General features: G+C 37.0%; 11 protein-coding genes across 20 annotated transcripts in view; 6 read left to right on the forward strand and 5 right to left on the reverse strand.

Annotated features, from left to right (window-relative positions):
* The first annotated feature begins 4510 nt into the window (after nucleotides 1-4510).
* LOC113110630 (GTPase IMAP family member 8-like) lies at nucleotides 4511-10746 on the forward strand. Its single transcript, XM_026274740.1, has 6 exons — nucleotides 4511-4712; nucleotides 4942-5616; nucleotides 6492-7259; nucleotides 9029-9070; nucleotides 9409-9513; nucleotides 9650-10746. Exons 1-6 carry the CDS (start codon nucleotides 4703-4705, stop codon nucleotides 9793-9795), a joined length of 1746 nt encoding a protein of 581 aa, XP_026130525.1. The 5' UTR covers nucleotides 4511-4702; the 3' UTR covers nucleotides 9796-10746.
* Nucleotides 10747-20151: 9405 nt separating this feature from the next.
* Nucleotides 20152-27394, reverse strand: LOC113110628 (uncharacterized). Of its 2 annotated transcripts, none has more exons than XR_003293180.1 (2): nucleotides 20612-27394; nucleotides 20152-20339 (listed from the first exon to the last, which is right to left on the reverse strand). XR_003293180.1 is itself a non-coding variant. In XM_026274738.1 (2 exons), exon 2 carries the CDS (start codon nucleotides 26731-26733, stop codon nucleotides 20812-20814), a length of 5922 nt encoding a protein of 1973 aa, XP_026130523.1. In that variant the 5' UTR covers nucleotides 26734-26971; nucleotides 27244-27394; the 3' UTR covers nucleotides 20152-20811. The 2 variants fall into 2 exon arrangements, 1 of the variants encoding a protein (XP_026130523.1); XM_026274738.1 differs by having other exon boundaries at nucleotides 20152-26971; nucleotides 27244-27394.
* A 6913-nt stretch (nucleotides 27395-34307) lies between these two features.
* Nucleotides 34308-54877, forward strand: LOC113110629 (mitofusin-1-like). The gene is made up of 18 exons (XM_026274739.1): nucleotides 34308-34404; nucleotides 36014-36136; nucleotides 36207-36342; nucleotides 36426-36588; nucleotides 36756-36880; nucleotides 37802-37910; nucleotides 39050-39157; nucleotides 39447-39600; nucleotides 40701-40768; nucleotides 42411-42532; nucleotides 42686-42812; nucleotides 48014-48118; nucleotides 49410-49512; nucleotides 49779-50005; nucleotides 51406-51579; nucleotides 52864-53060; nucleotides 53205-53339; nucleotides 54234-54877. The coding sequence occupies exons 2-18, from the start codon at nucleotides 36022-36024 to the stop codon at nucleotides 54301-54303; spliced, it is 2238 nt and encodes a 745-aa protein (XP_026130524.1). The 5' UTR covers nucleotides 34308-34404; nucleotides 36014-36021; the 3' UTR covers nucleotides 54304-54877.
* Nucleotides 54878-58261: 3384 nt separating this feature from the next.
* On the reverse strand, nucleotides 58262-71570 carry gnb4b (guanine nucleotide binding protein (G protein), beta polypeptide 4b). Its single transcript, XM_026274741.1, has 10 exons — nucleotides 71380-71570; nucleotides 65267-65365; nucleotides 65115-65153; nucleotides 64044-64150; nucleotides 63721-63784; nucleotides 62989-63151; nucleotides 62359-62425; nucleotides 61778-61979; nucleotides 61465-61681; nucleotides 58262-60438 (listed from the first exon to the last, which is right to left on the reverse strand). Exons 2-10 carry the CDS (start codon nucleotides 65321-65323, stop codon nucleotides 60332-60334), a joined length of 1023 nt encoding a protein of 340 aa, XP_026130526.1. The 5' UTR covers nucleotides 65324-65365; nucleotides 71380-71570; the 3' UTR covers nucleotides 58262-60331.
* A 1230-nt stretch (nucleotides 71571-72800) lies between these two features.
* LOC113110633 (HEPACAM family member 2-like) lies at nucleotides 72801-79939 on the reverse strand. Of its 2 annotated transcripts, none has more exons than XM_026274743.1 (4): nucleotides 79817-79939; nucleotides 79390-79713; nucleotides 76489-76734; nucleotides 72801-73895 (listed from the first exon to the last, which is right to left on the reverse strand). In XM_026274743.1, the coding sequence occupies exons 1-4, from the start codon at nucleotides 79863-79865 to the stop codon at nucleotides 73891-73893; spliced, it is 624 nt and encodes a 207-aa protein (XP_026130528.1). In that variant the 5' UTR covers nucleotides 79866-79939; the 3' UTR covers nucleotides 72801-73890. The 2 variants fall into 2 exon arrangements, with proteins under 2 accessions (XP_026130528.1, XP_026130527.1); XM_026274742.1 differs by having other exon boundaries at nucleotides 72801-74367.
* Nucleotides 79940-85217: 5278 nt separating this feature from the next.
* Nucleotides 85218-102177, forward strand: LOC113110634 (protein Shroom2-like). Of its 4 annotated transcripts, XM_026274745.1 has the most exons (12): nucleotides 85228-85300; nucleotides 88851-89079; nucleotides 90060-90542; nucleotides 90858-90875; nucleotides 91016-91147; nucleotides 91223-93515; nucleotides 93764-93843; nucleotides 93951-94505; nucleotides 98283-98792; nucleotides 99303-99468; nucleotides 100465-100737; nucleotides 101905-102177. In XM_026274745.1, exons 3-12 carry the CDS (start codon nucleotides 90361-90363, stop codon nucleotides 102175-102177), a joined length of 4482 nt encoding a protein of 1493 aa, XP_026130530.1. In that variant the 5' UTR covers nucleotides 85228-85300; nucleotides 88851-89079; nucleotides 90060-90360. The 4 variants fall into 4 exon arrangements, with proteins under 4 accessions (XP_026130532.1, XP_026130530.1, XP_026130531.1 ...); XM_026274747.1 differs by lacking the exons at nucleotides 88851-89079; nucleotides 90060-90542 and having other exon boundaries at nucleotides 85218-85300; XM_026274746.1 differs by lacking the exons at nucleotides 85228-85300; nucleotides 90060-90542 and having other exon boundaries at nucleotides 88664-89079.
* Nucleotide 102178: 1 nt separating this feature from the next.
* LOC113110636 (claudin-34-like) lies at nucleotides 102179-105450 on the forward strand. The gene is made up of 2 exons (XM_026274748.1): nucleotides 102179-103460; nucleotides 104483-105450. The coding sequence occupies exon 2, from the start codon at nucleotides 104665-104667 to the stop codon at nucleotides 105379-105381; it is 717 nt and encodes a 238-aa protein (XP_026130533.1). The 5' UTR covers nucleotides 102179-103460; nucleotides 104483-104664; the 3' UTR covers nucleotides 105382-105450.
* Nucleotides 105451-113323: 7873 nt separating this feature from the next.
* Nucleotides 113324-114180, reverse strand: LOC113110541 (putative claudin-24). Its single transcript, XM_026274677.1, has one exon. It carries the CDS (start codon nucleotides 113993-113995, stop codon nucleotides 113324-113326), a length of 672 nt encoding a protein of 223 aa, XP_026130462.1. The 5' UTR covers nucleotides 113996-114180.
* A 2241-nt stretch (nucleotides 114181-116421) lies between these two features.
* Nucleotides 116422-128875, forward strand: clcn4 (chloride channel, voltage-sensitive 4). Its single transcript, XM_026274749.1, has 12 exons — nucleotides 116422-116575; nucleotides 117266-117420; nucleotides 117495-117594; nucleotides 119895-120082; nucleotides 120374-120496; nucleotides 120864-121070; nucleotides 121162-121242; nucleotides 122747-123292; nucleotides 124583-124769; nucleotides 125807-126202; nucleotides 128008-128224; nucleotides 128762-128875. Exons 1-12 carry the CDS (start codon nucleotides 116560-116562, stop codon nucleotides 128850-128852), a joined length of 2307 nt encoding a protein of 768 aa, XP_026130534.1. The 5' UTR covers nucleotides 116422-116559; the 3' UTR covers nucleotides 128853-128875.
* Nucleotides 128876-131243: 2368 nt separating this feature from the next.
* On the reverse strand, nucleotides 131244-139358 carry LOC113111315 (adapter protein CIKS-like). Its single transcript, XM_026275940.1, has 9 exons — nucleotides 138996-139358; nucleotides 136118-136605; nucleotides 134517-134559; nucleotides 134262-134326; nucleotides 133179-133276; nucleotides 133029-133097; nucleotides 132844-132951; nucleotides 131687-131761; nucleotides 131244-131499 (listed from the first exon to the last, which is right to left on the reverse strand). Exons 2-9 carry the CDS (start codon nucleotides 136590-136592, stop codon nucleotides 131353-131355), a joined length of 1080 nt encoding a protein of 359 aa, XP_026131725.1. The 5' UTR covers nucleotides 136593-136605; nucleotides 138996-139358; the 3' UTR covers nucleotides 131244-131352.
* A 1013-nt stretch (nucleotides 139359-140371) lies between these two features.
* LOC113110638 (CLIP-associating protein 1-B) overlaps nucleotides 140372-144179 on the forward strand; it is a 60632-nt gene continuing 56824 nt past the window's right edge. For 3 of the 5 annotated variants that reach the window (XM_026274751.1, XM_026274755.1, XM_026274754.1), the window contains exons 1-2: nucleotides 140372-140501; nucleotides 142214-142671. In XM_026274751.1, coding sequence (XP_026130536.1) covers nucleotides 142477-142671 — 195 coding nt within the window. In that variant the 5' untranslated portion in view covers nucleotides 140372-140501; nucleotides 142214-142476. Of the gene's footprint in view, nucleotides 140502-142213; nucleotides 142672-143471; nucleotides 143514-144179 lie in introns of all 5 variants that reach the window. The other 2 variants (XM_026274750.1, XM_026274756.1) reach the window with 2 other exon arrangements.

Below are 144179 nucleotides of genomic sequence, written 5' to 3' on the forward strand. Positions count from 1 at the left end.
TATGGAAAAACACACAAGGATGTTGGGAAGATTGTGATGTGGGACTGTTTACAGGAGGAACAAAGAGAGCAAACTGCTTTAATAAACGGCTGCTTTTACGGTTGTTCTGCAAATATGAAAGATGTGCCCAAGCATACTGTAATTTGCATCGGTTTCAAATGTTTCACACAAATTCAGCACTTTGACAGAAGACATCACTACACTATTCCCAATAGACAATGTACCTGTTTTTATTTATTTATATGAGATTCTGCATAAGAAACTTTTCTATCAATTTAGTCTTCATGAGTATAGTTATCGATCTTTTTTTTAGCCTGATCTGAAGTGATTAACAATACACAAGAACAATCATCCTGATGCAACATGAGGTTCAGTAATTTGGTTGAGGACATAATGGCAAAACAGAAATTTAAACTCTATAGTCAGATTCTCTCTGTGGGTTTACAACATTATTATATCCACAAACTCAGGCCAGCATTTTTAAATAGACCATAAAGTGCAACCAAATCTGCTGATCACTTTTAGAGGTAACGTCTCAGATACGTATAGTAACCCTCGTTCCGTGAAGGAGGGAACGGACATGTCGTGTCAGATGAGCGACAAATTGGGATCTCTCTTAGACAGACCAATCTACTTCGAGTTTAAACTAAATGAGCCAATGCACATTGGCATGTGATTATTGCATCCAGCTGCTGCAAATCAATTGTAACTCTCTTGGAATGGTGGAAGTCTGCCGGGGAAACACAGGCTCTAAAGCCTTGGACTTTGCACATATGGGATCCACTTAGGTCTCTACAAATGGAAACCAGCCCTTTCTCACAGATTCATAGAGAGAGGGCCTTGCTCTGCCACATCTGGCTGCCGAGGGGACAGAGGAACTCAATAGGGTCTACTGTATAAACTGTTTTAGCAAGCCGACCCGAAGGCGGGGCCACTTAGTGCTTCTACCCATTTTAGGTGAGAACACAGGAGGATACCAGTGATGCGCGGGATGATCCAAAATGAGCGGGTGCCTGCCGTCAAATGCGGTTACGAGTCATCCAAAAATATTTGTAATGATATTCAGGTCGCGGTCAGCCAGGTCGTTTGAAATAAAGATGCCAATTAAACCTTTGTAGTTTATATAGTACTACACAATTTTGAAATACATTGGTCTACACTTTATTGGCTGAATAACTGGCACAGAGTGACCACCTGTCCCGCTTTACGTTGTACTGTACAGCAATTTTACCCTTTGTCCCGCCTCACACAAATTGAGCATCTATCCCGCTTTTTTATTCGACCCTGCCTAATAAATACATGGATACGTCCATAGGCATACTGTTAACTTATGCCCAATAGTTCAGAGGAAACTGGTGCACGAACGCCTCCTCACCATTGTCAACAATCTGAAATTGGAGAGCGCACGAGGTAGTTGAGAACGCAAATTGCCTGTTCACTCACGGGAACAAGGGCCACCTCCAAAACTCTCGAAAACACAGTGACAGGGACAGGTGAAGAACTTCGCTCTGATATGCCCGTCCTTTGAACGCAAACTGCAGAAATGGCCTGTGGTACAGAAGGATTGACACATGGAAGTATGTGTCCTTAAGGTTGCTTCGCTGAAAACCAATCTTGGGAACAGATGCACTTGAAGATGCGCTTCTGCGTGAGCATCTTGAATGGGAGCCTGTTAAGGGCCCAGTTTAAGATGCACATATCCAAGATGGGTCTCAACCCCCCGCCTCTCTTTGGTAAAATGAAGTAAGGGCTGTAAAACCCAGTTCTCATTTAGGCTGGAGGAACCGCCTCCATCACATCCTTCACCAGCAGGACTGCAATCCCTGCATGCAAGACATGGGCATCTGTTGCTTTCACTGAAGTGAAGTGGATTCCCCTGAACTTGGCAGGGTGCCAGGTGAACTGAATCGCATAGCAGAGCCTAACAGTTCAAAGAAGCCATTGAGATAAGCTTGGTAATGCTAGCCAGGCTCCCAGATGCAGTGCAAGTGACACCAACAGAAATAAAGATGTACCCACAGTAGGGCAGCGAGGAAGAATGCAGCAGCCCGGGTGTCTCATTGCCGGTCAGAGGTTGGGTCTGAGTGTGTGTAACCCTTACCTGCGTTCTTTCTCCTGATCCGCCCACTGCTGCTCACTGGCGAGAGAGGAGGGTGAGTGTGTTATGACACTGGATCGCCCACAATTCCACGTCCCCTCTGGGGACCCAGAGATAGAGGAAACTGCTCTTTTGTTGAGTTTTTGGGTAGTAGAGAACTTCTGGGCAAAGTTCTCCACCAGGCCACCGAAAAGGCTGGAATGTGACACAGAACATTCAAGAAGCGTGTCTTGACCGCCTCATGCATGTTAGCCAAAGATGGTTCTCCTGAACCACTTTAGTGGATATCCCATGACACAGAGACTACACCGTAATCTTAGTCACAACAATAGAATGAGGTCAATCACTGTGTGGATTTCTTTGAGGACGACCAGGTTGTAACCCCGCTCTTGCAAATCTTTTAGTGCCTTAGTCTGGTGCACTTGCAACAACACCATAGCGTGTCAGATGGTGATAGCGGAATTTGGACACAATTGCATAGCAATCAACCGCTCCACCTGGGGGACTTCCCTGTACCTCCCGCCCTGCGCCACCATCAAGGGTGGTGAGGGAGGATGAGCCACTGGCGTGGTTTCTGGCAGTGGAAGGTGCCATCCATGACCCAGTGAGCTCATCATGCACCTCTGGGAAGTAGGCCACTGGGGTGGGGCCCTGAGAACCAGCACGAGCCACTCCAAGGAACCAATCACCCAACCTCAAGGGTTTGGGACACGGTGGAATATTCCATTAGAGCCCGACACTCTTGGCAGCCCAAGAAAGCATAACCATAATTTCCAGATTCGATCCAGCAGCGCTGACAGATCATCCTCCCCATAAAAGTCTGGCTCACCCTCCGATGCAGTGAAAACCATTTACAGGAAACGTAGTCTGTTCCACAACTAATAAAATACACTTACCGGTTGTGGTCCATAAACAACGCCTTCTCCAGACAAAGAGGGAACTGCTCCATTTTTCAAGAATAATCTTTGTGTGAATCCGGCATTAAACTGATTGAGATTGAGGAAACTCAGCAAAATGTGCTGCATATAGATTTACATGTGGATTATAATTTTCAGGAACCGAGTTAAACATAAATTGTAACCATTGATCTCTAAGTACAGTGTCCTTGGGAAGACCAAACAAATTTGACTGGACTCTGAGATGAAAATAACAGCGTTTCGATGACATGGCGACAAACACAAATGCAAGTCTTCCTCTTCTCCATCGGAGCGCAACAAGACCACGCCCCCTTTTTGTGTATTCATGTGGGCGGATGTTAGTAAAAAAACTGTTTTAGTGACGTCATTACTGCAGGAACTAGAGGGATGTAGTCCAAACTGGTCGTTCGATGTAGGCGATTTCTGATAAATAAAATATCTCGCTTGGCATTGAACTTTGAGCTTTAGAGTTTTACAGATATTATTTATACTCTAACAACAACATTACACACTAACTAAAGTTTAAAACATGGGATCAAGAAGAACGGGACCTTTAATGTAAGATTACATTTTATAATTAAGCAAATGTGACAGTTTGTACAGATTCTTCAGTTTTTCTTGTTTCTAGTTTCAACTAAACAAATTAAGTGAAACGTTGAATGGAACATTGAAACCAGTTTTTTTTTTTTACTTCTTTGAGCTTGTATAAATGCCTCAGACAAACAAATACAGTTTGTTGAGCAGAACATTATGAGTGAATGTGATGCCCTCCAGTGGACCATTGAGAAATATAAAAAATACTGAAGGGTTTTAAAAGGCTTTCAGTAACATGAATAGCAAATGAGAAAGGCGTGTCAGAAAGGGAAAGCCAGTGTGTATTTTAATGCTGTTGAGAAGCATTCATAACCTCATCATGTGATTGCAAGAGAGTCGAGCTGGAATGTGATTCTGTGTTATGACATGTACAGTGCACCTAATCTCATATTAGTAAGTAAACTCCAAGAACTCAACTCTCCAAGAAGGATATAAAAGGAAAGTTTTAATCCATAGTTCCTGGGGAAACAGTTAGCTAAAATTAGTTAAATCACAGGTTGATTTTGAATTAAATAAGGCATTTAACTGGACTATAGCTACATGTTCTGGGACCTATGACTATTGATAATACATAGCCAAACCATTTATTCTTACTAACCATAATAATTAACATATAACAGCATAGTTAGAATAACAGTTCACTAGGTTAAAACAAATGAATTTCATAGCTTTAAAGTTGACATAGTTAAATTCTATTCCATTCTATATGATTATAAAAAAACATCACTCATTTAACAGCCACTAATTTTAACAAATCTGGGATATTAAGCACATGGATTCCTTCCAGTAACATGCATTTTATGAAACACCGAAAAATATAAGTAATCTTTAAATCATCAGCTACAAGAAAAGACAAACCTGATATTCTGGTTTCAGATAAGGGTTTAAGGTGTGTTTCGTTTTTGAGCGTCAAGTTGAAGTGAAGCTGTATTCGTCCTGGGTGTCGGTTTGGAAGATTTGTATATTTATATTCGCTTTTATGTCACTTCAGATTATTATTTTATTTAATTTTTTCTAAATTATAGTTAGATTTTCTATACTTTCACGTTTTTAATGTTATTTTGATAACAAAACAGAAACATATGCAAGAACGATGGAAGAAGGTAAAGTTTACAGAGTTTGTTAAGATATCAAATAATTATTTGCTTTGGATTCATACTAAATGTATGCTTTACTGTAAAGAAAACAGAAATCAAAACTGTTTTTATCCTTTATCTTGTACCATCCAATCTGACAAAGCCTTCATGATAAACACAACATTAGACGATATACCGTAGTTGCATCTATTATTTAAATGGACTTATATTTAATTTTCTTTTCATTTTGTCTCAGAGTTGAGAGCGGTGGTGATTGGAAAGCATCACTCTGGGAAAACATCGGTGATCAACACTATACTGGAGACCAGAACAGAAGCTGAAGGAGATGAAGATGTAAAGAGAGAGGGGATTATTGATGACAGGAGAGTCAGTCTTGTTGAAACTCCTGGCTGGTGGAAAACCTTCAATCTGAGTGATTTATCTAACCTCTCCAAACAGCAGCTGGTTCGCATGATTTCCATGATTTCACCTGGACCTCATGTGGTTCTGATTGTGATTCAGGCTGATTCTGCATTTACTGAAAATGACGGGAGGTTTCTGGAGGATTATGTGGAGATGCTGGGTCCCAATGTCTGGACTCACACCCTCGTCATCTTCACAAGAGGAGATTTAATGAAACCAGAAGACATAGAGCAGAATATTCAGAAGGACGGGTCTGCACTCAAGCGACTTATTGAAAAATGTGAAAATAAATATCAAGTTTTTAATAATTCAAACCATTACGACCGAACCCAAGTCAAAGAGCTGTTCAAGAAAATCAAAGGAATTGTTCGTAAGAATAACGGCAAGCACTTTGACATCGATCTGAAGAAAGTAAAGGAAGTCAACGAGCAGTGGGAGGAAATTCAGACCAGAGCAAATTCTAGAAAATCCAGAGTACAGGAGAAACGGTCAAAAGTTCAAGAAAAAGGTAAGATAAAGGTGTGGATACATTTAGGGTTGTCCTTTGAATTTTGACAAGCAAAAAGATGACAAAAAGTTTTAAAAGTAAAAGTTTAGGGTGGTCCGTCTCAGTGGTCTAACAGTCCCTGTCAAATAATCCAGAGTCGGCTAATATCCAGAGAGGCAAACTACTTTACTTTTTTCAAATTTCGAAGTTTTGAATTGTAAATAGGCTATAGGTTGCACAAATGAGTCTTTATTCACGCACTTTTTCATTTCATTGCGCTTTTGCTAATTTTTTCAATGTTTTTGTAGCCTATGTAAATACACAACAAATATTTTGACCTTTGAAATTTTATTTCATGCATGGGGTTATAAAAACACATCAACTTCAACTTTAAAACATTTCTTGAGACCTTGCATTTTCCCCATTATTCAGTGTTTCCCCCCCCATATTTTCAAAGCATCTGTGTGAATGGAATATAAGTAAACGTGAATGTGTGCATACTTTAAAATATTTGCAAATAGTTCAAATTTATTATTATTATTACTTTATTATTTTATTGCTGTTCTTTCTTTTTCTTTTCCCCATTAAATCCCCTAAAATCCTTTATTTCATTCTTCTAAATAAAAACACCATCCACTACCCCATGGGTCCTCAACCCTGGACCTCAAGATCCATTTTCCTGAGTTTAGCTCCATCCCTAATCAAACTAATCTGAACAAGTTAATCAAGGTCTTCAGGATTACTACAAAGTTGGTAGGTGTGTTATTCCAGGCAGGAGCCAAACAAGCCCTAAAATGGACCCCTGCACTAGCACTAAAGTTGGTGAATGCTAGGTGTAAAGAGGTTCAAAGATGCAAATCCTTTAGTTTTCCATCACAACTGTCCTTTTATTTCAGCATATGTGCGTCGTCTTGAGGAGATCAGAATTGTTTTGCTGGGATGGGTTCATTGTGGAAAGAGTTCAGCTGGAAACACCATCTTGAACCAAGACACATTTGCCACAGGAAGGAAGATTACTGTTTTGGACACTCCAGGCTGGTGGAAGTACTTCGCATCTGAACTCAACCCAGATTTCATTAGATCTGCGATCATAGGATGTGTTTCATCATGTGAGAAGCCCCCTCATGCCATACTGCTTGTGATTCCAGCAGATACAGCATTTCAGGAAGAACAAAAGAGGATCACTGAACAAAATATGTCTATCCTGGGAGACGACATCTGGAGACACACAATAGTTTTGTTCACGTGGGGCGATAGATTTAAAAACATCTCAATCGAGCAGCACATTGAGAGTGAAGGTGAAGCTCTTCAGTGGCTGATTGAGAAATGCAGGAACAGATATCACCTCTTTGACAACACAGACAAGAACAATCGAGATCAAGTCACAGAGCTGCTCCAGAAGATTGATGAGATGGTGGAAGAAAACTGCTTGTTCCATGTCAACACACAGAAAAACTGTGATTCAGAAACAAGCCATCAGAGAAATGACACCGAGGAGGATCTGAATATACCGATCAGACTGAAGGATGTCTGCAACTTTCTTGAAGTGGCATTTAAAATAAAAGCTGAAGAGATAAGAAAGAAGATACAAAACTTATATGAGCAGATCATGGAAGATTGTCTAATCCTTGAGGATTCTCGGAGTATGAATTTTCCTCCTGACTGTAAGTTTTTACTCACCTTTGTGTCGTCAGGTATACATGTGTTAGCTTGAGGTACCCAACTTGCATAAATGCTATTTAAACTTAAAAGTCCTCTTCTTTGGTCGCCTCACTTTAAAGCTACAATCATTAAACTTGGGTAAGGCTTTCCCACTGGACTGATTTGGTATGCTTCATCATTTCTAATTGATAAAACTTAAAGGGTGAGTTTATTGAAAAATCAAAATTATGTCATTAATAACTCATGTCGTTCTAAACCCGTGACACCTCCGTTTATCTTCGGAACACAGTTTAAGATTTTTTAGATTTAGTCTGAGAGCTCTCAGTCCCTATATTGAAAATGTACGGTATACTGTCCATGTCCAGAAAGGTTAGAAAAACATCAAAGTACTCCATGTGACAGAGGGTCAGTTAGAATTTTTTGAAGCATCAAAACTACATTTTGGTCCAAAAATAGAAAAAGAACAACGACTTTATTCAGCATTGTCTTCTCTTCCGTGTCTGTTTTGAGAGAGAGTTCATAGAGTTTCTGAACTGATTCTGTGCTAGTGTTATGGGTGCGGGTAAACCGAAGGCTTGAATCAAGGGCAATCATCGCCAATGACGTCATTATGTCGAGTACAAAAGAACCGGTGAACAGTTTTCTTCAACCGGTTTATTGAATCGAATTGTCCAGAAGAACTACTGGTGATCCGAACACAGATGCAACCGGTTCTTCACTCATGAACGAGTCAATCTTTCTTTCGTTATCTGGCTCGGCTCGGTGTTCATCTTCATCTCTTCACAGCAGTTCAGTCAGTGTACTGTTTGAGTGCATGAATTACTCCGGGATATTGGTTTGTTTTAACTCAGAGGGAATGTCAGCCACATTAAAAAAGTTAACAGCTTAAGTCATTTGTGGATTAATGCGTTTTGGTGACGCATTTTATTCAACAGTTTTAAACGACTCAGTTCGATTTGGTGAACTGGTTCAAAAAGATCTGGTTACATCGAGCAATTTGTTCGCAAACCGGATATCACAAACTGCTTTGTTTTGAACTCTCTCTCACAACAGACACGGAAGAGAAGACAATGCTGAATAAAGTCGTCGTTTTTGCTATTTTTGGACCAAAATTTATTTTCATTCCGGGTTGGTTGGGGAGGGACTGAAAACGTAAAAAAATACAAATCTCTGAACAAACAATAGCATTTGTCCTTGGAGTAAAAAAAAAAAATAAATAAATAAATATATATATATATTTTTTTTTTTTTTTCATGTTTCAACCAATTCTTACTGACCCTCTGATGTCACATGGACTACTTTGATGATGTTTTTCTTACCTTTCTGGACATGGACAGTAGACCGTACACACAGCTTCAATGGAGCGACTGAGAGCTCCAAATCTAAAATATCTTAAACTGTGTTCCGAAGATAAACGAAGGTCTTACAGTACGTGTTTGGAACGACATGAGGGCGAGTTATTAATGACATAATTTAAATTTTTGGGTGAATTATCCCTTTAAGCTGGAATCCATCTAGACTCAGTTAAGTTTCCATTCTATCCAATATTCTTTCAAATGTTATCTATTTGTTCTATATAATCTTTTTAATATTTCTATCCATCTGATAGATCCTAAAGCTTTGAATTGTTGAGACTACTACGAATTCAAACTTCAAGATTTTAAAACTACTTTGAACTTCAAGCTTTAAACTGCTTTCTCAAGCAATTTTATTCTAGTCTCTAAATATATTTCACTGATTTACATTTTCAAAATGGTGTTTCATTTTGTAGATGACGATAAACCTCCCGATGACCCACTTCAGCAGGACAGCAGTAAGTGGGATTTTTTTATGTCTTAAGAAATATGATCACACTGAAATGGCAGTGTGTCGGTTCTTGGGCATCAAAAGTGTAAACATGCTAATTAGAGTTGAGAGTACTACACTTTTATTGGTGGCTGAAAACTAATCAAATTAGCCAATATTTTTAGTTAACGTGTGTATATAGATCAGCAGTTGTGTGGAGTTTTATGAATGGAGTGGATTCATAATCCTCGAAAACTGAACAAAATCAAAAGTGGATGATTGAACAGTCTGTGGTGGCCATCCTCAGACGTCTTACTGATACTCTGCAGATTTCTATGGTGTGAACATTAATATTATGTTTTTCAGTGTCTGAGCCAATTAAAACTCTTCTGGAGAGAGAGTTCATCAGATGGGAAACTATCATCATAGATGGTGTTCGAGAAAGTTTACAGGACATTAAATCATTAATTGGTGAGTAGTAGATCAACCCATTTTACACCGAATTGATCAAGTGATTGAGTTCAATGGACAAAAGTCATCTACTTAATATAAACATTTATTATCAAAATATAATCACGTTTTTCTTTATTAATGTTGTCATTTTCAGATCTATCTCAGGCTGAGAAGAGGCAACAGTCAGTGGATGCTGTTGAGAGATGGCTACAGAACTACAATCAATATGTTGAACATACTATTGATAAAATACAAGATCCAGAATCAGGGATCAGGTCAAAGAGAAGGAAGATATATTAATATTTTTGACTCATTTCACTATTAACTAAAATAGAGAGAGCACTGTGTGTAAATATGTTTTAATACACACACCCTGTGTGGTTATGCCAAGAGTTCAGGTAACGTACTGAGAAATCAGATAAATATTTATCTTTCACATGCATTCATTAACTCACGCAATAACCGGTTCTCACATGACTTTCAGTACTGATAAAGTCACTTCATTAAATTAACCATTTTATACAGACAAACCAAGACCTCTTTTATCAGAAGTGCTGTTAATAAACCTTGTTGCTGTTTGTGCTGTAAGTTTGTAGTATCATTTTTTTCTGTTGAATTAAAAGAAACAATTCACCAGATCGTTGTGCTGTTGACCGTGATAATAACCAGAAGTTCTGGTTTGTATAAGGAAAAACACACAATGAGATTTTTTGTAAATAACACTTTAACAGTCACCACTGAGAATCTATTACTAAATATATTGTAGAAACGTAATATTTTGTAAAGTTGCTTTGCAGCTGTTCATACTGTGAAGGGCACTATACAAATAAACTCAAATTGAATATGATTTTAAGCTGATGATTATCTGTTGTGTGGAACTGTTAACTGTAGAAACAAAGTAAAAGGTCTTAGTGTAAAACAAGAAATACAAGTAAACAAAAGACTTCAGGTGCTCTGTGGTTTTGCTGAACTTATCAAATTCTACATCTACCTTCCAATAGAATTATCTGATCCAACACGTGGACATCAATATAATGAATGATCAAAAATGTACAGTACATGACATTTAAGCGTTCAAATGCACATTTTATTCATACAAAGTATTTCTAAACCAGAGCCTTAGTGATTAAAGAGCAGTTATTTTCTATTTCATTTACTTTCATTCTACTCCAGGTACTCTACCTGTTGTAATGTTCCTCTGAAGAAGTATTTTTGATTATGATTTGTTTGTCCCCTTGAATTGCAAAAAATAAAGACTCTGCTATTAATCTGATTATACCCTTTTATTTTTACTTGACCACAAGTACTGTATGAATTCTGATCTGCAAATATGAAAAATGTGCCCAAGCATAATTTGCATCAGTTTCAAATGTTTCACACAAATTCAGCACATTGACAGAAGACATCACTACACTATTGCCAATGTACCTGTTTTTATTTCTTTATATGATATTCTGCATAAGAAACTTTTCTATCAATTTAGTCTTCGTAATTTTTCATCTTTTTTTAACCTGATCTGAAGTGATTAACTGTACACATGAACAATCATCCCAATTCAACATGAGGTTCAGTAATTTGGTCGAGGACATAATGGCGAAAGAGAAACTCAAACTCTATAGTCAGATTCTCTCTGTGGGTTTACAATATTATTATATCCACATATTATATCCACAAACTCAGGCCAGCATTTCTAAATAGACCATAAAGTGCAACCAAATCTTTCAAACGGATCACTTTTAGAGGTAATGTCTCAGTTACATTTGGTAACCCTCGTTCCGTGAAGGAGGGAACGGACATGTCGTGTCAGATGACCGACAAATTGGTATCTCTCTTAGACAGAACAATCTACTTCGAGTTTAAACTAAATGTACATTGGCATGTGATTATTACATCCAGCTGCCGCAAATCAATCATAGCCCTCTTGAAATTTTGGAAGCCTTCCGGGGAAACACAGGCTCTAAACCCATATTTTGGACATATATAGGATCCACTTAGGTATCTACATATAATTCAAAATGTCGTATTTTGAAGTTTTGAATTGGAAATAGGCTACAGGATGCACGAATGATTCTCAATTCATAACTTAATGTGGCATTTGCTCTTTCGCAATTTTTCACACCGAACGCATTTTTCCGTTCCACAATTTTTTCTAAATCTTTTACTAGCCTATGTAAACACACAACATACTCCGTTACGAACGTAACCTCGCTTCCATGAGATATGGAATCAGTACTGTGTATGGGGAAAAGCTCCTTTTTCCTTGATACTGAAGCCTTTTTTCAATAACGCAGTGCAACGGCATTGCAATTGTTTAATCTGTTAAACTTTTTAAACCAATGACAGTGCTGTGTAGCTGCACGAGCCTGTGGTGATGCAGCACGCCAAAGCCCGCCAGACGGCGAGGACCAGCCAGCCGCCTCACAGATGTCCTTGATAGAGACACCAGACCAAGCCCGTGAAGAGGCCATCCCTCTAGTGGAGTGGGCTCTTAGTCCTATGGGGCACTCAATGCCCATAGAGGAGTAACACAGATTGATAGCGTCAACTAGAGCTGTAGTCAAGTCCAGCTTTGTCAAGTGCAAGTCAAGTCCAAGACTAGTTGAGACAGAGTCAAGACCGAGTTCAAAGAGGTTTGAGTTCAAGTCCATACGTTTCGAGTCCAAATGAAAGAAAAAAAAGGTAAGCAGCCATGTCCTTGTCCAGGGGCAGCATTTGCTCATAGCCCTTCTCCTGAGAGCCATTGACTGAAGTGAGAGCTGCAGAAGTGGAAGTGCGTAAGCGGGCCGAGTAGGGGGCGTGCCACAACTTCAGTCAGCTCATCGTGAACTTCAGGGAAGAGCGGGGAAGAGCACTGGTGGGGGGCCTGAAGGCATTCTGGCAGGTACCACTCGTCCAGCCTGCTGTGTATTGGCTCTTCAGGCGGAGCCCACTCTAAATCAGGTTTCTCGCCAGCTTTGGAGAGGATGCGAAAAAGCTTGGCATCCATCCCAGCTTTAGCGTTGATGGCCTCTAGTGAAGGCATGTGGACGGGGTCAGAATCACTGGCCAAATCTTCCATTTCAGAAACCGCGAGTGACATGGAGTCATCAAGCGGCTCATCCTCTGATCCGACAAAAGAGACAAAGTCGCTCACTTCAGCCAAGGGACACTGCTCTGGTCGTGTCTGCTCTGGCCATTTGCGCCCCTGAGGCGTCTGCCGTTGCTAAGCAACCATGATGTGCATGCATACCTCGCGCCTACATTGGAAATAACGAACTTGAGCGTGCAAATGGATGGCGGCAGGAGATTTACTGAGAAGCTTACCGAAAACGTGAAGTGGGCGGCTCGAGGTCGCCAGTCTGCGAGAACACCGGCGCCGCAGATGATCCAGTGAAGAAAAATCCTAGCTGAAGAAGTGAGGTTTGATTTTATTTGTAAAAAATGTATCCGACTTACCACAACAATATTTCCGTCAGAACATCAATTTAAATTAGCAGACCAGGATCAATCTCTTCTCGACCGTTGGAATTCAAAAACGTGCACTGCACTCGCGAGACAATGCTGCGTGAACATGCTCGCGCAAATGCAAACAAATTGTTTACTTTGTAAAATTAATGAAAATAATGAGTGTAGCGTTTACTACGTCACGGGAGTTTAACAGCAATGTAACTCAGGTAAATAAGTGGGAGGTTAATTTACCTGATTAAAGCATGGGCAGTCAAGAGTTGAAACGTGGACCAGTAAAATCTGTATGTCGGAATCCAGTACTTAAGCACGGGCTATATGCGGAAGCAAGTATTAGGTTTGACATGTTGTCTCATCAGGAGAGATGCGCCACCGGTAAGCGGTTGTTTCTCTCTATTGAGCTGTGGTTGAAGGTTGTTTGTTTGTTGCGCTACTGCTGTACTGCCGCTATGTATGTGCGTGGTTTGTATACTTGATAATTGTTACGTTGGTCATGTTGATAAAATCTTATTTTCAGTCTCATGTTTAACGCTGTCAGCTCGATAGTACCCTTGACTATATTCTAGTAAATATTTGAATTTGGAGCGTTTAACTGTTACATAAGCTACATCCTGCTTGTGGTGCTGAATGGGTAATGTAGTCAATCGCTTTACATTAGTAACAGCGTCACGATTTAAAATTACAATTCACTTTAGACCAACTTACACCTTTGTCATTTTGGGCTAATGGTTTGATGCGTTTTACATTGATTGTGTATTTCTGTGTTTAGAGATATGTGCTTTATTTAGACATTTATTTTAAACACTAATTATATTGCTGATAATATTGACATTTATATTTTATTCATGTTAGTATATTCAGAATTTATGGTGTATTACGTATGTCAGTGTGGCTAATATTGTTGTTTACACCATAGTCTTGATATTTCAACAGGTTTATAACCTGCTATTTGTGGAAAATCAATCAGTTTGAATAAAAAACCACAACGAGTCATAACATTTGGTGGGGAGATTCTTAAAGAACCAAACAATGATTTTATTACTTCTTTTTGTTTATGTTTGGTGTTCAACAGATGAAAAATTTTAATCCATAAAGCAAAATTGTTTAGTTGCGCTACATAATTTCACATAAATTCAAAGAATGAAATGAAAGAGCAGCAAACAAGGCTATAAGTCTTTTGCGTGCTCAAGTCCGTTATTTCAAATGTAGGAACGTTGAAAGCTCAGCCAATATGAAGGAACAGCTGATCATAGCTGTATATGGATAGGCATTTTTAAATAATTTAGTAGCTAGTACTAATTATGTTTTCCACGCGTGTTTAGGTGCGATCTGTGAACTCGTATTTTTTGTTTTAATAATGTGCCTTTTAATATTATCAATTATATTCAAAAATGATACAAATCGTGCCTACAAATGCACGGATCTAGGTTAATGTAAATGTTACATGATGAAGTGTGCGTGGCGTGTGTGCATTTTGAGTGCGTTCTTTCACTGCATTATTCGGTGTATTCAAATGCACTTATGAATGCATATAGTCATGATCTGCAAGATTAACCACAATCTGATGTGATCCGACCACCTCAGAGAAAACCAGTGTTGAGCTGCTGCAAGAGCTTTAGAAGCAGAGCAGCTGTGGTCAAAGAGTTCTCGTGTGTTCTGATTGGATGATGATGATGATGAGTGGATAAAGACTAGAGCAATCAAATAGTGAGAGAGTGATCTGCTCACATTGTTATGTTCGTAGAGGTTTCGACGTGGAAAGCAGTTCGAAATGGAAATATTTATATTTTATTTGTTAACAACATACTTTTCGTACCTTAAAATCAGTTAGAATCATTTGAGAATCATTTGAGTCAGTTTGGGGATCGCAAATCATTTGAGTCACTTCGGGAGTTCGGAGCGGGATCACGAATCATTTGAATCAGTTCGGGAGTTCGGACCGGGATCACGAATCATTTGAATCAGTTCGGGAGTTCAAAGCGGGTTCGCGAATCATTTGAGTCAGTTTGGGGATCGTGAATTATTTGAATCAATTCGGGAGTTCGTAGCGGGATCGCGAATCATTTGAGTCAGTTTGGGGATCGCGAAACATCTGAGTCAGTTTGGGAGTTCGGAGCGGGTTCACGAATCATTTGAGTCAGTTTGGGGATCGTGAATCATTTGAATCAATTCGGGAGTTCGTAGCGGGATCGCGAATCATTTGAGTCAGTTTGGGGATCGCGAAACATTTGAGTCAGTTTGGGAGTTCGTAGCTGGATCGCCAATCATTTGAGTCAGTTTGGGGATCGCGAAACATTTGAGTCAGTTTGGGGATCGCGAAACATTTGAGTCAGTTTGGGAGTTCGGAGCGGGTTCGCGAATCATTTGAGTCAGTTCGGGGATCGCGAATCATTTGAATCATTCCGGAAGTTCAAAGTAGGTTCGCGAATCATTTGAGTCAGTTTGGGGATCGCAAATCATTTGAATCAGTTCCGGAGTTCGTATCGTGTTCGCGAATCATTTGAGTCAGTTCGGGAGTTCAAAGTGGGTTCGCAAATCATTTGAATCAGTTCGGGAGTTCAAAGCGGATTCGCGAATCATAGCTGTATATGGATAGGCATTTTTAAGTTATTTAGTAGCTAGTTCTAATTACGTTTTCCAAGCGTGTTAAGGTGTGATATGTGAACTCATATTTTTTGTTTTAATGATGTACATTTTAACAGTATAAAGTATATTCAAAAACTAAACAAATCGTGCCTAAAAAGTGCAAGCATCTAGGACCCACCCAGCAAAAACTCGTTGAAAAGACGTCATTGGCAGACGTCCAAATTACGTTTAAATGTGGTTGAAAAGTGAAAGGTGAAAAGACATCTTTTTCAGACCTAATTACAACCGCAAATTATTTTTCATATTCCTAATTAGTGAAATTAGGCAATTCACAGTATATTGACACATTACACACATTTCATGTAAATTCTTAATCACATCTTGAGCCTCCTTTTATTAAACGGACCGTAAAAACATTAATATTGTGAAATATAACTACAGAAATTATTGTTTTCTAGGTGGATGCATTGTCAAATGTAATCCATGCCTGTAAACTGAATTTTAACACAATTACTCCAGTCTTCAGTGTTACGTGATCTTCAGAAATCATTATAATATACTGATTTGCTGCTCAAGAAACATTTCTGATTATTATCAATGTTTAAAACAGTTGTGCTGCCTAATATTTTGTGTTAACTATTACATTTATCAGTATTTTTTTAATAGACCTTGCAAAAAGAGTAGTATTTATTTAGATTTTATTTATCAATTTAAAAGTCTTTACTATAAACTTATCAAATTAATCCATCTTTTTGTATTGATATAATTTTTCAAGACAAACTATGACCAATTATTAACACATTAGAACAACCAAAAATTTAAATTCTGTCATTAATTACTTACCCTCATGTTGCCCCAAACCCATAACACCCTTTTGTGCAGAACAAAAATAAAGATATTTTTTTAACAGATGCCTTGTGTACACAAAAAACAACAACAGCAAAAATAATCTATTCAGAAATTATGAATCCCCAATGGATTTTCACAAAAGCACCATCTCTCACGCCAATATAACACTGATGCATCATGGTGCTTGTGTGAATGCGTTATTTTATAAATAAATAAAAATTCTCAGATTTCATTAAAAAGTTCAGCATTTATGTTTCAAAGATGAACAAAAGTCTGGCTTGGAACAACATGAAGGTGAGTGAGGAAAATCTTTAGTTTAACGAACACATAGGTAAATGGGGTTCCCACAGGGGCACCAGTAGATCTCTGCCTGATCTCTGGTCTTCTGCTTCTTCTGCTCCTTCCTACATCCCAATTCTGGATTAATGAGCCACGGCAGATGTTTCCACTTTGAATGCTTTAGCCTCTCTGTTTTTTCTCCAGCATCTAAAGTGAGAAAGAAAACATTAACTAAAATGTAAGTTAATACAAAAACAATGTTTGTACAAAATGTACTAATTAAAGTGTACTCTTTCTTCATGAGGGATTATCAACTAATCAGTATGTCAGGGGTTGTCAGCTCTGGCCCTTAAGGTGAGACTTAGGTCTCTGCAGAGTAAAAGTTGGCGTTTATAACTTAGTGTGTGTTTTCAAACTGCTGGGTGTTTCTAAATCATGCAATCAAAATGACCCCCCTTACCTAACCCCACCCTAAACCCACCATCCCTATGACGTCAGCCAATCAGGTATCATGGTCTAAAAACACCCTGATCTGGTAACTCCCATTACTTTCCTGCAGAGACCTATGCTTGGCTTAAGGTCCACTGTCATGCAGCGTGTACCTCTCAATCAGCTTCACAGTTTGCCAAGTTGTGAATATATCGTGTACATAAATGTAGGTACAGGTAAGCACTGTGGCTCACTATACACTGGTGACTATTTCGGTCCTCATTGTACAACATCACTACTGACATTAATGCACAACAGTAAAACTGATATCTTGCTTTTAATGCTATTTACAGCACATTATGATAAATATTTTACATGTATGTGCAAGATTTAATTCATAAATTGGAAATGCTTACTAGATTGGACATTACCTGTCTAGTGATATGTTTATGCTGAAATATATTATTGGTTTGTGTTTTAAAAGCTATTACGTGTAACCTTATAGCGAATTATCAGTGCACCGTAAAAAGAAAATTGTGATTAAGGCAGCCTTTCACCACTGATCCTGAGCAACGGACCTGAGTGAAACACCCAGTGTTTACGTCCACACCTGATCACACTCACCTGTCTGTGACTTATAGTTAGTAAAACTGAAGACCTTGATTAATGTGTTCAGGTGCACTGCAGGTTGGTGCAAAACTCTGCATGTAAGTGGACCTGGAGAGACAATGTTGAGATCTCCTGCAATATGCTCTGAACATGAACTATAAAGAGACAGAATGACTTACAACACTGGTGTCAGTCCTGGGGTTTATCAAACCTTGTGGTTTATCAATGATTTTCAGTCTCTGAAATAGAAAAGATCTATCAATGATGAACTATTATTTACCCTGTTTGTCTCTGTGAGGTGTTCATTTTACCTGTGTGTTAAGATCAGTAATTATGACTGTCGAATGTCTGACTTGACTCAGTGTATTCTGCCCCCAAACATATGATTAGACTATCAGTCGAATATCACCAAGATTTTAAAATTCAGATTCGACTGTGAAAAACCTTAGTCGGGTCACCCCTAGTAATTTCAAATATTACTATTTTACTGTATTTTAATCAAATAAACGAAGCAGTGGTGAGCATAAAATATTTATTTTTAATACATGATAAATCTGACCCTTAAACGTTTGAATGGTAGTGTATGTTTGAGGTATTACTTACTAGTCATATGTTTCATAATGTCTAAAAATGTTCTTCAGCTGGATACATGCACGGCCATCAGCATGGAAGAATCTAGAACATAAACAATCTGTCATTCTGTCAATCTGTCAAAGCCAACAATATTTATTATACAATGCCAGGTTTATTATAAATAAACTATAGCAGAGGTGAAATGCAGAAAAGAAAATAATTTCAATTATACAAAAAGTGTGGACATCAAAATAACTAACAGACAAACACACACACACACTATGAAATTATTATATAAACACACACACTTATATAAGAAAATTACAGATTCATGCTGATGTAAGTTAGGCGAAATATTGTAAAAGATGCATATAAAGTTACAATTACAGTTGAGATGCTAACGGACTTTTTCTTTAGACACTGACCATTTCTATAAAGTACATTTTCAACGAAAGCGTGTCATTTACATGAAAGAAAGTTTCAGGGACACTTTTATGTAATATGTTTTGCAATTTAGGGATTAAACTTACCTGAAATTAGTGAAAACAACCATGAGAGACAGCGTCCATTCTGCTGCTTGACGGTTGAGCTGCGCCCAAGGGGCAAGGAACTCGACCGGAAGTTGAAGTCGGGTGGGGGCTGCCATCTTTTAGCAGAACTTCACTTGCGTTAGCATTCCCATTGACTCCCATTCATTTTGGCGTCACTTTGACAGCGAATAACTTTACATCTGAGGCGTTTAAAGACTCTGTTTGTCCATTATTTATTTCTAAAGATACACGACAATGTATAAAGGGCTCCATTACCTTCTATGTTACATTATGGCCCCGTATAAACAGTTTTTGTAAAAAATAGGCTAACGATTGCGTCATAACCACTCGGCTCTCTGTCGCATTACCGTACAGACAGGTGGAGAAGCTCGCAGCAAATTAACTTAATATGGCGTACTGGCGTTACATTTTAAAATACTATGCAAAATAATTAATCAGAATACTTACTCCTGCTCACTCACGACAAAGAACTCCCCGCTCAAGCTCGCCGTCTCTGCAAGATTAACGATGGCAGTTTGCACGCACAGCCACTTAGAAGATCTACATCTGTCAGACAGGTTGCTGACGTCGTCAAGCTTAGTTTGAGTCTGCGCGTCAGAAACGGAAGTGCGAAAAAACGCTAAAACTGGGCTTCATTTGTCTCAATTGAGTTCCAATGGGGTCGCTGTGTCCATTTCTTTTACTGTCTATGGCTGCGCCCCGTTTCCATGGTGACTTCATCCGCTCTAGTTCAGCGCGTGCACAACAAGTGTTTTTTCAAAATATATTTCAATATATTTAACAGTGCTTCAGACATGATGTCTAATATTTCTTCACTAGTTTATGTTAATGGCTTTGTGGTGCGAAATAAAAGGTTATTTTCTGCTAAATTTGGACTAAAGCCCATCAACATCTATGTTTGGTCTAAATTTGGATTAAAAAAATAAAAAGACGTTAAATGTCGCTTTTTGGGGTTAATTTGGACCAAATTCGACGGAACAATCGAAGACCAATTTTCAACGTCGCTTTTTGGTCTAAAAGATGGCCATGACGGGCCGACTTGATTTAGACCAGAAAACGACGTCCAAATGACGTCTGGTGCTGGGTGGGCTGTCTTCATTACAACAATATCAACTTTGTTTTTTTTTTTTAAACACACCTACGCCTACTGATACAGGACACCGTCAACAGTATTGACCGCTAAATAGACTATGTTTGACAGGTGCAATATTTGAAAATCAATATTTAATTACATTTACTATATCTGAATTTATGTCATCCTATAGACTTTCAAATATAAAAATGTCATGAATTAATATGTATTTGTGTACAAAATGACAAACATGTTTGAACGGGACTAATAGATCGGTAGGGGTGTTGATGCTAATCCACCACGGGACTCCGGTAAGAAGTGTGACAGGAGACAGGGCACTGTTCAACTCTTTATCTGAAGTATTTGAGGGTTCACAGCAGATGGCACAACATTGCTTCAATTAGACTGGATTTTGTACAAGTTATGGCCACAAAGTGTTAAATGTGGTCTTTCTGAAATAAACAGAATAAACAAACATCAGTTTACATCTGCTAAATGTAAATTACAGACGTGTAATGGAACTAACAACTTTCTACTGTCACATTATAAATTAATCAACATGAGAGGATTAACGGTAGTGAGCATACACATTTGAATCACTGTATATCTTAAATATAACAACATTATAAACAATGTAAAGTTCGATTACACAAGTTGAGTATTTAAACACAACAACGAAATTAACATAGCTGACCTATAATCAGGAATGATTAAATAAACTTACATTCAATCACGCACATTAACACCTGATGAAAATGGCGCAGCAATCGGCTATTGAAAATGAAAGTGAAACCGGAATAGCGGAACTCACATAAACTAGCGGCACACATTCATAATAATAGTCCTTCCACTATAAACACACATAGGGAATTTAGAACAGCCGCCCCCAGATTAGCATAGCTAATATGTCTAATGATAAATTCCCTAGTCGTTGGAGTCCGCTTCACCTCCGTCCGGAAGTGCCGGAAGTCTGACAAGTTTGGCCACAGGTCGTAGGTATAGGCGATCATTGACCTGTACTTGAGCTGACCTGACGTGTCCATCAGCACTGGGTATCAGTTTGACAACCCGACCAATTGGCCATTGGGCTCTGGGAAGCTGCGGGTCGATTATCATGACCACCGTGTTCTCAGTTAGATCTTGAGTTACCCGCTGCCATTTCTGGCGAGTCTGGAGACCCGGTAGGTAGTGTTGTGTAAAGTAAGACCAGAAATGATCGATGATAGTCTGGGAATGACGCCAGCGACGCTTGGACAAGGGCTCAGGGGTGTAGACCACCTGGGGAAGCGAGGCGTCTCGCCGCCCCATGAGAAGCATATTTGGGGTAATTGGATCCAAGTCTGCCACGTCGGATGAAACGTATCCCAAGGGCTTGCTGTTCAGGATACCCTCTACTTCGATCAGTACAGTCTGCAGGACATCTTCAGGCACAGACTGACTCCCGATGACTACTCGCAGTGCAGACTTTACAGATCGGATCTCCCTTTCCCATGCGCCTCCGAAGTGGGGTGCGGCGGGAGGATTCATCCTAAAAGTGATCTGATAGCTAGCCAGCTGCTCCTGCAGTCTGGGCTCCATCTCCTTGAAAGCTTCTCTCAGTTCGGTCTCGGCTCCCCGGAAGTTAGTACCCTGATCTGATATGATCTCAGATGGGGTTCCTCTGCGTGCTATGAAGCGCCTTAATGCCAGTAAGAATGCATCAGTGTCGATGCTGCTGAGCAGGTCAAGGTGAATGCATCTGGTTGTCAGGCACTTGAAGATGACGCCCCATCGCTTCTCCGTCCTACGGCCAATCTTAACCATGAATGGCCCGAAGCAGTCGACTCCAGTAGAGAAGAAGGGGGGTTGGTACAATCTTAGGCGAGCTGAGGGTAAGTCAGACATAATAGGTAGAGTCGGCTTAGCTCTCCACTTCTGACAATCTATGCACTCTCTCTGGTGTCGTTTGATGGCTTGCCTGCCCCTTAGGATCCAGAAATGGCGACGGAGCTCTGCGAAGACCCTATCAGGTCCTGGATGGAGTAGACGCTTATCAAAGTGCTTAACGATGAGTTTTGTCACCTGATGATGGGGATCTAGAACCACTGGGTGTATCTCGGTTTTGCTGAAGCCATCCAATCGCCGTAGCCTACCTCCCACACGAATTAGGCAGAACTCAGGGTCGAACTCGGGTGCAAGCGTGTTCAGACGGCTGGCTGTGGGCACCTGGTTCCCTGATTTTAAAGCCTTGAATTCCTCTGGGAAAGACTCCTCCTGACATTGACTCAAGATGAGAGCTTCTGCACTCCTGTATTCTACGGATGCTTTACTAGTATCTTGGGCGGCCGCCCCATGGAGGGACCGGTAGGTCGCGTCGACTAAGGCACTCCAAGAAGTATACTGAGATGCATCAGGCATGTCTGGATTTCGATCGTCTGTGACTAATCCACAGAAAACAGCTTTCCTTGTTTCTGAGGTATCCTCTCGGGCCTCTGCCAGGGGCTTGACTGGCCAATGATCTGGCGGTTCACGGAGGAATCCTGGGCCTCGACTCCACATGTCAGAGTTAGCCAGCTCCTTGAGCGTTCTCCCTCTGGTAATATCGTCCGCCGGGTTATTTGAGGAGTCAACGTATCGCCAAGAGTGGAGCTCAGTCAACTCTTGTATTTCTGCCACTCTTGTCCCGACGAACACTTTGTATCTACAGGACTCAGACTGGATCCAGGTCAGTACTGTAGTCGAGTCAGTCCATAATGTCACTGTCTCTATGGCAATGGTTAGCTCCTGTTTGAGAAACTGTGCAAGCTGAGCGCTAGTCAATGCTGCACACAGCTCGAGACGTGGCATCGACAGTTGACGCTTGGGGGCTACCCTAGAGCGAGCCATGACAAAGGTAGTGTGGATCTTACTGTGTTGCTCTGCACGGAGATAAGCCACCGACCCATAGGCAACCTCGGATGCATCGCCAAACACATGAAGGCTTAATTTTGATTTCTCCACATCAAAGTCAGCAGGAAGATAGCACCTTGGAAGCGTGAGCTTATAGAGATCAGGCAGCTCCTTCTCCCATACGGTCCACTTCTCCAGCAGGTCTGCAGGAAGATTCGGATCATCCCAATCTCTCGGTTTGTTCCAGAGTCTCTGAACGAGAACCTTGGCACGGGTGGTGAAAGGAATGGAGAATCCTAGAGGGTCATATTGCGTTGCCAAGACCTTATAAATATACCTCATGGTCGGATGATCCTCTGCTAGTGTACGATGCCTGTAACCCAGGCTGTCTTCTAGGCAGTGCCACATTAAGCCAAGAGCCGGCTCCAATGGGTCTGAATGATTTTGCCGTAACCACAATTCGATGCTCTCTGAACGAGCCTTAGATGGGAGGTGCTGGACAACAGAAGGGATATTAGTGGCCCACTGTCTGATTTCAAAGCCCCCGGAGGCTAAGAGAGGCCTCATCTTGTCAATTAGTCGCTTGGCTTCCTCATCAGTGGGAAGGCTCTGTAGGCAGTTGTCCACGTAGAAGCTCCGCTCTATGGACTGCAATACTTCCTCATTGCCGAACTGCTGGCAGCGAACGTGCATCTGCAGCGCGAAGGTGGCGCAGCAGGGGCTGCAGGTCGTCCCGAAAGGCAAGACTTGCCATTCATAGATGTCTGGCGGGTCCTTTCTGCGCATGTTCCTCCAAATGAACCTCAGAAGGGGTCTATCCTCCGGTAGGAGTCTCACTTGGTGGAACATACCACGTATATCCCCACTGATGGCGACTGCGTACTGCCGGAACCGCAGAAGTACTCCTAGCAGTGAGGCACCGAGGGTAGGACCTGGAAGCAACTGCTGGTTAAGAGACATACCTTGGTAGGCAAAGGAACAATTGAAGACCAACCTGTATTTGCCATTATGCTGCACGAGGTGGTGTGGTATGAACCACGACTCCTCGTCTACCTGCTGGCCTTCTGATGGTACCCTGACAACATACCCTGAATCAAGGAGCTTCTGTATTTCAGCTTCGTACACCTTAGCCCTCTCAGGGTCTCTACTCAGGTGTTTCTCAGTGTTCCTGAGGCTGGACAAAACGGATTCCATAGTCCCCTTCAGCGGTGGAGCGTTTGGCGCACGAAGGAGTGGAGTAGCGTAACGCCAGACTCCGTCAACTTCTACTCGTCGCGTCTTGGTCTCCAACATGTCTGCAGCCATCTGATCATGTTTAGACCGAGTTATCACTTTCTCGCTGCGAGATGGAAGGACATCAAGCTGCCAGAGTCGTTCAACATGCTGATAGACAGGATCTCGCAGTGGTGTAAGAGAAGTGAACAAACACTGAGATGAAGGTATCTGATGTGGGAGCAATCCATCTGGTCCCTGGAGGACCCAACCGAGCTGCGTGCGTACAGCGACTGGTCCGCCCGCTGGGCCCAATCTGATGGGCTCCTTTGGGGTAATTAATGTAGGATAATCAGACCCAATTAAAATTAAGGGTTGGACCCTAGCAAAAGATGGAATGGGTATCCCTCTGAGATGGTGATAACATCGCTGGAGCCTCTTGATAGGGTAGGTTTGCTCGGTAAGCGTGAGGAGAGGCGCGGTGAAGATACCTGTAAGGCTGTGCTTCTCCTCTGGCCTTGACTGTGGGGAAAGCAGCAAGTCAATTGACTGCCCCTTCAGTTCTGTGATGTCATGTCGGATGGTACGAAGGGCCATAATCTCTTCTCTTCCCTCAATACCAAGTTGCTGGACAGCTGCAGGAAGGATGATACTCCGCTGAGCCCCATCATCCAAGATAGCGTAAGTTGAAATAGACCTCTTGCCTCTCCACAGAAGCACTGGAACTACTTTCAAGTACACACGACCCGTGAAACTAGGAGAAGTGAGATATGCACGCTCGTGAGAGGTTGTCAGCAGCACACTGTTAGGACCATCCTGGGCAATGGAATGCAGCACTCCGAGATGTATATTACCACAATCCCTGCAGGGCTTCTTCAGAGTACATTCCTCCCATTTATGACTTGTGCGTCCACATTTCCAGCATCTTTTCCCATCCTTTATCCACTTCAGAATCTGATCAGGTGAGCACTCAGTGATTTTGCTACACTGTGACAGGTAATGCTCCTGACTCTTACAAAACAGACACAAACGCTTCAGTCTCCTGGCCGATGACTGAGAATTAGCAGCATTGGTGTGGACAGACTGCCCTGTGCTAGCTTCCATGGGCTGTTCACTTCCATGATAGACTGCAGTGGATCGAGTCTGGGGCTTGGGTACAGACTGGCGGTCCTTACGTGAGACCTGTACTCTCTCTGTCTGGTAGCGCTGCACCATCTTGGTAGATAAACGCTGCGCTTCCGCCTTGACCTTCAACCAGTCAGCAAGGTCATGCAGGTTATATGGATTTAGGCTGTCAGTGTGCAATCGGCCTCGTAACTGTAAATGCTCTATAAAGCTGTCTCGGTAGTGTTTGGGCAACTTACTGAGTAATCTATCGACATGCCCTGTACAAGAGAGCTCTCGGCCCTGTGGCCCCTCGAGTGACATCAGCATACCAACTAGTAAGTCAACATTGAGTGCAAAACTCTGAAAGGCCTTTGCATCACCAACTCTAATATCAGGTGAGTTCAGCAGGGCTGCGATCTCGCTCTGTGCCAGTTGATGAGGCTGGCCATACTGTCGTTGCAATGCTATCATAGCTGCCATATAGGGCGCAGGATGATGTCGGCATGCTTGGGCAATTAACCTAGCTTCCTCAAGAACCAACTGCTCCATCAGTACCCTGTATTTATAGTGCTCTGTAAGCTCGGTGTGAGGATTGAGAAGATTATCCAAGGCCATCTTCAGGTCTGTGAACTCCCTCTCACTATCGTTCACAAGCTTAGGCAAGGCTGGAATGGGAACTGGTTGTAGCTGGGGTGTAACTGGCAGAGGCTGGTAAACCGGAAAAGGAGGTGGTGGCTGGCGAACCACTGAAGGGGGATACCCAGGCTGCACAGGAGTGTGGACGGGAGGCTGAGCAGGGTGATACCCAGCAGTCTGTAGAGGAGGGCGATACGGGTCAGAGACAGCGAACGACTGCCGTGTGGCTTGGCTCGGCATGTGAGCCTGTAACTGATATACAGGGGGTACTAAAGGCCTATACGCTGTAGTGGTCAAAGGCAGCTTCACTGAAGTAACAGTATGTGGCAGTGATGAGGTAAGCTGACATGTAGAATCTACTGTGCTGAACAGAACCCCCTGCTGTGGCGTTACATGTGGTGCAGATAAGGGGGGAGCACCACGATATGTCGAAGTAGTACCATATGCAGCAGGAAGGGTGCCTTGTGTTACGTGCCACAAAACTGACTGCTGAGAAATATCAATGTGGGCTGTCTGAGCTTGAAATGACTGGCCTAAATGCGGAAGCAGGACAGATGAGACTGCAGTAGCCTTTGGTCTGACTACAGGTGGTGAAGTAGTTTGGGCTCGTACATCTACCTGGAATATGGGTGATGCAGCACCACTACTGAATGAATCACACTCGGATGGGCTGTGATACCCTGGAGGAGCTACTGAAGAGCTAAGATGACCGACAGATCTCTCAACATCCAACTGATGACTCATAGCGGACACTTCTCCATACTGCACCAGCGATAGATCACCCATGGGCAGCTGCTCCACAGTCGAGACTGGCTCGGCCTGTCCACTGAGGTCGAACTGTGCTGCTGGAGAATCCATCCTTGGTAGGTGGTATGAAGTTTCGTGAAGAACAGGGTCTGGTATGAGAGACTTCGGCAAAGCTACATCATAAGCTTGCAGACGTGTGGAAAGCTGACGTGCTCTCGCCTGTGTGCGAACACCGTGTGTCGTATCAGGGGAATGAAGTAGGCTCTGTTGCTCCATATCACCGAAGTGAATATAGCATCCGGCTCGAAGGACCAAAATGAACGGGACTAATAGATCGGTAGGGGTGTTGATGCTAATCCACCACGGGACTCCGGTAAGAAGTGTGACAGGAGACAGGGCACTGTTCAACTCTTTATCTGAAGTATTTGAGGGTTCACAGCAGATGGCACAACATTGCTTCAATTAGACTGGATTTTGTACAAGTTATGGCCACAAAGTGTTAAATGTGGTCTTTCTGAAATAAACAGAATAAACAAACATCAGTTTACATCTGCTAAATGTAAATTACAGACGTGTAATGGAACTAACAACTTTCTACTGTCACATTATAAATTAATCAACATGAGAGGATTAACGGTAGTGAGCATACACATTTGAATCACTGTATATCTTAAATATAACAACATTATAAACAATGTAAAGTTCGATTACACAAGTTGAGTATTTAAACACAACAACGAAATTAACATAGCTGACCTATAATCAGGAATGATTAAATAAACTTACATTCAATCACGCACATTAACACCTGATGAAAATGGCGCAGCAATCGGCTATTGAAAATGAAAGTGAAACCGGAATAGCGGAACTCACATAAACTAGCGGCACACATTCATAATAATAGTCCTTCCACTATAAACACACATAGGGAATTTAGAACAATGTTCCTATTATATTTAGCCAGGAAACGCTTCCAACAAATAGGCATCGGTTCTATTTCTAGCATGCACGCGTTTTCCGCGCGCAGTCTGCAAGCAAGCTCTAACCTGTTAACATGGCAGCCGAATTAAAAACAGACACGCCATGCGGCTTAGACGCTTGCGCAACGCATCCAGTGTGTCGCCGATCACTGGCCTTATGAGCGCGCATACCGCGCATACATTGGAAATAACGAACTTGAGCGCGCAAAAGCCGCGATATTTGAACGGCCATTTAAAAGCGCTGGATGGCGGCAGGAGATTTACTGAGAAGCTTACCGAAAACATGAAGTGGGCTGCTCGAGGTCACCAGTCTACGAGAACACCGGCGCTGCAGGTGTTCGACGATCTCAGCTGATCCGCTTCGGTGCCTCTTCAATGGCGGAAAAGGTCGTTCCAGCAAGCGAAGGCCTTCAGCAAAGTGATCCAGCAAAGAAAAAACCTCGCTGAGATCTTATTTCCTTGGGCGATTTGCAATTTTGGCGGGCTTTGGCACGCTGCATCGCCACAGCGCTGTCATTGGTTTAAAGAGTTTAACAGATTTAACCAATCAATGCCCCATTGTGCCTTTATCCAATGTTCCTCCTTGGCTATTAGGGGAATTAGAGGTAGATATGCACCTTTTAGAGTTTAAAAAACAGAGTAGTATTGACAGGAGTCAAGTTAGTAGATACCTAGGGGAGAAGTATTCGATGTTTATTAAGATATATACAGATGCATCAAAAACAGATGATAATCGAGTAGGAGCTGCGTTTATTATACCAGAATTAAATGTTATGTTAAACAAGAGAATAAATGATAAATTGTCAGTGTTTACAGGAGAAATGTTGGCCATTCTCTTAGCACTTGAGTGGGTAGAAAATAGTAAAGCAAGGAAAGTGTTGATTGGATCAGATTCAAGCAGTGCATTAAATAGTTTTAAGAACATGCAGTCGGACGTGAGACAGGACATTATGTTGGAAATAGCCCAAACTGTTTACAGAATTAAAAGAGTAGGAGTAATAGTAAAATTCATATGGATTCCAGCTCATATAGGGGTAGACGGAAATGAGTTGGCAGACAAATATGCAAAAAATGCAACCAAAAAAACAGAGATAGATATGGTAATAAATTATAGTAAGGCGGAGGTTAAACGTATAATCAAAGAAGAAATGAGGAAGAAGTGGCAGGAAAAGTGGAATATGGAAACAAAAGCGAGAATGTACTACAATATCCAGAAGAAGGTAGGAGGAATGAGAGAAAATAATAGGAATAAAAAAGAAGAGGACATTATATCGAGAATGAGATTTGGACATACTGGTTTAAATAGTATGCTTAAAATAATAGGGAAACATGAAAGTGGGATGTGTGAGGTCTGTAATATTAGTGAAACCATAGAACATGTAATTATTAATTGTGATAGGTATAAGGAGGAAAGGTTGAGGCTGAAAGAAAGGTTAAGTAAAGAAAAAATTAGATTTGAAATGAATTAAATTTTACAACTGAATTCAGGGCATGTGGGGTATAGTGCAATATTTGATTATTTGAATAAAACAGGGCTCATTAGGAAGATATGAATTTAGTTGTCTTAAAATATTGGAGTTAATAATATGTGAAGGGTAAGGTATTAAAATTAATATTTTTATTAGATATTATATATTTATGATTTTTTTTTTTTTTTTTTTGGATTTATATTTTTATGTATTTCTTTATTTAAAGAGTAGTGAGTGAAGGCTATTAGGATCCACACTCCATTTCAGAAGGTGGCGGTAATGCTCACTTAAAAGTTGTTTGCCAACCGCCAATTTAAAAAAGAAGAAGAAGAAGGAGAAGAAGAAGAACCAATCAATGGCAGTGCAGCTGCACCGCGTTATTAAAAAACGGCTTCAGTATCGAGGAAAAAAGGAGCTTTTCAACATAAGCAGTATGAGTGAAGTATGGACAAATCGTTTGACTTTTGATACTGTATTTCATGCTTGGGGTTATAAAAACACATTCAATTCAACTTTTAAAAAAAACATTCCTTGAGACTTTGCATTTTCCCCGCCAATCAGTGTTTTTTCCCCACATTTTCAAAGCATCTGTGTGAAGGGAATATGAGTAAATGTGAATGTGTGCATAATTTGAAATACAAATATTACTTACAAATAGTTGAAATATATTTTTCTTTTTTTGTTATTTTACCGCTGTCCTTTCTTTTTCTTTTTCCCTTTAAATCCCCTAAAATCCTTTATTTCATTCTTCTAAATAAAAACACCATCCACTACCCCAGGGGTCCTCAACCCTGGACCTCAAGATCCATTTTCCTGAGTTTAGATCCATCCCTAATCAAACACATCTGAACAAGTTAGTCTTCAGGATTACTACAAAGTTGGTAGGTGTGTTATTCCAGGCTTGAGCTAAACGAGCTTAAAGTGGAGCCCTGCACTAGCACAAAAACTGATGAATGTTAAAGAGGATCAAATATGCAGATCTTTTAGTTTTTCATCAAAACTGTACTTGTATTTCAGCATGTGTGCGTCGTCTTGAGGAGATCAGAGTTGTTTTGCTGGGATGGGTTCTTGGTGGAAAGAGTTCAGCTGGAAACACCATCTTGAACCAAGATGAATTTGCAGATCAGACTGAAGGATATCTGCCACTTTCTGGATCAGGGGTTTAAGAGAAAAGCATATACCGTATTTTCTATAAGTCACACTTTTCATAGTTTGGCTGGTCCTGTGACTTATAGTCAGGTGCTACTTATTTATAAAAATTAATTTGACATGAACCAAGAGAAATGAACCAAGAGAAAACATTACCGTCTCCAGCCTCCAGAGGTCGCTCTATGCTGCTCAGTTCTCCTGTAGTCCACCACTGAAGACACAGAGCGCCCTCTCTTGGCTGTAGACGGTACTGTTTTCTCTTGGTTCTTGGTTCTAAATAAATGCGACTTATAGTCCAGTGTGTTTTTTTCCTCGTCATGACGTATTTTTGGACTGATGCGACTTATAGTCCAAAAAATATGGTATTTAAATTGACATAAAGACTCAGTAGTTGTATATGAGGTGTCATGAATTAATCTAAGTGGGTTCAGACTCAAAGACTTTGCGAATGTCTGTTTAATGAACATTAATATTGTGCATTCATAGAGAGTTCAGCAGATGGGAAAGTCTCATCATAGATCGTGTTCAGGAAAGTTTCCAGGACATTAAATCATCATTTGGTGAGTCCTTCAACTGGAGCAGACAAAGAGTTTGTGTTCCAAAGAGAAAAAGCACATTGAAGCACATTCGTAATATTAACATTTGTTTTGTTCAAACTTTTACATTGTCATTTCCAGATCTCTCTCAGGCTGAGAAGAGGAAAAAGTCAGAGGATGCTGTTGAGAGATGGCTGCAGAACTGCTACCATTATGTTCAACATACACTCTTAGAAGAAAAGGTTCTATCAGGCGCAACGTATTTGGAACCCCTAAAAGGTTCTATATAGAACCCTTTTTAAGGGTTCAACCAAAAGAACCCTTTAGGTAACCAGGAAAAAAGTTATATTATGGAACCTTCTAGGGGTTCATTCATGATTATTTCTTATGTCCTTTCCAGATAAAAAAGTCACCCATGAATACTGAAAAAAGCTCACCCAAAGTGCATAGAACTAATCATTTATTTATATTAACAAAAATAATAATTACTATTACTATTACTGAAAGAATGCTACTGTAATTTCTAATATTCAAGGCTTCAAATGTACAAATCAAACTTAAAACACCAACCATTTAAAAAATCTCATAAATAATGAAAATAGAGTTTCACCTACATCTACATACTACAAAATAAGTCCATTAGAAAATTACATTAATCTATCACTAATAAATAATGCAAATATACAGATTCATCTAAATTCCCATCAGGGTTAGAACAACATCAAGCACCTCAAAACTACAAATCCATATTCATATAACTCACAATGGAAATATACAGATATAGAAGTACTTCAAATCTACAAATTCATATTAATATCACTCATAAAGAATTGTAATTACAGATTCAAATTCAGATCAGCATTTCAGATTAACATCAAACGCCTCATATTTACAAATTTACATTAGCATTCACAAAATATCAGAGTATTATGATAATTGATTATACATTTTGAGCACAGTTTTTTTTTTTTTTTTTTTTGCTTCTGGAGAGTTTAAACAGGTATTGCTCAACAAAATTCATCTTGTGAGTGATGTGCTTGGGGTATTCCACACTGAATATGAAATAAGTAAAGAGGCACTCCATTGCCTCCATCACATCATTTTCTGTGCTCACAATGTTGACACCCTCCCTATTGATGCTGGCTCTTTTTGCATGGAGGGGGTTTGAAACTTCATGAAAAACTATAGTCAGAGTTGGCTTTACTGATTCCTGAAAGTTGGAAAAACATTATTTGTGAAATAACTTAGAATCTTGCATACTTTGTTCCAATTAGGGATGTGACTGACCATTTTTTACCACAGTGGAAAGGACCAATTCACAAACAATCATGACCACAGAAACTTCAAGATCAATGTAATATTCATTAATAAAATAGCTTGGATAGCATACTGAAAAACTAGAAATGATCTAAAGGCCGGTTGCTAAAAAAAATGCATCAGTGTTTTTTTTGCCTCCATGTCTTACATTTAAATTGTGCAAATGTTTTTGTAAGAAACTGAGCAGCCCTCTCTCAATTTTAACATGATCGCGAATCATTTGAATCAGTTCGGGAGTTCGGAGTGGGTTCGCGAATCATTTGAGTCATTTGGGGATCGCAAATCATTTGAATCAGTTTGGGAGTTCGTAGCGGGTTCGCGAATCATTTGAGTCAATTTTAGGATCGCGAATCATTGATTCAGTTCGGGAGTTCAAAGCGGGTTTGCGAATCATTTGAGTCAGTTTGGGGATCGAAAATCATTTGAATCAGTTCGGGAGTTCGTCGCGGGTTCGCGAATCATTTGAGTCAAGTTTGGGATCACAAATCATTTGAATCAGTTCGGGAGTTCGTCGCGGGTTCGCGAATCATTTGAGTCAGTTTGGGGATCGCAAATCATTTGAATCAGTTCGGGAGTTCGTCGCGGGTTCGCGAATCATTTGAGTCAGTTTGGGGATCGCAAATCATTTCGGGAGTTCGGAGCGGGATCGCGAATCATTTGAGTCAAGTTTGGGATCGCGAATCATTGATTCAGTTCGGGAGTTCAAAGCGGGTTCGCGAATCATTTGAGTCAGTTAGGGGATCGAAAATCATATAAATCATTTCGGGAGTTCGTTGCGGGTTGTCATTATAGAACCTTTTTAGAATAAAAAGTTCTTTGGAGTTGCGTAAAGAACCCTATGATTCTATATAGAACCCCAATGAACCCTTTTTTCTAAGAGTGCTATTGAAAAAATACAAGATCCAGAATCAGGGATCATTAAATATACAGTGATTCCTATATACACACACACACACACACACACACAATGCATGAACATGATTTAATTCAGATTACATTTTTATTAAAACTTTGCAAAATTCTAAATGCCTCAAATCGCTTGCAAAATGTAGCACCACATTCAAAATATAACAAACACGTCTCAAAAGAAAACATTTGAAAATACCTTTGTCATAATGTTAATTTCTGTTATATTTGTGTGCATGTCATAGACAATTGTGTTGTGTTTTGCGGAAAAAAAGCTCGCAAAAAGTGTTTTATGAAATTATGAAAACTGAGTGGAAGGCTGATAAATAAGTGCATGGTTTTGCAGATTTGGTGTATAATTCTTTTTGAGTGACAGCTTTCAGAATCTGTAATCTGTAAGTAACGATTTAATGTGTAAGCATTTGATAAAAACTGTAACATCCCTGAATCACTTCACATGTATTATTTCAAGTTGTAGCTGTATTTTAAATCTGAAATGTAAATCGATATAATCCTACAGGAACAAATCTAGAGTCTACAGTCATATTATCTTTGCTGGTTTTATAAAAATTGAGGCCAGTGTTTATAAATGAAAAATATCAAAATCTTTTAAAGCTAGGAAGTGAAAATGAAGTAATAGCAGTCTGGTCAAAGGTTTCTTAAAAGAGAATCAGACATAATTTAAACCTGGAAATAAACTGAAGTTGAATGAAACTAAACGGTGTTGTTTAAAACGAGTCAGAAAACGAATTAAAACATCTGCTTTGATATTACAGTAGAGTTCGGTTTCTCTAGACATTTAAACACTGGCACTTATGCTTTATGTGAAGCTGTTTTAAAATTGAGGCTATTCTGAAACTATTTTAACATAATAGTGTGAATTAAGAGACAGTTCAATATCTTAAACAAAGATTATATGTTTTATTGTATTGTGTTACTTGCCATTTCTTTGTAATTAATGTTGAAAATTGTTCAGTGTATGGACACCTGTTTACTAACACAACTAAATAAAGCACATCTATATTTTCAGTGTATCTTATTTTCTTTCATTTATTGTGTGTATTGAATGATTTAACAATCAAGTGTCTTCAAAATGTAAAACTCGTCTCCTTAAATCTCACCCACACTTATTTTCTCAAAAGAAAACCGAAACCAAAAAGAAACACAGAGGGTAAATATTTCTCTCTCCTCATCTGGAATGAAAAAAAAAAAAAAATTAATTGATTAACCTTCTCCAACATATTGACATTGACGACTAATGATGCTGAGCCAGACAAACCTAAAATTTGAGAAAACATTTAGTTTAAGAAGTTTTTGTTTCTTTTTTCCTTTCTTCTCTCTGTCTCTTTCTTAAATATCACCACTATACATACTACAGTAGATGGCGCTATTTACCTGATAAGTCAAGGTTGTAATCCGCCAGTAAACCAAAAGAAGAAGACACTTCAAGGACTTTTATTTTGGCGGTATGTGCATATGGCGCGCCATACGTCAAAATTCCAAAGGAGAAAAAGAAGACTTTAATTTTGAAATCCTTGAGGTTGAGTGCAGCGGCTGTGTGTCATGAGGATTTAACATTCCTGTGATCGGGTAAGATGTGTGAATCAAGTACTTTATAACATTTAGAGTGATAATGCGATGATACACCGATATAAATAAGGAAAGCGAGCGATATAAAGCAGATATTTATGATTAGAAATCATGTGTCTGCTGCGCTAACGCGAAAAGCTCATGTCACCTCTGCAAACATTTGACAGTTTAGCTAACGTTACTTCCAGATGATTAACTTCACATCTATAGTTTTTAAAACATCAGAGCAAATTAATCGTGTCTTCATGGAGTTAACGTTAATACATATACGTTTTACCAGGAGTAAGAGTTTATAAAATGCAACAGTTTTCAAATATTTCTCGCTAACTTACTTTCTAATCTCCTCTTCTGTGTGTTTGATAAGATTATATAAACAGCGTGTTTAGATTTATTTTGGTTCTGAAGTCTCCAGATTTGGCTGGCTGTAAGGTGCCCTTTAGCACTATTCTGCATGAATTATCATCATGAGTTACTTTCACTTTTGTATTCTTGTGTGACGGGGATTCCTGTAACATTTAACTTTAATGTGTGGCCTCATGGAAAAAACACGGTCCTGAATGTTGATCTTATTTATAAACCACGATGGGATTTATATGATACTTTAAAGAATACACTGCTGCTATGATTGCACACGTCCCAAAAATCGATTTTTTTGTTAATGAAAAGAGTTTCCTGATTTATTAATCTCGAATATATATATATATATACACACACACACACACACACACACACACACACATATATATATATATACATATATATAGTTTTATTGGCATATTCAGCTCTGATGTTAAGGTCTTGAAGATAAACGTGAGTAAATTTAATTGATAAATTATTAAATTTGTATTAAAATAAAAAATATTTTATTCAAATATTGTGAATAAATAATAAGATCTCCTGAACTTGTCTCCTTTAGTAAAACATTAAATTTCTTTTTACGAATTAAGTTTTAGTATAATTTTATTTTAAATTTTTAGTCATTTTGATGTGTTTTTATAAATTTTCCTTTTTTTTTTTTTACGAATTAAGTTTTTGTTTAATTTAATTTTTTATGTTTTAGTCATTTTGATGTGTTTTTATAATTTGTATTAAATTATTGTTTTTTATATATATATATATATATATATGTCTGTGTGTGTTTTTATAATTGTTTTACGGCTTAAATTTTAGTCTAATTTTATTTTATGTTTTAGTCATTTTGATGTGTGTTTTTATAATTTTTCATTTTTTTACGAAAAGATTTAGTATAATTTTATTTTTTAAGTTTTAATAATTTTTATTTATTGATATATATATATATATATATATATATATATATATATATATATATATATATATATATATCTTTAAAATGATTGTTATTTGTTTAATTTCAGGTTTATTATTATTATTAATTATTGTTAAAAAAAAATTTGTACCCCAACTTAACCATAAACAAACATAAGAGATGCCAACTAGCTGAAATCAAATCATTTTTAATATTCTTATTTCAGATAATGTTTCTTTTATGTGATGTGATGAACATGGATTGAGTTTTAGTTTCAGTTTCTGATAATAACTCTATAATAACCCTGTTCTCATCAATGTTTCTGAAATCTTCTCCCTGCAGGTGTGGAAATGGAGCCGTCAGATCCTTCGCCGTTAAAGCGTTTTGTTCAGGCCAAAAAGAAGATCGGCGAGGTTTTTGACCAGCTTTTGGTTTACGTCCAGGAGGGAACGGAGTTTGTGAAAGGTCCGCTGAAATTCAGTTTTTAAAAGATCCTGCACAGACGGGTTAGTAATGTTTGTTAATGTCTCAACAGAAACCTGTGATAATGAGTCGCTGGAGAATATCGCAAACAAGACACAGCTGGCTGAGATCGAGGGGTACACCAGCCAACTCTTCAAAATTAAAGAGGTTTTATCTCGCAATCACATGAAGGTGGCTTTTTTCGGCAGGTGGGTTTTGTGTTTGACTGCAAGTTGCATTAAAGCAGCGTTTGACTTCCAGAAATGTTATAAACGTCCTCTGTGTGTCACAGAACGAGCAATGGTAAAAGCACGGTTGTTAATGCGATGCTGTGTGACCGTGTGCTGCCCAGCGGGATCGGACACACCACAAACTGCTTCCTGAGCGTCGAGGGCACGGAGGAAGACAAGGCCTTTCTCAAGACCGAAGGGTCCGAGGAGGAGAAGAGCATCAAGGTGCAAAGTGCATGCTTTCAGATGACTTTTAGATCAATGCATAAAAAGTAGGGCTGATATTGACTGAAATATGAAGTCTTTTTGTTGCACAGTAGATAATAGTAGTAGTAATAAATGATACGATTTATTAAAACATCAGAAAGATGAACGGATGTGTTTCTCTGCAGACGGTGAATCAGCTGGCTCACGCACTTCACATGGATGAGAGTCTGGACGCTGGATGTCTGGTCAAAGTGTTCTGGCCCAAAACGAAGTGTGCTCTGCTGAGAGACGACCTGGTGCTGGTGGACAGGTACACTTCAGTCCCTCCAAAACCAACGTTTGAGTGTTTAACATGCTGTTAATTCATCTGATGTGCTGAACATGTATGAGGGGGAACACGTGTCTCTGAAACAAGCCTTTTCTGCTGATCGAGGCTGCTTTTATTTTATTAAAAATGCAGTAAAAATGTGAAATATTATTAATATTTAAAATAACTGTTATCTATGTGAATATATAGTAAACCTTAATTTATTTCTGTGATGCTCCGCTGTATTTTCAGCATCATTCCTCCAGTCTTCAGTGTCACATGATCTTCAGAAATCAGAATAATATGATGATTTGCTGCTCAAGAAACATTTCTGATTATTGTATTGTCGTGCTGCACGATATATGTGACCATGCAGCACAAAACCAGTCATAAATTAAGATTTATGCATGATCTGAAAGCTGAATAAATCATCTCTCATTGATGTGTGGTTTGTTAGGATTGTACAATATTTCTCTGAAATACAACTATTAGAAAATCAGGAATCTGAGGGAGCATTATATTGAGAAAATCATCTTTAAAGTTGTTCAAATGAATTCTTAGCAATGCATATTACTAATCAAACATGAAGTTTTATATATTTATGGTAGGAAGTTTACTAAATATCTTTATGGAACATGATCTTAATATCCTAATGATTTTTGGCATAAAAGAGAAATGTATAATTGTGACTCATATGTATTGTTGTCTATTTCTACAAATATACTCCAGAGACTGCTTTTGTGCTGCAGGGACACATTTTTCACAATGTTTGATGAATAGAAAGTAAAAAACAAAACAAAAACAACCTCATTCTTTAAAACCTCAAGTCTTTTGGAACATTACTATCTATCAGCTGAATGCATCCTCTCAGAAACCGATGAAACCGTGTGACCTGTGGTGTGTGTTTTGTGGTGTGTTCTTCAGTCCTGGCACTGACGTCACCACGCAGCTGGACAGCTGGATCGACAAGTTCTGTCTGGACGCAGATGTGTTCGTGCTGGTGGCCAACTCTGAGTCCACGCTCATGAATACGGTGAGTGTGTGACGCGTGAGAAAGCATCAGACGGGAATCTGAGTTAGTGTGCTAATATGGGAAAGAATGCATGACCTCTGCTCATACCCACAGGCCTGCTATCCCAGCATGCTTTGGGGGCAGATAAACAACAGAAAACTGGCCAAGGCCAAGCTAACTTTCCTAAAACAGAAAGAAGTAGTATGTATACTGTGCACAGTATGCTAATGTTTCGTATACATGGCTAAATGTACACAGTATACAACACTGATTAGTTTTCACTCCATACTTTACAACCGCCTGGCTCCATTTAGATTTTGAATACACCCACTTTTATGATTTTATGATGACATCTGCTCTACATTTCTGGCTTTTTTATAGCATGTATCCTCATATATATCCTGTTTTACTTGTAAATAAAGCTAAAGTGGGTGGAAACACTGTTTGACATTGAGAATAGAACATGTGACATTGCATTACTCAAAACATTTAATGTTGCATAATGCACAAATATGCAGGGAGGGATTTAATTAATTCTGATATCATGGGATGTACGTTAAGTGTAAAGTAAGCATAAACATTGTGTGAAATAATTAATTATTATTTTTTTAAATGCCTTTTTGGAAAGATCATGGAATACTGTGTGAAATATAAAAGTGAGATAAACTTTTAAATAAAATGTAGCAGGCAACTTAAGCAAATCAGTATATCATGTTTGAATATATCATTAAATATTAGTTTTTTTATCTTCTGCATTTTAAGGTGTATTTCACGTTTATTTTTTATTTAACATCAAAAAATTTTTTTTATTATTTTGCATATATAATTCATTTATGCTAACATTTTATCAAACTAATATTTAACATTCAAAGATTTAAAAAAAAAAAACAAAGTATAACATAAAGAAATGTGTATAAATATTTTGAATTAGTCTTAATTTTCATATTTCCTTATATTTTAATTTGAAAGTTTTAATACTTTTGCTGAGCATTTTTGACATTTATTTATATATATATATATATATATATATATATATATATATATATATATATATATATATATATATATATATATATAAATAAATAATTTATTTCAGCTTTAGTTTCTTTCCATCACACAGCCTCTTGTGAACTCGACCTCTTTGTTATTTCTTCTTAAAGGAGAAGCATTTCTTCCACAAGGTGAATGAACGCCTTTCTAAGCCCAACATCTTCATCCTGAACAATCGCTGGGACGCTTCTGCTGCCGAACCCGAATACATGGAGGACGTGAGTTAATTCCCCTCACTACAGACCAGTATTTATCACCAAGACCTATAAATCTGACAGTATTTATTCATTATCAGCACTGGCCCGAGAAGTATTTCTGTTTAGCCAAAGAGTCAGCAGTGGGACTTTTATTTTGACAGTGATGAGAAAAAACAGATTCATTCAAAAATACATGCATCATCTTTACTAAAGAGAATAAAGATCGCTTTATCTGATGTAGAAGTGAATAAAATCACCTTGATAGCTTTAATTAGACTGGAGTCACACTGGTGGTGTTTGATGGTGTCAGGTGAGGAAGCAGCACACGGACCGCTGCGTGGACTTCCTGGTGGAGGAGCTGAAGGTGGTGGATCGAGCTCAAGCGCCCAATCGTATCTTCTTCGTCTCGGCGAAGGAGGTGCTGAACTCACGGATGCAGCGGGCGCAGGGTATGCCAGAGACGGGTAAGAGTCTAACTGACATATTGATGAATCAATACATGAAAATGATGTATCTGTGTCCTGTTATTTATCTTTTGGTATGCATTTCAGAAAGAAAATGGTTAGGATTCAGGTGTAATTGCAAATAGTGATTAATCCTGATTAATCCACTGAAAATTCTGATTAATTTAATCGTTTGACAGCCCTAATATATATATATATAAATTATTTGTATTTATTTTTATAATAAACATTTTTAATGAAATATTTGTGAAAGCCACATTTGCAAACTGTCCTAACTGTAGCTAATTCAGACTGAATGTGAATGTTTGTTACACTGCTGTGGGTTTCCCAGTAAACATAATATAATCAGGGCATAATAAAGAAGTGTGTGTGTGCGTGTGTATCTGCGTGTGTGTGTGTGTCTCTGTGTGTGTGTGCGTGCCTGTGTGTGTGTGTGTGTGCGTGTGTGTGTCTGTCTCTGTGTGTGTGTGCATGCGTGTGTGTGTGTGTGTTTGTGTCTGTGTGTGTGTGTTTGTGTCTCTTTGTGTGTGTGTGTGTGTGTGTGTCTCTGTGTCTGTGTGTGTGTTTGTGTCTGTGTGTGTGTGTTTGTGTCTCTTTGTGTGTGTGTGTGTGTGTGTGTGTCTCTGTGTCTGTGTGTGTGTCTGTCTGTGTGTGTGTGTGTGCGTGTGTTTGTGTCTCTGTGTGTGTACGTGTACGTGTGTGTGTGTCTCTGTGTCTCTGTCTGTGTCTCTGTCTGTGTGTGTGTGTATGTGTGTGTGTGTCTCTGTCTCTGTGTGTGTCTCTGTGTCTCTGTCTGTGTGTGTGTGTGTGTCTCTGTGTCTCTGTCTGTGTGTGTGTATGTGTGTGTGTGTCTGTGTCTGTGTCTCTGTCTGTGTGTGTTTGTGTCTCTCTGTGTGTGTGTGTCTCTCTGTGTGTGTCTCTGTGACTGTGTCTCTGTCTGTCTGTGTGTGTGTGTGTGTGTGTGTGTCTCTGTGTCCGTGTGTGTGTGTGTGCGTGTGTTTGTGTCTCTCTGTGTGTGTGTATCTGTGTCTGTGTCTCTGTGTCTGTGTCTCTGTCTGTGTGTGTGTGTGTGTGTGTGTGTGTGTGTGTGTGTGTTATAGGAGGAGCTTTAGCTGAAGGCTTTCAGGATCGACTGAAGGAGTTCCAGAGCTTTGAGAGATCGTTTGAGGCAAGTGTGAAACAGAAACAGTGTGAACTCGTTAGTGTCAGTTTCATCAGAACATGTGAAGAGATGGGGATCATTAACTCACGCTTACAGTAAGCAGAGGATCAACTCAACTCATAATAAACATGCCACATACAGCTCATATTGCACCTCAAAATCAACATTATACTTTATATAAAGACTATTAAACCTATTAGAAGAACTACTGAGATTGTAAGATGTTCAGAACATCCTAATGATCCTTTTTCTGTCGATTTTAGGGTTTTGTGATTATATATAAATTCCTCTTTTAGCAGACACTTTCATCTGTGTGACTGATTCTAGACAGGTTTGGTCTCCTCCTCGTATGATTATGATTATGTGTGAGCGTCTGTAGATCTCAATCTGTGTCGTCATTGCTGAAGTCTAGATTTACTGAGGCGAGGACATTCGTGTCTTTAGTTCAGTTTATATTTCTGTTCCACCCTCTTCTTCTGTTGGTTTAGTGTGAATGCAGTTATTTTGTTGATATTATGTTTTTTTTAGAATCCCACAATTAGTCCAAAATTACATTCTAGGATTTAATCTTTTTTTGCATTTAGCAGACACTTTTATAAAAAGAGACTTGCAAAAGAAAAACGAAGGTAATTGTTCAAGGAGCAAACAATATTTGTAAAATACAACACAGGTTTATTTTTCAAAATAAATAAATATTCAAAGAAATAATAAATTCCAGATTTGCTGTGAATATTTTTTGGGTTGCACAATTTGGCATTTTGTGATCTATATTGTGCTTATCTAAAATAATAATAATAATTATTTTTATTACTAAATAAAAACAAAAACAAAAAAGGATAGGGCTGAATTGTTTTGCCAAATTTTTGTAATTGTATAATAATACTATTATTGCTATATAAAAATAAAAAAGAAAGGTATATTATATATAAGAAGAAATAATTTGGCCAAATTTAAATTTTGTGATCATATCAACATATTATTATTAATAAAAATAATACATAAAATTAAATATTTAAATAAAATAAGACCAAAACAAATGGTAAAATATAAACCAAATGAGGATATAGAAGTAAGAAAAATAATAATAATATAATATTATGTTTATATATTTATAAGTGTAAAATTATAACACTAATTATAGCGGCCTTCATTTATTTATTTTCAAGCTTAATCCATTGGACTTTTATTTTGACACAACCCCAAACGAAGCTTCTAAACTAATTTATTAAATTAATTCAAAGCCTTTTTAATTTAATAATTGACTAAGCCACATAATGATTTTGATTCTGCAACTTTATTTGACAACTAAACATTGCATTTAAACTCAGTAAATACTAAGATATTTAATAAAATGTGTATTAAATTTGATAAAAAAGGTGGTGCTTTGAGACTTTTCGACCCCCTGTTGTTTTTACGTTTGTCTTTTGTGTTCATTACAGTGTTTTATTGATATGATTTGCTACTGTGTGATGAACCGGAGAGCGGCTGATGTTTAAGGTTCAGATTCGCTGCAGTTTTTGCTCTTAATTTGTTGTTTTAGATTCACGCCTGCAGCAGGTTTGAACCTTTAACCCTTTAGAGTCAGCCATGACTGCTCCTGTCACAGTAGCGTGTGTGTGTGTGTGTGTGTGTGTGTGTGGCCTCGCAGGAGTGTATCTCGCATTCAGCAGTGAAAACAAAGTTTGAGCAGCACACGATCAGAGCCAAGCAGATCACAGAAACAGTCAAAGACATCATGGATCAAATCAACATCGCCGCCGCGGACAAGAGGTGCGTCTGTCTCTCTCTACTTTGGGGATGTTGTAGCAGAAGATCCAGTAATCTGTACCAGAAGAGCGAATCCAGAACGTCTTAACGAACATTATACGTTGAGTTATGAGTGTTTTGTCTTTCCGTGTGATCGTGTTTGACGTCTGATCTCAGGGTGGTTTCTCTGGAGGAGAGAGACTTTCTGATTGACCGACTGGATTTCGTTCGCAATCAGCTCAACCTGCTCATCCACGACATCAAGAAAAAAATCGAGGCCATCACAGAGGAGGTGAAACACAAGGTAAACGACTGTAAAGGTCAGAATAAGGTCAGTAATATCTCCAGATGAACTCTTACTGGACTGAAGTAGCTCAGCTTTACTTGATTCTCCATCAATCGTGTTCTAGAGTCTCAAATCTGATCCTCAGGAGCTTTTACATCTCATCACATTACTGGAGAGATAGAGTGATTTACATCAGTTTATATCAGTATCTGCTCTACTGTTAGAAAGCTCGCTTTGGTTAATGCTACAAGCATCAGAATTTCTTCGTAGAAATATCAGCATCTAAAAAAAAAAAAAAAAAAAAAACATATTTATGCTCAGTTTAAAAATAAATAAAAAGTCTTTATGATCCATAAAAGCATGATGGACCAAATATGATACTCAAAAAAAAAAAGAAAAAAAAACACGTGACCCTCGAGAACAAAACCAGTCATAAGTGTCAATTAAAAAAAAAAAAAAATATTTATGCATCATCTGAAAGCTCAATAAATCATGTTTTCATGCAACAAAAAAAAAATTAATACTGAGAAAATCATCTTTAAAGTTGTTGAAATGAAGTCCTTAGCAATGCATATTTACAGTAAAATTTACAAAATATATTAATGGAACATGATCTTAACTTAATACCATCATGATTATTGGCATAAAAGAAACAAACTATAATTTTGACGTATATTTGGCTAATGCTACAAATATATCTCTGCTACTTATGATTGGTTTTGTGGTCCGGGGTCAATCAGGGTATCTTCCGTCCATTCCAAATCCGTTTCAAATTAAAAAACAGAAAACGAAAAACTCAAGAGGATTCAAGTGAGAGAACATGAATTAAATAACCAGAAATTGAAAAATGGCTCGTTTATTCGTTATTCCATCTAGGTTAACAAACGGAAAATGAGTTTTTAACTTGATTTCTCATTTTGTCGTTTGGGGTTTAAAAAACGGCTTATGGCTTCAATATTTCATTCGCACTTGTGGGCGGAGCTGAAACGCTTCTTTCATCTGATTGGTCGGATCGCTCCGCCTTCTACTCGGGCTCCTCAGTCTTTCAGAATAAGAGTCTTACAAGAGTAATATCTGAAACCAGATGTAGACACATAATTCGTGCTGCTGTGACTTGCAAGTCAACCCTTTAAATTATTTCTAGGTTATAGTATTTTATGAATATTGTCCCACTGTAAATACAGTGCAAATAGTTCTGTCTCCTGGGATAAAAGTGAAGTGGAAATAAAAATCAATAATAGACTGAACATTTCCATGATAATATGTCTGTAACATTTACCACTCTCATCTTTTAAGTCAAAAGGCACTAGGCAGGTGTGTGTGACATTAATAATTAATTGTGGAAATTAATATAGTTAAATTTATTAAATAAATTAGAATTATTAGTTTTATTACAGACAAAATTGAATGATGTTTCTCTTTTAGTCTTCTTTGTTGGCCTTGACAACGACTAAAATTTTATTGTTTCACCAAATTCAGCTCAGATCTTCAGACTCGTTTGACTCGTTGCTGTAACTGGTCAGACTTTTTCCATGAATATGCCATATATGTGTAACACAGGTTCTTCAATGATAGATGGGGTGGTAGGGGGGTATACCTTAGCTCAATGATAGCTCTATAATATAAAACAACATTAACTACTGCAGCTGGTACCAAATAAAAATGATTAAGTTTTGGAAAAACTGCAAGTCAAATGTAATTGCACAAATGACTTGCTGTTACATAATACCCCATATGCGTTGTTGGGGACGTTTTCGTCCACTAGGGGGTAAAGTTGAGTCTTATTTTGGCCACAACTTTCTCTGTGTTGCAGCTAATGGAATGATTGGTGACAAATCTTATTTTGACACTTATTTTGGGAAAATGCTTGAAATATTTCAAAAACTCAACAGTATACTGTGGGTAAATTCACTACCCTTTTGTTATGTTTGGGATGAAAACACCCACTAAATTAAAATGCTGTAAAAATGTCTCAGATAAAGATTTTTTTTTTTTTTTTTTTTGCATAAATCGATTAATCACCCTCAGTCCTGATCAAACTACCAAATGTTAAAAAAAAAAAAATCAAAGATTTTAACTCTTTAATTACCAAGTTCATAAATTATGTCACTGATTTGGGAGGAAAAAACACACACAAAATGACATATTTTCAATATAAAAAGTAATTGTGGACTGGATATTTTTTTTTACCTTCTTTTATATTTTTTTTAGTCTTGGGCATGTCAAAGATTAATAACTGTAGATTAGCTTTGATGTATTGTTAGTTTTGTGCAGCATTAGATTTAATTTTTTCTCCCTCATTTATTGTTGGTGGCTGTTTTTGTCCCATTGACTTCCATTATGACGACATTTTTTGATTGCAAAGCCATGACACCATATAATCATGCACTCTTGATTGTTGGTGGTTTTCCCTGTTGGGAAGAGGTAACATTTGTTATTTTTACAGTTGATCACTAGGTGGGACCATTAACCCTTTAGGCCTGTACAAAAAAAGGCTTAGTTTCTGGCCTGTATATAGAGTTATATGGAGTTTAACAGCAAATTATAGTGTGTGTGTCTGTGTGTGTGTGTGTGTGTGTTTGAGAGAGAGAGAGAGAGAGAGAGTGTGGGAGAGACCTTTGTTTACTTACCTTGATGTATCTGAAAAAATCCAAATATGCACCTCATGCTCTCAGAACTACATGGACTAAACAATAAAAAAAAGAAGTGTGTTTATGCACCTGCTGACTTTTGATGGTGAAAAGAACGGAGGGCCTATGTGTGAAATACTTGTCTTTTCTTGATGGTGAAGCCAGTTTAAAACCTTTAAATCTTATAAAAAAAACTACTTTGAACATAATTGAATATGGACCAAAATGCAATACCAACTTCAAATAAGCAGCAACTCGCTGGAGGGGTCAAGCTGCATAATCATTTCTAAAACTCTGGTTCAAGTCAAGCCCTTTCTCGTATTGCTTGCTGCTCTTCTCACCATCAAATGACCAGAAGGATGGCATGCAAGTGTTTAAATCCATGTACTGTTTTTGTTTAGTCTATACTTATCACCACCATTAAAAGGCAGCAGGTGCATAAATAGACTTTTGTTTACTCCATGTAGTTCTGAGAGCTGAGGTGTACATTTAGATTTTCTCAAAATACATCAAGGTAAGTGTGCAAAAGTCTCTCTCTCTCTCTCTCTCTCTCCTACACACATACACACAATATAATTTGCTGTTATACTCCACATAACTCTATATACAAGTCAGAAACTAAGCTTTTTTTGCACAGGCCTATCTAAAGGGTTGATGGTCCCACCTAGTGATCAACTTTAAAAAATAACAAATTTTACCTCTTCCCAACAGGGAAAACCACAAACAATCAAGAATGCATGATTATGTTTCATGGCTTTGCAATCAAAAATGTAATTATAATGGAAGTCAGTGAAAAAAAAACATCCACCAACAATAAATTAGGGGAAAAAATTTTTATCTAATGCTTATAGCAGTTTAATTGAGTGAATGTTTTCATCCCGAACATAACGAAAGGGTAGTGAATTTGAACAATGCACAAGGGATACATAATAATTTTTATTTGGCACCAGCCGCAATTAATGTTGACAGCTAGCAGGAGTGTGGTGGGGTGCGAGGTCTGTTTTGACCAATGGATGGAGACCTCAAGGCAGTGGCCTAAATGCTTATCTGAAGATTTTGTCTTTATAGATTACAGTTTACATTGTACTTACTGAAGTACACCTCTGCATGCAGACACCCAACTGTACAAATTCATTTATAGATTTAAAACCCAGTCCTGAACCGGGAGAACCATGTTCTGCAGAGTTCAGTTCCAACACACTTGCTTAGTGAGGACATTGCTACTGATCCTGAAGACCTTGCTTAGCTTAGGTCTGTTTATTTGGGGTATCTAAACTTTGCAGGACACTGGCCATCTAGGAGGAGGAGCATGTGATTTATCAACACTGAGTACATCTTAAAATGTACAGCTCATGAAAAATAAAAGTTCTAGATGGACAAACATTAAATGCATAAACCAGTGTGAATAAAAAATATATTAAAATACATTTGAAGGTAGGTTGAAAAAGCCAGAATGGGAAGTTTTAAGTTCAGCTTGAAGTGTGAAGTTTATTCTTGTACACAGATATGGCATATTCATGGTAGTACACATGAAATTAATGTATTTTTTTGCCATTTTATGTAAATAGGAATCCAGTCTCCCCCTCTAGTGGACATTAAGTGTAAGACCTTCATTGCTCAGATAATGAAAGTCACTAGGATTTTTTGAGAAGGAAATTTGGTGAAACATTAAAATTTTAGTTCTGTCAATTACTCTCATAATAAATGATAATAATGTTCAAATATATGTTGGCTTTCTCAAGGCCAACAAAGAAGACTAAAAGAAAAACCATTCAATTTAGTATGTAATAAAACGAATATTACTAATTTATTTAATAAATTTAACTATAGTAATTTTCCCAATTAATTATTAATGTCACACACACCTACCTAGTGCCTTTTGACTTAAAAGATGAGAGTGGTAAATGTTACAGACATATTATCATGGAAATGTTCAGTCTATTATTGATTTTTATTTCCACTTCACTTTTATCCAAGGAGACAAAACTATTTGCACTGTATTTACAGTGGGACAATATTCATACAATACTATAACCTAGAAATAATTTAAAGGCGTGACTTGCAAGTCACAGCAGCACGAATTATGTGCGCAGTAACATCTGACTCAAATATTATGTTAATTAACAGTGAGCGGTGGTTTCAGACACTACTCTTATAAGACTCTTATTCTGAAAGAATGTAAGATCGAGTTGAAGGCGGAGCGATCCGACCAATCAGATGAAAGGAGCGTTTCAGCTCCGCCCACAAGTGCGAATGAAATATTGAAGCCATAAGCCGTTTTTTAAACCCAAAACGACAAAATGAGAAATCAAGTCAAAAACTCATTTTCCGTTTGTTAACCTAGATGGAATAACGAATAAACGAGCCATTTTTCAATTTCTCGTTATTTAATTCATGTTCTCTCACTTGAATCCTCTTGAGTTTTTCGTTTTCTGTTTTTTAATTTGAAACGGATTTGGAATGGACGGAAGATACCCTGATTCGGGGTCACATATGCAAACTTTAAAAAAATATATTTTGTCAAAAAAAAGAAATAAAAAAGCGAGTCCAGAGCAGTGAAGGACTGATGATGTAGTTTGTGTGTTTCAGGTGTCAGACGCCATGGCAGAAGAGATCTGTCGTCTGTCTGTGCTCATAGACGAGTTTCGAGCAGATTTTCATCCGTCACCACATGTGCTCAAAATCTACAAATCTGTGAGTGTCACAATAGAGTTGGATGAAAAAATTGATAAAAATCTATTCTGCTGTTAAAAATACATTTAGAAACTGTGTAGGAGAGTGGTTAGTATTTTCAAGCAGAGAGAAACTCTATATTTGTGCAGTGTGCGCATGTAAAAAACTAAAAAGCGTGCACATCAACCCGATTATTTTGTTTAGTGTTCATGTAAACACTACATTCAGACTCATCAATCTTAATGAATTAAGTCAGATTGAAGCACAAATTCTTCATGTGAACATTGGTTTTGGTCCAAAATAATTTATATAGTAGCATATTAAACATCAAATGTAAAACAAAAGAAATATAACAATTTATATTATTAAAGTTAATGCTGTCAAACGTTTAATCGCATCCAAAATAAGTTCTTGATTACATAATATGTTTGTATGTGGGTCAAAGACGAAAAAGTTTTTAAGCATAAAAAAAAGTGTAATACTGCTTTAAACTGTTTTAGGTTTTCCCCCCAAAAAATGCTAAAAGTTTTCTGTTTTATTTAATTGCAATTTCGTTTTTGTTTTTCTGAGCAAAAAATAAATATCATACATTTTGCCCTGATTTACAGAAGACACGCAGTAAAATGTCATTCAGTGTAACAAGCTTGTCAGGCATATTTACAACAAAAATCGATTTATGACATATTAAAAGACTGATTACTATACTAATGAGTTGTAATTTTACATTTTTAACATTTGCCACTATCCTAGGTTTTTTTTATTGTTAAAACACAATAAAATTTAGTATGCTCAAGTATTCTTTTAGATATTTTAATATGTAAACATCAGAATAAGCATGTTGTTAGAATTTTTGAAGAAATATTGTGTTACACTGAATGACAATGTAACATTATTTCAACCAAATTTTGACATTTTATTCTCCAAAAACGTATTTGAAACCTTAAAAGTAGACATTTTACTTACATTTAATGTGCTTTCTATGGACACAAAATTACTTTTGTACATTTCTTTTGATGCGGACATCTTAACGTCTGACCCATGTTCATTATGTGTATATACATTCAGTATTTATATAATTTATATTACAGATAAATAAATAAATATATATGTATATATATATATATATATATATATATATATATATATATATATATATATAAAATAATGTATTTATTTTTTGCTTCAGAAATCTCATTTAGTACTTGGTCTTTTAAAAATGTATGAATTTTTTATTTTTATTTATTTTTCTTTTATTTTGTTTATGTTTGTAGCTTTAGACATTATCATCTCATTCAGTGCCTGATCTTTGCAGGATCTTCTGAGTCACATCGAGAAGGGCATGGGCAAGAATCTGGCCTTCCGCTGTTCTGATGCAGTAAACGCCTCGGTTCAGTCGTCTCAGCAGGACATGATAGGTGTGTGTGAGAACAGGACAGACAGTGAACTGTGTTTCATATTTAAACACCAGTGGGTGACAGTCCTATTAATAGACAATCTCTGATAATGGGTGAAGTGTTGCTCATCTAATTCTTTACAAAGGTTAGTATGTACTTGATTGCTTATTATTGTGTTGGTGTCCATCTGCTGTAGCGAGGCTAAACCATAAAACCAAACGCTGTATGGACAGTTAATGCAGTAATAAATGTGTGTTTGGTAATCTATCTGTGTGTTGTGCTTCCAGAGTGTCTGAAGCCTCTGCTGCCCTCTGCTGTACAGAGCCAGCTGCACATGCTCATTCCCAGCAGGAAGTTTGAGCTCAGCTACGACCTCAACTGTGCCACCCTGTGCTCAGACTTCCAGGAGAACATTGAGTTCCGGTTCTCTTTAGGCTGGACTACGCTGGTCCACCGGTTCCTAGGTCCCGTCAACGCCAAACGTGCCTTGATGCTAGTGGATCAGACCCTACCGGTACATGAATCAGAAATCTGTGGTTCCACCATTCATTTTTTGGTCTGATTGGGGATGCGTGATATTGGATTTTTGCCGATATTCGATATGCCGATATTTTTAAACAAATTTTTTTGTGTATACCAATATATTTCCTTCTGTTTGAAAACCACACCAAGTCTCTCCTGTGATGAAATTATAAACAAATTGTTTTTAATTTTGGTTAGCTTTTAACAAAAACATTTTCGTTAGAATTAAAAATCTATTTGTTTTTTTTTATAATGAAAGTACATTGAAAGCTTTGAAAATAATTATAAATCAACCAATATATATATATATATATATATATATATATATATATATATATATATATATATATATATATATATATATATATAGTTGATTTATAATTATTTTATTAATTATTAAAAATATATTTTTTTTGAGCAGTATATATAAATATGATATTTTCAAAGCTTTCAATGTATTTAACATTTGTAGATGGTCTAAGGCAAAAGAGTTGTAAAAATTCTGAAAAATAAGAGTCATATACGATTTATTTTTAATTCATGTAAGCTATAGCTTCAGACCTTTAAATCAAAATGTACTTCGATTTTAAGACATCAATTACTGCTTTATTTAATCAGAGATACAATTTAAATGTTATTTGTGTATTTTACTTACATTTTATTACAACTAGGTCAAAAGATCCCCCTTAGTGAATAAAATGCCTTACCGGACGGGCATTAGGACCCGGGTGACTGCTGACTCTCGCACTCCGGAGGCATCGTTCTGTACAAACAATCTCGAATTAAATGCATTGATCCAAAATAGTAAATCTAATCATCATTCAGTCAAAAGTTCACTTCAAGGATGGCCACTATGCTGATGCTATTTAATTTCTTGCACACCCTGACCTCATGTGAGTTAATCCTCTTATCGGCATAATTTTTTGATATCAGCCCGATGCCGATATTTACATTTTAAACCATTATCGGCAAAAGTTAACTTTAAGAATGTCCACACTGCTGTTGGATTTAATCACTTGCACATCCTGAGCACATTCGAGTTAATACTTTTATCGGCATAATTTTTCATATCGGGTTGATGCCGATAATGTGCCGAATTTGAGTTATTTGTTATCGGCAAGGCATATCGGCATAATTTTTCATATCAGGTTGATGCCGATATTTATATTTTAAGCCATTATCGGCAAAGGTTCACTTCAAGAATGACAAAACTGCTGACGTTATTGAATTGCTTGCACACGTAAGTTAATCGTCTTATTGGAAAGGCATATCGGCATAATTTTTCATATTGGGCTGATGCCAATATTTAAATTTTAAGCCATTATTAGAAGATTCCGATTCCTAGTCTGAATGGAGTTTTTTTGGGAGTTTATTGTGGTTTTTTTTACTCAGCTGACGGCTCCGACCACCCCTACAGCCCCGGCGATGGTTCAGTCTCAGGTCCCCGGAGCTCAAGGTCAGAATCAGCAATCACTGATGCAGGAAGAACTCATGATGTCCATGGTGAGCAATCTGGCCTCGGTCGCTTCCCGCACGTCTGTGAGCGTGATCATCGTTGGAGGAGTGGTGAGAATTATTCCTCGTTAATGCTTTATAATAAACCTTATTTTATATTATATATTATTAGAGTTGACAGTCAGATGCCCACTTCCTGTCTAATTGGGCGAGAATTGGGCCAGAATAAGTTGCAATGAGCTTGATTCCTAAATTAAGAAATACTTAAGAAACCTTGTGTGAAGGTGCAGTCACATTAGCACAATTTTGTTGGCAAAATGGTTCATTGTCTATTACGAACAGAGTATCAATATATAAAGTCACTTCAAACCAAGCAGATGGGTGAAAGAAATACATAAATGATGAAGAAAGCCAAAATATTAAATGTCATTGATGAATATTTACTGAGTTATCTACTGTTTCGCCTGAAATTTGGAGCAAAATGACTGTAGAAAATGGCAGCATTCCTAATGCTAGACAGAGGTTGGTAGCTGTATTAGTAAAATCAGTTGACTGTAGCTATTTTTGATGCATTACATTTCAATTGTGACAATTCAAAGATGTGAAAAAGTATTTCTCACATTTTCCCACCCAAAGTTTGCATGCTTGTAACTCAATTGAACCTCATAGACTAGTCAACGTTTGAAGTGGATCAAAACCTTTCATCAAAGTTGCCTTAAAACGTTAAACCAAAATGCATTCTTGTCTTAGGACAACTTTGATGAGCTTTTTAGATCCACTTCAATTGTTGACTACTATAGTCTTAAAAATTACAATTTGTTGAACCAAAATCTAAAAGGATATCAAGATATTTTTAATACTTTTTTAGTTACAGGCATTCAAACTTTGGAGAAAAGAAAACAAAAGTTATTTTTCCCAGTTTTGAATGTTCAACATTGGCATTAAATGCAACAAAGATTGCTGAAGTCAATGGATTTTACGAATAGAGCTACCAATCTCGGTGTAAAAACAAAATAACGATGCAGGAATCTTTCTAAAGTTATGTTCCACCTGCTGTAATTTGGCTCAAAATCACATTTTGACCGCAACAAAATAATGGATTACTCCGTAAATATTCATCAGTGGCATTGAATATTTTGGATGTTTATGTCTTTCTTCAGAGGTAGGTTTCTGAAATTTGGTTGATTTGACTTGAAACTTGGTTGGTTTGAGATTAACCCAGCTGTGAATTTGCGATACACTTTGCGAAATCTGTGCTGGGAAATCTTTTGCCCTCATGCAAAATTCCCAAATCATACACAAAACTCCCTGTATTATGGTAAATGTGAGCTTAACTTCCGTTGGGTTGGAAATCAATGCATTGTTATTGAAGTTAATCTCTATAACTTCTGTTAGGTGTGGCGAACAATTGGTTGGCGTCTGATCGCACTCTCTATGAGTCTGTATGGCACGCTGTACCTGTATGAAAAACTCACCTGGACCACCAAGGCCAAGGAAAGAGCCCTGAAGAAACAGTTTGTGGATTACGCCACAGAGAGACTTCAAATGATCATCGGTTTCACCGGCTCAAACTGCAGCAACCAAGTGCAGCAGTAAGTTTTCACATCAGAGTCCATTTGACATCAGAGTTTGGTCCGTGATGAAGTCGTTTTGAGATGAATACACTGCAACTCAAGTGCAACTCTGTGCATGCAAGGAGAAAATAACGTTAAAGTGTTCTCGTGTGTCTGATACAGAGAAATCGCCAGCACATTCGCTCGACTCTGCCAGCAAGTCGACATCACTCAGAAGGACCTGGAGAATGACATCCAACGGCTCACTGACAAGATCCAGAAGCTGGAAACCGTACAGAAGCATTCTAAAGTACTCCGGTCAGTGTTTAAACAGTGTTGGGGAGTAACTAGTTACATTTAACGTAATGACGTAATTTACAGTGGGGCTCGAAAGTTTGTGCACCCCTTGCAGAATCTGTGAAAATGTGATAATTTTGAAAAAAATTAGATAGATCATACTAAATGCATGTTAGTTTTTATTTAGTACTGGACTGAGTATGATATTTTACATAAAAGATGTTTACATTTAGTCCACAAGACAAAGAAAAAATGCTGAAATTATTAAAATAACCCCATTCAAAAGTTTGTGAACCCTTGGTTCTTAATACTGTTCTGTCACCTGATGATCCTCGACTGTCTTTCTGTTTTGTGATGGTTGTGCATGAGTCCCTTGTTTGTTCTGAACAGCTAAACTGAGAACAGGTTCTTCAGAAAAATCTTTGAGGTCCTGCAGATTCTTCAGTTTTCCAGCATCTTTGAACCCTTTCCAGCAGTGACTATGATTTTGAGATCCATTTTTTTTTTTTACACTGAGGACAATTGAGGGACTCAAACACAACTATTAAAAAAGGTTCAAACGTTCACTGATGCTCCAAAATGAAACATTAAGAGCTGGGGGTTGAAAACTTTTGAACACTGTTGTTTTTTTCTATTTAGTTCTGTCCTTCGTAAGCAACAGAAGATACTTGTATGTTTCCAGGAGCACAAATAAAGTACAATTTACCTTGATCTTAAAAAACCAAAAGTTTTCACCCCCCCCCAAATATTTCGATTCAAAAAACGGTATCATAGCTGTTAAACTACATCTTATGATTTTAAACCTGTATATAACCACAGAATGATCTCAAAGTAACATAGCCATCATAGCTTAAAAATGTGAAGTTTTCCACATCTTTTCTATCGATTTGTAATAATGGACATTTTCTTTTCTAGACATAAAGCAACCGCTCTAGAAAAGCAGTTAGAGGATTTCAGCTCCCAGTATCTTCGTCCTCAACCCTGATTCTGTTCACACGGACACTGGCTCCATCCGGAGAGCGATGTAACTCATGGATACTATACGCCCTGCTGTTTAGGGAATTCTCAACTCACCAGATGTTGCAAGGAGAGAAAATTGTGACTTGAAGTTAAATGTAAATTTGTATTCTTGAATTAAAGCGGGTGTTTTGGTTGAGGTTTTTCCTGTACTGAGATGCAACTGAACTTAGGAACACTATTTTGTGAACTGTGAAGCTGCTCTGTTAAGCAAAACATGGAAGTAAAAAGCTAGAATTTAAAAATGCTGTTCAGGTTCATCCTAATGGAGGAGTCAAACTTTATTTCATACTTATACCCTGCCTTTTTCACAGAGCCTTTTTTATTCAGAAACGGAGTTCATGTCATCAGACAGGGAATTCAGCTTTTGTAGATTTGCCTTTTGATCACAAAGCCTATTTTCTATCTGTTCCTTGGTAGCAGTTTGAATCCGTATAACCCTGTGTTAAAATTATTTTCATTAACTTGCTGTCATTTCTAAATGCATGTAAATGGAATATCCTGAAAATAAATTTCTCCTGTGTAATAAAAATAATAATAAAACATTATTAAATTGTTGTATTTACTGTGTTAAAGAAACCTTTCTTATGTTTGAGTATTACACTATTAATTCCAGTAAAGAACTTTTAAAGATGGACGAGTTATTGGCAGAATTAGGAAAAACTGTTCATCTTCTGAATCCTAATGTGTCACTTTCGGAAGACTTTGTTTAAAAGGCGGCTGTCAAAACAAGTCCTCTTTGGTTTTATTTTCAAATATAATTTTAATTCAGACGTTTGCTCCATGCGGCTCTAGACAAATTTTACTAGGGGGGCCAAGGAGGGGCCAGTGTTTAACCAGAGGGGCACATTAAAAATGGCAACATTTTATTTAAATGTAATGCAAATAAATACAAAAATTAATTATTTAAAAAATCTACACAGTCATTTTACAGTCATGTGTTTTGGTTGAGTACATGGCCATGTACTTACACTCTGAATTTAACTGACACAATGATCGTAAATGTTTGCTTTTCTGCAGATCAAGAAAAAAAATAACTATAAAATTAGAGTCTGCTATCTGCTTACCAACAAAATGTTCACAAATGTTACCCAACTAAAGTTAGACAATGACTTGAGTTGCTGTTTTTGTCATTCTTCTGAAGAAGTCTTCATTCATTTATTTTGGCAATGCTCCTACACTGAAAAATTTTGGTCAGACTTTTTGGCATTTATTCAGTGTTATTTTGTAAGTGCTTCTCTTTTTGTTTTCATTTGGATTGTTTGACCATTCAAAAGAGAATACTGGAAAATATTACATAATTTATGTTTCCTGTTAGCTAAATTTCACATTTATAAACAAAAGTTTACTGGCTATAAACCTCTTTATTTTTATTTATTCAAATTGGACTTCGATAAGTATGTGGAAACTATACCACATGCCGACTTAAGAGCGGGTTCGTGAATCATTTGAGTCAGATCGCGACTTCAGAGCTGGTTTACAAATCATTTGAATCATTTGAGTCAGATCGCTAATTCAGAGCGGGTTCACGAATCATTTGAGTCAGATCGCGACTTCAGAGCGGGTTCGCGAATCATTTGCGTCATTCGAGTCAGATCGCGACTTCAGAGCTGGTTCGCGAATCATTTGAGTCATCTGAATCATTTGCGTCATTTGAGTCAGATCACGACTTCAGAGCGGGTTCGCGAATCATTTGAGTCGGATCGCGATTTAAGAGCGGATTCGCGAATCATTTGAGTCAGATCGCGACTTCAGAGCGGGTTCGCGAATCATTTGAGTCGGATCGCGGTTTAAGAGCGGGCTCATGAATAATTTGAGTCCAGTGACGGCTCTAGACAAATTTTACTAGGGGGGGCCAAGGAGGGCCCAGTGTTTAACCAAAAATGGCAACATATTTTATTTAAATCTAATGCAAATAAATACAAAAAGTAATTCTTGAAAAAATCTACACAGTAATTTTACACAATCTAAACATGTTAATAAAAACAAATTACTATTAGTACGCTTATAAAATTCAATCAGGCAATCATACATTTCACAATTTCACAATATTTATATATGAATGTCAAGAATTCATACACTACACAGAAATAATATACAATTAAATTATACTTTTAAATGTATTGTGCAGGCTAAAAATATAATAATCAATTCAGTGCGCAAAACCATGATAATATGAAACGCATCAAAACGGAGCTCACAAAGTGATTTTAGAAATTTACGGGTTTTAAAACGTGTATGATCAAACAGCAACAAGCGAGTCTTTTAAAAACGGCAACAAACATAAAATACAAATACACAAAATAAAATGTATGCAAATCCACAGCCTTTTTATCTACAGATCAAGCATTATAATGTGATAGGGTGACCACCCATCCCGCGTAGTGCGTGCGCGCACAGCGTTTGAAGCCCAATTCATGCGTCCCACAAATTGAGACTGTGTCACGCATAGTCAATGCTTGCTCAAAAAACAGTCGGTCGCTCTCTATATCCTCGAGCCCCAGGCAGCCAAACGAACATTACTTGACAGTTCAGCACGCTACTGTTGCCACACCCACCCCTCAGTTGAACTGCTGACTAGGTTGTTGTCATGACAGCGCACGAACGTGCATACCAGACACACTGGGAAGGAACTTATAGATGCACGCTTTCCAATTCGAAAAATGGAGAAAGTGAGGCACCGCCATCATCAATTAAAAAAGAGAAGGTGTGTCCCGGGCATTATTAATATACCATGTAAGGTGGTATGTGCTAGAAATGGGTAAACCACTATCAGTGAGTTTGCCCATGGGGTGGGGGCCGCTCCGCAAGGCACTGTCCCACATGGTCCCTCAGAAACATACCCCTTGCCCCCCCTTGGGCTTATTAGCAGGTGGTCACCCTATAATGTTAGTATATCATATTGGAGAGTTTTACCAGGCATCCTGCTGTAAATGGACGAGGTGCGCGCTATTTGAATACTGAATGGAGAATGATTGACAGCCGCAGAGGAGGGAAAACAAGGTTTCTGTAAACTTTAATGATGTAAATAGTAATATAAACATTAAGCTATGGAATTGCTTCAGATGACCAAGTCACCCAAACTGATGTGAAAAAAACGGGAGGCGCCGAAAAGCGCGATGTTTGCATTAAATTCCCAAGTGTTTGGGTGCGCTGCACTAATTTACCCGTGTAGAACGTTGCGTCACATCAGTTCCGCTTTTGGCGCTCGCGTGTAAAATCATATTACTTTTTTTTCAGCACGGGGGTGGCCAGGGACATGTCTACAGAGGCACGGGCCTCCCTAGGCCTCCGTGTAGAACCGCCACTGGCTCCATGGTTGCCAGGTGTTCATAACAAAACACGCAAAATTGCAACTTCAAAACTGACCCAATGTCGGTTCGGGGGGGAGGGATCGCATTCTGGGGTATTATATACACGTTTTTTGGCGGGCTTCCACTGGTTCAATTCGCATTTTAGGGGCTCAATATCATGATTGTGGTAGATTAAACCGGTGGACAAGAAAAGTGCGGCAACCGTGTTAATGTAGCCCAAATAACGCGGGGAAACCGCGGACATTCCAACAATGGTTCGCTCAGACATTCGCGGGATTTTTAAATCAAAAGCGCGCCAGGATTCTGAGAGGAAATGGCGCGAATTTCTGAGGTAAGTTGTGTCGACAATTATATCCGCGATTTTAGACATAGACATTAAAATTAACATTTATTAAAGAAACATAATATTAAGGTGTGGATTCTTCCCTCAAAACATAATTTAGTTTTAATTGAAAATGCCTATGAGAAAACTTTTATAACCGATTAAATGTTTTGATCAGTCTTTTGTTTTGTTAATGTAATATAACTTTACTAAGATATACAGCTCTAAAATACATTCAAATATAATTAAAACAAATGTTTAAGCGACAAATCAAACCAAACACATTAAGATGTGGTTAAAAGTATTTTTATTGGTTACAATATCAGTGTATGGCAGCATTATCACCAGGTTACTTTACAAATACGAAGAAGTTGAGAAACAATTACTAAAAATGATTATTTGAAATTATGGCACTGTGAAAGTACACAAGGCACCACACTCCTGGTTTTACTGGCTCAAAATAAAGAAGAAGAAAATATTTTTTTTTAAATGAAGCTTACAAATAGAGCCAAAAGTATCTTATGAATACTTAAAAACATTGGGGTTCTAACATGTACTGTAATACTAAAAATGTTCTTTTGTTGCCAAGTTTGAGTGGTTTGGAATTGAAAATAATTGGTAAAAAAAAAAAGGCATTTGGAAAAGTCAATGGTTTTCCTTAAAGCTCTGAAAGACTACATAAGCATTTCAGCCACTCTTTTGGCAGCTACATGTTAAAACCGTCGATTTCAGATGATCCAGAATCAACCACTCAAATCCTCAACATGTTCCGAATAAAACAACCACAAAAAGAATCACTGATTGGCAATCTTGCAACATCTACAATACCAACAATAGAAATCGGACTTAAATCTAACCGATACTTATAATACCAGCATAATTCATATTTAAACTGAATTCAAAGTGACTTCTAAATGAGACATTATTACCAAAGACATCCCTTTTCACAGTTAATCATCATAAAACTCAGCAAAAAACAAACTAAAATCAATTCCTTTATGGAGCAGTGAAAGGGTTTTTATTTATGCTAATAAGTATCTTCATACAAAAAAAAAAAATATCCATGTTTTAATACCTTAAAATAATTTCAAGCTCCGATTCCCTTTTATATAAAAAGGTAGAGTAAAAGAAATATTTTAAATGCTTTTCACAGTTACATGACGTGTTAAAAGCGTTAACAATGGCACAAACATCAGCGTTTTAATGAGGCTTGTTAAGCTGGTTACTGACACACATCTCAAACTAACATCAATACTGTCAGAACCGATGGCACTTAAATATGGCGAAATTGAGTAAACGGCTTCATCGCTCTGGTCTACGATTATTTTGATCCATAGAAAAATTAAGCCTAATATAGTGACTCGTCAGCAGTTTAACTATCTTGACCAGGTAGTGTTCTTCATTTCCACCTGTATGAACACATTTACATGCTGAAACTAAAGTCACAAAAAAAAAAAAAATTAACACCAATAAAAATATTTAGACTTTTTTTTTTTCCAGGACGTTCCATCTTTGTAACACTGCAACATTTAAATTTTTTTTTAGGGTTTGTGGGCATTTCCAATTTAGAAACCGAAAAAGCAAGTGTTAGGAATTCATTCGAAGCACAGATTTCTTTGTAAGCACCAAGAATAGGAATTTATACACTAGGATTAGTTATATTGTGATCGCTAGTATTTAAGGTTGAAGTTCAAGGGCAGATCGATAATTACATTGTGTTACCAATCAAAACAAGGCGTCAAAATGCTTGAAGTTAAACATTCGATCAAGGCTGCGAGAAAATTCAGTGCTCTCATTATAAACAAACTCAAGCACCAATAAACGATTATTGATTTAGTGGCGTGTGTAAAAAAAAAAAAAAAAAATCATAAAAGATCAGAGGTTTTCATTTGCATTAAAAAAAAACACGCTTTTACGCTTATTTTCCAATGCACTGAAACTTCAGAAAATTCACAATGTTTTTGTAATACATGCAATGTTCCAACTAGTTTAGCGTTGTTTTCTATGTACAAAAAAAAAAAAAAAACTTGAAAGATTAATGAAATCATGGGCAAATGATCAACTAGAAAAATATATACATGAACACTATGTATGTATATACTATATGGTATATACATACACATAATGCTGTACATATATACCATATCTATATTCATATACATGAATATTTACATATTACACAATGACACTTTAATAATCTCTTCCTAGAATTCCTGTGGCCTGCGGTGATGATCGGCTTCTCCACGGGATTCATCTACTTACTGAAATCATGTGTAATAACTGGAATACAGAGGAACTGCTGTGGATAGACACAGAAAGGGAACCGAAGGAAGCAGGAGCCGGAGATTTCAATACCGCTCTCAGTTCCAGATCCGAAGGAAACTGTCCCATGATCCCGTGGCCACAGCCATCCCATCATCAGGAACTCCTAAACAGCTCACTCTGTTGTCATGACCGGCCAGGACACCTGCAGAGAGAGAGAGAGAGATACAGGTTATCATGATGAAAAGCAAAAATAAATAAATGGTAAAAAAAATAATAAATACAATTAAATTAAAATATAATAATAATAATGCAAACAACCAAAAAAATTTAAATGCAGTAAAAAAAACAAACATACAAACTAATTAGGGATGCACAATATAAGATCTTTGTCGGTATCCAATGTCAATATTTTGGCTGATAATCGGTGCCGATACACATTTCCTTTTTTAATCTTAGAGAGATTATATACCAATAATTTTTTTACTTTTGTTTTTTTTTTTGCAAAACTTATGTTAGAATTAATAAAAATAAAGTTATTTTTTAAATGAGTACATTGAAAGTTTTGAAAGAACTAAACAATCAAATCTCCCGTTTTTTCCTTTTCTTTTTATTTTTTGTCAGACAGATTCGGTTGAAACTTAAACATTTTATTTGTGGATTTAACATTAACAGATGACCTAAACGCTAAAGAGCTGTAAACATTCAAAAAAAAAAAAAAAACCTTTAAGAGCTCTTTAAGTTTTCAAAATCCGTTTGAAAAAAATATTAATGAAAAAAAACAGTATATATTAAATTTACAAGCTTTAGCTTCTGACCTTTAAATCAAAAAAAGTTGTGATTTTATGACATGGGTAATGCTTTATTTATTCATTCAGAAACACAAGTATCTTAATGTATGCATTTTACTTTAATTTGATTACATAAAGTAATAAATAAAAGGCCTTACAGGACAGGCATTAGGACCTGGGGGAGGCTGTTGCTGCACGTAATAATAATAATCAATAAAAAAATGAATAAGAAATCTAATTATAAATAAAAGCAAACCATAAAAAAAATTAAAATTCAAAAAAACAACAACACTAACAAATAATAAACTAATATAAAAACAAAATAAGTTAATAAAAAAAAATTGTAAATAAAATATGCAGAAACCCTCCCCCTATAAAACACATTTACAGTATTCTCACGCCTACATTTTCAAGGGTAGTGAAAAAGTGTTAGTTGTTACCTGCACGTTCTCCTTTTAAAGTGTCCCAGACGTTGCAGTTGAAGTCGTCGTATCCGGCCAGCAGGAGGCGTCCGCTCTTGGAGAAGGCCACGGAGGTGATGCCACAGATGATGTTGTCGTGAGAATACATCATGAGCTCCTGATCCGCGCGCAGGTCAAACAGCCTGCAGGTGGCGTCGTCTGAACCCGTCGTGAAGGCATTCCCGTTCGGAAAGAACTGCGAGGGTAAACAACCGAACTCAGTACGACGGTCCATGTAGAAGAGCTTGTAGAACACAAACACCTCCCGACTTAAGTCGATCGAAATACTTACGCAGACGGCATTTATATCGGAGACGTGGCCGGTGAAGGACTGCCTGCACATCCCGTCTCTGATGTCCCACAGTTTAGCAGAAGCGTCGCAGGCTCCTGACACGAACGTCTTTAGATCAGGACTGACCGACAGACTCATGACATCACCCGAGTGTCCGGTGAAACTGGTGGTCTGCTGGCCCGTCTCAATGTCCCACAATGCACTGCAGGAGCAAAGTTAAACATGGAGTCCATTTCATTCCAATCCAAACCAGATGCTTTTAATTCAAAGACGACATGAAAGAAACTTATGTATTTAACATTGCTAAATAAATGTAAATTTAAAAAAATAAAAAAATATTTAAAATAAATATTAGCAATCCTAGGGAATGCATGAGCTCATTAAATATATAACTTAAATGCAAGTCACTTTGGATAAAATAAATGATAAAGCATACAATAAGAATCTCAAGAATTTCAAGCAGGAAAAATTTAACATGCCAAATAAAGTTAACACCGCATACGCCATTTAACCCTTGACATACTAATGCTACACAGTAATCAGTTGAATTATTATAAGTGCTGTATGTAACATTAACTCACCATGTGGTGTCACCAGAGCTGGTGATGATCTGATTGTCATCAAGAAAACGACAGCAAGATAGATAGCCTACAGAATCATTCATAAAAATTCAGTGATTAATCATATATTGTATGAAATCTCATACAGAGATAACAGTTTTAAAGTTTCCCAAACTGAGGTTTGTGAGTTAGCTAAAGTAATAATATTTAGTTTATTAATACTTCAATTTGACTTTAGGATTTTATGAAATACATACTTATGTTTACATACATGTATAATATATAACACAGAATTGTATTAATATAATTTCTGAAACAATAATTAGAATTTGGTCTGGAATTTATCTGATCAAAAATATAGTAAAATTAGTAATATTGTGAAACTAAATTTTTATTTTAAATGTATATGTAATTTATTCCTGGGATAAAGCTGAGATTTCAATAAATAAACACTAGTGGATATTATTTAACATCAATAATATTACAAATTAAAAATGTAAAAAATAAAATGGTTTATTTGCAGCATCAGAGAACCAACAATACACAAATGTGTTGTTAAATTATTGAAAAACTTTATTTAAATTTACGATCAAAGGGGTTGTGCTGATTAATCCCTGTATTAGAGGAAGCACCAGGTATATGAGCCTCTACCTGTGTGTCCAGCCAGCTCTCGGTTGACCCGGACGTTGCCCTCGCGGGTCTTCAGGCTGTAGGTGGAGCAGATGTTGTCCAGGCCTCCGCAGGCCACGTAGTTCCCCGACGGGGCGTAGGCACAGGTCATGACCCAGGATGAGCGCAGGGGGATAGCGTGCATCTGACGGACAGAGTTAAACACATACAGCTTACTTCAGCAATATAACGAGCTACAGCTAAAGATTAAAGGAAAACAACTAAAGAACATTTCCTCCAAAAGATAACTTTCAAATAAAAATTGGATCAGGATGAGTTTGGTTTGTAGAAATGCAGCATTGCATCAGTGTCTCATCAATGGATGCTCTGGAGTGAATGGGTGCCGTCAGAATGAGAGAAACGTCTTAATGCTGGGTTTGCTTCAGTGTTTGTCTTCTCCAGATGTTCACTGATGGACTGTGGATTATTGTGATGTTTTTATCAGACTCTCATTCTGACGGCACCCATTCACTGCAGAGCATCTACTGATGAGACACTGATGCAATGCTACATTTCTCCAAACCTGATGAAGAAACAAACTCATCTGTGAACAGTACATTAAAACTATTTCCTTGCAGAACATGTTTTATCAGATTCAACCCATGAAAATGATCTTTCTCGGTGTAAATTAATGTATTTTGATGTATTGTGATGATAATTAAGTTTTTTAATTTGAATAAAACAATGTACACGGCTCTAGTAGTATGTCATTACCTTGTTGGTCGTATAACCATCCCATATGATGAGTTTGCCGTCTTGTGAGGCACTGACAAGTAACCTGGAAAAAGGCACAGAAATTATAAATATCCACACTGCAGCCGATCTATTTTTCAATCAACGAAATGTAATTAATATGGGACGCAGATGGGATTTGATCAACGTGGTGGGAAAGCGCCTTATTATAGCTCGACGGAAAACGAACACCAGGGTCCCAAGCCGTATTTCATGTAATATTAATCACACAGTTGAAAGGAGAGCAGCCCAGAGTGTTTAAAGCAGTGTTTGGTATCTAACAGCAATGATGGTCGAACACACACCTGGAGTCGCTGCCCCAGTGCATGGCGTAGATTTTGGCCAGATGACCTCTGAGCGTGCGTCTTGTTCTCATCTGTATCCGCCCCACTGAGTCCAGGCTCGCGGTCATCTGCCATAAGAGCCCAAAACAGCAAGAGATTAAAGATCACACAGCATCGGTCACCATTAGTACAGTTAGCAAGATCAGCATCATGTGCGTTTAGCTCATTTACAGATTAGTCACTCAATTTACTAAAAATACCAATTCAATTCTCAGTTTCTCTGGATTTAATACGGATGGGTTTGAGTAAAATGTTAATATTTGTTTTATACTATCTGATCATTTCCTTTTTTTTTTTCAGAGAATGACAAATTAGTCAAAATAATGTTTTTGTTTGTTGTGAATCAAATACTGATTTCTTAACAAAAAAAAAATGGCATTGTTCGATTCGAAAAATGACTATAAACATGAAAACATGGCATCATTTTTCTTTTCTTTTTTTGACCAGTTGTCATTATGCAAAAAAGTTCTAAATGACAACACTTATTTAAAATCTGGAATAAATGTCATCAGTATTTTATAGAATAAAACAAAAAAATTCAGAAAAATTCCAGAAAAAACTGATAATTTTTAATTGGTTTCTTAATTTCTTGCTATACCTGGTTGAACAGAATTATCAGCTTTAATGCGCTTATCAAAATAAGAAAACATTCAAATATCAAAAGTTTTGTTTTTGAGAAAACTAATTCAAAATGTGTTGTTTAACTTACAATTAAAAAAAAAATAAAATAAAAACCCACACTCTCACTCTCTTCAAAATCAGTCATGCATGTGAAAATGGGCAGATAATTGAAAAATAGTTGTATTCTGGCTCAACTCTCAGCTGATTAATTGAAAATACAAGACTTCTTCAACTTACAAATGGTTTTCAGAAACAATGCAACAAATTAAGTGAAGAAGTGTGACATGCCTGAGCAAAACGGTCACTATATTTGGTATCATCAACTCAATAATTAGTAAGAAACGACTACTGGATTGTATTTGGCCAATATGATGCAGGACAGTCCAATCATTAATGATTTTTGTTTCGTACCTGCGAAAGTGTGGAGTCACTGCAGGCTTTTCTAGCATCCTGAAAAACAACAAATGCAATTCATGACATAACCTACCAATCTAAATAAACAGCACAGGAAGTATTCAGTTTACATGGATGTCCTTTTGTTGCACGTCGGTCCAAACACTTACCCGGATCTGATTGCGAAGCTGTTCCGCTTCCTGTCGCAACTGTTCCAACTCACTCATTGTTCCTGTTTGACCGGCACCTGAGACGACAACGTGCTGGACCTGCAATCATGCATCATACGGTTACATCATTCACACATTGCATGCACTCACCCGTCAATCAAACACTGCACTAGTGATGCATGTTAATGCATGAAAAAAATGGACCAGTTTCCTTTGACCAAATCCATTCCAGCAACTTTAATTAAATGCACAGACTGATCTGAGAGCAGTGGGAAATGACACTGAGCTCAAAGGGTCTTCAAAACACCACCGACTGCTGCCAAATGCCACCCATATGTTCACTGACCTTTCCGTCAAATCAGGCCTCCGTCCGTATCTCTGATGTTTCGCTCACCTTTGACTCCACGTGAATGTGTTTTAATAGTTAAAAGATCTACTACAAACTCAAAGGGCGTCTGTGAGTTTTCAGTAACTAGTTTATTCCAGAATTAAATAATAGACTTATGGTTTTGGTTACTAGTCCAGTGACTCTTGTACCAAGGGTGTCATTTAGACAGAACTTAAACTGGAGTTTAGTTAGCCGTCTAGGACTATAAGCCAATAATCCTTTGATGATCTTTTACTTTGTGTCCTGCAAATTAAAAATATCCAATTAAAATAACCTTCCATGGATACAGTTAACGAGTTAAGCGTCCTCTTCTATAGTATTTCAATGTGCATTAGCTCATAAACAGAGTATTTACAAAGGCTCAACAATAAGGATATATAAATAAAAATGACCCGGGTTCAGCGTGAAAGATGTTTGGGACAGTACACCGGTTTGTCTCTTGCCTGATCGCGCCACTTCATCACTGCATTTCATCATTTGCATGTGTTTTTATGACTTGTTCATTTATTCATTTAAAAATGAAAGCAATTAAGAAGCATTTGGGTGCAAAAGACAACTTCTTTCAGCCGCCTGAATGGACAAATACATGCAAAAGTATGTCAAAATACCCGCCCTGGCAAGTTAACTTTGTAGCTTTAAAAATAATCTTTATTGAATTTAAGTAGGTAAAGATGCATCGATTTTTTTTATCAAACTATCTTCTATTCAATGCTCACGCACAAACTGCACTGCAGTCATTATCCCAATGGCCATTTGTACGGAAAATTATGTTATTATTATTAGTCTGTAAACGGCCATTAACAGAGGCTAGAGATGCTGAACACGGACACAAATAGGAGAAAACGCCGTAGCAGGCAGAAAAGGATAATTGGTAACGATGCGCGAAATATAGGACGACAATCCAAATATTGTATTTTATATGAACGTGTTTCTGAGAGGAACTGACCTTTTTTCAGAAATGCCATTTTCTTTTCATTTTGTCTCTTTACGATGCATTTAAATTAGTGTTTATATGCACAGCGCTGCTGCTTTTACAGCGGTAACCAGGGAAACGCTGTATCGCTGTACCATGAGCTCTGCTGCGTTTACAGCATTAACCAGGGAAACGCTGTATCGCTGTACCATGAGCGCTGCTGCGTTTACAGCAGTAACCAGGGAAACGCTGTATCGCTGTACCATGAGCTCTGCTGCGTTTACAGCGGTAACCAGGGAAACGCTGCATCGTTGTACCATGAGCTCTGATGCGTTTACAGCAGTAACCAGGGAAACGCTGCATCGTTGTACCATGAGCTCTGATGCGTTTACAGCAGTAACCAGGGAAACGCTGCATCGCTGTACCATGAGCTCTGCTGCGTTTACAGCGGTAACCAGGGAAACGCTGCATCGTTGTACCATGAGCGCTGCTGCGTTTACAGCAGTAACCAGGGAAACGCTGTATCGCTGTACCATGAGCTCTGCTGCGTTTACAGCGGTAACCAGGGAAACGCTGCATCGTTGTACCATGAGCTCTGATGCGTTTACAGCGGTAACCAGGGAAACGCTGCATCGTTGTACCATGAGCTCTGCTGCGTTTACAGCGGTAACCAGGGAAACGCTGCATCGTTGTACCATGAGCTCTGCTGCGTTTACAGCGGTAACCAGGGAAACGCTGCATCGCTGTACCATGAGCTCTGCTGCGTTTACAGCATTAACCAGGGAAACGCTGTATCGCTGTACCATGAGCTCTGCTGCGTTTACATCAGTAACCAGGGAAACGCTGTATCGCTGTACCATGAGCGCTGCTGCGTTTACAGCAGTAACCAGGGAAACGCTGTATCGCTGTACCATGAGCTCTGCTGCGTTTACAGCGGTAACCAGGGAAACGCTGTATCGCTGTACCATGAGCGCTGCTGCGTTTACAGCGGTAACCAGGGAAACGCTGCATCGTTGTACCATGAGCGCTGCTGCGTTTACAGCGGTAACCAGGGAAACGCTGCATCACTGTACCATGAGCTCTGCTGCGTTTACAGCGGTAACCAGGGAAACGCTGCATCGTTGTACCATGAGCGCTGCTGCGTTTACAGCAGTAACCAGGGAAACGCTGCATCGCTGTACCATGAGCGCTGCTGCGTTTACAGCAGTAACCAGGGAAACGCTGTATCGCTGTACCATGAGCGCTGCTGCGTTTACAGCAGTAACCAGGGAAACGCTGTATCGCTGTACCATGAGCTCTGCTGCCTTTACAGCAGTAACCAGGGAAACGCTGCATCGCTGTACCATGAGCGCTGCTGCGTTTACAGCATTAACCAGGGAAACGCTGCATCGCTGTACCATGAGCGCTGCTGCGTTTACAGCAGTAACCAGGGAAACGCTGTATCGCTGTACCATGAGCGCTGCTGCGTTTACAGCAGTAACCAGGGAAACGCTGTATCGCTGTACCATGAGCGCTGCTGCGTTTACAGCAGTAACCAGGGAAACGCTGTATCGCTGTACCATGAGCGCTGCTGCGTTTACAGCGGTAACCAGGGAAACGCTGTATCGCTGTACCATGAGCTCTGCTGCGTTTACAGCGGTAACCAGGGAAACGCTGCATCGTTGTACCATGAGCTCTGCTGCGTTTACAGCGGTAACCAGGGAAACGCTGTATCGCTGTACCATGAGCTCTGCTGTGTTTACAGAGGTAACCAGGGAAACGCTGTATCACTGTTCCGTAAGTGCCGCCTGCTGTCAGAGAGTGAACCTGCGTCTCATTCAACGTCTGCTGTTTTGGATTCAAACAGATTTATGTAGCATAATTTCACAAAGCTAAATTCAGGTTATTCCGTTTTTGCTTCAGACTTTCAAATTATACAGTCTAATATAAATCAACATAGTCAAACATAAATCACACATTTGTTTTTCAATTTATGATTAAAATGCAGTGGTTGCCTCTAATTTCAAATGGCTATGAAAAATTGAGGTGCAACATTGAGTGACAAATATGCAAATGTTATTTTGTGTGATTTTTTCAATTTCTGTACCTGAACATATACAAACATAAAAATCTAAAGCATCATTTAATTTCAATTTTTGTGCTATAGGCCCATTTGTGATGTAGAGCGATTACTTGTAATTTATTAATTTGTTCTTATTCACTGGCTGTCATTTGTTGAAAATATTGATGTCATATAGGTTATTTATTAGAATAAAAGATAACAGATCAAAAACAATAACAGCAACTCATTTATTTTTGGTGGCAGGGTCAGTGAAAATGTTGGCAGGGCAAATATAAAAAAAATCCTTAGCATCGATCCCCATTTACTCAAAAGTTACTGAAAATTTAAACTTATTTTTTTTGACACTACCAAGAGTTTAGAACATTTCAGATTTTTTTAAAAATGTTTTTTAAATAAGTCTCTCCTGCACACCAAGGCTGCATTCATTTAATCAAAGTACAAAAATTATTAATAATTTTTAATTATTATTATAATTTCAAATAACTGAATCTATGTTAAAGTCTAATTTATTCCTGTGATGCAAAGCTGAATTTTCAGAATCATTACTCCAGTCTTCAGTGTCTCAAGATCCTTCAAAAATAGGCATTACCACACAGTTATTTAAAAAAAAATCCATTACATTTAATAAAAATAGCTAAATCATGAAATATACGGTTATCATGCCATAAAATTACTCATAACATTATTTAAGTAATTGGTGATCCCGCCCAACCACTACCAGACCAACAACACCCTCCATATTCTTAATATCAAAACCATCATGATAAACTCCAGCAATGGGGAAACGTTTAACAATACAGCCGATGTTTCGGTTTTAGTCTTTATATATAATGCTGAGTGATTTTACAAGTTATAAAAAACTGAAAATGTTTCCTGAAAGTGTGACATCAGTCTAGCATCAGTTTGTAAGTGTGACAATATAAATTACAAATTCTATTTTAGGTCAAAGAACCTAATAGAAAAATAAATATTGAAAATTAATTTAGCTAATAATTAAGTAAATTACAAAAAAAAAAAAAAATTCAAATCAAAATAATAATAAAAAAAGATTGCACATTTTATTTGTTTACTTGCGTGTCACGCAACCATTAACCAATGTCTGAAGGCTATTAACATGTGAAAGTGTTGTTAAATTTAAATATTAACTTAATTTATATTTTAGGCTGAAGGGGTTCGCAAATGTGACCCTAGAGCACAAAACAATTCATAAGGGTAAATTTTTAGAAATTGATATTTATGCATGATCTGAAAGCTGAATAAATTCTCTCCATTGATGTGTGGTTTGTTCGGAGGACAATATTTCTCTGAAATACAACTATTTAAAAATCTGGAATCTGAGGGAGCAAAGAAAATCTAAATATTGAGAAAATCATCTTTAAAGTTGTTCAAATGAATTCTTAGCAATGCATATTAATAATCAAAAATGAAGTTTTGATATATTTACGGAAGGAAGTTTACAAAATATCTTCATGGAGCATGATCTTTACTTAATTTCCAAATGATTTTTGGCATAAAAGAGTAATGTATAATTTTGACCCATACAATGTAATGTTGGCTATTCCTAGAAATATACCTGTGCTACTGATGACTGCTTCACATATATATTTTAGATCAAAATTTTAAGGTGTTCACCTGAATGTGTTCAAATAGATTTTCTTTAACAAATAAAAGACTAAAATCAGCTCTTGAAAAGCTAATCCAACTTACATTTCTGAACCTGTGTGCTTTTATTTAGTTAGAAAACCTAAATACAACTGAAAAGCAATTCCAGGAAGCAATGGTCTTATATTTGCCTGCTGTGAAGAGGAAGTAAACGATATCACACACAATCACAAATGACAATAAAATCTAACACGTGCATATATATATAAAACAATTAAATTACCTAACAAATACTGAAATCTGAAATGATTCCGTTAAATATAATACAAGGCCATTCTAACCGCTTGGAAATACGTTAAAATTAACCACTATTAAAATCAACAATATTTACGATTATTGCATCAGAAGAACGTAACAAAACCAGCACATAAGCCCTGTAAATATCACAATAATTAAAGCTGGCAGATATTAACATCTAAAAAAAAGCTCTACCTAAATCAAAACAGACTGAGATTTCAGAAAGATAAAGTGAAAGTAAAACTATTAACAATATAAACCATTGGTGTCCTTCACAAAATACTTTAAATATGATTTTAAAATTAAAATTATCAACATAGCTTGAAGATATTACGTCTAAATGCAATAACTTGCATTTTGAATTCAACATTTATCTATCAAGTATGACTTTGATTGAAAAACAACAATTCGTGTTTATAGTAACTCGAGATTGTGTGTCGATCAAGGACACAATATGACAACCAAGCTGAGATTTAAACCTAATACCTTTCATTAGTCACCCAGATATTTGACCGCTTCGCCAAAATGCACGTTTATATGTTAAACTAGCGCGAGGAAACACTTAAAACCGTTATTATTCAAAATAAAGCACGTTAAAACCGTTAAAATTCAAATTGTACTCTTGTGTTTATCGGGCCTCCTGTTGCCTCTTCACTCTCAACCATAACTAGCAGATTATAAATTAACTAATTAGCTACAAAATCTAGATTAAATCCATAATTGACCCCCAAAAAGAGTACAAACGAGTTCAGCGGTGGAAGTAACGTTAAATCACAGTTTACGAGGTTTTTACAAGCAGGAAATAGACGAGAAAAGAGAAACACGGCGGTCGATTGTTTTTTCCCCCTCACCTGATCAGGCTAGTTTGGGCTAAATCCGCTTCTTTTTTTTAGATCCCTTGCATGTTGATATGCGCACAGATAAATTTCAAAGCAGAATAGTTAATTGGAAGTCAATTTTAAACATATTTAAAGGGCCACGCAGCCCTCACGCAAACTGAAGCAATTTTCTTCAGCAATCTCTTCACCACACCCATAAGGGAACCGGGAACATGGCAACAGGCGCGGCGTAGGGGTGAACCAAAAAACACCGCTTTTCTAAAACATGCTAAATTTTCTATATAAAAGCACACCTGTGATTTAAATTACGTATAATGTGTAAATCTTAGATGTACCTTGAAATTGTGAGTTTTCCGTGTGAGCAGAGTCAGAACTGTAGGTGTTAGCGCGGTTAGGTCTCCCCTACAGATGAATGGTACAGTCCGTCCGCCGCCTCAACAAAGCGCCTGTAGGAGAAACAGGAAGCGTATCCGCTACATGTTTGCGTCTCGCAGGGAAACTTACATGGTTCTGTCGTAGTAAAAGTTACATTTATACTGTTAAATGCTCGGAAACATTCAAACCTTGGTCTTATTTAAAACTCGAATATCATTGACGTTATTTCGCGACTTTATTGGCATGAATTGTATTACAGACAAACGGATAGACAGGCAGGTCAATATTTTGTGTGCATCGTAATAATGTGTATAATTTACAGTAGGGATGTATTTAATTATTGTTACTACTACTGATGCTAAATAACAAATATAAAAAGATTAAAACAATAAATATTAACATTTGAATAAGGCAGCACAATTCGGCCAAAATGTGATAATATTCAATAATAATAAAAATATTATTAGTACTTCTACTGCTGCTGTTAAAAAATATAATATTTAATAATTCTAAAAAATATTTGAATTATTAAATAAAATCAAAACAATAAATATTAGTATTGAAAAAAGGCTTCAAATATTGGCCAAAATGTTGTGTTTATATTAATATGGCTATTAATAATCATAATAATTATTATTAATTCTACACCTAAATAAAAATATTAGAATTACTGAATAAAAACAAAACGAGAAATATTACTGGACTAGGGCTGCACAATTTGGACAACATTTTGTGAATATATAAATACGGCCAAAAAAATAATAATACAAATTATTAATATTATTAAATAAAAAATATTAAAATGACTAAATCACTAAACAAAATAGCTTACATATTACTGTTATAATATTTCACTGTAAAAACAAAATAAGATATAAAATAACACATTTATTTTAAATTGTAAGTGTAAAATTACACTTACTTAACTTCATTTTCAGAGTCAAACCAACAAACTTTTATTTTGATGGAAAACTAAGCATTTAAATGTAATAAAAACACAATAAAAACCAGTCTTTACATTTTGATAATCGCACTAATCCATATCATGATTTTGGTTTTATTTCAATTAATCATGCAGATGCAGTACTACATACACAATTTTTTAACATGCACACAAAAACCACAGACATAAATGCATCACACAAAAACTGTACACATTATCATTATATTGTATATTTGGTTTAATTCACTAAACAAAAACTCAGTTTCAACATTTATGATAATGCACTCACATTGGGAAATGCTTAATATTTAATGGCATCACTGAAAGTGAGCAGTGGGTGTGGAATCGATGCAGTGAGTTGAAAGCGATCTGTTCCCTGTCAGAGATGGTATGGGGTCTTTCAGAGCTTTACCCTTCTTAAAAGGTTTCATGATTTCGGCCAGATGCGCTCACAGCTGCGCTCATATGCTTATTATCAATGTTATATATCAGACATCTCTATAGTGGAATATGATTGTCAGATATTTTCACTCACTGCATGCATTAGGAAAACCACAATGTCTTTTGAAGGGAAGACGAGCAGCAGGTCGCCAGAAACAGCAGAACATCAACAGCACGGTCTAAAAAAAGATGCAGCAGCGGCTATAAATAGACGTGTTAATATGGAGAGGATAGCATGCTTTTGTTGACTCAAACACAGGCATATATCCAAATTCTGTCTTTCTAAAACAGCTATGTTACAAGAACTTGGGAAAATAATGCTAATACTTTATTTTTTTATTCAGAGAATATCTAAAGGTACAAACAAATATTTTTGTTAAAAAGGCTTTCAATGCATTTTTCGCCATCAGTTCTGCAAAGATAGGCACAGGGGTACAGTATGTACAGTACTGCAAATGCAAACGGCAAAATCAGAACTGAATTCATCACTAGATCTCTAGGGGAGGTCACAAATGGTGACTGACGTCAGACATGTATTAATATATTATATAGCCTCCAGAACATTGCTGTTGTTCTGATGTTGCACTGAGATCTGAGCGTAATGGACATCAGCTTCCTTTTCACAAGCTGCAGAATATTCTGCGTTTCTAAATTTGCTGAAATGGACAGAAGAGTACTGAACTTCCTCCTCCTGATGAAATGACTTTACTTTCCCCTCCAGGTCAAAGGTCACAGCCATTGTTGATGCATTTTCGTACACATTTTCATTCTGAAGAAAAGACAAAGTCAAAAGTTAATGTTACAAACTGGTTTTAGACATCAGTCTATTAAAAACACGGATGGTTTAGGTTAACCTGACCGCTTCGGGTGTTTTGAGTTTTTGTTGTTTTTTCTTTCTGTTGAGACGTAAACGTAAACATGACATCAGCGTAGTTATGAAGGTATGGTCACGTTAGAGATATTTCACGGGCAACAATTTATCTGTTGGTCAATGCATTTATAATTTGTGTGACAAACTGAACCCAATATGAAAAAATGCCATTTGTGTAGATTCATATAAGCGGATTTTGTCCGTGAAAATTCGCAAATGGCATTAAACGTGACTGAACATGAAGAGGTGTAAAGAAGAACCAGATCCCAGACTCACGTCGTCCATAGAGCTACACAAACCAGCAGCAGAACGACAGCAATCAGGAGCGATGACAATGTTATGATCGCAGCACTCTCAGACACAACAACATCTGGAGACATCAGAAATATATATATGAATATAAATTCACAATTGTGAGAAAAAATCTCATAATTGCGAGATATACTGTATGCCTAATCTCGCAATTCTAAGAAATAAACTTGCAGTTGTGTCAGAATTACGAGATATAAATTCGCAGTTGTAAGAAAATAGTCCTTTTCCCCTCAGAATTAGACTTTATAAAGAAAAAAATTATTTATGAGAAAACAAAAATCAGAATTGTGTGATACAAAATTCTAAGAAATAAACTCACAATTTGGAGTTAAAAACAGAATTGCATGATATAAATTAGCAATTCTAAGAAAATTTTCTATTTGCCCATCGGAATTGGACTTTATAAAGAATAAAATATTAATGAGAAAAAAAAACTGCAAATATTAAGTCAAAATTGTGTGATATAAAATCGCAGTTCTAAGAAATAAACTTGAAAATTTGAGTAAAATCAGAATTGCGTGATACAAATTCACAATTGTAAAAAAATAATATTTTTCTCCCTCAGAATTGAACTTTATAAAAAAAAAAAAAATTGTCATGAGAAAAAAAGAGCCAGAATTGTGTGATATAAAATCACAATTCTAAGAAATAAAATCAAAATTTTTAGTTAAATCCGTTTTGCGTTATACAAATTTGCAATTGTAAGAAAATAGTCTTTTTCTCCTTCGGAATTGGACTTTATAAAGAAAAAACTTCTTTATGAGAAAAAAGTAAGAAATGTGTGATGAAAAAAAAAATCGCAGTTCTAAGAAATAAAATCGCAAAATTTGAGTAAAATCAGAATTGCGTGATACAAATTCGCGATTGTAATAAAATATTATTTTCCGTTTCAGAATTGGACTTTATTACAATTGCAAGTTTATATCTCATAATTCTCAGGAGGAGAAAATTTTGAATTACGTGATAAAAAATTTGCAATTGTAAGAAAATAATATTTTTCTCCCTCAGAATTGGACTTTATAAAGAAAAAAAACATTCTTTATGAGAAAAAAAAGTCAGAATTGTGATATAAAATTGCAATCTAAGAAATAAAATCGCAATTTTTTGTTAAATCTGATTTGCGTTATACAAATTTGCAATTGTAAGAAAATAGTCTTTTTCTCCCTCGGAATTGGACTTTATGAAGAAAAAAACAGTCAGAATTGTGTGATATAAAATCACAATTGCGTAAAAAAAAATTTTCAATTGTAAGAAAATATAATTTTTCTCCTCAGAATTGAACTTTATTACAATTGCAAGTTTATATCTCATAATTCTCAGGAGGAAAAAAAGTCAGAATTGCAAGATTATAAACTGACAACTTAAGAAATACCTCGCAATTGTGAGATTGTGAGAAAATTAGAATTACATGAAAAAAAATTCGCAATTGTAAGAAAATAGTATTTTCTCCCTCAGAATTGGACTTTATGAAAAAAAAAAATTCTTTATGAGAAAAAGTGTCAGAAATGTGTGATATAAAATCGCAATTTGACGAAATAAAATCTAAAATTTTAATTAAATCAGAATTGCATTATACAAATTTGCAATTGTAAGAAAATAGTATTTTTCCCTGTCGGAATTGGACTTAAAGAAAACAACAATTCTTTATGAGGAAAAAAAAGTCAGTTTTGTGATATAAAATTGCAATTCTACGAAATAAAATCGCAATTCTTAGTTAAATCAGAATTGCGTCATACAAAATTATCAAATTTGATTTAAAATTTGTGACATCAGAAAACATGCAGTTTAATTCAATACTTTTAAATCAGTTTAGGCAATTATTTCCTCATTACTCAATTCTGTTCAATTAGTAAAAAAACAAACAGTATGTCAGGCTTTATTGGGTTTAAATGCTAACGTTAGTCTTCATATCAGATCTGTTGAAGATCGCTTGATCTGGAAAGCATCTGCTGTGTACAAACATCTGACTGGTGTCAGTTTTACATGCATTGTAAATCACAAACATCTTAAAGACATCTAATAAACATCTATTTGACATCTGATGGACATATGACAGATGAGCACACAATAAAAGAATACACACTGCAGATTGAATAAACATCTCCATGATGTGTGTGTGCTATCAGCGTAGGATTCACAATAACAGACCAATCGAGTGTTTTTCTCATGTTTTACTCACGGGTGACATCGAGGAGCATCTCGGCCGATGGGAACGTTTCAAAGTGTTTCAGTGCACACGAGTATGGTCCTGAATCCTCACGGCTCACCACAGAAACATGCAGCTGATCCCCAGAATAACTGAGATCCAAACGAAGCCCGTTCTTGAACCAGATGAAGGTTTGTTTCAGAGGACCGCTGGTCTTACAGGTCAGTGTGACGTTCTGCCCTTCAGTCACACGATCAGAGTCCACACACACCTGAAGATCTAATAAAACACACATCGGTCTCTACATGTGACCCTGCAGCACAAATACAGTCTTAAGTCTCTGGGGTATATTTGTAGCAATAGACACCAAAACTTTGTATGGGTCAAAATTATACATTTCTCTTTTATTCCAAAAATCATTAAGATATTAAGTAAAGATCATGTTCCATGAAGATATTTAGTAAACTTCCTACCGTAAATATATCAAAACCTCATTTTTGATCAGTAATATGCATTGCTAAAAAATCATTTGGACAACTTTAAAGGTCCCGTTCTTCGTGACCCTATGTTTTAAATTTTAGTTAGTGTGTAATGTTGTTGTTGGAGTATAAATAATATCTGTAAAATTCTAAAGCTCAAAGTTCAATGCCAAGCGAGATATTTAATTTAACAGAATTCGCCTACATCGAACGACCAGTTTGGACTACACCCCTCTACTTCCTGCAGTAATGACATCACTAAAACAGTCTTGTTGACTAACCTCCGCCCACATGAATTCACAAAAAGGGGGCGTGGCCTTGTTGCGCTTCGACGGAGAAGAAGGAAGAGCTGCGTTTGTGTTTGTCGCCATGTCGTTTGAAACGCTGTTATTTTCATCTCTGAGTCCAATCACCTTTGTTTGGGCTTCCCAGGGACGATGTACTTGGAGATTAATGGTTACAATTTATGTTTAACTCGGTTCCCGAAAATTATAATCCACATGTAAAACTATGTGCAGCACATTTTGCTGAGGACAGCTTCCTCAATCTCAATAAGTTTAATGCCGGATTCGCACAAAGATTATTCTTGAAAGATGGAGCAGTTCCCTCTTTGTCTGGAGAAGGTGTTGTTTATGGACCACAACCGGTAAGTGTATTTTATTATTTAAGTTGGTGCGTTTAACAGTTTCTGTAACTTACTACACAAAGGGCAACACTGTTTAGCTTTGTTAACTAGATGTTAGGGCTGTGCAATAAAAAAAAAGTGATTTTCATGCCCATCTCATCAGTAAAAACGCTCCTGTGATTATAAACACATCTCCAGCACATGCTCCTTCCCACTTGCTTCTCAAAACTAGTCCAATCACGTTACCAGGAGGGCAGCATCCGCTCAGCTGCTGTCGAATCACAACACAGGAACCGCTCGCCCAATCAGAACGCGTTACGTATTTCTGAAGGAGAGGCTTCACAGAACAAGGAAGTCATCATCAGCCCGTTTTTATGACAGTGAAAACAGCAGTATACAGATAGGTGAATTGTGTGAAAAATACTGTGTTTTTTTGCACGCGAAACATGTTATATTGCACACTGTAAACTAGGGATGCACCGAATCCAGGTTTTTGGGGTTCGGCCGAATACCGAATCCACTGTTTAAGATTCGATCGAATCCGAAACCGAATACCGAATCCTACTCGCATCATTATTCCATTAACACAGTAAAACACATTAATGAAGCAAACAACGTCCACAGTAATGTATTTTTCATTTTATTTTATCTTAACTCAAAAAAAAGAAAAAGAATAGGCAAGATTATGCCAGGATGACAAGTCAGAAAAACTTTTTTGTTTAATAAAAAAACAAAAAAACCATGACGCTCTGCATTAACAGGTGACAGCCGGTTGCGAGTGTGGGAACGAATGTCCCCAGCAGTACTGAAAAGTCTTTCTCTGGGCACAGAGGTAGATTTTTGCCAGCACTGGAAATCGCTGCTGGTTTGTCTTCCACCACTTAAGAGGATCCTCTCTAAGAGGAATCAAAGGCTCACCGAAAAAAAAATTATTCTGTATTGCTACGGTATAAGGGCCCGTTCACATATCGCGTCTTTTGCGCGCTCAAGATCGTTATTTTCCATGTAAGCGTGCGGCATGCGGGCTCATAATGGAAGCGACATGGCCACAACGCGCACGCGGTGCGACGAGCCCGTTTTTTCCAGGCGCATCCGCACCGCATCGAGTTAAAAACATTTCAACTTTTCCGAATGCCGCAAGCGAACCGCAGGTCATGTAACAAGAACTAACCAATCAGCTTCATCCTTTCCCGTAACAACGTTGAAAGATCAGCCAAGATGAAGGAACAGCTGATCATAGATGTATATAGACTGCCATGTATATAGATTGTATATAGAAAATGCTAGGCACGCCTAGCATTTTCCACGCGTTTTTAGGCGCGATGTGTGAACAGCCCCTAAATCGTCCCAGGCGCTCAAGATTCCTGAACAGTTTAGTTTAGAGCGAACTGTCGGGTCTTGCTCCTCTTCATATAAACACCTTCACGCAATCAACGGCCGCGTGACGTCGACCAGCGTAGCGCAAGCCTAGGATTCGGTTCGGTGAAAAAAAAAAACCTAAGGTTCGGCCGAAACTGAACCCCATCAAAAAGCCCAGTATTTGGCCGAATCCGAATCCGAATCCTGGATTCAGTGCATCCCTACTGTAAACACAATCAAAGCTTTAAAAAAAAAAACACGAAAAACGTGACCTTTAAAGTTTTTTTTTTCAGTATTTAGATTTGGAAAGATTTTTTTCAGCTTTCAGATCATGCATGAATCTCAATTTCTTAAAATGTTACCCTGGTTTTGTGACTTAGGGTCTCTATATATCAGATCTATCTCTCTCTAGAATGTAAATAGAAGGTGCATACCTAATGAAAATGAATCCAGGGGTAAAGTAACATTTACCTGTGACATCTACAGTGAATTCTGATGGACTCTTTAAAGTAAATCTGGTGTGTCCTTCTCTGTAAATGCAGGTCATGTAATATATGCCAGCGTCTGTTTCTTTTAGACCATGAATGTGTAGGTAACACCAGTCTACTATATCTTTATATTTACTATATCTGTATCGGGAGTCCTTTCTAGGATCTGCTACACTTTCAGTATTATTTCTTCTTAGTTTCCATGACTGAAATATCCATCCAGTATATGAACATTTGGACTCCAGAAACACAGCTGATCCTGCAGGAGCACAAACTGATCCAGAGTGAAAAACCACAGCAAATAAACCTGAAACACAAATCAGAAAATGTGTCAAAAAAGGGAAACATTTACAATGAAATTACATTTAGTGCTTAGTCAAAGTAGTTTGTGTAGACAACAAAAATCTTACCTTTCACACACAGCAGAGATAACACCATGAGTGCAAATGTGAGATTCATGGCAGATTGACTCAGAATTATGAATTAATAAGGTTTGGTGTTTGCTTTGAATGATGCAGCAGTGAACGTCTCTTCTTAAGAAGACTAAAGACTCGATACTAAAACATCTAAAAGCAGAACGATCAGAAATAATGCAGGAAACACCCAAAAATGAGGAACAACCTGTGATGTATTTTTCTAAAGAAATTCTAATAAAAAAGCTCATGCACATAAAGATTTAATGACAAACACTGCACTCATAAGCGACTTTAAATTTGACATCAGAAAATATGCAGTTTGATTAAATTCTTTTGAACACTATTGTGAAATTATTTCTTCCTTCTTAATAAATTTGAATGAGTTTCTGAGAATGGGATTATTTATAGGACACTGGATCTGTCACCATCTCCTGTTCCTTGTGGTCTCCGTGTGTGTATGATGTGTTCTGTAAGACTTGTGTTTACTGTACTTAGTTAAATATGGGTTTTGAGACTTCAGTTAATAGAATTTAATTTGACCCTAACCCTGAACACAAAGCTGATCTCACAGCTTTAACCTCACACTTATTATATAGACTTCAAGTCACAGAAAGATGAAAATAAATAAATAAATAAAATAAACTTCACGAAGAGAATTGTAATCTCACACTGACCTCTGCTGGTCAAAAAGAGTATTGAGTTTCGTAAAAGTTTACATTAGGGATAAAAAAAACATATACAATTTACATATTGTTTTTTTGTTTTTGTTTTTTGGTAAATTTGTTATTTTACAGATTTTTTCCCCCATTACAGGGAAATTCACTTAACTTGCATTTTAGCTGAACATGAAGCGTCTCCTCCATCAATATTGTTTTTATTTTTCAGATTTAATGTATATAAATACATTAATTAAATATATTCAATAAATTCTAAACGTTTTATATGAATTTAAAACTTTATGTTTTTTTATTCTGACATTATTTCCTAAATTTTAAACATAGTTTCTAGCTATAATTAAAGAAATATATATATATATATATATATATATATATATATATATATATATATATATATATATATATATATATATATATATAACATAATTTTTAAATTGTTAATTAATTTATTATTTTGTTGGTTTGTCATATAAATAAATAAATTAAATATATTCAATAAATTTAAAATAATTTATATGAATTTCCAGGGGCGGTGTTAGGTGGAGCCCCGAATGTTTTTATTACCACCATGCCATCAATGAGTTTTCATGCCCAATAAAATAATTTATATTAGAATTTAAATAAATAAATAAATATCTCTTGACTCTCACGTCCATAGTGTCTGTAAATTTACCCAAGTTTTTTTTATTTTTTTTATTGTGCAAAAATTATACAAAAAATTGTACAAACATATACATCTCACAACAAGTACAAAAACAAATAAACAATAGAAAGAATATGTTAAATAAAACAATTCATGCCAGGGGTAAAATTACAACAATTTAAAGTAACAAAAAGCTTCATAGGTCTTTCTTGCTTTTTTGTTCTTAATTTTATCCAATGTAGTACCATATTGTTTAATCTCTTTTATAAAATGTTCAAACTTTATTTACCCAAGTAAGTTACGCGTTGTCATTCACACCCGACGAAAACCGCCCACTGATTCTAGTGCTTATGACTGACATGTAAACTGGCCAACCATCGATGAGCGTCTGTACGATCCAGCCAATGAAATGAGATCTTTTTGAGGCAGGCGGTTTGTTGGCGTGTAGTGTTTTACTAGATCAATTTATTTGAAAATTAAAATGGATATTGCAAAATTTATCTTCTTCTTCTTCAAAAAAGGAAGTAAACCCCCCCAGCCAAAACACTGGAACGCCAAGATACAACAGCTTCAGGTCTCTGTAACTTTTAATCTTAGTATTATGTTTCTTTTTCGGTTTTAAATTGTGTCTGATTTAACGTTACATTTTGAACATCTAACAGTTAACGGTTGCGCAGCACAGTCTTTAGGACACACACACACCGCTCCAAACTCCCAAACTGGAGTCTGATAACTCAAATGAGTAGCGATCCTGCTCCGAACTCCCGAACTGACTCAAATGATTCGCGATCCCGCTCCGAACTCCCGAACTGATTCAAATGATTCGCGATCCCCAAATTGACTCAAATGATTCGCGATCCCGCTCCGAACTCCCGAACTGATTCAAATGATTCGCGATCCCCAAATTGACTCAAATGATTCGCGATCCCGCTAAGAACTCCCGAACTGACTCAAACGATTCACGAACCCGCTACGAACTCCCGAACTGACTCAAATGATTCACGAACCCGCTACGAACTCCCGAACTGACTCAAATGATTCGCGAACCCGCTACGAACTCCCGAACTGACTCAAATGATTCACGAACCCGCTACGAACTCCCGAACTGACTCAAATGATTTGCGATCCCAATACACATAATGCTATAAAAGTGTGCACATAGAGAGAAATAAACAGCAGATGTTCATGTTAACAACTTCTTTAACTTGAGCAAACGCTGCTAATACATATACATTTGTTAATAAAGTAAATAAAACGAAAACATGAATGTTTTAATGCTACTGAATAAAAATAAACGATCCACTCGAAACTCTGCTCATCATGACAGGACCTGGATCAGTGAGCTGCGTCTAGGGCCGATGACGTCACTTCCATGGAGGCATGTTGTACACGCCCTCGTCCATTGACTCCGCCCCCGCGTCAAAACAGTACCACAAGAGAGACCTGCAGAAAAGTGAAGCGCAAAGAAAAATGGCATCGCAAGCTTAAACTCGACTGACACGCAAAATAAAAGCAGCGTTGCAAATAAATTAATAGATATGACCATGGAAAATATGTATTGCAAAATCATTGCTTTCGCGCTGTTTCATTTGTTTTGCAATTCTTAATTTTTGTTGGCAATAAAGCAAATGTATTTTCCTCAATACTTTAAATAAAATGTTTTAAATTTGTTTTTGGTTTTTTTGTTTTTGTATATTTTAAACAAGGTAAATCTTTCAGGTTTTTCTGGGCTAAGCCCCAGCTTTCCACTCACCCTAGAACCAGCCCTGTGAATTTCCAACTTTATGTGTGTATTTATTCTGATATTAGTTCCATTAATTTATTCATTCACTGTTTTTTTTTTTTCAAATAAACTATTTAAATATATACAATCATTTATAAATCTTTTATATGAAATTGCTACTTGAAATTTTACTTGAAATTGCTATTTTTTTATTCTGACATTATTGATTGATTAATATTTGTTTTTATGTTTGTTCAATACTCAATAAATTTTAAATATTTTATAGAAATGTCCAACTTTATTGGTGTAATTAATTAATTAATTTATCCATCTATTCATCCATTTATTCATTTACTTACTGTTGCATGTTTGGTCAAATAAACTAATTGAATAAATACAATCATTCTTAAATCTTGATTTTATTGAATTTACAACGTTGTGTGTTTTTATTTTAACATTATTGTCTGAATTGATCGACTGATATTTGTTTGGCCATAACTCAATAAACTTAAAATATTTTAGATGCATTTTCAACTTTATATGTGTATTTATTCTGATATTATTCCCTCAAATTATTTCCTACACAATTAAAGGGACGTAATACTGAAGCGTCCAGCAGGGGGCGCTGCTCCTCTGAGCTCAATGGAGTTTAATGACGCTCAAACTAAGGTCTAGTCTTGGATAGTTTTCTGCGGGTGTTTTTGTTCATTCATGTGGTGTCTGTTCTGATGATATTTCATGACACACTGATGATAATAATGTGTCAGAGCAGGGCTTTTCAAGATTTTAGATGTATAAGTTATAAGATGTAAATAGTCATTGAACGTTTGCAAAAAAAAAAAAAAAAAAAAAAATGCTATGATTTTTTAAAAAAAATGATAATAATTCAATACATAAATTTAATGTATTTTTGAACTAATGACTGTAACATCTGACTCTCGTGCACATTTTTTATTCTGGCTTTATAGCACTGATCATCAGATGTTTTTATGGATTTATTTATATAAAAAGTTTATTATAGATGGTAGTGGCTTTGTCAAACTTTTTAAAGTGGATGAAACATTATGTACAGAAATGTAGAAGTTATAAAACAAATGATATTGAATTTGATCAACTGTATAGCATCAGAGTCAGCTCATGTGATCTAAGTGGATGCTGACCTGAACCCTGAATCCTCACAGCAAAGACTTACCAAGAGCCAGGGGCGTCGCACCCGTGGGGGATGTGGGTGTTTTAACACCCACACTTTTCCCGTGAGAGGGTTCAACACCCACACGTTTTCTGCAGTTTTTCCGCAGTTTTGCACAAACGCTTTACTACAGTCGCTCCTCCGTTTCTCTGGCCGCTCTGTGTCTGCGCTCGCCGCGGCTGCCTCCCTCTCATGACACCTGCTTTGAGCCTGACCGGCTGATGATTGGCTGTTCTGCCTTAAGTCCCGCCTCTCTTGGGGTGTTATTGGTCAGCTCGTGCTGAGGAGGCGGGCACCTAGGCGGGAAGAGTTTGGGAAGATGTTCTGTTATCGTTTTTGTTGACATGTCGAGTGTTTTCGGTATTATATTTCGTTTTTTAGACTAATGCTTATTTATATTATTGGGATATTGTTCAGCAGCTAGCTAAATTCGGTTATGTAACGTTATGTGGCATGCAATGTATAACAACTGTGACGAAGAAGGCAGGGAATTGCCAAGGAGGGTGGACAAACTGGCATTGTTAAGCAGTGTATTTATGGGTTCATTGCCAGTGCAACTGATTTTGATATTTTGAGCATTGTTTGTTGATTAGCTGAATACTTTTGTGGATACTTAATGAGTGTTTGATTGTAACGTTACCTGTTGAGGAGAAAAAAGTGAGAAATGATGACATTGTTTGCCTACCTGTTGAAGAATTATGAAAGAAAAATTTATATTATTTTAATGTTTAAAAACAGTAAATTGTTACATTATTTATACCACCAGAGAAAAAGCTCTATGTGGGCGTTTTTTTTTCTCCCCTTTTCTAATTTTTTTTTCCCAGCCAAACTTTAAGCCCTGCATTTTGTACCCCTCTGTCACTGTATTCAGCGTTTTTTTTTATTGTTTATAAACAAACCACATCCATCCCCCACACTTTTGAAAAGCTTGCTACGCCCCTGCCAAGAGCAAAACAACAGACACATTTAATGTCTGCATACTTTAATTCTGGAGATGTTGTGAATATGAGACTCCTGATTTCCAGTTCAGATATAATGGTGAAGTGACGTCTGTGTAAGACTACTGTGTGTGTTTAACTATAATCTCCCCCCGCGCTTAGAGAAATGGATGAGTCCGCTGGGAAGGCGAGTTCATCCTGCGCTGTGATTGGCTGCTGGTCTCTGGGCTCATTGTACGCAAACAAACAAACGAGGCACGTTCCACAATGAAGACTCAAACTCTGATCCGCTAGATTCACATCAACAGGTATCTGCTCTTTGACCTCTTGAAGCCGTCTTACACACTGAACTTAATGTGTGTTTATTTGGTTTGTAGTCTAGGTTTGTACATTTACATTTATGATACCCATCCAGTTGATTTGTTAAAATAAAATCACTTTATAGTATAAAATACAAATAATGCAGTAATGACCAATTTTATCTTCGTATCAAGATACTGTTATTTTTAAAAACTACTTTTGTTTCTACTGTATATTTTCAGTTGTCACTTAAATTTTATAGTTGTTTTCTACACACACACACACAAATATACATACATATATATATATATATATATATATATATATATATATATATATATATATATATATATATATAACATATAAAACAATCATTTTAATATTTAAGTAATTTTATTCGATATGCACATAAATGTGCAGTGTGTTATTTTTATTTATAATAATTACTGGTTAATCTTTATTTAAGTGTGAGTTCATAAGATGCCTGAAAATATGACAGAAAATAATATGTCAGAATTGTATTATACAGACGCACTAGACCAATGCTACTTTAGCATTACTATTAGCTTTTACTTTTATATTTACCATTTTTTATTTTTATCGCAGTGAAATTATGTCACTGTTATTATTTATTTATTTAAGAAATATATTTAAACTTATGTGTCAGCTAATGTTTTCTTTGCCCCTTTTTTACGGAATAATTAGCATACATTTTATTTCAAAGAACTAAATAATTACATTTTATTCTTTCATAAATTAATACAAAAAACTAAAAAATATTTTTCACCTCTAAAAATGGTGACATAAAATACTTGATTTATTAAAATTCTGCATTCATCATGTGTATTTATCATAAGTAGATTTACATACATTGTTAATATATATATATATATATATATATATATATATATATATATATATATATATATATATAATTTAAGTTACTGTTTACTATTTAAAATGCTTAAGTAGATGTACTTTCTGTTTTATTTTGTTTTAGTTCTTAATATACATTTTTAATTAATTCTGTTAATCTATTTCAAATATTGTTTATCCTTAATTAAATTTACATTCTATTCATTATTTTATTCTATTCTATTATTTATTAATTATTCAGATTTATTTTTATTTATAAGTTTTTAAATTATTATTGACTATTTTAAATGTTTATTTTTTTTGTAGATTTAAATTATATTTATTATTTTAGTTTAATTCATACACTCAAAAAAATAACTCTTTGAACGAACATAAAAAAATCATGGAAAGGATTTCCACATGATTAATTTGCTTTATTTCAGCATTATGCAATTCTGTTACTCCAATTTAATGTACTTACATTGGGTCAACTTAATTTATTAAGGTTGATTCAACTTATTTACTATGGTTGGGCAAAGCTTAATTTAATAGTGTCAGCCCAACTAATCTGCAATGTTTTGGACAATGTTTTTAATAATTAAGCTCATTTTACAAAATAAGTTTAAGTAAACTTAACAACCCTTAATAGAGTCAACAAACAACAAATGAGTTAATTGTACCTGAAAATGTTAAATAATGATGACATAAAATTTGAATAATGCCATTGTAGGAATGCCACCCCCTTGCATTAGGATCATGAGCAGGTGATTAAAATTACTTTTCATTAAAACTAGTGATGTGTCGTTCGTGAACGAATCGTTCTTTTTGAACGAATCTTTTAGGTGAACGAATCGTTCTCGTTCACGTAATCCACTGACTCATATTTCTCGTTCAGTGAAGTTCCTCCCTCCACAGCAGCGCGGCGCTATAAGCAGCGCATGCGCAGCTCAGTGAACCGGGTAACAACTGTTTCATCCTGTCAAAGAATTACTCAACCTCGAGCCAATAGCCTTCGAGTATGAGATGTGACAGAGTATTTGATTTGTTGAATGTTGTGAACGAATACGCCCTTCAATGAACGAGTTTCATATGAGTCTGAACTAGATCTAGAGATCTTATCGTTCGTGAACGAAATGACTGAACTGGTACCCATGTCGTTCGTGAATGAGTTGAATGAGCTGATACATAGCGTTCGTGAATGAAATGACTGAACTGGCACACATGTCGTTCGTGCACGAGTTGAATGATACATCTCGGTCATGAATGAAATGACTGACCTGATGGTCAGGGTATATTCTGGCAAACCGTTTACCAATCACGTTTCTCAATCGGCAAAGCACATGTCGTTCGTGCACGAGTTGAATGCTTTAGTAAATCTCGTTTGTGAATGAAATGACTGAACTGGCACACATGTCATTCGTGAACGAGCTGAATGAACGGATACATGTCGTTCGTGAATGAAATGAACTGGTACATAGCTTATCTCGTTCGTGAACGAAATGAATGAGAGTAAACCGGGTCAGTCTGCCATTTAGCATGTCAATCTCGCAAAAATGCAAAGCGCAGTTATAGGTACTGTACTGTGCACATATGCTCGTTTTGATATTTAGCAACTCCACGTTTAATCCACGATTGATGAATGTGAATATATAATATACAAACTGTCTGACCAAACAATTAAAATGCTATTTAGGCAAGAAAACCTTGTGCTTTGTTCATCTGAACAACTTAATTAGACTTTATATATTGAATGCGATTATACACACATTTTAATAAAGCCAGATCAGTTTTTGCAACAAGTGAATACGTTCGTTAAGACATAACAACATAATACACTTTTTTTGCCATCTGCTGGCTTATTTTGTGTAATACGAAGAAATGGTCACTGAACGAATCAGTGAACGATTCTGAACGAATCATTTTGGTGAACGAACTGAAAATGAACGAATCACTAGAAAGAATCATAATTTCCACCACTAATTAAAACCTTTCTATAATTACAGCTTATCAAGCACATCACAAACATATTTAAATTATAAAGCAACATTTCAAGCCCTTAGTTTCTTTGTTTGTTTTGTTCTAAAACTTATTAGAACAACTTAATTGCTATAAATTGTATTACTCATCTACCTATCTAATGGTGCTACACTTCTCCAAGAGGGTGACAGAATAACAATTACCCATAATACACTGCAGAAATCCTCAGCCAATGAGATGCAAGTCTGTGTTGGTTTCACTAATATGTTACCTTTACTCAAAAATGTTATGTTGGCTGAACAAATAATTTTTAAGTAAAGCTGACAATACACACTTTTTTGTTGAATGAACTAGATTAAATCAAGTTCACATTGTTAAATAATTTTTTTAAGTAATCATAACATGAACGGATTAAGTAAAATTAGCAAAGGTGAAAGTACATTTTTTTGAGTGTATTTATTTTATTTATTGTTCATTTTTATATTTTTAGTAGATTTAAAAGTAGATTTAAATGTATTATTATTTTATTTTATTTCAGTTTATTTGTTCTTAGTTCTGTTTCATGTGCTAATGATATGTGACAGACCCTCAGCCAATCAGATCAGTCGATTTCAGAGCATGTTACTATAATACTCCTCACTCCTCTCGGTCTCAGACGTCTATAATCTCTTAAGGAAATCTGCATGGGACACGTCAGTCACATACTCAATGTTTTTGTTGTTTCAGATACTTCAGTTGCATAATACTAGATTTTTTGAGCTTTTATGTGGGTTAAAGGTCGGACCTACATTACCTACATTAGCTGTTAGGTGCAGGTCTTTCCACACATGCACACACGTCTTTAAAATCAGAGGAATGTGACGGCTGGAGCAGCAGAGGAAAGTAAGTGCTGTCAGGATGTGAATTAAAACAACTTTTTTCACACTTTAAACCAGGATTACCATAAAGAAACTGGGTAAGTTTGTCTATATTCTTCAGCATATTGAGTTTTGTTTTTTATTTGTAATGTTTGTTGTCATGCATTTCTATATTTTTCTCTTCAAAAACAATTCTGCATATGATATGTAAAAGTGGGTTCAGTCAATTCACCTCTGCTTGAGATACTTATTAATCAGCTGTTTTAGCTAGAATTTAGTTAGATAGGCTGCAAGGTTAGTCTTTTATTTTTATTTTCAACTTGCTTTGACAATGTAGGCAAGCAGTCAGTTTTGCAATGGCTACTGTCTCTTTTTTATTTTTTAAGTGCTTTTTCACTCTGTCCAGAACATTTCTGTCTCCCTGACACTTTCTGCATTGGACATTTGAGGTCGTATAGTGACTTTTAGATGTTTAGATGTTGTGTTTTTCCTGAAAGAGTCACTGTCATCTTGACCTGATTACATAAACTACATCAATACTGAATATTTTTCCAGCAACAATATAATATAAGATAAGTGCAAATAATTTTACATTTTATTATAATTAAGATACCTTTTTTCATTTTCAGTATATATATATATATATATATATATATATATATATATATATATAAATTAAATTAAATTAATGCATTTAGCAGATGACTTAAAATTTGTATCTATCATGTGTTCCCGGGGAATTGAACTCCCAACCTTGCGCTTGATAGAGCAGTGCTCTACCAGTTGAGCTACAGGAACATATATTGTATATATTTATAATTTTTTATTATATTGTTTACTTGAGTTTTATATGTTCTGTTTTTATTTTAATTTTTAAAGTTTAGTAATTTTTGTTGTGCTTTTGTAAAATAAAATCTATATATCTATAGATACACACATCAGTAGTTTTGTATATATATAGTTTTTTTTAGTTTTTTAAAGTTTTTAGTTTTAGTTAACTATAACCATGCTCTCCAACGATCCACACGAGTCTTGATCTGGTCATTATTCTGAAGTGACGTGATGATTGTTCTCTCAGACAGATGGCAGATTGAGAAGGATGCGTAGCTGCACATCTTCCTTTGTGACCGATTAAAAGACTCTAAGCTCCTGTTGATCACATGCAGGCGCTCCTCTGTTGTTCAGCATATGGTGGCCTCCGTACACCCGGAAACAAGCTTTACCCCAGTTACCCCCGAACAGACTGGAAATTAATTAGTGAAGCGTGCTTGTTTTATGTTATGCATCCCCATATGCAATAGTGGATGGCAGTAGGCTAATTCTGTATAATCATATACATTATTTTTAATTTATTTTCTAGTATATTATTTAATTATTAAATGAATGTTTATTGTATAACATTTTATAATCTTTCATGCTTCAGTGGTTCTATATATATTGTTTTCTCATTGTTGCTCAGGAAAGTTAAAATGGTGGATATTGTAATGCATACAATGCCTGCAGAAAGTGAAGTACATGTGGCCGGAAACTTTCTCACCAAGATTTTAAGAAGTTCTATGAGGTATCGTGCAGATGTTGGCCTCTGTCTCGTGACCCCAGCCGTGCATGACCCTGTAGACCCGAGTATCACATCCTATGCCATGTGCTGTGTTAGCTGTAGGTGTGCTGTTCACGTGCAAGACGGGGATTACACGTTTAAGCTGATTATCGTGTTTCATTTTCACTGGCTTCTGTAGAACCTGTGAGCATCAGTGCAGCATCTTCAGTGTTTTCTGTTGTCTTGTTGATGAATGTTGATTATATGTCAAAAATAAACTGCTTGTGTTTATTGTGTTTATCTGATTGTCCCTCCTTTTGGTCCTCACATGCATTTCAGGAAAAACCACTTCAAAGGGTATGTCACTTACTGCTTACTTACTAAAATTCTGTATTCATCATGTTTATTGATCATATGAAGATTTAAATGTATTTATGCTCTAATTTAAAGCTAAAAGTTAAGTAGAAGTTAAGTAAAGATTTCTTTTTTTATTTCAGGAGGAATGAATCATCATGTAGACGCCATTCGTTGCACTCCGCTAAATCTACAGATAACCCCACCATCTACACCCCCAAATCTGGACCTAACCCTGTACCTGACCCCACTTCAGAGACGAAATATGATGCAGGGTGAGATTCTGAGGGTTTATATGTAATTGATATAAACTCCAATCAACATCATTAATTTGCTTTGTTTCATACCAGGTCACCCTCAAAAGACTTCACCAGCTGTTGGGGACTGACCAATCTGCGACAAGTATCCTGCCAGTTAAGCTCTATTGGAAATATGGAAAGTGTAGCGCCCTCATCTCACTCTTTATCTAAAGAGCACCCTTTATCGAGCAAATCCACTGGTGGAGTAGATCACCCAGTGCTTGAGAGTGTCAACAGCAAACCAACTTCTGCATGTAACCCATTTTTATTAGGCACAGCTGACCATGGTGCACCTCGGGCTAGCACAGAGGGGATGTTTTATAAAGGCATTCCCAGTAATCTAGGAGTTCCCAGTGACTTTCATAGATGCCTACAGATCCCAATTGGCAATGGTGGACGAGTGAGTCCTAACGTGGAGGAGCAAGCCAGCTTCAAATTGTCCTCCAATGGGAAATCCAACCATAGACCTGTGTGGCATATTCCTGAGAACAAGATGTCCACTACTCAAGCTCCTTCTCCACCCTTGCATAGTGATAGTTTCACTGCCACCAGAGTTCATGAGAAGAGCTTAGTGGGATCATTCCCTGAAGGACTTTCTGTTCATCCGTCAAAGAAACCTTACAGCCAAGCTGTGGACGGGCATGAAGCGAGACTCGGCTACAATCCACCTCCAAAAAAGGACTTTCTTCAGCCGTATCTTTTGGTTAAGGACTACCCTAATGAGTTAATCCCTACCAAACTCTTTTCCAATTCAAGCACTGATGTTAAACAAGGCCAGAATCCATTTACATATGAACTTCAGCATCAGAGACAGAACAGCGATGATAGAACCTTTTCTGCCTACCCCAAATATGCATGTTCCCCAAAGACCCAAAGTGTTGGGAGCTACTACCAAAGTCTTCAAGATTTGCCCACCAACACTGGTAGGCGAAACCAAACCAGAACCTCAATGGCCTTTGACCCAAACCATGAGGGCCAGGCTCATTTCCGTTACTACTGCATCACTGCCCATCAGCCTTACTTGGAATCACCTATGCAGGGTTGGTTGGGAGATGAACGGAGGTCTAAAATGGGAACCTCCCAAGGTGCCACAAACAGAACCTTTGTTGGTTCTCAAAAGGTTGTGAAGACAGAGTATACCCAGCCGTACCTCAAGGTATGTGAGAGCAAGAACTCCAATGGTTACAGCAAAGATGCCATCAGTCCTCCTTTATCTCAAGCCATGTCCCCTGTAACAAACCATCTGATTTCAAAGTCCAGCTCCGGGGAAAGAGAAACTCCAATGAAGAAAGAGGGAGTTAAGCTGCAGTCTTCTAGACATATACCAAATTTACAGATGGAGCAGAAGAACTCTGTGTCCACTTACCAACAGGACAATCCATGGATCATCAAGCAGGATCACAATATCTGTCCACACAAGACACCCAAGTTGCACTCTTTTGTCCAGGAGGGCAAGAAGATGGAAGAAAAATCAGTAACATCCAAAGGAGGTGGTCAAAAATCAAGTGAAGCCATCTGTGGCAAACAGGGGAGACAGAGTGACCGCTATGCCACAACTCTACGCAACAAGATCCAACAGAAGAAAGCCCAGCTTCAGAAAAGCAGAAGTGCCACTACCTTGACCTGCTCAAGTGAAGTTGAGGAGGACTCTGACATCTGGAAGTCCAATGAGACCTCCACATCATCATCTGATGGTTCCTTCTCCAACACCTACAAGGATCATCTAAAGGAAGCCCAAACCAAAGTTCTGAAGGCCACCTCATTTATGAGGAGGGACCTGGAGCTTCCTGGGAACGAAGTTGTGCCGGGTCAACTTACCAAAAAAACTGGACCTGTTCAAGGGCAAGTCACCCGCATTGGGGGGCGTAAAAGGTTTCCAATGGATAAAAAGATGTATTCCTTCTCTGAACCCAACAAGATCAATGAAGTAGGAGTTGAGGATAAGGCAGCTGGGTCCTTTGAGGACCGACATAAGTTCTTTGAAGGTTTCTGCAAACCAGTTCTCCAAAAGCCCATTCCAAAGCAAACCCTGCTAAGCCCCACTGAAGACCACAGTGAGAGAACGACTAGATTACCTGAAGATAGTGAAAACATCCGTCAGTCTCCCTTAAAAGAAAGTAAATCAAGTAATGCTGACCTTAATACAGAAGAGCAACAACAGCTTGGTACATTTGCAGAATATGAAGCTACATGGAAAATGCAGAAGAAGCTAGTGGAAAGAATAACAACAGGCAGATATCATTCAGCTGAAAACATCCTGGACTCAGGCTTTGAGGAATCCAACAGCAGAGTGTGTATTCATGAAAGATCCTGTTCCTCCCCTTCTGCAGAATTATACGGACAGGTAAAAATATTATTTGTTTTGTTGTTATACTGAAAATGTCTTAGGTGGTCTTTTCATAAAGTTGCTAATTGAACATGGTCTACGTTTCATTAGATGCACAATGTTTTCTCTGCAGAAACAGATGATTAAGAGGTTGTATTGTTTGGTAATAGTCATAAAGAGTTTTCTGCTGGCACAGTTGATCAAGATTGGTGATTAGTGATTAATGATCTTTGGCATTGGTGTAAACGGATCCATATGTCTTTCAGAAAACTCATCTGCCACCCAGAAAGTTTCTTGTTGAATCTCCGTCTGATCCCAAGGACCAACAGGACAAACGTATCCCTAGGTTAAGATTTCTGTCTTTGTGAACAATGTGGAATTATTATATTTTCAGTTATTTGCTAATGTACAGACTGATAATTAGTGTGTTTTATTGTAATTTCAACATCACAGTGTTTACGAAAAGGTGCATGGTCCACCCAACAACTCCAAGCCTCTGAAGTCCTTCACACTGAATTTTCTGAAAAGTGATGCAGACCCCCTTTCCTCCAACCAGAAATCCAGACTTGATAAAAGGCATTCTTCACCATTTTTCTCACATCATTTCCAGGTTCCAATGTCAGAACAGCTGTTTCCTAAAAACAAAAGTCCTGAACCGCCAAGGTCTGCCCAACCCAGACAGCAGGAAACTACATGCCCTTTCAGAGCCTCTCAGGAAGTTAGGATTCAGACCAATTCCCCTGAGCCAAATCAGGGACCATGTCCTTCAGAACATCTGGAGAAAGACAAAAGCCCAACTGCTGCACCAGAGGACAATCAGAGATCAGACACCGAGGGGATGTTATCACACAGGCTTTGTCTTTTAGGTCATTCCTCCATTTCTTCCAAACAGAACGTTGACCTGACAGTAACCTCAGCCAACAGAATGTGTTCTCCTTCTCTTCGGTTCCTTCTACAGAGGCTCACAGATGAACCATCTGCAACTGTGCAGAAAAGGGATCCATGCAGGTATGTAGAGTTTAACATACAGGTGCAAAAAATTTGAATATCATGGAAACGTTTTTTTTTTTTGTGATTTAATTAAAAAAAGCTTACTTACTTAAATTATAGATTCATTGCACACAAACTGAATTAATTAAATCGTTTTTTGTTCTAATTCTGATGGTTATGACTCACAGCTTAGGAAAATTAAAAATTCAGTTTCTCAAAAAGTTAGAATAAATTTAAATGAAGTAAATGAAGTGACCCCAACTAAGCAAGCCAGAGGCGACAGCGGCAAGGATCCAATACTCCATCGGTGACAGAATGGAGAAAAAACCTTGGAAGAAAACCAGGCTCAGTTGGGGGGCCAGTTCTCCTCTGACCAGACCAAACCTGCTGTGAAGAAGGACTTGCTGTTATGGGGATTAGCCAATCAGCGGCTTCGTTTCGGGGTCACAGAGAGAACACAGTTTTAGCGCTAACAGTTTTAGTTTCGTTTTGAGTTGGTTGTGAGATTGGCCGGTAAACGCATTGTAGAATTTACTAAGAACCACACACACATACTGTACGTACATGAAGACAGATAATCCTCTGCTGAGTGTCAATAAAACCATCGAAGAGATTTACAGCAGCCAATTGCATTCTTATCGATGCACCACAGTGGTCACTTGTCCCCAACTAGCTACAGTTACAGTCCTAGCTATCAAGTCGTCATTACACCAGCAGTCCAATTCCGGGTTGCAGCAAAGTCAGATTGGCAGAAGAATCATATTTTTCCTGTGGTCTTGTCCCGGTCGTCGTCTGAGACAAAGTCTTTACTGTATCTGGATCTTTACGGTTACCTCGGAATAATAGAGAAACTAATGATGTAGCAAGTACATCGGGTGTTATGGTGTGTGTTCCTGTTGTTCCTGGTTCTGGTTTACCTAATTAATGCGGCCTAAAAATGGTAACGGATTTGGATATTAAAAGCATATTAGTATGTTATGTGTAAGCCAGGTTAAAGAGATGGGTCTTTAATCTAGATTTAAACTGCAAGAGTGTGTCTGCCACCCCAACAATGTTAGGTAGGTTATTCCAGAGTTTAGGTGCCAAATAGGAAAAGGATTTGCCGCCCGCAGTTGATTTTGATATTCTAGGTATTATCAAATTGCCTGAGTTTTGAGAACGCAGCGGACGTGGAGGATTATAATGTAGCAAGCTCATTCAAATACTGAGGTGCAAAACCATTCAGGGCTTCATAAGTAATAAGCAATATTTTAAAATCTATACGATGTTTAGCCAGTTTGAGCCAAGGCACTGTGGACAGAACAGGGCTAATATGGTCATACTTCCTGGTTCTAGTAAGAACTCTAGCTGCTGCATTTTGGACTCCCTGGAGTTTGTTTACCAAGCGTGCAGACAACCACCCAATAAAGCATTACAATAATCTAACCTTGAGGTCATAAATGCATGGAATAACATTTCTGCATTTGACATTGATAGCATAGGCCGTAGTTTAGATATATTTTTGAGATGGAAAAATGCAGTTTTACAAATGCTAGAAACGTTGCTTTCTAAGGAAAGTAATCAAATAGCACAGCTGGGTTCCTAACAGATGACGAAGAATTGACAGAGCAGCCATCAAGTCTAAGACAGTGTTCTAGGTTATTACATGCAGAGTTTTTAGGTCCTATAATTAACACCTTCGTTTTTTCAGAATTTAGCAGTAAGAAATTACTCGTCATACAATTTTTAATATCGACTATGCGTTCCGTTAGTTTTTCAAATTGGTATGTTTCGCCGGGCCGCGAAGAAATATAGAGCTGAGTATCATCAGCATAACAGTGAAAGCTATCACTGTGTTTCCTGATGATACCTCCCAAGGTTAACCCAAGGATATAAAGTGTGAAGAGTAATGGCCCTAGTACTGAGCCTTGAGGTACTCCATACTGCACTTATGATCGATATGATACATCTTCATTCACTGCTACAAATTGATGGCGGTCATATAAGTACGATTTAAACCATGCACTTCCATTAATGACAACAAAATGTTCAAGTCTATGCAAAAGAATGTTGTGGTCAGTAGTGTCAAACGCAGCACTAAGATCAAATGGCACTAAAAGAAAGATACAACCATGATCAAATGATAAGAGCATGTCATTTGTAACTCTAAGGAGAGCAGTCTCAGTACTATGATACGGTCTAAATCCTGACTGAAAAACCTCACAGATACCATTTTCCTCAAAGAAGGAATATAATTGTGAGGATACTACCTTTTCTAGTATCTTGGACAGAAAATGGAGATTCGAGATCGGTCTGTAATTAACTAGTTCTTTGGGGTCAACAGAGATAACCACAGCCTTGAGAAGATTGTCAGGAAAAGCTTATTCAAGAACTTGGGAGAGCTTCACAAGGAGTGGATTGAAGCCGGAATCAGTGCATAAAGAGTCATCACACTCAGACGTCTTCAGGAAAAGAGCTACAGCTGTCACATTCCTAGAACCAAGCCACTTCTGACCCAGAAACAAAGTAAGAAGCGTCTCATCTGGGTTAAGAAGAAAAAGTGGTCCAAAAAGTGCTCAGTGGTCCAAAGCCTCTTTTAAGATGAAAGTAAATTTTAAATTTCATTTGGAAATCAAGGTCTGGAGACTGGAGGAAGACTGGAGAGGCACAGAATCTTAAGTCCAGTGTGAATTTTCCGAAGTCGGTGATGATTTGGGTGCCGTGACGCCTGCTGTTGTTGGTCCATTGTGTTTTATCAAACCCAGAGTCAATGCAGCCATCTACCAGTAGATTTTGGAGCACTTTATTCTTCTATTTGCTGACAAGCTTTATGGAGATGCTGAATTCATTTTGCAGCAGGACTTTAGCACCTGCCCACAGACCAAAACCACTTACAAGTGGTTTGATGACCATGATGTTAATGTGCTTGATGGCCAGCCAACTCAACTCAACTGACCGGAAACCTCACAGAGAATCTATGGGGTATTGTGAAGAGGAAGATAAGTAACATCTGACAAACAATACAGAGGAGCTGAAAGCAACCTGGGCTTCAATAACACCTCAGCAGTGCCACAGACTGATCGCTTCCATGCCACGCCACACTGAAGCAGTAATTTGTGCAAAAGGAGCCCCAACCAAGTATTGAGTGCGTAATTAAACCTGCTTTGGAGATTTCTGTTTTGTAAATCTTTTTTATTATTATTGATATTTAAGAAAATATTCTGATTTTTGAGATCCTGAATTGTTTTTCCATAAGCTATAAGTCATAACCATCAGAATTAAAGAAAAAAACTCTTGAAATGTTTCAGTTTGTGTGCAATGAATCTAGAATATGAGAAAATTAGCTTTTTTTAATTAAATTACAGAAAATAAAGACATTTTTGTCATTTAAAAAATACTTCACGAACATGGAAAACAGTATTAAGCATTGTGTTCTTTTCTTAGCCTCGGTGATGTGTAACACTTGAAGTAGTCATAGGAGATTTGCTCTTTCAATTGCATAACTTATATCTCCATTAACATGTAAGAGATGACACCCAACAAAAACAGCTGCGATCACGGTGTGCTCAATTCATCAGTTATTGACATTTGTAAATGCTGCACATAAGGATGTCGCCATTGGCCGCTTCAGAGTTCCTGCTGCAACCAGGAAAACGGCCCGAGGGACAAATTGGTTCTCTAGGAACCACTCTGCTGGCTAGTTCCTAGAACTAAATTCCTAGACCTATACAGTACGAAAGCCCCTAATAAGCTGTGGAATATTAACCACCCTATATTTAGCCATTAATTGTTGCCAGTTGCTGTTCCCTATTGCAGTAATAAGATGGAGGAAACATCCAAGCCAAACACTTCTGGGCGGAAGGTCCCCATACAGATCATATGTACAGAAAATATTTCAGAGAGAGAAAACCGAAACTATCCACCATATGATGAATCTTCTGGAGCTTACGAGGTGCCTAAAACTGGCCAATTAAAAAAACTAGATTCTCCAGAGCAATTGAAGTCGCCGTTTATTGCCTACACCCGCCTGGAACCAATCAGAAATCTAGAACATGAGACTGACAAGACGGTACTAGACAATAAAGTGCAGGTGAGGAGCAATGGTGTGGACGAACACTCAGAGGAGGACCTGAAGCGAGAAGAGCTGGCCAGAGATATCATGGGGAAGGACAAGAGTCTGGTGGACATCTTGGATCAGAGTAACATGAAGACAACCATGGATCTGATGGAGGGGATATTTCCAAAAGGCGAGCAGCTCTTGGAGGGAGCGCAGCAGAGGAGGAAAGCAGCCTCAAAACAGACATCCCCTAAAAACACACAGCAGAGGTACACTGCCTGAGAATCTCAAAAAAACATGTCCAGTTTTCATATTATGCAAATTACAGTATTTTGCATTTTTGGCATTGAGCATTATGGTAATAAATGTACTCAATGCAGAAAAAGCAAAGATTGGCGCTTAAACATGGCGTGTTTAAAATAGGTTTCATCAAAATGTAATTTCTTATTTATTTTATTTAAGGTGGAAAATGAGCCGGGTTATTATTTAACATTCATTTGTGATTCACTCAGTGGAAAACCTGACATTTTCTGTTTTGTCATGAATTTTTCATCATCAGCGTTACGTAATTGATGATTTGAAGGCTATAACCCGTTCTACCGGAGTTGCATTGTTTGTTCTTTTAGTAAATCTTTTAGTAGTCTTATTCATGACACCAAAGCCTCTACTCATACACACATAAAGCAAGTATAATGTATTTGGCTTTAAATCTGTGACTGTTTCATATTTGAGAATCATTCACCTGTGTTTATATAGGGATTATTCTTTTATTTCTGCAGGGTGGAGGACAATTTGGCATCATCAGTGTCATTAGTGAGCAGTTCGTCATATTATAGCACATCTGCACCTAAAGCAGAGCTGCTCATAAAGATGAAGGACATGCAGGAACACATGGAGGAACAGGATTCAGAGGACGAACTTGATTATGACCTTTCTAACAAGAAGGTATAATTTTATATCCGTTTTGTTGCTTGGTTTTAATTTAAAGAGTTATTAAGCAATTTTTTTGCCAAACAATGTTGATATTTGAAAGCACCAAAACAAACACGCCTATACCCCAACAGGACCCCTATTTTGATATCTCCGCACGCCCCACACGTACGTAACCCTGGTATAACGAAGATCACAGAAACAAGTGAAGTTCAAACGAAAGCCAACAGAGATACGGAAGTTGTGTGAAACAATGCCAAATAAATGTTACTCCCCTATCAAAAATAAACAACAACAAACACTCAAATTGTGCACTCTATTCAAGACACGCCCCCTTACTGCTGATTGGCTGGAAGTGTGTTTTGGGACATGGTCCGACACTGCGGTCAAAAGAGTTTTTCAAAAATTCTTCCTGCACCTTTAATTGTGTTGTACTGTTAGCCCCGCCCACAAATGTTCTGATTGGTTGCTCCGAATATCACATATGTTCTGATTGGTTGCAAGTTTTCTTGTAACCTTTCCGTGAGAACAGAAATAATTGTTGATTATCTGATTTCTGCACTCAATGTGATTGAGTTTACACGATGTACAAAATTTCACGAACATTTTACACTTCCATTTACAATATTTTGCGAACATTTCGGACTATTTACATTTCAGTGCAGTTTATATTCTGTATACTAAATATGGCAAATAAAATTATTATTATTACTAAATATTAACTAAATATGGCAAATAAAAATATTGAAAACTATCTTTAAAAACTTAAACTAATGGCATAGTTTAATTTATTATTCGCGTCAATTTTATTTTATTTAAAAAACATTTTCAAAATGCATTTATCCTGATTGCTTAAAATCTGCATAAATTTGTTAATTGTGAAAACGGTTACGTTACGCATCTCCGCATTAATAACTTTTCTGTCAGGACGACTACATCCATGTTTGATGACAGACGTAATAAATGTTTTATGATTCTTCAAGTGTTCTTGTCATTTCTGTCTGTCTGCAGCAAGAGTTGATTGACAGCCTGAGTAAGAAGCTTCAGGTGCTTCGAGAGGCTCGTGAAAGCCTGCAGGAAGATGTGCAGGACAATAACGTCCTGGGAGAGGAAGTGGAGGCCACTGTTCTGACCGTATGCAAACCCAACGAGCTGGAGAAGTTCTGCATGTTCGTCGGCGACCTTGAGAAAGTGGTCAGTCTGCTGCTGTCTCTCTCCGGTCGATTGGCTCGCGTGGAAAACGCCCTGAACAACCTGGAGGAGGGAATATCACTGGACGAGAAGGTACAGATGAGATGCATGTGAATAAACAAAAGCTTTTCAAACGACGTACACACAAAAATATATTTAGTGTGGCCACAAAATAAGAATCTGCCTAATTAGTTCATCCACTTTTATACATCGTAGCAACCTAAAACCTTGTTTTACATAAACTGTGTCCATGTTGTATTAATTATCTCTCTAGTTTAAGTAAACTATGGCCACATAATACTAATTAGTTCCCTCGTTTTAGTAAATCATGTCCACATTGTATTAACCCGTTTAATATAATATATATATTTTTTTTACTTTTGTTGCAGAAGGGTGAAAAATAGTTTTGTGTTTGGTCACAATTGTGACCTGTGTGATAATGTTTGTATACTGAAAAAACATATCTCTGAAGTCATAAAAATGGTTAGATATCTCAGCCCAGCTATTTTAAACAGTTTGATCACATTCTAGGGTTACTATTATGCATTAAAATAAGTATGCAACATTAATTGGAACACTGAGATAAAAAAATAAATAAATTAACTAACACAGCATTTCAAAATTGTTACTTTTTTGTTAAATATAATATCACATTTTTATATTAATGCTTGGAGTATTAAAATAGCATTATTGTAACTTTCTATACGAATTTTTTATTTTATTTAGTGCGATATTTTGTCATTGCAACATTTTATTGTCTTTTCACTAGCAGCTGCAATTGGATTTACAGTATATTGTATACTAAAGTTCATTTATTCCACCGGACAATATTGTGACCATTAACATGTTTACTTATTCAATGACCACACTCAACAAAACTGAATACTTAATACTAGACACCTTAAAGATCCTGTGTACCAAAAATCTTTGTCAAATATTTATATTAAGACACTTAACTAGCCTTTAGTTTTGTAGCTTTGATGCAGCCATCATCTTCTCAAGGTGCAAACAGGAAATAAGCTTCTCGTCATGTGAAACTGCACTGAGACCCTGTCAAAATTTACACTAAAATGCACTAAAACATCAGTCAGTAAGGTTTTTCGAGATTTATAAATTAAAACCTTTTTTTACGGTCACTGGATTAAACGGATTAATTCGTTCCCTCATTTTAGTCAACTGTACTAATTCCTTCCGTCATTTAAGTAAGTCATAATTAGTTGTAATGAACGATTAATGCACACTCGTGTTTCGTACTTTCAGCACACTTTGACTGAGAAGCGCAAACTGCTGATTCGCCAGCATGAAGACGCCAAAGAGCTGAAGGAGAACTTGGACCGAAGGGAACGTCTGGTTTATGAGATTCTGGCCAGTCACCTCAACGAAGAGCGTCTCGCAGACTACCAGCACTTCGTCAAAATGAAGTCAGCGCTCATCATTGAGCAGCGTAAACTGGAGGATAAGATCAAACTGGGTGAAGAGCAGCTCAGATGTCTGAAGGACAATCTGTCGCTGGACCAGAGACTTCTGCACTGAACGCTGGACTGAAGTATATTAAGTGCAGCCTCTTGTTGGAAACTAGACTCTAAGCAGAAGTATTTCATACCTGCTTGTGTGCATTGGTCAAGAATTTCAACTCTGCTTTAAAAGTTCTTTTCAAATGTCAATGTTTTTCTTTAGATAACTTAACTTCATAACATTCCAAAGCATAATATCGTACTTTTCACTACGCTATGTTTCATATTAAATATCGTTTAACACTTAATAACATCAGAAATCTAGTACTTTCTTACTTTTTCTCGAGTTAAGTAATTCAAAGATTTATTTTAGGACAAGAACGTAGTACTTTTTTAATGTTCTTCAGTATTAAAGATGTAAAAACAACCACTTTTGTTTATGAAGTAAAAGTACAGATATTTTTTAATTTACACGAGAGTAAAAATGCTTTGCGACTGTCCACTTCATGCATTGGATAGATTTATTACCATCAACACAAAATCATAATTTTATCAGTTCTGCGCTTTTCATTGATTCCAGTTTTCTTTAAAATAGCATTTTAGTCAATTCATGCTTTGAATCAGCTTATTGTCAGGGATGTGCTGTGAAACATTTTCTCCAGTTTTTTAAAGAATCTTATAAAGATTATATTGCAAACGTTTAATTTATTATACTGGTGCTCTTTACTGATAGGATAGATCTGCTTATCCTTGAATACATGTTTTCTCATGTACTATAAATGTTTTCAACTTTCCTGTTGGTTTGTTTTCAACATCATTAAATATCAATCATTAATATGAAGGGAGGTTCAGAATATCTCTACTAAAAATATGAACCTGTGGACCATTTATACTGTTCAAAAACATGCATGCAGTGCGTTTCTGCTGCAATAAATTGGAATAAAAATAAAAATATCTATTGCACTTTTTATAGCAGCTCTTTGTAGTTAAGGATGCGGATCCAGGTAATTCATTCGTCTGATACCACACTTGCTCCAAAGAAAATGATTCATAAATATTAGCCGTAAACGGGAATATAATGCACTTATTGCATGACCCAGCCTCATGATTTTATGATCTTTATGAGTCAGTGTGTTTTCCAGTGTGAGGCGAATGATCTCAGACTCGTTGTTTGATTTTATGATGTTGACGCTGATCGGGAGCCATGGTCAATCATTCACAGAAACATATTCACCAACTTATTTGCCCAGGATTTCTGAGCAGCAGGAAGTTGAGTTTCAGACGGTTTCCAGTCGAACGGCGAGCGTTGAAGAGAAAGGAAAAGCTGAGAGAAGATTGACTTGTACATTGGGTCCTGATATGGTAATATGATCATTTTATACTTTTAATAATAATTTATTTGTAACTTTAATAAGATTTGATGCATATTTATTGGAAATACTATTTTAAGATGTCCATAAAGAGCTTAAAAAAGGAATGTCTATGTCTGAAAGTCAGATTTATATATATATATATATATATATATATATATATATATATATATATATATATATATCGAGTTGTAAATCTAAAATGCAAAACAGCGAAGTATCACACGTCTCATTGTAATATATGACAGAAAACAATCTGTTATGCAATGGGAATATGCTAATCATATTTATTTTATACGTATATTTAAACTACTATTCAGTTTGGAAGGAAGCTTGTACTTTTATTCATCATGGAAACACTTAAATTATTAAAAAATATTTTTCATATCACTATATTAGAATGATTTCTGATGACTGGAGTAATTATGCTGGAAATTCAGCAGGAATAAATTACATTTTGAAATACATTCACATGGAAAACTGATTTTTTTTATTGTTTTAATATTTCACAATATTATTGTTTTCTTTTCTTAAATCAAGTTAATGCTGCCTTGGTGAGCAAAAGTGTTATTTTACCTATATTTAAATAAATTAACTTTTGAATATATATATATAGAGAGAGAGAGAGAGAGAGAGCATTCAGCATTTACTAATTAAGGGTGCAAATGGAAACATAAAAATAAGAAAATCCAAGGCAAACTTGATTAAGGGGATGTGAGCCAAAAGTAAATTTTGCTATATATATATATATCTCAATGAAATAAAAGTTAAAACGAAATATAAATTAAAAATGAAGATGGGCTAACGCCGGGCCAAATCAAAGGCCCTGGTTTGGGCTTCACTTGTTATTTATTGTCACCTGTTATTTGTCAACAGCTGTAATCTCTATGATATTGTCACAAATGTCCATGTAATCATGCATGACTTTTAGGTGAGGTATTACATTTCTGTTTGGTTTCTGAAACATGAGCAACAGGAAGATCTGAACTGGTTTTCTGTGTCTCTTTCTCTCAGAGGGATGTCTGAGAGCTTTGTTTGCCAGGTTTCTTAGAGACGCCATTGGTTTGTTAAACCCACAACAAGCAATTAACTCCATATCGACCTGCTGCAGTCACGTTCAACCGCTTCAGAGAGACGATCGAGGCTCTTCACGATGGATCTTTTCATGGAGGAGCCCACGGTTTAGGCCGGACGTCATGCCGTATCTCGTCCACACGGCGCATGCGCAGTTCGCGGCGCTCTGGTTTGGGACGGTTGGGTGGACGCTTGTTATCGTAACCGTTGGACTGGTGGAGTGGAGGGTTTGGGAAGTGTCCGATCTGTCGGTCATCACCTCCGGATTGGCTTGGGTTGGTATCTGGAGAGTGTGTTTTTACAGCCACGCTCCGATTTTATCTGATAATCAGATCATGTTCTGTCAGCGGATTGGTTTGTGGGAATCGTACACGCCGCCGGAGATCGTCGCCGCGCAGGTGCTGATGCTCGTGGCTCTGATACTGGGATTGGCGGGAAACGCCAGCGTCGTTTACGGCCTCCGGAACGTTTACTTCGGATTAAACAAATTCAAACCCATCAGATTGGCATTTTCTGCTGGTGGGGTCTTGCTAGTTCTTACCGGAGCGTCTGCGCTCGTTCCCGTGTGCTGGAATCTCCGTTCCGTTGTTAACAATCAGACGATATCATTCCCGGAGGAGTTTCGGATGCCGTCCGCTCCTGTGAACCAGTCCATCGGACCCGGTATCATCGTGGGGATTTTTGCATCCATCCTGCTGGTTTTTAGCGGGATTATATTTCTATCTTACAGGGCCCCGGTTGTGCTGAAGCCCAAAGTGAGGCCGTCCAGGCCAGGAGAATGTGTATTGGGAACCAATGTGACCCATCAGGGAATTGACAATGAAGCTTTCCAATGCTGAGATATATATATAAATATTAGAAGGGTTATATAATGTTACTAAAAAAAACATTATTTTGTGTATTTGGTGTTAAGTTAATTATTTTCCATACAATGTATATTATTGCTTCTCCTCTATGCCCCGCCTTCTTTAAACGCGTCGATTTTTACAAAACTCATCGTTCTGAAAAGCGAGGTGTGCTCTGATTGGCCAGCTGTGCAGTGCATTGTGACTGGATGAATAACTCAAGCATCTGACAGAATTTTTATGACCCTGAACATATACTGTGATGCATTGTGTCCCGGCGTGACAAGACAAAAATAATAAAACCCATTTCAGACAAGGCATTTGTTGCATCCAGTGGGGACATGATTAATGAATATAATTACTTGCGCTATCTTTTTACCTGTTTTGTTGCATCATGCCGTGCAAAAATAAAACCATGTCTGGAGACTAGAGCACTTCTCTCTAGTCACTCTTTAAAACTTGTGTTTAAATCATCAGTCGCAATCTTTTAAATATGAAAATGTACTTACAGACTATTAATCAGAAGACCAGACTGTCCTTGCTAAATTGTAACTGACCCACTTTATAGAATGAGCCGTTTAAATGCAGACATGGTTTTATGTTTACACAGCGCGATACACAATGCATAAAAACACATTGTAAGTCAATAATAATCAATAATTATGTCCGCACTGAATGCAATAAATGCCTGGTTTGCAATGGGTTTTATTGGTTTTGTCTTGTCGTGCCATGACACAATGCATCACAGTATATGGTGAGGGGCGTAACATTTCCGTCAGATGCTTGAGGTATTCATCCAATCACAATGCACTGGACAGCTGGCCAATCAGAGCACACCTCGCTTTTCAGAACGATGAGACTTGAAAAAATCAACACGTTTCAGAAAGGCTGGACAGAGGAGAAACAATAATGGAAAACAATGTTTTTTTTTTTTACCATAAACCACATGAACATATTGCATTACACCAAATAATGTTCTTTTTAGAAGTGTTATATGACCAATTTAAATTTAACGGTATTCAGAACACGAAAAATTAAAAATATATATTAATATAAAGCAAATATTTTTTCGTAAATATGTAGGCTTTTATATTTTTAAATAAAGATAAACAAACTAATGGCATGTGGTAAATGTGCTAAACAAACTTGTGCTGAAGTTCCTCTTTCATTAATTTGCATGTTTTGCATGCAAGAGGTTAGTTGCATTATATGATGCATTATATAATTTTTATCACATTTCAAATAATCAAATATGTGATTCCGGAAAACACGGTATACACGCTGTAAAAAAACAAACAATTAAATTCAACTTGATTTGTAAAAATTTGGATTAATATAATTTATGCTGAAATGATTCATGTACAACCAAGTTGATTAAGCTTTAAAAAGGTTTTTAAATAAACTTTTTGTTTACATTCTAATTGCATTGTATTAAATTTTTACCTTGCTTTTTAGCTAATTTGTTTTTGTGCTTTTATATTTTATCTCTATTATTTTATTTTGTTATTATTGTTGTTTATTTCAATTGTTAAACTGCTCTGTCATTATTCACAGCACTGTTGCTGTAAACTGTTGTATGAAATGTTATATGAAGCACTGATGTTGTATAATTTTTGAATTTCGTAGTTATTATAAAAATGCACCTTAGATATTTACATTCATGCATTTGAAGACACTTTGATCCAAAGCGACTTTGCATTTCAATAATACATTTTGGAGGTTAAACCAGTGACCTTGGCGTTGCTAGCAGCATGCTCTCTTTGAGCTATATTAATATTTATATTTAAAATTAGTACGGTACTTGATATTATTGATCATTTGAAGTAGTAACAAGTAAATGTTTCTGTACTTTTACAAAAAAAAATAAATAAAAACAGAATGTGAAATCAGTCTGTTATCTGATTATAAACCCTAAAGTCTGGAGCAGAACTGATTGTAGGAAACAAAAACTCTTTATTACTGTAAGAAGAATAGAAAGGTTCGGACAGGAATTATGAGTCAGACTGTAAATCAATGAAGGAATTAAACTGATTATTTCCTTTAAGCAAGTACACACTATGTACTACAATGAGATTAAACTGAGTTTATTGCCACAGGCCTCCATTAAACACATTCTTCTACTCGCCAAGGCTGGATTTGACCAAAGAAACAGTAAAAACAGTCATACTCTTATTTTCAGCATCATTACTCCAGTCTTCAGTGTCACATGATCTTCAGAAAACATGAAAATATGATGATTTACTGCTCAAGTGAGTCAGTTTGGGCATCGCGAATCATTTGAATCAGTTCGGGAGTTCGTAGCGGGATCGCGAATCATTTGAGTCAGTTTGGGGATCGCGAATCATTTGAATCAGTTTGGGAGTTCGTAGCGGGATCGCGAATCATTTGAGTCAGTTTTTTGGATCGCGAATCATTTGAATCAGTTCGGGAGTTCGTAGCGGGATCGCGAATCATTTGAGTCAGTTCGGGAGTTCAAAGCGGGTTCGCGAATCATTTGAGTCAGTTTGGGGATCGCAAATCATTTGAATCAGTTCGGGAGTTCGTAGCGGATCGCGAATCATTTGAGTCAGTTTGGGAGTTCAAAACGGATTCGCAAATCATTTGAGTCAGTTTTTTCTAAGAGTGTGTTGTCATTACGTTCACCTTGGAGATTGAAAATGTTTCTTTTTTTGAGACCCCAGGAGCCCAAATTCAGACCCAGAACAATAAAACCCACATAAGAGGTGGGAGTTCAAAGGAGGAATCTTTATATTACCAAACTGCAGTGAGAGGAAGAGTAGATAAGTCATGATCTGCAAGATTAACCACAATCTGATGTGATTCGACCACCTCAGAGAAAACCAGTGTTGAGCTGCTGCAAGAGCTTTAGAAGCACAGCAGCTGTAGTCAAAGAGATCTCGTGTGTTCTGATTGGTGGATGATGATGATGAGTGGATAAAGACTAGAGCAATCAAATAGTGAGAGAGTGATCTGCTCACCTGGTTATGAATCACCTGATGACTGTTAACTGTCATTAGCGGCTGAATGTTGCCATGGATACATGTGACGTGCCCTAAAGTGACATCATTCGGTCATGTGCTCATTTCATTGACAGCTGCTTGGATCCTATCTCCAGTGTGGCTATATTACGTTTTTATTAGAGCTCCATGTAGTATAGCAGTCTTAAATGCAATAACTAAAATAATTTATTTCCTTTTATTTGTTTTACCTGTGTTATTTTTTACTTTCTTTTCTTCATGTTTTCCTTGCCATTCACTCTATAACATTCTAGTAGAGCTCCTGGGATGCAAACATATTTTATTCATTCATGTGTAAACCTAATTGTAGCTATGTTCAATTATATCAAAGGCATCATGATTTCGATGTTTAAATGCTGAAAACAGACTCCTGATTCAATTAAATTTTTCATTACAAAAGTTACTTCTATTCTCTTTTTCCAGAAATGAAAATTATTAATTTAACATTAACTTTATTTTACAAATAATTCAAATGTATATAGTAAAAGAATTATAATAATATCAATCCGCAAATCAAAACAATTTCTTTTTTTATTTTGCAATCTGTTATTATTACATTTTTTTAGGATTTTGTTTTAGGCAAAAATAACATTTAAAATCCAATATGAGTTTATATTAGTTTGATTTTGTCAGCTATCTTTGTCTGAGTTGCAAGGCGTAAGGTCCAGTGTTGGGATGGTTACTTTGGAAATGTTATAGGTTACAGATTACAAATTACCTTATTTAAAAAGTAATATGTAGTGTAACTGATTACATTTGATTACTTTTTTAAATTTCTATTGTTTTCAAATTGTGATTATTTTGAATCATTTAAAGCAGGCAGGGGTAATGATACAGTGGTACTCAACACTGATTACTCTCAGATTTCAGAATCCTTCTTCACTTCAATTAAGATTGTAAAGTACAACCACCTCAAAATAGGACTTTAGCAGCTCTTTTTACTTTGCAATATTTTTTAGGTTAAATACAGATTTAAAATCATAAGATATAGCTTAATAGCTATGATGCTGTTTTTGAAATCAAATCTTTGCATAGCTATGACAGGAAACATTGGCATCTAACAATGCCTTGAAAGAAGGCAGTTAATCTAAAAATAAAATAAATAAATAATAATTGACATAAACCAAAATAGGAAATAAAACTGTTATGGAATAAGCATGTCTTATTCTGTTTCTTCAACTCCAGAAACATTGGTGTCTCATATTTTAAATATGTATATGTGTGAAAATATTCAAATGTAACTCCCTTTGTAATCATTAAGTACATAGCGGGTTCGCAAATCATTTGAGCCAGTTTGGGGATCGCGAATCATTTGAATCAATTCGAGAGTTCGGAGCGGGTGCGCGAATCATTTGAATCAGTTCGGGAGTTCGTAGCGGGATCGCGAATCATTTGAATCAGTTCGGGAGTTCGTAGCGGGATCGCGAATCATTTGAATCAGTTCGGGAGTTCGTAGCGGGATCGCGAATCATTTGAGTCAGTTTGGGAGTTCGACAGTAGATGAGTAACAGTACATGTACTAACAACATTGAGGATAATGAAGAAAGGGAGCATAAAAAATACATATAAATAAACAAAAAACACTAATAAAAACACAGACACACACAAAAAAGACTAAATTCCTCAAAGACAAGCAGACACAAGAGCAGACAATACAGTATTCCTACTACTTCAAGGATTTCTATTTCCTTACTTTTTTCTTTTTTCTCTCTTCATAAGTTTAATAACCAATTTTTTTTATTTTTTATTGAAGATTTAAAATGATAATAGAGCTCAACAGTTTAAGGTTTAAAGGACAGCTGCAGAGTATAGGAAAGAGTACTTTCCCACACAGCTCTTAAAGCAGCAAGGCCTGTAATCTGTGGAACTCCCCCTGGTGCAATAATTGTGCTTATCACTAATTTTTGAAAAGTAATCACATAAATATTTGTGTGCCAGATTATTTCTTATCTTACCCTCTCCTCCACTCTGAGACTTGAGAAATGGTTAGGAAGAAGATGAGTTCTAGGATGTAATTTAAGGATGTAATTTAAGGTTCGCGAATCATTTCAGTCAGTTTTTTCTAAGAGTGTGTTGTCATCACGTTCACCTTAGAGATTGAAAATGTTTCTTTTTTGAGACCCCAGGAGCCCAAATTCAGACCCAGAACAATAAAACCCACAGAAGAGGTGGGAGTTCAAAGGAGGAATCTTTATATTACCAAACTGCAGGGAGAGGAAGAGTAGATAAGTCACGATCTGCAAGATTAACCACAATCTGATGTGATTCGACCACCTCAGAGAAAACCAGTGTTGAGCTGCTGCAAGAGCTTTAGAAGCAGAGCAGCTGTGGTCAAAGAGTTCTCGTGTGTTCTGATTGGTGGATGATGATGATGAGTGGATAAAGACTAGAGCAATCAAATAGTGAGAGAGTGATCTGCTCACCTGGTTATGTTTGTGGATGTTTCGACGTGGAAAGCAGTTTGGAATGGAAATATTAATATTTTACTTGTTAACAACATACTTTTCCTACCTTTTGGGCCACTTAAAGAACTGATTTGAGTCATTTTGGGGTTCGCGAATCATAGCTGTATATGGATAAGCATTTTAAACTAATTTAGTAGCTAGTTCCAATTACGTTTCCCAAGCGTGTTTAGGTGTGATATGTGAACTCGTATTTTTTGCTTTAATGATGTGCCTTTTAACAGTATCAAGTATATTCAAAAACTAAACAAATCGTGCCTAAAATGAGTTCGGGAGTTCGTAGCGGGTTCGCGAATCATTTGAGTCAGTTTGGGGATCGCGAATCATTTGAGTCAGTTCGGGAGTTCAAAGCGGGTTCGCGAATCATTTGAGTCAGTTTGGGGATAGCGAATCATTTGAATCAGTTCGGGAGTTCGTAGAGGGTTCGCGAATCATTTGAGTCAGTTTGGTAGTTCGGAGCGGGGTCGGGACTCGGGTCGGGAATCATTTGAGTCAGTTTGGGGATCGTGAATCATTTGAGTCAGTTCGGAAGTTCAAAGCGGGTTCGCGAATCATTTGATTTAAGTGGCCCAAAGTCAGTCAGTTTGGGGATAATCATTTGAATTAGTTCGGGAGTTCGTAGCGGGTTCGCAAATCATTTGAGTCAGATGATATCGAATGATATCGCTGGAGGTCAGATGCAAGCTAATGAAGTAATGCAGTAGCTCTTTCTAAGGGTATTTCTTCAAAATTCTTTTGCACATTTTATTTATGTTCAGTAGTTCTTTCTAGCGCAAGCAAATCCACAAACTAATAAAAGGATTTATTATTAAGGTCGCCTGTTGACTGCTGTATATAAAACCCCTTCAATATAGTTATTGTTACCTCAGGGGATGAGGGGAGTCATCAAAAAAAAAAAAAAAAGAATAGAGTACCGGCACCTCTTTTGGGCCACTTAAAGCACTGAGTGTAATCAATTATTACAATTATTAAAATTTCTTATTATTTTCAGTGTTGCGGTTTTATTTGAATTTTTTTCAGGATTCTTTGATGAATAGAAGGTTCAATGAACAGAATTTATTTGAAATAGAAACTTTTTGTAACATTATTAATGTCTTTACTTTATCCATTAGTTGATTTTTTTTAATTGCTTGGACACGTAAAGTGATACTTGAGGCCATAGTGAAACCATTCACTCATAAACCTAATCTTTAGACCAAGTCTGCAAAACTATAAGCACATTACAAGCTAGTGTTAATAGAGAGTTCAAAAGTCTGAGAGGAAAACATTGAAAAAAATGTAACCTTGGAAATAAAGTTTGAAAATTCGAAAAAAACAAACAATATATTATTCTGTAAAATGAAGATTTTTTTTCATGTAGTACAAACGAATACTAAATGACAGACAGCACAAAAAATCTGATTAAAAGAGAAAAATGCAAAACATAAATAAATACTGGAAAAGAAAAATTGCGTTTTCACTAGTGATCTGAGACTTTGAGGAATTTTTAAATACTCTTTCTTAATTTATAATCACACTCATAAATGTGTCTTTAAACTATAAAATAAAGCAAATTGCACAATGAAAATTAAAAGACATTTTAGTGAAAACTGTTTTTCCCTACATTTTGTCAGCACAAAACGTTTTAGCTCCTGCTTTTTAGAAGAACAGTTCAGAATATTCGTTTTTATTATAATTTTTATTTATTTACTTCTTTAAAATGATAATATAATCAAGGGAGGAACACATAAAAATTATATTTAAAGTTGCAAATGTTCACTTAAAAAAAAAATTTTTAATTTGTCCTTAATTAAATATAAACACATTTAGTATAATACATGAATAAAATTGCATTAAAGAAATTTAATGCAAAAAAGAGCATTTTCTCATAGCTCTGAACCCCACTAAATATATTTAGTAAAAGTATTTTAAAATATTATTTCTTAATTCATGAGCCTCACAAGTGATATTAAAATTAATATCCATGTTACAACATGTTTTTGAAAAAACTCAAAATAAAAAAATGTAGAAACATCGAGACAAGCATTCAGCTGATTTATTGACTGATCAATAACTTTAGTATTTTGAGATTTCAGAGAACACAATATCATCTTCCTGTCATTCAACCACTCTCTCTAAAACATAAAAACTCTTGCATCAGTTTTCCAATATGATTTGGATAATTAGCATAAAAATGCCTCTCATATGTTGTCTTGAAAACCTAAGTTGCACTTTCTCTGAAAGTTTGCATCATTTATTTCCACTATTACCAAACGGTGTGGTTTCATTAGAATCACATTCACAAGCAGATTTGGGTTTGAGCTTATAAAATGATTCACAAAATGATTTGCAATCAAAAAAATATGAAATCTAATCTTCCCGACAACAGAAAACAGCAGCATTCTATTTACAATCTTTGAATATATATATGATAATCTCAGTGCAAAATGCAACCGATAAGTGCATTTCTCAAAAATCTCACACATATTCTGTTCTCCCGTGTGGAGAGCGTTCTGGACGCGTCATCTGAGCTCTGTGCAGCGCTAAGGATTGGTCTAGCGAACACGTTTCGTCTTGCATAAACAAACAAGAAGTGACCAATAAGAAACCAGCCACCAAATGCAAAACCCCAGCCGTCCATCCGAGGAAAAGCGCATCTCCGAACTCCCACCGAGGAACCACGCTTGGCACGCTTTCGTCGAAGAACCGGAGAACCGTCAGATGTGCCACATACGAGACCGGCACGAGACCGAGGACACCAGCGACGATGCAGAAGATCCCGCCGAGCATCTTCAAGGTCCTTCTGGCTTTGACGCTCTCCGTGCATCTGCAGCTGTTCACCAGGTTGATGCCCGGGATGGCGAATAACCCGCCGATCAAACCCGTCGCCACAGTGGTGCACATCAGGATTCGTGCCAGCCGGATGTCCGGTGGGAGACCCAGAAGAGTGTTGTATGGCATGCACTCGGTCATCCCCAGATCCTGAACCACGCAGGTTTCCCACAATCCCAGCTGGAAGCTCTCGGTGGGCAGGAGCTCGGTGGAAAGTGTGAGCCATTGCGGCACCATGAGGGTGACCAGCGAACACAAGCAGGCGGTCAGCGAGAAAAACACACCCAGCAGCTCCAGAGTCCGTAACACAGGGTCCATGACCACTGCTCTCCTCCTCCTCCTCCCTGTCTACTAGTTAGTAGACTGAGAAGTGCAGAGAGCTGACAGCAATCATCTCTGAATGGGTGGGAAGATCTCTGATTTCTCTCACAAACAACAGCAGCATTCACCCAGTGACCGGAAAAGTTACTTAAAAAATAAACTACAATATGGCATTACCTAGGTGTCCTCCACGTGATAGTCAAAAACATAATATGCTTTAGTGTTTACCAAAAGTCTGAACACTGAACTGTCGCACCGTCGGTGCCATAACAGTGTTGGGGTGATGCATTACAAGTAACGTGAGTTACGTAATCAGATTACTTTTTTCAAGTAACTAGTAAAGTAATGCATTACTACAAACCTGCAATCATTAAATACATTAAATAACACAACTGTATCTAATCCCATTTTATTAAATAATGTCTTTGCTGCTGACCTTTGATTATCCAGTGCAATCATACTAACAAATGACTAGATAAACTAACAATTGGACTTCATTGTTTTTGTTGTTGTTGCTGTTGTTGTGTTGAACCTTCTTCTCCTCTGTTCTACAGTAAACATGTGTTTTTTAATGTGAAAGGGATTTTAACATTTGCTATATAGAGAAATTCTTATATTTAAAAACAAGTAAGCCCAGCTCATATTAAAAAAGCAATGCAAAAGTAATGTAATGCATTACTCAGTGACTTAATTAGTTACTTTTTTAGGGAGTAACAAAATATTGCAATGCATAACTTTTAAAAGTAACTTTCCCCAAGACTGAATATAACGCCTAATGAATCTGGAGTGGCCAGGTGTTACAAGTTCTCAGAAAACTCCCAGTTCACTAGATGTAATTACGTTGGTATCGCATGATTAAGGGAATTACAACATGGCGTGAACGCACCTTTTGTTTCATATCATAATTGCCGTGAAATTCACACGGGGAAAAGGGAAAATACTTCCAGATAAAGCTCTCCCACGCTGCTCAGACAATGGTACACATGTTCCAAAGACTTGAATCCAAAGACAACTGACCCTTGTTTGGATGCTATGACATGTCCTTACCAAAATCCAGCGACTAAATTGTCCCAAACAATAATTTCAATCAAACAATTATATATATGTGTACATACCTACTGTTATTGTAATTTGGGCTGCATCTCAAATAGATCACAACATTGATATTACCCGAAATGTTAAAGAAATATGCTGGAAAAACACATGTAAGAACAGCTGAAATGTTTAAAACATACAGTTCAGCAGAATGATAAAGTATAGACTCTTTAATTTTATGCAGTTTTGCTGTTTTGTGGTCATCTGCTCGTTTTTACTTTGACTATATCACTCTATACAGACTAATACAATCAGAAACAACAATAATTTCACATATTTATGAAAAATCACTTCAATGGTACGAGAGACTGAATGTTTCTATTGGACTCCAGCTCAAACTATTTCAAATATAGTGAATTATGCAACAAACTCCACCATAAAGCACAGTGTTTCCATATAACATGTATTTTGAGCTGAAGCTCTTCGTATTGAAGGAGTTTTGCACTAGTTAGCATTAACTGGTTACCTCACATGAATATGTTCATTTATTTGATCTTTGAAATGGAAAATGTATGTTTTATTTGTAAATATCATAGTATGGTAATATCATAATTCAGTTAATGTCATAAAACTCTAGTTTAAGCCATTAGTAGAGCTGCTGAGTGTCGTGTAAACACGACTGAATGCGCGAAAAGAGAAGACAAACCGAATCAACTGAGTCATTTACGCGGGAACCGCTCCGATTGATTCAAATTCAAACTTGTGACCTCGATCATAAAGTTCAAGTGATTCAAAAGCAAAAACAAGGTCAAGAGCTTTTTATTTGCGAATTTCGACATAATTTGTAATGATTTTAAAAAGCACGTAGGGATATGTGATGGATAGCCTACGCAGCTTTTAGAATCCGTTAAACCATGGCGTCGCAAAATGATTCAAAGCGATCGATTCCGATCGCGAATCGTGATTCAGATTGGGACTTTATATTGCGCATTGCATATCATTTGATTTATGAGCGGGTTGGCGAATCTTTTGCTCCAAACAAAAAAAAAAGATATTCACATTTCAGTGCTTTTAAAACATTATAGGCTATGTTTTTTTTGGGGAGACTTCACGGTCATGACACAGCATAGAAAATAATTTGTGTATGATATGATATACATAGACATCGAGACGTTCACGTCACGTGATATTTGTTCCTTTTCTCAGCGCATATCAGAATAGACCAATCATTATCGTTTATGATGGTCTGCTTTTCACACAGACTTCCTTTTGCAGTTTTCCTTTTGTATTCGAATAGATCATCATTTTAATAAAAAAAAAAACGCCCTTAAATTTTTATGCAGCTGAACAGAGCATTTTCAAGCGTCTTCTTGCGGTCTGTGCGCACTGCGCAGGCGCCGCTACGCGCTGACGTCATCTCTGTACGTCGCCGTCCTGCCGCATCAGTTTATTTCATATTCTGATATTATGATGGATAAACACTACAAATCATCACTTCTTCTTTAATTTATCACACAAACAGCGATATGGCGGAGGCAGAGGGTGAGATCCATCGCATGCGAGTGTGTTTGTTCGATCCCAATCATCGTGCACCTGCTCTATAAGACAGTCGTGTTGTTATTATGGGTTCATTTGAGCGCATTTCATGTCTTTATGTGTTTGTGCGGGTGTTTTTAAACATTTTTGTGCTGAACTGATAGAAATACACCTGTGACATCTGATCTGAGTGTTATTTCTGTAACAAGGCCTCTGCGTGCGTCCCTTTCCATTTTATATATATATATATATATATATATATATATATATATATATATATATATATATATATATATATATATATATATAAACGCACACGCGTATATATATATATATATTATTGTGACAAATAAATACTACTGAACACCTACTACATTGTTTTTCTTAAGATATACAACAAAAGTAAATCAAGCAAATTTTTGTAATCGCTTATAGGCTTTTTAAACAAACGCTTATGCATGTATGTTTGAAATACATTTTTAATTAAATGAATAAATAAAAAAAAAACATAAAAAACAAAATATGAAAATAATTTGTACCAACTGTATATTAAAGTTTTCTCATATTTTTATTGAGATATCATTAAAGTTTTAGCATACACGTTCCTCCTTTAATAGTATTCAAAAGCATCCCAGGATGAAGTTTGATGAGAGAATGTGTGTTTGTTAATATATTTAGTGGTTTATTCCTCCTCAGGCATCAGCACTGCCACTTCTACAGAGGAGATAAATGGCGCCGGGAACCTGATGGACTTCTTGGACGAGCCGTTCCCAGATGTTGGCACTTATGAGGACTTTCACACCATCGACTGGCTGAGAGAGAAATCCCGAGACACGGACAGACACCGGAAGGTGAACCGGACTTCCTGACACTGATAGTGTGCATTTTATTCAGTAGTGCACTGGTTTATTTTGTGTCTTTGCAGATCACCTGTAAGAGTAAAGAGTCCATCTGGGAGTTCATTAAGAGTTTGCTGGACGCCTGGTCAGGATGGCTGGTGATGCTGCTGATTGGTCTGCTGTCAGGTGCTGAGACATGACATCACTGACTAGAAACACGCCCAACATTCCAAAAACACTGTTACAATGTGATCTCTGTGCGAGGTGTGTGATTGTTATATTTCTATAAAAATCCAAAATAAATTTTTCTATTAAAGTAAAAATTGGTGATAAATTTATCTTTCGAAGGGAATTAAATAGCAAGCACTTTGGGTGTCTTGTTAATCATACCTATTTTAATATAAAAGCAACATATATTAAATGTTATCATCTTTATCAGCAACACAGTGCATGAGTGTAAATTAGGCAATATCCGCCTTTGATCTCGTAGGTATCTGCTCCACTTCTCGTCGAAATGTCAAATGCCGATGAAGACACAGCTGTTTCATGATTGGCCAGATTCACCACATGACAATGATCACGTGTGTTTCGGGTTTATTCTAACCTTTTCAATTCCAATGATGGCCACAAATATGTGTTTTTAGAATGGTAAAAGCTTTTTTACTGCTGTCACACTGTTGTATTGAGTCACGTTTGTCATACAACACTGATAAAAGCATATACCCCCACTTTATTAGTATTTAGATAGTATATTATTATATTGAACTTTATTCTTGAAAAGACGGTGCTGTACTGTATATAAAAAGTGTTTCTTTTGCTCATTAAAATGTTACTGAGACGTCTATGTATTTGACAAATATTGCATTTAATTAACTTCATCTCTTATAAAGTATGCAAACACAGCTTGAGTGTCACTGACAGGAGTAAAAAGTGTCCGGCTTGATGTGTCTGCTTTCAGTAGCGCCCCTAAATGCAAGCGAGTGCTCTAGTTGATCGGCGTCTGTAGGCATGCTTCAAGTCAAACGCACCTAATACTGTCCAGAGACACGCCCACTCATGACAACACTGTTCAGAGACACACCCATTCATGACATCACTTTACAGAGACATGCCCACTAATGGCATTACTACCCAGAGACATGCCCACACATGACATCACTGTTCAGAGACACGCCCATTCATGAAACCACTGCCCAGAGACACGCCCACTCATTACACCACTGTCCAGAGACACACCGACTAATGACACCACTGTCCAGTGCTACGCCCACTCATTACACCCCTGCCCAGAGACACGCCCACTCACGACACCACTGTCCAGAGTCACACCCACTCGTGACACCACTGCCCAGAGACAGGCCCGCTCATTACACCCCTGCCCAGATACACGCCCACTCACGACATCACTGTCCAGAGTCACGCACACTCGTGACAACACTGTCCAGTGACACTCCCACTCGTGACTCCACTGTCCAGTGACACGCCCACTCGTGACACCACTGCCCAGAGACACGCCCACTCGTGACACCACTGCCCACTTGTGACACCACTGCCCAGAGACACGCCCACTCGTGACACTACTGCCCACTTGTGACACCACTGTCCAGTGACACGCCCACTTCTGAAACCACTGCCCACTTGTGAGATCACTGTCTAGAGACACGCCCACTCGTGACATCACTTTCTGGAGACACACCCACTCGGACACCACTGTCCAGAGACACGCCCACACATGACATCACTGTTCAGAGACACACCCACTCGTGACACCACTTTCCAGCGACACGCCCACTCGTGACACCACTTTCCAGCGACACGCCCACTCGTGATACCACTGTTCAGAGACACGCCCATTAATGAAACCACTGCCCAGAGACACGCCCACTCATTACACCACTGTCCAGAGACACACCGACTAATGACACCACTGTCCAGTGCTACGCCCACTCATTACACTCCTGCCCAGAGACACGCCCACTCACGACACCACTGTCCAGAGTCACACCCACTCGTGACACCACTGCCCAGAGACAGGCCCACTCATTACACCCCTGCCCAGAGACACGCCCACTCACGACATCACTGTCCAGAGTCACGCACACTCGTGACAACACTGTCCAGTGACACTCCCACTCGTGACTCCACTGTCCAGTGACACGCCCACTCGTGACACCACTGCCCAGAGACACGCCCACTCGTGACACCACTGCCCACTTGTGACACCACTGCCCAGAGACACGCCCACTCGTGACACCACTGCCCACTTGTGACACCACTGTCCAGTGACACGCCCACTCCTGACACCACTGCCCACTTGTGAGATCACTGTCTAGAGACACGCCCACTCGTGACATCACTTTCTGGAGACACACCCACTCGGACACCACTGTCCAGAGACACGCCCACTCGTGACATCACTGCCTACTGACACGCCCACTCGTGACCAGAACTCTTTCAGCATGTAACCTCTCTCTGGTATCTCTCAGGCACGCTTGCTGGAGTGATCGATCTGGCTGTTGATTGGATGACGGATCTGAAGGAAGGCGTGTGTCTGTCTGCGCTCTGGTACAGTCATGAGCAGTGCTGCTGGACGTCCAATGAGACCACCTTCGCCGACAGAGACAAATGTCCTCAGTGGCAGAAATGGGCTGAACTGATGACGGGATACACTGAGGTACAGCAGAGGGATTAATAAGTTAAAAACTCATTTTTATGCAATGCTTTTTTAGGATATCCAAAACCCTGATATGGCTTAGTGCAATTATCAAGTCACAAAATCTGCAATTTAAATAAAGGGATATAATAAATAAATATATTTCCACCAAAATAAAGTAGTAAACATGGAAACCTTTTTGATTGCCATTTGAAATTAATGTCACAATTTTTACTTGTTTTTTCCCCTCCTGTCATGCACTCCTAGTTTGTGTTTCTCTTCACACTGATGTGTGTGTGATTCTGTCATCAGGGCGCAGGTGTGTACTTGCTGAACTACTTCCTGTACGTGCTGTGGGCGCTCTTCTTCTCCTTCCTGGCCGTGTCTCTGGTGCGAGTGTTCGCTCCATACGCCTGCGGATCAGGAATACCAGAGGTGCAGAAATTAAGCTAATATGTGTCCCTGCAGCACAGAAGCAGTCATCAGTGTCACAGGTTTATTTGGAGCAATAGACTACAATACATTGTATGGTTCACAATTATCCATGTCTCTTTAATGCCAAAAATCATTAGGATATTAAGTAAAGATCATGTTCCATGAAGATATTTTGTAAATCTCCTACCGTGAATATATAAAAACATAATTTTTGATTACGTTTTCTCAATATTTAGATTTTGTTGCATGCTCAGATTCCATATTTCGGCCAAATATTGTCCTTCTTACAAACCAATACGTCAGTGTAAAGCTTATTTAATCAGCTTTTTAGATGAATAAATCTAAATCTCAATAACTTATGTTTTAGATAAAGACGATCCTGAGCGGCTTCATCATCCGCGGGTATCTGGGCAAGTGGACGCTGCTCATAAAGACGGTGACGCTGGTGCTGGCCGTGTCGTCTGGCCTCAGTCTGGGGAAGGAAGGGCCGCTCGTGCACGTCGCCTGCTGCTGCGGAAACCTGTTCTGCAGCCTCTTCTCCAAATACAGCAAGAACGAGGGCAAACGCAGAGAGGTGTGCACATCTGTCCGCTGGAGGAGACATGACTGATGTGAGACAGGAGTCAAAGGAATATGCTGAAATCTTCTGCATACGTTTGTTTCAGGTTTTGTCGGCAGCTGCGGCCGCAGGAGTGTCTGTTGCATTCGGAGCTCCAATCGGAGGAGTTCTGTTCAGTCTGGAGGAGGTACAAATACACACACACACACACACACACGTTTGTTTTTGTGTAACGTGTGTTCATCCCATAGGTGTAATGGTTTTTATAATGTAGAAACTGTATATTCTATCGCCCTACACCAACCCTACACCTAACCCTAACTCTCCGGGAAACTCTGTGCATTTTTACTTTCTCAAAAAAACACATTCTGTATGATTTATAAGCGTTTTGAAAAATTGGGACATGGGTTATGTCTTTCTCTAATACTGAAATTTCCAAACTGCCGACATGTTTGCGGCATTAGTGCGCCTCTATTTGATTGCATTATGTCATTGTTCGGTCAGTTTCAGTTGCCGAACATTCTGTGCATCCATAATATGTTTATAAAATATTTAAAATGAACAAATCAAGTTTGTCGATGATTCAGTGACTCATTCATGAAGAGGGTCACTTGCTTTATTTCCAAACTGAATCAGCACTCTGAATGAATTGAGTGAGTTAATGATTCAATGGCTCATTCATAAAGAGAGTCACTTGCTTTGTTTCCGAAATGAATCAGTGGTTTAAACGAATTGAGTGAGTCAATGATTCAGTGACTCGTTCATAACATCAGTTACTTGCAATGTTTATGAAAGAATCAACAATTTGGACAAATCAAGTGTGTCAATGAATCTGTTTCTCATTCATAAAGACCAGCCACTTGCTTTGTTTTCGAAATTAATCAGTGGTTTGAACAAACTAAGTGAGTCAATGATTCAGTGACTCATTCGTAAATACAGCGACTTGTTTCGTTTCTGAATGAATTAACCAATGATTCAGTAACTCATTCCTAAATTCAGTCACTTGCTTTGTATCCGAAATGAAGCAGTGGTTTGAATGAATTGAGTGAATCAATGATTCACTGACTTGTTCATAAAGAGAGTCGCTTGCTTAAATTCGAAACTGAAGAAGCCGTTTGAATGAAATGAGTGAGTCAGTGATTCAGTGACTCATTCAAAAATACTGTGACTTGTTTCGTTTCTGAATGAATGAACCAATGATTCAGTGTCTCGTTTATAAATTCAGTTACTTGCTTTGTATCCAAAATGAAGCAGTGGTTTGAACGAATTGAGTGAGTCAATGATTCAGTGACTCATTCATAAAGAGAGTCAGTTGCTTTTTTCCGAAATGAATCAGTGTTTTGAACGAATTGAGTGAGTCAATGATTCAGTGACTCGTTCATGTAGACAGTTACTTGCTTCATTTCCAAACTGAATCTGCCTTTTGAATTAATTGAGTGAGTTAATGATTCAGTGACTCATTTATAAAGAGAGTCACTTGCTTCATTCCCAAACGGAATAAGCAGTTTGAACCAATTGAATGAACCAATGATTCAGTGACTCATTTATAAATTCAGTTACTTGCTTGGTATCCGAAATGAAGCAGTGGTTTGAACGAATTGAGTGAGTCAGTGATTCAGTGACTAATTCATAAAGCCAGTCACTTGCTTCGTTTATGAATGATTCAGCACAAATATTTTGTGTGTCTGCAGGTGAGTTATTATTTCCCTCTAAAGACGTTATGGCGGTCGTTCTTCGCGGCGCTGGTAGCGGCTTTCACGCTGCGCTCCATCAACCCGTTCGGTAACAATCGTCTGGTTCTGTTCTACGTGGAGTATCACACGCCATGGTACATGGCCGAGCTGGTGCCGTTCATCCTGCTGGGTGTGTTCGGGGGCCTCTGGGGGACGCTCTTCATCCGCTGCAACATCGCTTGGTGCCGGCGGCGCAAGACCACACGGTTGGGCAAGTACCCGGTGCTGGAGGTGATCGTGGTGACGGGGATCACGGCCGTCCTGGCCTTCCCCAATCCCTACACGCGGCGTAGCACCAGCGAGCTGATCTCAGAGCTGTTCAACGACTGCGGCGCGCTCGAGTCCTCGCAGCTCTGCGATTACATCAACAACCCTAACATGAGTCGGCCCGTGGACGACATCCCCGACAGACCTGCCGGCCCCGGGGTCTACAGCGCCCTCTGGCAGCTCACACTGGCCCTCGTCTTCAAGATCGTCATCACCATCTTCACATTCGGCATGAAGGTCAGAACCACCGTGCTCTCTTGTGTGAAAGTTAATTATATTATTTTAGAATTACTTACAGTATATGTGAGGCTGGATCACAAAACCAGTCATAAGGGTCAATTTGTTGAAAGTGAGATTCATGCATCATCTGAAAGCTGAATAAATAGCTTTTCATTGATGTCTGGTTTGTTAGGAGAACAGTATCTGTCAGAGATGCAACTATTTGAAAATCTGGAATCTGAGGGAGCAAAAAAATCTAAATCCCGAGAAAATCATCTTTAAATTTGTGCAAATTAAGTTCTTAGCTATGCATATTACTAATCAAACATTAGGTTTTTATTTATTTACGGTAGGAAATTTACAAAATATCTTGACGGAACATGATCTTTACTTAATATCCTAATGATTTTTGGCATAAAAGAAAAATCAATAATTTTGACCCATACAATGTTTGTTTCTCCCCAGTGACACATACAGCATCATAGTATTTATTAATATTTTGAATTTACTTAAATTTTTTATATGACAGTTTTATAAATTTTATATGCTTTTGTTATTCTAACTTATTTTATTGCGCATCGCGTCACTCGCTCTAGATTATTCGCGGAAGATTTATAAAAACATTGCGCGAATAATCATGATGAAGAATACTATCTATGATTGCTGCTTTGTACCTGTTCTGGAAGTCCCAAAAATACTGGAAAGCCTGTCTGGCTTCACAGCACCAGCACTCCTGGAAATTTTTCAACTTGCGCGCATTTCGCATCATTTCAATTAGACTCTATTCGTGTCTCTACATTGGCTTTGTATGTATTCAACTCGATCGAATAATTAGCGTTTGGTGTGAACTCAGCATAAGGACTGGTCGGGTCATTCCTCCAAGAGGGAACAGTAAATTTAAAGGTCTGTGTGAAGGGATTTGCTAATGAAGTGAGCGAGTGCAGGCACAACTGCAGGAGAAATGGCTTGAAGAAGATGAGAAGGAATAGGATCAAGCGGGCAAGTAGTAGGATGATTAGAAAGGATGAGTTCTGCGTGTCTCTAAGAGGGAAGAGATGGATTTAATTTGATTAATGAAGAATGTGGCAAAGTCATCAGCTGTTAGAGTTTTTGAAGGAGGACACAGCAGCGAGGAAAATGTTTTAAAGAGCATGCGCGAGTTGAATTGTTAATTTTGTTGTTGGAGTATCTCCTTTTAGCATTTAAATAAATTAAATGCATACTGTTTCCAAACTCACTTGCGATAATTGTGATCTCAGTTCTGACCGAAACCATCCTGATCCTGATTCTGACTGTGATTCTCCTCAGATCCCGTCGGGTCTGTTCATCCCTAGTATGGCGGTGGGTGCCATCGCCGGTCGTATCGTGGGCATCGCGGTGGAGCAGATGGCTTATCATCATCACGACTGGATCATCTTTAAGAACTGGTGTCGTCCTGGAGCAGACTGTGTGACTCCGGGTCTGTACGCTATGGTCGGAGCCGCTGCGTGTTTGGGTGAGACGCTCCAGATCCAGATCCTCTTCAGATCGGGATGTGATTTGATGATGTAGATTATAAACTTTTAGACTTGCAGAAGGGAAATCCCTGATCAGATGTGTTTTTAGGGGGTATCTATACAGAATCTGACGTGGAATATTGTTTTATTCACCATGCAAGTCTATTTTTAATTTGACGCTGCTTTTTTTAAAATTTAATACTCATGGATGAGATGCTCACTTTACTTGTCAAAGCAATTTTTCATTCTCATTTGATATTTTTATGATTTTTTTTTTGCGATTAAAGGTGAAATAAACAAAAATATGTCTATTTTACAAAACTACTTAAACTTAAAAATAAATTAATGCAAAACGGAATGAGCATTTTGATTGGACTAACATTTCTTGGTTCTACGCTTTACACATGATATATAAATACAGATAAATACATTTAAACCAATTATCTTAATCATTGCAATCGGGATGTGAAGGGACTTTTAATATTTCTGAAGACAATGATCTAACGCACCTTTAAAATAAAATACTTAAACGGAAATATATATATATATATATATATTTTTTTTTTTACATATTAAAATGACTAAAAATGAAAAACAATGTGTATATATATATATTTTTTTTTAAACATTTAAAATGTAAACAATTTTAAATACATTTTTAGAAATAATTAATTAAATAAATTGATTCATAGATTAAAAAAAATGATGATAAAACTATTGAAAATAATTTTCTGTTATTGAAATAAAGCGGAAATAAAATAAAAGCATTAGATGAAACACTTTAAACATAAATTAAAGCTAAAAGGGAAATATAAAAATGAAAAAAAAATATTGTCTTAAATATTAAAAAAAACATTTTTAAAACCTGAAATAAAAATAAATAGAATTATTAAAAAACTTATACGACAAGCACTTAGCAAAATTACGAAAATTAAAATGAATAATATACAATGAACTGATTATTAATATATAAATGAATAGCATGTAAATGACACAGTGGTGTAGATAATGAAGTGAAGTGTCTGTGCTGATGCAGGCGGTGTGACGCGGATGACGGTGTCTCTGGTGGTCATCATGTTCGAGTTGACCGGGGGTCTGGAGTACATCGTTCCTCTGATGGCGGCCGCTGTGACCAGTAAATGGGTGGCCGATGCCTTCGGGAAGGAGGGCATTTACGAAGCTCACATCCAGCTCAACGGCTACCCGTACCTGGACCAGGACGAGTTCACGCACCGCACGCTGGCCACCGATGTGATGCGTCCACGCCGCAACGAGCCTCCGCTGGCCGTCCTCACGCAGGACAGCACCACGGTGGAGGACGTGGAGACGCTCATCAAAGACACCGACTACAACGGCTTCCCTGTGGTGGTCTCGCGCGAGTCTGAGAGACTCATCGGCTTCGTGCAGAGACGAGACCTCATCCTGAACATCAGTAAGACACATGCACACAGTGCTGCGGTCGAATACTCATTGAATTTAAAATATGCAAATGCAAAAATAATGCATTTGAATTTTAGGTGTGCGTCAAGTTTTTTTCCCCAATCCCATTGCATCTCATGCATCTTGCATCTTATCCGTTTTCGGTCCTTTGTATTAAACTATGTAATACATACATGATGCTATTTTGTTTCTAATTGTTTAAGCAACTTAATTAATTATATATGGTTCACAAACATTGATTTAAATAACCATGCACTTGTTTCAAAGATCGTCATGTTATCTTATGCTTTGAAGAAACATGCTTTAGTAATATTTTGCTCGATGCGCCCTCTTGTGGCCTCAGGAGAGAAGCCAAAAGCTTTTTTTCCACGTAACTGAAATTATATGTTTATATTCGAATATTGATAGTATTTAAATTCGAATTTACCGAGCGGACCATTCTCTGTTGATCCAATTTGGATGAAATGACCAAAATATACTTCGGTATAATTTGCAATTATTATTACTATACTTTGTGGTAAATAAACACAATATAACCAGTAGATGGCAGCAGAGGAGCACTTATTGGCTTATTAGTCATTCATTTCTACTTTTCCCGTATTTTGAAATTATAAAATAATTATTATAAAATATTAAATCATCAAGAAATCAGTTTTTGCCAGAATTGTACACTTTTTTTTGTTTATGAAGTAAGAAAAGTCACATGATTTTCTTTAATTTTGAAGAAACTGAATCACTCATAATCACTGAAGTTGCTCACTTCCATATAATACTGTATAGGAATAATCGTGCATTTAATAAGAGATTATATACATTTTCTATATAAAAATTAGATTTTGCATGTTACTTTTGTTAATAAAAGGACATTTTGAATGCATCCCAACTGAAGCTCAGTGCTTTCCTGTCAAATCTGTATAAACATGAAATAAACAAGAAACAAGCATGTATTATTATTATTAGCTGTTCTTATTAATGCAAAATAAACTGTACCTTCAGCATCTGTAGAAACTGTCTGGGGGGTATTCCATAAAGAAAGTTATGTGACATACATTTTAAAAATATTAGTTTAATAAATGATATGCAATTCTGTGCAAACGTTTTTATTATTATTATTGTTTTTGAAAGAAGTCTCTTCTGCTCACCATGGCCTGCATTTGATGTAATAAAATAATAATAATAAAGAAAATTGATTTAAAAGTGATTAAAAATTGTGAAATATTATTAGAATTTAAAATAACTGTTTTCTATGTGAATATATCGTAAAATGTAATTTATTTCTGTGATTAAAGCTGAATTTTTTATTACAATAAAAATCTAAAATAAAATATAATTATATTTAAATATGAAAAATATGAATAAATAGTATAATAGTATATATATATAGTAAAGTTTAATTCAAGTGACAAAAAAAAATCATCCAAGAAGAATAAAACAGCAGTTTATGTCTTATTTAAATAATTATATGCACTACTTTGCAAAACGTTTTCAATAATTACATTTTTTTAAGTCTGTACTGCTCTCCAAGACTGCGTTTATTATTTTATTACATGAAATATAATGAATCATGTTATTTATTACTTTTATGATTATATATATTATTATAATTATATTGTTTTCTAATTAATTATAATCCGTCAGTGTTGTTTTTACTGTATTATTATTACTGCAACCATTAGATGTGTCTATTATAATAATAATCTAATTTGATGAGGCGACTCAAACGATTCCTGTTTGCTTGTATATGACTGCATGCAGTCCAGTGATGTGTGTGTGTGTGTGTGTGTGTGTGTTTGTCAGAGAACGCGCGTCAGAAGCAGGACGGGGTCGTCAGTAACTCTGTGGTGTATTTCACTGAAGACGCTCCACAGATTCCTGCGTCTAACCCTCAGCCGCTCAAACTCAGACGCATCCTGAACCTCAGTCCCTTCACCGTCACTGACCACACGCCGATGGAGACGGTGGTGGACATCTTCCGAAAGCTGGGCCTGCGCCAGTGTCTGGTCACACGCAGCGGGTAACGCTTTCACACTCAATCCGTTCCTTAAGTGGTAGGAGGTTTACTAAATATCTTCATGGAACATGATCTTTACTTAATATCCTAATGCAGAAATTAAGAAAAATGTATACAATGTATTGTTGTATATTGCTACAAATTTACCTGTGCTACTGATGTTAACAAATGAGACCTTGCTGTCTTTTTAAAGTGTTATTATTGTAAGAAAACGATACTTTTATTGATCAAGTGTGCATTAAATTAATCAAAAGTGACCGTAAAGAATTTTCTGAAGATCATGTGACAGTGAAGACGTGTCGAAATTCAGCGCTGCATCGCAGAAATAAATTACACTTTAACAGAGATTCACAAAATAAAATGCTATTTTAAGTTGCAATAATATTTAACAATTTATTATGCATTTTTTTTAATAAATGCAAAAACATAAAAATAAAACAAATTTCATTTTAATGCATCAAACTGTGATAAAAATCCCCTTTCTAAAGCACGCATTGTGTCTAATCGGTGAAATCATCGTGTCTTTCTCTCTCACATCAGACGTTTGCTGGGAATCATCACTAAGAAGGATGTTCTGCGACACATGGCACATATGATGAACCAGGATCCCGAATCCATCATGTTCAACTGAAGCTCATCTGAAGATTCACCAGTGTTTTTTACTGCTGTTTATGTTTTTATTTTATCGTGCATTACTTCAAGCCGTGATGATCAACTGTTAAACATGTGACAGGTTTTACTCTTATTATATACATTTATTAAATGCAAAAGGTCAGAAATAATTCAGAATACTTATCTGCTGTATGAAAGTGAGTGTTTCGTCCAACGCTAATCATTTCTGTTTTGTTGTTATTTATTAATTTAATGTGAATGTTAGCTACACGTTTTTTGCCGTTGCATTGAAACATGAATATTGTCCTTGTAAAATAAACAGTGCATATACAAATATTAATGTTCAGCCGCTTCTCCAGCACATGAAACTATGAGGGTATGTCATAATAATAAAAACTATCATTATTATTAAATGTTTTCATTGCATTCATTTTTAAATTTAATTTATAAACTATTTTCTAAGTACAGTGAAAATGACAATATTGAAAAATTGTATATTGTTATTAAACAATGTATTATTGCATTATTTTATTACATTTAATTCATTACAACATTTTTAGAAAGTACAATAAAAAATATATATCTAAAAAGATCTCAAACTATTATTAATTAAATAAGGACGTTATCGCGTAATTTTATTAGATTTAATTATTTTATTCATGAAATATTTTCAGAAAGTATAATACAAAATGATGCATGGTTGGAAAGATAAATCTTAGACTTTCTCTATAAAAAAAAAAAAAGAAGAAGAAAAAACAGAGAACTCTAATACTATAAATAAATGTGCATGTATTTGTTTTAAAAGCAGAAGACTGACAAAGTACCAAAACATCTGATTATTATTATTTTAACAATTAAGAGAATTACCTGCTACTGTGTTTTTTACAGTAACTTTTACAGGTCACAGTTTAATAGAAACAAACTCAGAAGCATCAGTTCTACTTTTTCCATTCACTATATATATATATATATATATATATATATATATATATATATATATATATATATATACAGTACAGACCAAAAGTTTGGAAACATTACTTTTTTTAATGTTTTTGAAAGAAGTTTCTTCTGCTCATCAAGCCTGCATTTATTTGATAAAAAATACAGAAAAAACTGTAATATTGTGAAATATTATTACAACTTAAAATAATAGTTTTCTATTTGAATATACTTAAAAAAAATAATTTATTCCTGTGATGCAAAGCTGAATTTTCAGCATCATTCCTCCAGCTTCAGTGTCACATGTAACATCAGTCGATCACATGATCATTTAGAAATCATTCTAATATTCTGATTTATTATGAGTGTTGGAAACAGTTCTGCTGTCGAATATATCTGATCAATAAAAGGTTAAAAAGAACTGCATTTATTCTAAAAAAGTATTGATTTTATTTATTTATTTAGTGTATATTTTTATTACAAAATATTTATATTTTAAAAACATAGCTTCTTTTTTTTTTTACTTTTTACTTTTTATTCATCAAAGTATCCTAAATATGTATCACATGTTCTGAACAAATATTAAGCAGCAGAACTGTTTCCAACTTTGATCATGAATCATCATATTAGAATGATTTCTAAAGGATCATGTGATAATGATTCTAAAAATTCAGCTTTGCATCACAGAAATAAATGTTCATTTAAAGTATAATACATTTAAAAACAATTATTTTAAGTTGTAATAATATTTCACAATATTCCTGTTTTTTCTGTGTTTTTGATCAAATAAATGCAGGCTTGATGAGCAGAAGAAACTTCTTTCAAAAACATTAAAAATAGTAATGTTTCCAAACTTTTGGTCTGTACTTATATACTTATATATATAAAAAAGTATAAACTGCTGGTAATTTCATCAAAAATAATAAAGAAAAGTCTCAGTATGCAATGATAAATGGAGAGGTTGTGGTCACATGACGTCACCAGAGGAGTTTGTGTCTTCATCAGATTTGGAGAAATGCAGCATTGCATCCGTGTCTCATCAATGGATGCTCTGCAGTGAATGGGTGCCGTCAGAATGAGAGTCTGATAAAAACATCACAATAATCCACAGCACTCCAGTCCATCAGTTGTTTTGGCTTGTAAACATCCCGTAAGGCCAAAATCCATAATAACACTTCCTCCGGTGGAAAATGTTCTGTTCTGAATCAGGAGAGAAATCTGCGCAGATCAAGCAGCTGGATTTTAAAGTAAGAGACAACAGCAGATGCACTTTTTCACTGGAGGAAGTGTTATTATGGATTATATGTATTTGAGTTAAAAATTCCAGATGTTCACTGATGGACTGCTGTGGATTATTGTGATGTTTTTATCAGACTCTCATTCTGACGGCACCCATTCACTCCAATGATGAGACACGGATGCAATGCTACATTTCTCCAAACCTGATGCAGACACAAACTCATCCTGATCTCAGTTGGTCTGAGGGTGAGAACATTATCTGCGTGTTTTTTCAGTTTTGGGTGAACTGTTACTTTTTTTTTTTAACTTATGGCTCGTCTGCGATTCGAAGCGCTGCTCTAAAGAGGAATGGAGATGATGGTCGGCAGAGGACCGATGGGAGGAGGGTTGTATTTCTCCACACGCATTAACCTGCGCAGAATATCGTCCCGGTCTCTCGGCCAGCTGTAGACTTGTGTGTTTTGCAGCCAGGTGGGAACGTAACACTGAGAACGAGAAGAAGCTTCGGTGAGAAACACTGCAGATCGCACAGAAGCTGAAATGATATTGATATTTTCCTTCACGAACCATGATTCTACATTCCAGTACATTGTTCTAGATTCACCAGTTTAACAGGCTCACAAACATGCTTTGATTGGCTGAAATGCTTGATGGAAAACTGCAGTTACAAACCTTTTTAGCCCCCGGGAACAGAATAGGAATGAACCTGTAGTTCCTGCATCCGTTCTGAATGAATTCACTCTGCAGCTGATGGAGGCAATCAAACAAAAACTACACATGATGTGTTTCCAAACTATAAACATCACCAAACCCTCGCAATTATATCATTATGTTCGTTTTGACTTAGGCAGCCCATGCAATCCCAGAATGCATTGCAATGACCTCAGTGAAATATTTCAGCCAAGAAATGATGTTAATTAAAAAGTATGAGCAACTTTACTAAAATAGTTAATATTATAATATTTAATATTATTATTAATACACTACTACTCCGACTGCTTATAATAATAATTGCAATTATTTTAATGCATTCATCATTTGTGCATGCAATTAATTTTTGTTCTTATTAAAATATCTAATAGCATGCTTACAGTAAACTCCATAGGAATTGGCGAAAGTATTAATAATTATAATACTGCTGTTATTATTTTGTTAAATTCTGTATTTGTGTTAGCAGTGCTTTTTATGCTTATTAAAATATATTGCACGCTCACATTAAAATCTATTGGAATTAGAAAAAGTACTACTAATAATAAATTGTTTTCATGTTTTTATTGCATTTGATATTTTTGCGTGCAATGCATTTTTATATCCCATTGCTTGGCGCTCACCAATGCTAAATTCTATTGAAATTAGCAAAAGTATTACTATTAATAATAATAATAATAATGTATTGTTGTTGGTGTTGTTTTAACACATTCAAACTATTGGGATCAGCAAAAGTATTATAACTATTATTAATATTATTAATTCATAAAAACACACAACAACAACAATACAAATTATAATAATACAAATAATTGTTATTTTTTTCAATGCATTCAATATCTGCATGTGCATTGCATTTTTGTGCCTATTAAAATGTGAAATTGCATGCTCACACTAAACTACTGGATAAAAAAAAGTATTATTATTATAAAAAATTATTATGATACATTTATTATTAGTAGTAGTTGCAGTAGTATTGTGTATTATTAATTATTATTATTATTATTTAATCCATTCAGTATTTCCTAAACTCTAATGGAATCCGCAAAAGTATTATCAATAATAATAAACGAAAGCAGGGCTTGTATTTTATTAAGTTAGGGTTATTTTTATATTTAGACCTGTTTGTGGATGTACACAGTGTTCGAGGTTCTCTCGTCGCTGATGTTCAGGCCTGATATGGTCTCGTAATACCTCAGGCTGATGATGATGATGATCAGGTAATCTTTCTGCAGGAGAGAGAGAGACGCTGTAACTGTTTAGATGAGGAGGATGATGACATCACTTCCTGTCTCTGCATGTTTACCTCATTGAGATATCGCTCCATGCAGTCGATCTTACTGATGCTGTTCAGCTGCTGCTCGAAAACATCAATCTGTGCACAAAGACGCAAGAATGAATCCAAACCCACGACACGACAGCTAGATTAAACCGGAAACTGTGTAATGATCTGTACATGCGTGTCAAAGCCGTTGTTCCTCAGCAAAGACACGAATTTAATGATCTCCTTCAAGTGCTCTTCACTGTCGGCTTCGTAGGTGACGAAAACTTTCCCTGTGTGGAGAAAAACACGCGACACGCGTGGAAGATTAGGTTAAGCCATCTCAAAACGAAGATGAAACCTTGCTCTGTATTTTTACTCTTTTGCATGAAATGACCTTATAATGAATGCTATACACCAGGATTTGAAGTAATGGGTTTAATGATTATTATTAGTATTATTTTTTAATCTATCATGGCTGCTGCGCTTCAAATGAAATGTAAAAATGAACGAAAAGTGTCAGTTCACGGCATTGCATCAGACTGACTTTTACATAGCGTTGGGCTTTATAACCAATCACACGTGTTTCTGTTGAGCTTATGAATGTTATGGGCCAATCAGAGATGTGAATATTAGTCAGCGGTTTTTCTCATCGTAAATAGCGAAATGCAGAAATGAAAGGGTTACTCCACCCTGAAAAATTTACATTTTGTCATTAATCACCTGCCTCCATGTTGTTCCAAACTCATAAAAGATTAGTTCGTCTTCCGAACACAATTTAAGATATTCTGGATGAAAACCGGGAGGCTTGAAACTGTTCCATATGGCAGTCTATTGGACAGTTTCAAGCCTCCCCATTTAAATCCAGAATATCTTAAATTGTGTTCTGAAGACGAACTAATCTTTTATAAGTTTGGGACGACAAGTGATTAATGACAAAATGTTCATTTTAGGGTGAAGTATCCCTTTAAGAGATTAACGTTGCAGCTTCAGTTGATTATAACAGAGGTTTAGCATAACTTGCATTATGATTCCTATCTCTAATGCTGATTCTCTGAACAATTTTCAAGTAAAACCTAAACAAAATAATCTCTTTCGTCACCATTCGACTTCATCTTTAAAAAAAAACAAAAGTATAAAAGTTGCACGAGGAATGTAAAAATCTATAACAGGGGGCAAATATTTCACCTTAATGGAAAAGTTCGTTTTTGACCCTGCTATCCACATTATTGGCTGCGCTTCGGTCGTGTTGACGTGTGGACAGGAAGTAGTACTCACTCTGTTCCTGCGGCAGGTTTGTGATACCCTGACTGGCCTGTCTGGAGTTCACAGACGCATTTCCACTGAAGACACACACGTACAGAAAGTATGTTCAATGCATGAGCAGATCACAGACTGTTAAAGTTCGCAAGCCTTCATTATTCAGCATGAATGGCTTTATCTTTTCCAGTTTCATTCTGATTTAAAAAGCAAAATGCCTACAGTTTCTGGACTACAACTGAGTTTCATCTGATATGATGCTACGGGACTCACTTTTCAGAGAAGCGTGTGTCCATTTGTCTGTACTGCATCAGGCCTGCGAATGAAAACATAAATGCAGATTCAGGCTAGCAGTGATTCTGAGAGGTTGTGTAAATAATGATGTTTTTCTGACCAGATCCAAGGCTGCTTGTGTATATAAATGCTTGTTTTGAATTCAAAATGACTGTGTTCGGATGCCTTGCATCAGATTGTCACATGACCAAAAGCAAGTTCCAAATGCAATGACAGTTTCTCATGCACAAATGCAAATAAGATTTATTTAGTGTTGTTTTTGCGCAGCTTGTGCTTTTGGTTTAAAAAGTTACAAAATAAATGTTTTGGAACGACACAGAGGTGAATACATAATAAGTTGAATGAATTTATTATTTATTTGTAATTTATTTAAAGCTGTGGTAGGTAACTTTTGACGCTCTAGCGGTTAATAAATAGAACTGCTTGCGTCTTGCGGAAGAACATCGTAGCCGGAACTACTTCTCTCTGTTTATGTCTATGAAGAATCACAAAGGTACTGGGTTACTCCGCCGCGGTATCCCCGAAGCAATCTAAAATAGTCCGAATATAAACACTTATTATAGGTGCACCCTAGTGATTCAGGACAAGTTAAAAACACGGTTTGGAAAATGGATTCATGGTGTACTCGCTTATTATATACATTTTTCTACATTTTGAACACAAACAAAGTTACGGACCCCAGCTCTGATTGGTTGTTTCTTATTTTATGCAAATGGCAATAGGACACTGGGAGGAGCCAGAGGAGCTTGATTTTTACACAGATTATCTGTCTCATATTCTACTGTCAGGACAAAATGACAGGTTTAACAAATATGTAAAAAATATATTTTTACAAAAGTTACCTACTGCAGCTTTAAATTAGAATCAAACATTTTAGAGCCTGATGTTATAGAAGCATGCTTTAATTGTTTACATTTTCGAATTCTCATCCGAAGAAGAGCCTATGTTTTCCATTAGGCCCGATGTGGAGGGTTTTAACAATAAAGAAACTCAAGAACCCTATGTAGCCTATACAAAAAGGTTTATTCGATGCTGCCTTTAAACTTTTATACTATAATTTTCCTGACGTACATTAATGTCCAAAAGTTTGGGATCAGAAATATATGCATTTATTTACAATTAAAAATGGGTTGCAATCATTTGTTTCTCTTCTGCTGTACTGTGTCAGTAGATATCAGTTCACATCCCTAAACATTAATATTTCCATTAATTGTAATAATCCAGTGTTTTTATTTCACTATTTCACCGATCTCCTCACTACGTTTCTGTACCAGGGAACATTTCAGTTGTGTTTCCGAGTCAGAGAGCTCCCGGATTTCATCAAACATATCTTAATTCGTGTTTTGAATATTGTGTTTGGATCAACATGAGAGACAGAATTGAAATTTTTGGGTCAACTATCCCATTAACACTTATATCACACACACACACACAAAAATGGATGTCTAGAAGAACTTTCAAAACTAACGTTTTCGTAAATAACGTAAACGTTAGAAAAACATTCTTGGAACATATGTTTGTGAGCTGGGAATTTCCATTTAAAAAATCCTCCCATTCCCAAACTTCTGCACGTAATGCACCTGAGGAGCTGCAGTGATGGACGGGGATGAGGTGATGCGGCGGTGGACCGAACCGACCGCTGCAGGGCGGCCGAAGGTAAGCGTTGGGGTACGAGGGCGAGGGATGGTGGTACATGTTCGCAGACGGAGGAAAGGAACGCAGAGATCTGGGATAATCCAGACTCTCCAGACTCGGACTACAGCTGTCTGGAAGAGAGCGAGGCCTGCTGGGGAAATACGAGGCTTCGTCTGAGAGCGTGTGGTAGAGGCAGGAGGGCAGGCTGTGAGGAGAGTCCGCCCTGATGGGACCGTCCCAGCTGGGGAAGGGCGTCTGATGGGCGAAGCTCACTGGGTGATGCTGGTGAACGATCTGCGCAGGTTGTGGGACGGCTGTGGAACGGTTGTGAGTGACGTCTGACTCGAACTCTTCACTCCTGGTTTCGTCATTCTCCTCGGGATAGTTTAGAGACGCGTACTGATCGCTAACGTGGGCCATGTGGGTCAGGTGTCTGAGAAACGAGAAGAAAATGTGATTATATTTCAATGCATTTTTTTTTGCCCCAGTTTAACTGATGTCCCACTTTTGCTGACTTCAAAGCTTTTGCGTTCCCCATTGTGTGAAACTTTGCGACTGCTTGCATAAAATAATTGCGTTGGGAATATGTATGATTGTGGTTTCTGTGCTTTATGTTTCTCTCACGGAAAATTTACGTTCACCTGAGAAACTCTGCGTCTGCTTGCAAAACTTTTGTAATTGAAATAATATCCGGTGCGAGGAAAAACTATGCGTCTGTGCTTTTGCAAGTGCATAGTTTCTCAAAGGATTGAAAATGCTAATTTTTTTTAATTGCAGTGCTTCGTAGTTTGACATTTAAAGGAACACTACACTTTAAAAAAGGCTAATTTTTCAACTTACCTAGTGTTAAACAGTTGAGTTTTACAGTTTTTGAATCCATTCAGCCGATCTCTGGGTCTGGCGGTAGCACTTAGCTTAGTTTAGCTTAGCATAGATAATTGAATCTGATTGGACCGTTAACATCTCGCTCGAAAATGACCAAATAGTTTCTATATTTTTAAAACTTGACTCTTCCGTAGTTACATTGTGTATTAAGACCAATGGTAAATGAAAAGTTGCGATTTGTGATATTACGCAAAACCTGAGAATAGCCCCAGTTATTCTGCACAAACTAGCTGGGACTATTTTCAGGCGCTACGTAATATCACAAATCACAACTTTTCATTTACCGTCGGTCTTAGTACAAGATGTAACTACAGAAAAGTCAAGTTTGAAAAATATAGAAACTCTTTGGTCATTTTCGAGCGAGATGCTAACGGTCCAATCAGATTCAATGATCTATGCTAAGCTAAGCTAAGCTAAGCTAAAAGTGCTATCGCCAGACCCGGAGATCGGCTGAATTGATTCGAAAACAACAAAACTAAACTCTTTATCTCTAGGGGAGTTGGAAAAAAAGAAAAGAAAAGAAGTGTTCCTTTAAAGACCAATAACATTTCCGTCATCATTTATTCAACTGTTTCCAACAAAACGTGCTCCACTTTCACTTGGAGCGAAAAACACATCAGTATTAAAGTATGTTCATATGACTCCTGTATTATATTCAAAGACATCTGATCGTTTTGGATGAGGAGTAGACTGAAAGGTTTTGTCCTTTTGCAACATGACACTCACGCTCACTACTTTTGTTGTAAATATAAACCAAAATGAAACATGCCAACATTTCCTTTCTTCTGAACTCCTCAAGTCAATAGAGTGTATGTGATATGCTTGTTAAATAGCATATCAACAGCTATCACAGCATACAGAGCTGCTCACACAGTGCAATTATTTTAATGCTCCATCTGAGAGCGTGTTTGCACATGCTGTGTTTGACTTTGCACTGCATCTTCACCGGCTGATAGAAACCAAGAAGACTTCTGAAGCTGTCAGTGACCAGACGATGCAAGAAAGAGGTCAGCGCTGTTTTCTACTGGGGAAAATAGGTCTTAGTGTAACATCCACCCATGCAGCGTCCTTAAATAGGACACTTCATTATGACTCTTTATCTCAGTGTGACAAAATACTGCAGCTTGTGCAAAACTGCAGACCACAACTGAGAAATAATGCCATGCAAGCAGTTACACAAAACACTTTAACTTTATGCAATATACAGATATGGTTCTGTCTGAGAAATGTAATGAGGTGATAGTTCTTCGGTTTGCAGGGCAAATATAAATCAGCGAGTCAAGTGAAAAGAAAGAAGCAGTTAAAACATTTGGCAGAGTAAATCTGATAAAGACAAAAGATATGCCTAATCACGATAACCCGATTCTAACGTTTCCTGACACACCAAGAATGTATAGGGCGATATTTATGGGTGTGGATTTTTTAACTAGTAATTTGGGATCAGGTGCCATTGACATGACTGGTGGAAAAAGTCATTAATTAACATATTATTAATATACATGTATGTACTGTATGTGAAGAGTTCAGATGCAAAAGCTCTTCTAAAATCAGCCTCATTTTTTTTATCTATATGTAAGCTCAGTAATTTCTGTTTAAAGACAATTAACAGGTTATTTTCATTGCCATTAAAGTGAAATAAGAGAACATAAACATCAAGCAGCCTGACAAAAATGCTAATTTTAGAAGAAAATTTCAGATGGACCTTAGAGGCTTTTGCATCTGATCTCTTCACACACACACACACACACACACACACATAGATAAATAAATACACGCACATATATAAATAAATATATCAAAATAATATTTTTTTTATAAGTAAAATTCTTTATATATTATTATTGACCATAATAAGTCAATACTTTATATGTTTACGTATTTTAACTAATTTAAGAATGTATTTTAAATCCTATTTACGGCGGACGGGAAACCCCTCACCTGAGCGCGCGCCGCAGGAGTAAAGTCACTTCAGGAAATCACACGGCTGTGTTTCATTTGTCATCTCTAGTCCTGTTTTCTCACTTTCTACAGCGATTTCGAATTTTTCGTTTTAGATGTAATATCAGGCGTATTTTAATAGGCTACTAGTTTAATACGTGATCGTTGGGTGTCAAACGACATGTTGTCGAAACGTGTTTCATCTCGTGTGTCGGAGGCGATTAGATGGGAGGAGTGACACACAGGAGTGAAACAAAGGAGTGAAACAGCACGAGAACACATGGTGAACACGACTAGATCAGTGCTGTGCCAAACATGATGATGCATACAAACCTTAAAGACGTAAAACATAGCTTAACTCTTAATTAAACCACCTAATATGCCCAGGTAACAATTTTTGTGCTGACTTTCCCATATTATGGAAGGCCAAATTGCTCAAAATTAAATCATTAAATTAAGGTGTTGAAATATATATAAAAAATAAATCGTTAAATACAAAGGCTAATTCCATGTTTAAATTTAAACAAATATTATTTAGTTAAATACGTGAATAAATAATGAATAAATGGATAAATATAACATAGATTTTTTTAATAAATGAATGCATAAATATAAAAATGTATATAAATGAATACATATTTACTTATTCAATTATGAATTTATTTATTTATGTATCTAAATATTTGATTACATATTTAACGATTTAGGAGTATTTGTATATTTGAACATTTATTTAAAATTAAATTTTGAGTAATTTTACCCTCCATATCCATCCCCATTAAATTGTGTTCTATTAATATTCTAAACGTGCAGTTTTAAAACGATTTAAAAACATGTTTTTCTTACTAGCGTTAAAAGAATATTGCCTTGCATCATTTTGCAAATATTATGGAAATGTTAAAGAAGTGGCTTGGTAACATTTATATGCATGCATTTAGCAGACAATCTCATCCAAAATGACTTACAGTGCATTCAGGCTAACTTTTTTTTATCTAACATATGTTGCCTGGGAATCAAACCTTTTTTTTTTTTTTTTTTTTAAACCCAAGACAAAGGGTCATCTAAAAAAGGTTTTGTACCAACGTTTTGAGAATAAGATAATTTGCATAATTTGCATTTTCGTAACGTTACTGTAAGAATGTTTATTCATTACCTTGAGAGAACCTTGCCAGAACTGTTTTTTTTAACGTATGCTATTTGTTTTTGTCTTTTATTTTTAAGTGAAAAATTAACAATTTACTATATGAGCAGGATGTGTCTATGAGGGGTTGAAACTGAGTTGAACAGACAGTAGATGGCGCGCGATCTGCTCAATAATGAATTAGTTACACTGAACAGACGGCAGAGGGCGCGCGACCGCGCATGATCTGGCGCACGCGCAGTGCCATCGTCAAGTTTGAAGCCGCACAAGGGGCGGAGATCTCTGCTGTTTCCTTCCCAAAAAATAACTGAGGATCAACCCACGGGAAACGGTTCCCAAGTAGCGGCTTTCGAGCGACATGCCAGGTACGTCCGTTATCTAACGAGCTTTCCCCAGATTATCACGCGTTGCGTTCTGACTCCGCTTGCTGGGGCTGGGCTTTTGTAATAGTTTGTGCTTAACAGGATACATTGTTACAGTCATGCATGCAAAGGATAAATTACACTCTGAGAGTAGCTGCATCATTTTCACTGTCCATATCGATTATCATTTGTTCCGTTGCATGGATTCGATTCATTGTCTTATTATTATATATTTTTTTTTTTTGCAAACCGATATGAAACGCTAGTTAGATGCAGTCAATCAATCCAGATTGTGATTTTAGATGGTAGTTTACAGGAGTAGTTGACACAACTGTGGAATAATGCACAAGCAACTAGATGAGAAAATATATTTGAAGAGAGTTAAATATGCTATACTGTTTAAAATACAGAAACTATGGTTTTAGTAACATGGCAGAATGATGCTTATACCGTGGTACTGAATTGCTAAAATGATATGTCATGCATGCATGGACAAATAAATAGTAAAAAATACCCCAACTCTTATTAAAACAAAATTTTAACGTTTCACTCGCATATTTCACACTTTTTAAAAACACAAACAAGTAAATAATATAAAAAATACAAAATAAGGCTGTATTCTGTGGACTTATTTTCTATAACAAATATTAATATTAAGCGGTTGTGCTTCGCTTTTTAAAAATCTCTTTAACAATGTTTAGATATCGAAACGATATTGACTATTTTGGGTGTAGCTAAATAAATGCACACGAAGCTTTTATATTTTATAACACGGGTTTTGGGGTATGCGGTCGCGCGCGTGTTTGTAAACAGAGGCTGTCGGGCCTCGTGCGGGTTCGCGCGCTGTTGCTAATAACAACCAACATTCTTCGCCGTTACCAAGCAACGATATCGCTACGCTACATTTTAGCGAGTTTTTTTTTTTTTTTTTTTTACCGCGTAATATTCGTCGGGTTTCCCCTGAAAGGCCCGTGAGTGTCAAGCAGCCTGCCGTGTTTACAGTGAGCTCCGTTAGCCACACAGCTGCTACACAACTGCTCGTGACATTAAACACGGCTAAAGTTAGATTCGCAATCACTGCAGCTGCTTCATTAAGATTTAACGACCGCTAAAGTCCTCAAGAAGAGGCTGCACGAGCGTTCTCACGTGACACGGGACGATGATGACGTCATCTTTTGTTGGTGCTACAACAAAAGTACCAAGATGATACATTGTTTATTATGGTATACTTTAAAGGACCTTAAATATTGTGGTATTTCAATATGATATTTTGAAAGTGTCATGATTATTAGCATTATCTGAGCTATGATACTGCCACAGTGCTTGAAATTAAAAGTAATGATGTGTGTTTACATGTAAATGAAACATTGAGACCATTATAGGGATGGATGATCAATAACTTAGATGTTCTAGCAACCTTGCAATATATATTTAAAATGTTATTATTGAGACTTTAGATCTAGAGTCTAATGTAAAATCTAAAAATATATAAATTTTGCATGTGTGCATGCTTTTAATTTTTTGATTCATAAAGCGTTTATGGCTTTTATAGTCTAATAACATGATGGGAGACCACTCAGATTTACATAACAGCTTCAACTGATTAGAAATTATTTACAATGCTGTAGTTTTATACTAAAGTTGAACTGATCATTCAGTTTTCGGAAGTGTCTTTTAATAATACCTGATCTGTAATATTTGAATTTGCATTGCAGGACATAAAGTGATGTATTGGCCGTTTGACAGGATTCCTCCACAGAACGATTTACTCCAGAAGTGTTTGATCTGGCGATTATAATATTGTTCAGGTGACACATGTATAACCGGTGCCATCCACAATCCCACATTCATACTTCCAGCGGCCTTTTGCATCGCTTCAGGACCCTGTCTTTAGATTAACGAGATCTAAACTCGGTCGTCTGGTCAGTATTTGTGTGTTTATGTGTTGTCCTGAGCCGTGCTTCTTCTCGGCAAAGTCATGGAGCCCAACATGGAGTACATCGTGGCGCAGGTCACGCAGAAAGAGGTCGGACGGCGGTTTCAAGTCGGGCCCGAAATCATAGACTACATCCTGGACAGACAGAAGTCACATGACCTGGAGCACGATCAGAGCCTGCTGGACCGGATGGTGGACAGTCTGGCGAGCTCATGGGTCAACGCAAGCAATTTCAAGGTGAGAGAGTTTGTAAGAAACATGAATCGCTTTAGTGCACTCACCATCCGGGTTTGTGTCTTCATCAGGTTTGGAGAAATGCAGCATTGCATCAGTGTCTCATAAACGGATGCTCTGCAGTGAATGGGTGCCGTCAGAACGAGAGTCCAAATAGCTGCTAAAATGTTAACTGATGGACCAGAGTGGCTGTGGATTATTGTGATGTTTTTATCAGACTCTCATTTTGACGGCACCCATTCACTACAGAGCATCCACTGATGAGACACTGATGCAATGCTGCATTTCTCCAAACCTGATCTTGAATGGGTGAGGACATTTTCAGCAAATGTTCATTTTTGAGTGAACTATCACTTTAAATAGAAGCCGAGGAGAGATTGTGAAGTTTAGTGACCGTTATTTCTGTTTTCTGAGTAAAAATATTCATTCTTGATTTAGTTTGGCAGATGCATATTCTAGGTTTTTTAGGCCTTAAGCGTGCGAGGAGTTGCATATCATCGTTCGCAGATCTTTGAGATATCACACTTTGTTTGACTAGAAATGATTGCTGCTTTAGATGATAAAAGCATGTGTTATCGTTTCAGGAAGAGTCAGTCGATTGTGTGTATTTCAGTGACCTCACAGACTTCATTGCCACTGATTTCTTGTCGCTTCTCAAGCTCAATCTTTAGTTTGTTTTATTCTGCTGGTTGTCATTCTCAGTGTTTTTGCCATACAATAATGTTTGGTATGAGGAGTCGCTTGATATTAGTCTCATTTTCTGCTCATAATTTTACTCTGATTTACCTTTGGCTTTATTTCAGTTCTTGATCAGTTTGACTACGATGTTTTTATCATTCTGTGAGGTAAATATATTTTCTGCAATGTTAATAAGGAATTATTCATATGTCATTTGATATAATACTTTAACATATTATTAACAATGCATTATTATTACTATTTTGAGTTTTATAATTTCAGTTTTTAATTGTAATTTTAAGTATGCGCCTTTTATCATTTTTTTATTAGTTTTTTTATATTTCTATTTAAATTTATTTGTATTTTATTTCAGTTTTAGTAATTTTTTTTCCCTCAAATTAAATTTATTTCGGCTCTAAATTTCAGTAACTTCAAATTTTTCATCTAATATTTGTTTTATTTATTGCAGCTTTATTTCAATTAATAAAAATACATTTTTATTTTTAAATATTTATTTTTTTCATTTATTAAATTTCAGTCTTTGTAATTTCAGCTCTTTAAATTATTTCCTAAATGTATAAGTTTCAGTTGTTTCTTGTAAGATTTGTACGTTTTTCATCTTAATATTCATCTTTTATTCTGTTGCAGCTTTATTTCAACTCATTGATTTTCTGAGACGTTTTAAAGGTGATTCATGAGCGTTTTTCATACTGTACACATGGATCTGTCATCAGGGAGTTTTTGCAGGGACTTTCTGAGGCTTAAACCATATTTAAAACTGTAAATGAATCTTAATTCAGCATCTGAGTTTAGCAGCTGTTTTTCTGGTATTT

The sequence above is a fragment of the Carassius auratus genome, chromosome 11 (genome assembly GCF_003368295.1).
Source record: "Carassius auratus strain Wakin chromosome 11, ASM336829v1, whole genome shotgun sequence".
Taxonomy (NCBI): domain Eukaryota; kingdom Metazoa; phylum Chordata; class Actinopteri; order Cypriniformes; family Cyprinidae; genus Carassius; species Carassius auratus.

Coding starts and splice junctions, on each gene's coding strand:
- LOC113110630 (XM_026274740.1), top strand. Junction 7,260..9,028: donor TATGAATTTTCCTCCTGACT/GTAAGTTTTTAC, acceptor TTCATTTTGTAG/ATGACGATAAACCTCCCGAT. Junction 9,071..9,408: donor CCCACTTCAGCAGGACAGCA/GTAAGTGGGATT, acceptor TATGTTTTTCAG/TGTCTGAGCCAATTAAAACT.
- LOC113110628 (XM_026274738.1), bottom strand. CDS start 26,733: ATGGAGCAACAGAGCCTACTTCATTCCCCTGATACGACACACGGTGTT.
- LOC113110629 (XM_026274739.1), top strand. CDS start 36,022: ATGGAGCCGTCAGATCCTTCGCCGTTAAAGCGTTTTGTTCAGGCCAAA. Junction 42,533..42,685: donor ATCGCCGCCGCGGACAAGAG/GTGCGTCTGTCT, acceptor GTCTGATCTCAG/GGTGGTTTCTCTGGAGGAGA. Junction 51,580..52,863: donor TGATCATCGTTGGAGGAGTG/GTGAGAATTATT, acceptor AACTTCTGTTAG/GTGTGGCGAACAATTGGTTG.
- gnb4b (XM_026274741.1), bottom strand. CDS start 65,323: ATGAGTGAGTTGGAACAGTTGCGACAGGAAGCGGAACAGCTTCGCAAT. Junction 64,151..65,114: donor GTGACTCCACACTTTCGCAG/GTACGAAACAAA, acceptor CTCTTATGGCAG/ATGACCGCGAGCCTGGACTC. Junction 61,980..62,358: donor AGCTCTGGTGACACCACATG/GTGAGTTAATGT, acceptor TTGCTCCTGCAG/TGCATTGTGGGACATTGAGA.
- LOC113110633 (XM_026274742.1), bottom strand. CDS start 79,865: ATGAATCTCACATTTGCACTCATGGTGTTATCTCTGCTGTGTGTGAAA. Junction 79,714..79,816: donor ATCTCTGCTGTGTGTGAAAG/GTAAGATTTTTG, acceptor TTTGTGTTTCAG/GTTTATTTGCTGTGGTTTTT. Junction 74,368..76,488: donor GATGCTCCTCGATGTCACCC/GTGAGTAAAACA, acceptor TGATGTCTCCAG/ATGTTGTTGTGTCTGAGAGT.
- LOC113110634 (XM_026274745.1), top strand. CDS start 90,361: ATGAATGTTTATTGTATAACATTTTATAATCTTTCATGCTTCAGTGGT. Junction 91,148..91,222: donor GAGACGAAATATGATGCAGG/GTGAGATTCTGA, acceptor GTTTCATACCAG/GTCACCCTCAAAAGACTTCA. Junction 93,516..93,763: donor CTGCAGAATTATACGGACAG/GTAAAAATATTA, acceptor TATGTCTTTCAG/AAAACTCATCTGCCACCCAG.
- LOC113110636 (XM_026274748.1), top strand. CDS start 104,665: ATGCCGTATCTCGTCCACACGGCGCATGCGCAGTTCGCGGCGCTCTGG.
- LOC113110541 (XM_026274677.1), bottom strand. CDS start 113,995: ATGGACCCTGTGTTACGGACTCTGGAGCTGCTGGGTGTGTTTTTCTCG.
- clcn4 (XM_026274749.1), top strand. Junction 123,293..124,582: donor TCTTCACATTCGGCATGAAG/GTCAGAACCACC, acceptor GATTCTCCTCAG/ATCCCGTCGGGTCTGTTCAT. Junction 126,203..128,007: donor AGACCTCATCCTGAACATCA/GTAAGACACATG, acceptor TGTGTTTGTCAG/AGAACGCGCGTCAGAAGCAG.
- LOC113111315 (XM_026275940.1), bottom strand. CDS start 136,592: ATGGCCCACGTTAGCGATCAGTACGCGTCTCTAAACTATCCCGAGGAG. Junction 134,327..134,516: donor GACACACGCTTCTCTGAAAA/GTGAGTCCCGTA, acceptor GTGTGTCTTCAG/TGGAAATGCGTCTGTGAACT. Junction 131,500..131,686: donor TGTTCCCGGGGGCTAAAAAG/GTTTGTAACTGC, acceptor TCTCGTTCTCAG/TGTTACGTTCCCACCTGGCT.